Source organism: Gobio gobio (genome assembly GCF_949357685.1).
Source record: "Gobio gobio genome assembly, chromosome: 9".
In the NCBI taxonomy this organism is placed as follows: Eukaryota; Metazoa; Chordata; class Actinopteri; order Cypriniformes; family Gobionidae; genus Gobio; species Gobio gobio.
The window spans coordinates 13,255,920-13,377,815 of NC_137115.1; the positions used below are offsets into that span (position 1 = coordinate 13,255,920).

General features: G+C 39.9%; 1 protein-coding gene across 2 annotated transcripts; it reads right to left on the minus strand.

Moving 5' to 3' along the window:
* Window positions 1–20,270: 20,270 nt before the first annotated feature.
* On the minus strand, window positions 20,271–121,300 carry LOC307131912 (transmembrane protein 255B). Of its 2 annotated transcripts, none has more exons than XM_079825949.1 (9): window positions 120,374–121,300; window positions 73,881–74,023; window positions 56,911–56,973; window positions 41,598–41,687; window positions 38,399–38,479; window positions 36,216–36,301; window positions 35,337–35,496; window positions 25,157–25,294; window positions 20,271–21,610 (listed from the first exon to the last, which is right to left on the minus strand). In XM_079825949.1, exons 1-9 carry the CDS (start codon window positions 121,077–121,079, stop codon window positions 21,470–21,472), a joined length of 1,608 nt encoding a protein of 535 aa, XP_079682075.1. In that variant the 5' UTR covers window positions 121,080–121,300; the 3' UTR covers window positions 20,271–21,469. The 2 variants fall into 2 exon arrangements, with proteins under 2 accessions (XP_079682075.1, XP_079682076.1); XM_079825950.1 differs by lacking the exon at window positions 120,374–121,300 and adding an exon at window positions 75,286–75,403.
* Between the last annotated feature and the right edge of the window lie 596 nt (window positions 121,301–121,896).

Genomic DNA, 121,896 nt, shown 5'->3' on the forward strand with positions numbered 1-121,896 from the left:
GTAAAACTGCTATAAATATTTGCACAAATTTGACTTTTTTTTTTTTTTTTGTCTACCCGATTCCCATTCTTCTTCCAATGTATTACTAATTGTACTGGACATGTTTGCTTCATTTTGTTATTTAAATGTTTTTATACCATTATTTTCACAATACAAGCTCACATAATTCCTCTGTTATTAGTTCTGTGGAATTAATTTGCAATAAATATATTGTTTGTGTGATTCTGTTGTGTGTTTGTTGCATCAGTGGTTCTGCACCACAATTTATATTCAAGATTTTCACAGTTTTGACACTATTAATGTAATAGCTCATTTATGCTGTAATAACTGTTAAATTAAATTAGAATAAGCTTTTATACTGGAGACAGTGAAAAGTAGTATGTGATAATATACAGTAGGGAACATTTCGGTATTTTATTTTTCAATTAAATGCATGTGTAATGCAAAATAAAAAAGCGATCCACAAATTACGTCCAGGGAGAGTTGTCAAATTTATTTATTTTTTTATATTTTTGTTTTGCAAATCTCACTTATTTGTGGATTTATTTAATATATGTGAAACTCCTAAGTCTTAATTAAACATTTATAAATATCATTGCATTGGATAATAAAATATTAAACCAGTAGATGACCAAAATGATAAAGTAGGCTACCTTTCAAAGTGTTGAAGATGATTAATAATAACACACACACACACACACACACACACACACACACACACACACAAGGTTTCTCCGTTTAAACCATAGACCGGTTTAAACACAATTGGGGGTGTACCGGTACACACACATACACAAAACTGACGGTTCGGTACGGATTCGGTATGCAGGGGATAGAAAAATATAAAAGAGCTTTTTTTTTAATTAAACAGTGGTTTACTGAACAAATTATTTCTGTCCTTAAATTAATTAAACTAAAAGTTTCTTCAAGATAAAAAAAATGATCTGCAAATGCTGTAAAGTGCAAACTATATAGGGAGCCCTTACTTCTGCATAGCCTACTATAATATAACAACAGAGCACAAATTAGCCTACCTTAAACTAAGTAGCTATTTATTTTTTAGATATAATAATCAACACTCAAATAACATTGTATCCAAACATGTAAACTTCACATTAGGCAGTTTTTGCATTAACTTCTAAAACATTGCTAAATCTTTTTACTACAATTCGTTGTTTAAAAATATATTCAATGGCTGTCATTTTCATGCCATATTAATTTAAACAGACATTAAATAATCAAGACATCACTAACAGGTTAAGTAGAATATAATGAATATATAGACTAATATAGTGCATATATTTAGCGAAATAATTAATTTCTCTAGTGAACTAACCAGCTGTGGGCTATGAATGACTTCTGAGGTAAATGCTAGGCTACGTGACATTGTTTACATGCTGTTTTATTTGACGTCTTTCCGTTGAAACACTGAGCGATTAACTTACACCACATATATGTTTCAGTAAGTTGTAATGTATCCTCAACATACCTTCATATGTTGATTATTCTTTAAGAGATGATTGCGTTCACTCGCGCTGCCGTGCTATAGCCTACTGTGATCTGTCACGTCACATTAAAGAGCATCAAAACGGCATTTATCGTTTGAATTTCGTGATAAAACGGACAGAATACTTATTTTCATGTGGGAACTCGGATTTAAGTATGTTCCGTGCCTAAAACAAGCCTACTGTTATTGCATTTGTACCGTTCGGTACACACGTACACCGTACTGGAAGCCCTGTACCGAAATGGTTCGGTACATTATGAATACTTGCACCATTACACCCCTACACAAAATGTAATCTGCCCTCCCCTCTATCTGTGATTCACCAAAATGTAGAAAACAAGCAAAAACAGATAGTGATGGGGGTTCCTATGACATTATAGAAAAGACAGAAGAAAACGATTAAACCTTCTTTATATATAAAAATATCACAACTGACTGGCTAATCATAGAAAGAATGGCTTGTAAAATCAGTTGATTTGTGTTTAAAAGAAAGCACATGTGTAACTTGGCACGTTTTAATAAATTGCGAAGACCAAGATCATTATCAAAAAACTTCTTCAGTCTTCAGCTTCTCACAGAAATGCTGAGAAACCTGTAAAATATTAACTGTGGCAATTGTCTTTACAATGCACATGGTGGTTGCGTGTGGATCACTGGACTGAATTGGAGACGCAAACTCCCTTCCAAACTCCAGATTACTTTCGATTTCGGCCTTTTCCCGCGGCATTCAATCTATGGAAACTCTGTGCTGAGTTCCCCTGCTTCTCCTCACATGAACTGTGATTAAGTGTGTATTATCAGAGGCTGGGAAGCACTCCAGTGCAAATGAAAACATACGGCAGAGTTTTGTTTGTACATGCACGTTACAAATGTTTTCATCTGAAACATTTGCTGTTGAGGATAATACAAGGGATATCAGTCGTATTCAAACATCGTCGAGTATAAATAGACAATCTTGTTGATTTTAAAACCATATGGTTCCACTTTATTAGTCACAGAATCACTTCATTAAATCTGGTTTTGAATGAACAAATTTCAATTATCGCATTAAGCTTTTATCAATCACAAAATCAACAGCATGAAAAGTAGCTAGAGTTAAGCACATCAAATGTCTGTGCCTCACTTAAAATGTTGATTTTTGGTCTGTCACTGCGGGAATCTTGACCGTATCCCAAAAATAAATTCACACGCCATTATTTGGCATAATCTGTTATAATAATAATACATATTTTTAGAGCATATTTTTTCTATAATTAAAAAAAAAAATTATAAAATGTATAAGAATGAATTTTCATGTAGGCCTATAATCACTTTATTGCCAATGTGTAAACAGCTTGTAACAAAACGTAAAAAAACGAGACCTTCCCAGACTTCCTATGTTGTCTATGAAAGCCTGTAGCCGGATTTTTATGTGAAGGACTTTATTCCGGGAAAATCAAAAGGATGTGATGTTTATGTACACTCCTGAGAGCCTCTCTTCTATGACACATGAAACGAAGGGTGTTTCCGGAGGCTGCAAGGATGTATCCTTCCCTAAATCACCCACAATCCTTAGCACACAATTAAATTCACAAAAACAAACTGATGGAAAACGAGTCGGTACTGAGCTTTTCTGAGTTTATGATGAAATGTAAGCCAAAAATAATGTTTTTGGACATGAAAGCATAGATGTTATCTTTTGTTTTGCTGTAAATTTATCACTAACACTAAACTGACAATCTGCAGACGGCTGTCATTCACTGTATTGCATTAATAGAAAGCCAATTAATATAAAGATTTGTAATACAAAGTATTTTTCCAAAGTTAAGTTGTAAGTATTTTCGAAAATGAACGTGGGGGCAGGAAAATGTGTGACGTAGTTCTAGTGTTTAATTGCTGAGGAGGACACTAGCCTACAAGCTAGCTCAGAAGGACTGGACCGGGAAGGACGCGTCTCGGTAGGATGCGCCCGAATGCTTACCCTTCAGACCCTGTGAAATGGACATCACATGGTTTTTGTAATTTTATGTTTTTATTATATGAGTACTGCCTGGACCCTGATCAACCAAAATCACAATGTTTGACCCATAACTTAATCTGATTTGCCAAGAACCATCTGGTCACTCGGGCCTTGGAATCTTTAGCCCGGGCCATCCACTGCAGCGGAGCGTGATCTGTGACCAAAGTGAAACTACGACCCGTCAAGTAATACCTCAGTTCCAGGACCGCCGACTTTATGGCCAGGGCTTCTTTCTCCACTGCAGCATACCGGGACTCAGCAGGGGAGAGTTTACGGCTGATGTAAACAATGGGGTGCTCCTCTCCTTCCTGGACTTGAGACAGAACTGCACCCACTCCTATGTCAAATGCGTCTGTCTGTAAGATAAAGGAACAGCAGTCCGGGGCATGCAGCACAGGCGAAGCGGTGAGTGCCGCTTTGAGTTCCTGGAATGCTTGTTCTGACTCTTTTGTCCATTGTACCTACTCTGGCTTCCCTTTCTTCGTCAGGTCTGTGAGAGGACAGGCTATAGAGGAGAAGTTAGGAATGAAGCACCGGTAATAGCCTGCCAACCCGAGAAAAGCACGTACCTGGGTCTTGGTAATAGGCGGTTTATACTGCCTCACTGCTTCAACCTTCTTTTCCTGTGGCTTGATAAGGCCTCTACCAATCCTGTATCCCAGGTACTGCGCTTCTGATAGGCCCAGGTGATATTTCATTGGGTTAGCGGTGAGCCCCGCTTTCCGTAGTTCCCTTAGGACTTTCTCCAGTCGCTCAAATTGGTCCTCCCAACGTTCCGAAAGAATTAACACGTCGATGTAGGCTGTAGTGTAAGCCCGGTGTGGCCGTCGTACGATGTCCATGAGCCTTTGGAACGTTGCTGCAGCCCCATGCAGGCCGAAGGGTAGAACTCGATAATGCCAGTGCCCCCCAGGGGTGCTAAAGGCAGTCTTTTTTCTGGCATCCTTAGACAATGGCACTTGCCAATAACCTTTAGTGAGGTAGAGTGTTGAAATGTAGCGGGCTCTACCAAGGCGTTCGACCAGCTCGTCCGGCATTGGGGTAGCTATCGAATTGGGACACCTCGTTCAGCTTTCGGAAGTCGTTACAGAACCGATGGGTCCCATCTTTCTTGGGCACCATAACTAAAGGGCTGGGCCACGGACTTCAGGATTCCTCAATTACCCCCAAATAAAGCATCCATTCCACTTCCTCCATCATAGCCTGTTGACGTGCTTCTAGTACTTGGTAAGGCTGCTGCCTAATGATGGTTCCAAGTGGGGTGCAAATCTCATGGCATAGGATGTTGGTCCGGCCCGGGGTCTCTGAAAACACATCTGAATAGCTGCTTACCAGGGCCTCCAGTTCTTTCTTCTGGGCAGCTGAAAGCTGGGTTCCCAGATCCACCACAGCCTGTTCCTTTACGACCAGTGCCGCCACTTGGTTGGTTGGCTCAACCCACCTCTTCAGCAAGTTAATATGGTAGATCCGTTCTCTGTCGCTGTCCCGGCTGGCAAACTCGATAATTTACCGGTCCCACTTTCTCAGACACAGTATATGGCCCCTGCCAGGATGCAAGAAATTTACAAGCAGCATTTGGGATTAGCACCAATACTTTGTCACCTGGATGAAACTCACAAGCTTGAGTGGGGCGGTTGTACACTCGCTGCTGGGCGCAATGGGCCTCTGTAAGATGCTCTTTTACCAGGGGCATCACTCTGTCTATCCTCACCTTCATCTCCTGTACATGTTCAATCAGAGTTCGATGTGGGGATTGTTGGCCCTCCTAGGCTTCTTTGGCTACATCTAACAGTCCTTGTGGTTGCCGCCCAAAAAGTAGCTCAAAGGGGGTGAATCCGGTAGAAGCCTGTGGTACCTCCCGGACCCCAAACAACTTCTACAGAAACGCCTCACCTCTGCATTTATTCCTGGCCAGTGGAACCGATCCCTGATCTGCTGGAGCGTATTCTCAGGACCCAGATGCCCTGCCAATGGATGAGCATGAGCCAGGGTCAGAACCATTTCCGTCTTGGTATGGGGCACCACCAGAAGACGCTTTTCCTCACCCCTTCTGATCGCCACACAGTAGAGCAGACCATTTTCCACAATGAAGTGTGGTGTTGGATGAGGTTGGGGTAGGCGTTCTTCGCCATTAACCACTCTGACCTGATCCCAACAGTTCTTAAGGCGCTCATCTTCTCTTTGTTCTCTGCCGAATGAACCTCCTGCTGTTACCTGCTGAAACAGATCAGAATACACATTTAACTGGGAGGCATGTGACTCACCCTCTCGTTCGCTGTCAGTGGCGAGCATCACTGCCTGTCGTGGGGCATCCCTCTTTGCTGCCCCTCTGTTCGGCCGGCACCGTCTGGCAGACTGCATTGTGGTTGACAGCAGGCGGTCAAATCCAGGCCAGTCGCGACCCAGCAGGAGGGGTACAGGTAAATCCTGTACTACCCCCACATCTATCCTCCAGCTTCCAGGGTCTGCGGCAACAGTAACCATACGGCCTGGCACGTATCGGGTGTCCCCATGCACACAGGTGATGGGCATCACGGTTCTACCTCCGTTTTTCGTTGGTACCTCATCAGGACGGGCCAGACTCACCGAACTGCCAGAATCCAATAAAGCCTTCACTGGGCGCCCATCAACCCTCACTCTCCTTTCCGGTGCCCCAGAGGGTATAGTATGGTGCACAATGCAACCTGCCAGCCACGCCCTCACCTCTGGTGGGTTGTGATCGGTGGGCAATGGCTCATCACAGGGCCCTGTCATGACTAGTCTGCTTACTGGCCTAGAGGTGCCCTCTAGCGGTCGTCGGTCACTTGGCACCCTCCGGGGAAATCCTCCGGCTCTCTCTCCAATGTCCCATGCTTGAGCCGCCTCCGCTAATTCCACTGCTTGCACCAACTCACCAAGCGATTTTGGATCTCGCATCCAAAAATCTGCCCTCAATTCTCGATCTGCCCGCATTCTCCACCAGTGTGGTGGGATAAAAGAGGGCCAGACGGAAATGCGTGGTGAAATTACCCCGAAGGGGCCTTTATTGAGTGACAAGGAATGAAATTAGTGCAGACGTTCCCAAGTGCCAGGAACCTGGTGCTTCAGTGCAGGAGTGAATGTGTAGCAATTTGCTGACGAACTGCAACCGAGTCTCCTTAACAATCACTGGAGCCTACAAAAGAAAAGCATCAGAGAAAGTGTTAGACTCGTCTTGGGAGATCTGGTCTCCCCATAAGCTTCTTTCTGCTGTGCTTATATCCTCCTCTACTGATGGCCCTCAGGTGGCTCTCATTCCCCAACTCCGCCTCCTGACAATTGGATCCACTCCATTTCCATGACAACGCTGACGAGTGCTTTGGGAGTTTGCCATAATATATTTAAAGAAGTATAAAATAACTTAATTATTAACTAAATAACTAAAATGATTTTTCCAGATTACTCATATACAACATGAATGTAATGGATCCAAGGCCAACCTGATCAAATTACATAAACTATACCTACTTAATTTGTTTTAAGGTGCAAATGTAGGTGTTGTGCATGCTCATCATCAGATTTAAAAAAAAACGAAGGCGGCAATGGCGCAATGCTTTCTGACTCAGCGAAAAGGAAGATTTGGATGAAAAGATGTGGAAAATTTACAATATAAGATGTTTTATATGGTTTTAAATGGTTTAATCTTCAACTATTCAACTATTTCATCAACTATTTTTGTTATTTAATCTATATGGATTTCTTTGTTTTGGCGTGAATGCACCTTTCTTTAAGGTGAATGAACTTGATATATTTTCGGCCTTCTCAGCTATAAGAACAGTAATATTTGTAACTTTGATCATTTTAAGATATGCTGCCGTGTCGACGGACTATGTGCATCATTTTTGCATTTAGGCAGATTACGCGTGTATGAGTTTTTTAGTAGCTTCGTCATCTTAACGTTTCTTAACTTTGCTATAAGCTTTGCAAATATGCCAAAAAACGTTGCTCAAGCACACTTAATCGAACGTATAAGTTAAACGTAACGTTAAACATTAAAAGTTTATAGAATTTCTCATTAAAACACATCCACTTTGATCATTTTAAGATTTACAGTAGTTTGATTGACTGCATTTTTGCAAGTTTTGGCAGATTCTGCGTGTATGATTTTTTAAATAACTGCTTCGTCATCTCCACCTATTTTACTTTTCTAGAAATACTCCTGTTAAAAAAAAAAACGTGTCCATGGAACCTGCATACTTCATTGTGAGTTGTAATTTTATTTAAAAAAACCCAAAGCAAAACGTGTCATCTTTATTATTTCTTATCATTTCGGAACGAGCTGGCAATTAGGTATCTGTAATATTTTTTGGGAATGTTTTTTTGTAGTAAAACTAAACTTTACTTGTTTAATTTCTGTGTAAAAGTGTTGATAGTTTTCTCTCTTTTTGACTTTCAGATAAGTGAGTTTTGTAAATGTGGCAATGTAAAGTCTATGGCACAGTATCCAGTAGGTTTTGAGAAACATTCTAAGATTAAACATGGACATTTTGAGGAGATATTCAGGCAACCTGTTCACAAGTGAAGTGATATTTACACTGGCATTTTTCTAAATTACAATAATTTCCTCAACAGCAAGCTAAAAAGGAGGTGCTGGACAGAAGATATACACTCACCTAAAGGATTATTAGGAACACCTGTTCAATTTCTCATTAATGCAATTATCTAATCAACCAATCACATGGCAGTTGCTTCAATGCATTTAGGGGTGTGGTCCTGGTCAAGACAATCTCCTGGACTTCAAACTGAATGTCAGAATGGGAAAGAAAGGTAATTTAACCAATTTTGAGCATGGCATGGTTCTTGGTATTTCACAATCTGCTCAGTTACTGGGATTTTCACGCACAACCATTTCTAGGATTTACAAAGAATGGTGTGAAAAGGGAAAAACATACAGTATGCGGCAGTCCTGTGGGCGAAAATGCCTTGTTGATGCTAGAGGTCAGAGGAGAATGGGCCGACTGATTCAAGCTGATAGAAGAGCAACTTTGACTAAAATAACCACTCGTTACAACCAAGGTATGCAGCAAAGCATTTGTGAAGCCACAACACGCACAACCTTGAGGCGGATGGGCTACAACAGCAGAAGACCCCACCGGGTACCACTCATCTCCACTACAAATAGGTAAAAGAGGCTACAATTTGCACAAGCTCACCAAAATTGGACAGTTGAAGACTGGAAAAATGTTGCCTGGTCTGATGAGTCTCGATTTCTGTTGAGACATTCTGATGGTAGAGTCAGAATTTGGTGTAACAGAATGAGAACATGGATCCATCATGCCTTGTTTCCACTGTGCAGGCTGGTGATGGTGGTGTAATGGTGTGGGGGATGTTTTCTTGGCACACTTTAGGCCCCTTAGTGCCAATTGGGCATCGTTTAAATGCCACAGCCTACCTGAGCATTGTTTGTGACCATGTCCATCCCTTTATGACCACCATGTACCCATCCTCTGATTGCTACTTCCAGCAGGATAATGCACCATGTCACAAAGCTCGAATCATTTCAAATTGGTTTCTTGAACATGACAATGAGTTCACTGTACTAAAATGGCCCCCACAGTCACCAGATCTCAACCCAATAGAGCATCTTTGGGATGTGGTGGAACGGGAGCTTCGTGCCCTGGATGTGCATCCCACAAATCTCCATCAACTGCAAGATGCTATCCTATCAATATGGGCCAACATTTCTAAAGAATGCTTTCAGCACATTGTTGAATCAATGCCACGTAGAATTAAAGCAGTTCTGAAGGCGAAAGGGGGTCAAACACAGTATTAGTAGGGTGTTCCTAATAATCCTTTAGGTGAGTTTGCACATGGCAATTACAGACAAGGTGTGGTAAATTGCATTACATTTCTTTAGAACTTATGACAAAGATTGAAATATAATCAGTGTTTTTAATATTGTGTCATAATTTACAGTGTGAAGACATCAAACGAGACTATGTCATGAAGAGTACCTCAATACCCCCTTTCACACAGCAATCCCGGGAAAATTGCCGGAAAATGACCAGAATAACTTTACCGGTAAATACAAAAATATGCTGTTCACACAAGCAATGGAGTTCTAGCTTTTTACCAGTAAGAGAGCATTCACACACAAAATACCGGTCAATTCTTTCATCGGAAGTTATCTTTAAATGCTTTGCTGTTGTAATTCACCTGCATGGGAGAAGTGCTTTAGTTTCACTATCTGTTCAATTTGACAACATATTTTGACAGGAATAACGGATGATCAAACAGAATGCGTATTTGCTCTTAAAAACACGAGACGCACGTAATGGTATCCAACTGCAGAACCGCAGCGCTGATGAAGGCTGGGTCTCGAGCGCGACACGCTGGAAAAGCTGCGAAACGTGGCACAACGGTCAAAGATGATCATTTATCACATATTTACATAGAAAAACTATTAAAAAGCTTTCTGTAAGCAGGGCAGCGTAATCCCTCATCTCCATAAGAATTTATCATTGATTGGGCCAAAGCAGACTTCTTACGTCAGCGCATTCTGACTTCATACGTGAATATACCTGTAATCTTCATTCTGTGTTCACACAGCATGCACATTACTGATTTACATGATCACACATGATCTCTTAGGTTGGAACCAGCATACCTCGAATAAGCAAGGTTTGGGTTAATCACCCAAGGTATGTGATGGTAAATTAACCTTGCTTTCTCGGGGGTATTCCAGTTTTTGGAGCACTTTAATGTTGTTGTTGTTAATTAAACTGAACTATAGTCTTCTGTAGTAAACAGTCTTTGTATATTTCTTATTTCATATTAATTTCGTTGAATACAATTAAACATTATTTCTTTTGAACAAAACAATTTCAGAAATGTCAGGTTTTAGATTGTAGGTCATCTTGTACCCTGTCAAGGACAAAGCAAAACATGATATCAAAAGCATTCTAAATGTTATATGTCTTTGCACCATATTGTAGTGATCAATGTCTCTTGATATTGCTGTTACAAATAGCCCACCATAATCTGTAGTCTGAGCCTGTCAATGCAATCACAGATACATTAGTTAGTTTAAAGCTACACTGTGTGATATTTTCCCCCATCTAGCGGTTAAAAGGTATATGACCAGCCAGTGAATATTAGTTTCTCTTCCTCTTAATTCCGATTTCGTTTTAACTCCTATGGTGGCCGATTTAGTCCAAGATTAATATGGCTTCCAGTTCGACCTCGTCCACATTCGACACGGTGCCATCGAGTGTTAAAACGCGAAAGGCGAAGCTTGAATTTACGGGTATGTCCCTCTTTGGCTAATGTACTTTCAAGATGGAGGGGCAACATGGCGACCTACATTCGAACCCCTTACCCGTATGTATTTTCAATGGCATATTATAAACTTACGAGAATACTTTATTACTTGAAAGAAGTAAATATACATTAATGAGCACATATATTTTTGAAAGAACTAAGTGTTTTTAGCTAAGAATAAACTAAAAAAGTTACACAGTGTAGCTTTAAAGGAAAATCAATTTCAAATACTATTGTTTTTTCAGAAAATTTCAGGCGCAGATATCTGTTTCAGACATGTCAAAGTTCAAAGTTGTAACATTTTTGCATAAAAAAAAAATAAACCTCATATAAAATAAATGTCAAATAAAAAAGCTCATATAATTGATTCGATAGTTGGACGATAATTTTTGGCCCCGTCTGAGTAAAGTAAAATACCTTTTGGGAGCAGTATAAGGCTGGAGTCTCAATATTACGATTCACAATTGTCTGCCAAAACAAGTTAAACCAACACAACTTTTCATGTTTTTTTCCAAAACAGTACAGTTTAATGGTTCACTAAAGTCATATATTATGCCTTTTCATCTTCAAACCACAGCACAGTCACACAAGTCATCAAGATCATGTTTTTACGTCCTCTGACATTTCATTGCCAATTTCACCCCATTTAATGTGCAAACTGGGGAATGCCTTTTTTTTATCGCCGAAAGCGCCAACAGTGAGCATGTGAGCATCAGAACTGGACCACGGAGCAATGGAAGAGGGTGGCCTAGTCTGATGAATCACGTTTTCTTTTACATCAAGGGGATGGATGGGTGCGTGTGCATCACTTACCTAGGGAACACATGGCACCAGGATGCACTATGGGAAGAAGGGAAGCCGGCGGAGGCAGTGTAATGCTTTGGGCAATGTTCTGCTGGGAAACCTTGGGTCCTGCCATCCATGTGGATGTTACTTTGAAACGTACCACCTACCTAAGCATTGTTGCAGACCATGGAACCCTTTTCATGTAAATGGTATTCCCTGGTGGCTGTGGGCTCTTTCAGAAGGATAATGCACCCTCCACAAAGCAAAAATGGTTCAGTAATGGTTTGAGGAGCACAACAACGAGTTTAAGGTGTTGACTAGGCCTCCAAATTCCCCAGATCTCAATCCAAATTGAGCATCTGTGAGATGTGCTGAACAAACAAGTCCGATCCATGGAGGCCCCACCTCGCAACTTGCAGGATCTGCTGCTAACATCTTGGTGCCAGATACCACAGCACACCTTCAGGGGTCTAGCGGAGTCCATGCCTTGATGGCTGTTTTGGCAGCAAAAGGGAACCAACACAATATTAGTTTGATTGGTGTATATTGTAATATATTGTAAACAATTCATTTTATTTGTGAACTGATTTTCAGCTGTTCTTTTTAATAGTCATCTTATTTTTGGAACTCATCATGCTTGGTATGCTAAACACTAGACACACACATGAAGATGTGCCATTCATTTCACCAAGCTGATTGTTCACTAAAATCCTCATCATGTTTTAAGGCCATTTCAAGTTGGATTTTGACGTGACAGTGATATCTAAGTGGGTGGGTTGATTTTTAATTAGTCTCCAACGGCGTCATTTTGTTCATTCAGACCGATTTGCTAAAGCACACAAAAACATTTTTATCGGCGGGATTTATTGCATGAATTAATCATATCCGATCATAGCGCAATCTAACGTGATTTTACCCCATTAATTCTCAATTAGAATAACGAGTGATTTATACACTATTTAATGTCACACTTTGTAATATTTACGTCCTAGGAGGAAGTGTCCCTAAATGAAACTACAATGCACATAAAGTGACGCCCTCTGGAAGAAAGATAGAGACAATACATTCCCTGCCCTTCCTCTCCCGTAATTTCAGGACATGCAATTAGCAGAGTTTCCACTTTTAAACTGCTTGGAGTCCAAATTTCTTCGGATCTGTCGTGGGATGCCCACATTAAGTACATGATTTCGAAGGTACGTCCTAGAATACACTATCTCTTTGTTGCTAAAAATGCGGGTCTCCCTTGTGATGTTTTAATGAAAGTGTATCTAACATTTATACGGCCAGTCCTTGAGTACGCTAGCCCAGTATGGGGTGGACTACCTAAAGGTCTCTCTGATGAGCTGGAGAGGGTCCAAAAACGTTGCTGTCGGATAATAGGTGTTCCAACTTCTACTGTCCCATCACTGAGTGAGAGGCGCGACAAGGCCACTATACGTACTTTTACAAAACTACTCAAAGACAGTTCATCACCATTGCATTGTTTCTTGTCTGTGGCTCCAAGACCCACTTACCTACTACGGCAGCATAGGGACTTTGTTGTGCCCAGGAGTAAATAAAAAAGACATGAACTTTCTTTTATTCCACGTGCTCTTAAACTGTTTTATAAGTAATTTACAGTTTGTTTGTTCTTTGCGTGATGCCTGATGTATTCCAGGTTTTTTGTGTATCTGTTTTTACTCTACCTGGTTGTTTTATTTATTATTATTTATTTATTTAATTCATTTCAATTAGGTAAGGTTGTTTTGAGTATGTGTTCAGTTTGATACATTTCAGGGTTTTGTCCTTCAATATCATGCCTTGTCAAACTTTAAATAAAAACTAAACTAAACTAATACATTGAAACAAATCACCTTCTTATATTTAAAATTTCAGTATACAGCTCCAAAAGATTTGATGAAGTGAAAGGTGCATAAATAAGGCGGTAGCCTCTTCATAATCTGTTACATGGCTTTTCTTTCAGATGTCAAACCATTTAATTTCAGATGCACACTTTTCATTAGGATTATGAATTTATTTTAAGTTGTAATATTAAACGTTTTTTGTCCATTTGGTAAAAGGGGATTGTGGACACAGTAAATCATTTAGTTTTGTACAATGATATATACACTATATTGGCAAAAGTATTAGGACACCCCTCCAAATCACTGAATTCAGGTGTTCCAATCACTTCCTTGGCCAAAGGTGTATAAAATCAAGCACCTAGCCATGCAGACGCTTCTACAAACATTTGTGAAAGAATGGGTCACTCAAACGTGGTACCGCGATAGGTTGCCACCTGTGCAATAAATCCATTCATGAAATTGACTCACTAATAAATAATCCACTGTCAACTGTTAGTGGTATTATAACTAAGTGGAAGCAATTGGGAACAAGAGCAACTCAGCCACGAAGTGGTAGGCCACGTAAAATCACAGAGCGGGGTCAGCGCATGCTGAGGCACACAGTGCGCAGAAGTCGCCAACTTTCTGCAGATTCAACAGCTACAGACCTCCAAACTTTGTCTGGCCTTCAGATTAGCTCAAGAACAGTGGGTAGAGAGCTTCATGGAATGGATTTCCATGGCCGAGCAGCTGCATCCAAGCCTTACATCACCAAGTGCAATGCAAAGCGTCGGATGCAGTGGTGTAAAGCACACCACCAGTGGACTCAAGAGCAGCGGAGACGTGTTCTCTGGAGTGATGAATCACGCTTCTCTGTCTGGCAGCATTTTCAGCATACCAAGACATTTTGGACATTTGGGGATGGCCCCTTCCTGTTCCAACATGAGTGTTGAGGAACTTGACTGGCCTGCACAGAGTCCTGACCTCAACCTGAGAGAACACCTTTGGGATGAATTAGAGCAGAGGCTGTGAGCCAGGCCTTCTCGTCCAACAGCAGTGCCTGACCTCACAAATGCGCTTCTAGAAGAATGGTCAAATTCCCTAGCCTGGATGCCAGCCGAACTTAGCCCCGCCCACAACATTTTTACTCGGGCAGTTCGGTCTGGAATTGATCGGTAGAGAAGTAATTATGCCCGAACAGAAACTGTTCGGACCAATGAAATTGTCAGGGCGGGCTTTAGACGATGATGGACAGATGATAAACAGTAACGTAATCATCCACGTCATCAAAAGCCGCTTGGGTTGAGTTTGTTCTAATCCTAAACGGAGAACTTGTTCGTATATGCATTCACCTTTACTATTTCTCTCAGAAATGATGATCGTGTTACGTTTAAGTACTCTGTGTATCCTTAAATTATTTTTTTACAACACCGGCAAAGATCGTTTACACTAATCTTGTTCTTCTAACGTTAGGCTACTTATTCCAGCGTGCGTGCAGACAGGGTTGCCAAGTTTTTACAACAAAACCCGCCCAATTGCTAACGTTCCTCAAAACTAGCCAAAAACAAGCCCAATAGCTTTCCAGGGGGGGTTCTCCGGGAAAAAAAAGGCATTTGGGGGGTAAAATATGTGTTATTTTGGCAGGGCTGGCAGCTAAAAATCGCATTCCTGGGTTTGTATATCACATAATTGGGGTCGCTTCAACCCGTGGACATGGCAACACCGTGCAGTTGAGTTCTGTTGACATTTGACAACTAACGTTGTGCATCGCTCCGTTGCTCTGATTGGTTGTAGGTCTATCCAATTGAGATCTTTCCTGGTTCGGTTGAAACACGCCTCATAATCACAGCCCAACGGAGCGGTCTCAGACTCATATTCTGACTAGAATTGAGTATGACGACGTCAGGCTACAAATTCTCAAAAACACACTCCTAAACCTTGTGGAAAGCCTTCCCAGAAGAGTTGAAGCAGTTATAGATGCAAAGGGTGGGCCGACTCCATATTAAACCCTCATTAAAGATGTCATTAAAGTTAATGTGCATGTAAGGGCAGTCGTCCCAAAACATTTGGCAATATAGTGTATATTATATTGCAAAAGGTGACATGTTTTTACTGGTGTTTTTATTATTTAATTGTTCGATCAGTTAGAGAAATATTTCATCTTCAAAATATCAATCATATAATTTCAACCAAATGGCCAGTCATTTAATCTGAATTAATAATATTGCTATTATGACATCCTTCAAATAAGAAAATATGATACTGTAGAATTATAGAGTGTTCAGATGGATTTCTATGACTGGAATTCGGACTGTTTTTATTTGTCTGTCATTATTCAATTATATTTATCAAAATGTAATTATTTACATAGACAATTAGATTAATATTTCACATAAATTACAAAAATACAGGTCAGTGTTATTGAGGAAAATGTTTTTATTATATGTCACTGTGGTGTGAGTTTCTTTTTATTAATTACTATATTTAGGGATGTAAAAATAATATTTCATCCAGATTTATGTGTCTGAATCTTTTCACCCATCATCCAGAGTGTTGGGAATGTTTTCTTATTCCCAAGCCAAATGTCCCAACGTCCGGCTATGAGGGTCATGTTTGCCCTGGCATGATCCTCACACTCTCACTCAGTTTCTGTCTCGTTCTTTCCCTCATGTTCTCCTCAGTGATCTTTGCTCTAGACATCTATTTTGTGTCAAGGCCTGTTCTTTCCATTCCCGTGAGCTGCTGCATTATATCTCTGTTGCTCAGGATCCCATTCCAAACAGAGCAGCCAGCGAAAGCTGTAAAAGACTGCCGACAATGGAGATGACGGTGTGCAGCTCAAAGGAACAGTGTTTGGAGAGACGCTTACCCAATCAGAGGAAAAAACTTCTCATATATCCACACATAAACATAGCCCAAATGACAGAGAACACACATGCACTTTCTATTAACATGCAAAGCGAACCTGGTGATTCCAGTATATTTATTGGATTTGGCTGGTGTGTCATCACACATTTTGAACAAGTACTGCCAAGATGTGTTACTGTAGTTCATTAAACTCATGTTTCATGTTTCCATCCAGAGAGTCTCTGTTACTCGTTTCCTGAATCAAGATCAATGAATCTTCTGTCGACAGCGGCAACCACCAAATCAGAAATCTCAGATTAGAGTTAACAAGGTATTGTGGTTTGTATTTGCTGCTGTTGTTTAATGTTACATTCATTTCTATTTTCATTAAGCACTATTATAAATATTTATACTTTCATAAATATTTTGGAGCAGCTAACCCCACCCCACCCTAAACCTAACCATTTCTCAACACATATAAAACACGTAACAGGCAAATAAAAGTGCCGTCACAGTTATAAAACTGACCAAAAAAACGGTATAAAAGTAATACAAACTATACGAACAATATCTTTTTGTGAAGAAAAGAGTGGAACTTAAAGTTAGGGTAGGCAATAGCAAAGTTATCTCTGAAAGCATGAGATCCCACACTCCCTTCAAAACTCTCTCCAAAGCCACGCCTCCTTCAAAACACAGAATGAACACAGCAGATTCTGCAAAGCAGAATTTTTTAGAGACGGTATTAAATTACCTCATGCCTCAAAGCACATAACATTCCAATAATAATGAACGGAAACAACTTACAAAGCTCTTACTTGTACCACCTGACTGCTGCAGATTCATTTCAGCATTTATAGTGTTGATTTAGAAATGCATAAATCTGAGGATGTGAACAGCTCTGGGTAGAACATCACGGGCTGCCATCTTGTAATTACTTTTACATGGTGTGAACACAGCGTAAGCTCTTTGTTTTGGTTCAGGAGGAACTGTAAAAGGTGGCATCCAAAATGGTTTGTTTTTGAAGGTTGTTGGCTGTCTGTCTACAACTCTCCATAGCCTTAAGTCCTGTACACACCGGGACGAATATCGCGCGCGCTTATCGCCAGCGTTTTTCGGGACGTTTTTCGGCGCGCCTTGAGTGTTCACACCCAAGCGATTTCCACTGGCGATGTGCCGAGTGAACGTGCAAATTCAGTAGATGCGCTCCCGGTACACAAGGTGGTGTTGCGGGACTTTACGCTTCTGACACTCGCTTGTCATACAGAAGAAGAAGAGAGACAGTATTTATGTGCTTGCCAAAACCATAGACATATTATGTCTATGACCAAAACCATTCACAGACACTTTTTACTAACTGGCAACAAGCAGCATTAGCAGCTCATCTTCTTCTTTGTCTACTTACTACTTCTTCGTTGTATCAATGCGTGCTCGGCAAGACCGTTTTGTGCTCGAGCGCCACCAAGTCATGTCACTTCAGCAGCTCCAGGCATGTGAACAAAAGTGCCGATCTCATTGGTCAGCCAGTTTTTAACGCGCCGCGTCAAAAAAAAAAAACGAACCCGAGACTTTTTAAAAAAATGACGCTTTTACGCCTGCCGTTTTTCGCGTTGGTGTGCACACTCACATTGGCGCCCTTTGTTTAGTCACGAGGCGTTAAACGTTGACAATAAATGCGCGCGAAAATCGTCCCGGTGTGAACAGGCCTTTAAGGAACGCGCTGATGACGTGTGATGTCTGCGCAAACAGGGTGCGCGGAGGTATGGAAATACATATCAGGTAGAATATTGTATCATTGCGTTCAGACCGAAAACAATGATGGAACAAAAATTGTTTGGTCCTTGAGACTTCTTGAGACAGACGAACAGAAGTGCTAATAAACGACAATATACTGTTTCAATATGGTTGATGCACTGAGTAGCCATATTGGTTTCTGAAGTCAGGGTTATAACGGTTCCCCTGAGTTTCCCAGTTACAACTCCTACTTGAGGGGGCATTCCAGTTAAAAGTACCTACTGGGAACAAGGAATTTCCTACTTCCAAAGACAAATGGAACACACTATTAATCGCTGAAGATGATCCCGCTCCGTGAATGAAGGAACAATATCTCATTCAAAAGATACACCCGAACTTTAGCATGATGCAATTGGTCATGAGACACACAAGAGCCAATGCCATTTCACAGTTAAATCTGACATAACGCTTCTTTTGGCAGGTGTGCACACTGCACAGGATCTAAAGGTGCGTTCACACCATGTTGGAATTACCGTAATTACGAGTTTGAATTTTCTGAATTTTCTTGTAAAACTCTGAATTTTCAAAGCGCTCTGACTTGTACCACCTGACCATCTGCACAACAGCTTGGAGTAGAACGCCACATGTTGAAATTTTGTAATCATGATAATTACGCAGCATGAGCTTTGCGGTGGATGGAGATGGCGATCGCTTTTGGTTCTGTTCCTCACACAAATCAATCGTTTGGATTTGGAACACATTAAATATTTGTACTTTTTGAATAAATTGTGACTGTAGTTGTATCTGCCTGTTATATCCTGTGTTTTATATTATATAATGTACAAATGGGTAGCTTTAGGGGTAGGTGTTGGGTTACAAGCTCACAAATCTCTAAATAGTGCAATGTAAATAAAATTATTGTGGCAGTATAGGCCTACATTGAATATCAGACCCCAAGATGTCATATGTCAAAGTTATACCCCAATATATAATTTCATCATGACGAAAAAATTCACATGACCATCAAGTCTGTGTATTCAAAGGTTTCAAAAGAAAATGCAAAGTAGTAACCTTCAGGTCAAAAATTTATGCTAAAGGAATGGGAATGGGAATGAATGGGAGTGAGAACGTGTTGGTTTCAAACCAATATGACTTTTATGATGTTTTGCAGAAAGTCCAGGCTGTTCTTTTGCATATAATAAAGACAGTGACACAGGCGATGCCCCAAATGGAACCCTAAGCCCTTGCAATCTTCCTCCGAGTCCACACTTTCATGACATATGGCTGCTTTGACTGTTGGGTGGAAGTCTTCTGCAGAGCTCGCTTCAGATGCAGGCTTGGCAAAAGTGTGCATCGAGGGCGCATATCGGCCGATATATTATATATTGTAATTCCACAAGACTGCAAGTGCACATCAAGTGTGCCATTTGGGACAGGGCCACTGTTGAGCTCCAAAAAAAGCATCTAAAAGTATAGTTTATATGACTCTTGGCATCATAGGCTCATTGGAAAAATGTGTTTATACCGATTTTTGTCAAAATTCCAAAAACATACCTATACATACAATTCACTGCAGTTTCCAGCTAAAATTAACATTAGTGGCAGTAAAACACCAACTTTTTTTTTTTATGATTACAGGGGCAGATTATATATCTAATTCAATCATAAAACTGTAGATGGTGTAGGCTGATAGGTCCTTTACATGCAATCTGCCAGCAATCACATTATTTCCTACACGGCATAAGATGATTGCCCACTGCTGATTCTGTAGCCAATGAGATTTTTACAAAAACAAAACAAAAACACTTGTGTCTATGCATTAAAAAAGGTGCTATTCATGGCTAGAGAAAACAGAGAAAGGGACTGTGGCGTTGCTTTTTTTCCTAAAAAGGTAGGGAAACGTCAATATTCATGATGCTCTGGGCTCGATCCAACTGTCCGTGGGCGGTGCTAGAAGACAAATGCAGAATTACAATGAATAGTTTGAACAAAAGCCTTGGAGCTGTCAAAAGACATAATCTGGTGGACTTTAACTAAAATAAATGAACTGAGATATCTGGGTGCAGGTACAACACAAAGTATGCAGAAAATAACAGAATAATGTATGCCTATGCATTTTTGTCTTTCGTCAGAAATAAACCATAAAGCATACGCCATGTCCCCTTTGATTATCTTTTATGGTTATATGCTATTTTACGGCATTTACGTTTATTTTTTTGCAGAATAATAATAATAATAATTAAAGCTGCAAGCAGCATTTGAGCGGGTTTCAAGCAGTTAAGGCCTTTAAGGCACACATGCATAAAAAAAGTTACGTTTTATTTAGCAAACATATAACCATCTCGCTATTTTAGAAAAGATAAAAGGTTTGCAGGCTTTACATGATCATGGCAGGAGTTGTGATTTTATAACTCAAGTCTCAGGCAATGCTTTAAAATACATGACATCAGCTAATGAGGTCCATTTATGGAGTACAATGAACAGAACATTGAACTGCTGATATAGTTCTTATGTGTCCTGTTTTTAGTCTCTGAACTGAAAATGTAAGATATTTTTAATGCAGTTATTTTGAGTCAATTCGGTCTTATTTTATTAGATGTCTATAGCCAGGCATTGAGGTAAAATGTTTACTATTTAACTGTGGAGTTTCAGTGTGGATATAGTTTTGAATCATGTAATGTTCTATTTGTTATAAGCAAAACATTTTTTATTTTTCCAAGTACATAACCTTTGGTATAAAATATGAACTGCTTCTTAAACACGGGGAAAATGTCATGACTTGAACACAAAATATATATAATTAAACTTAAAGTTTTAAGTATAAAATACATATAAAACATTACATAGAAACAACAATTCACCTTTATCAAAAGAAACATTTACACATCATATACAAACAGCGAGATTAGAATTTTGAAGGTCTGTTTCTATCCCTCAAGTTCTCAAGCGGCTGAAATAAATGACCGTGATTTTGAAGTATGGGAGAAAAAAACTGATTGATGAGCTAATTAAAGTTAGTTCAAACTGAGTCACAGTCTACAACTGATTGTAATTAGTCATTAGTGTAATTGTTTTTAAATTAGCCCTGTTATAATGTGATATATCAGAATTGTATTTACTGTATATTCTGCAGCCATAGTCAGAATTCTGCATCTTAATATCACCTTAAAGACGACATGAAATGGAATTAGCAATGAATTTCTCCAGTAAATGTCTATAATGTGGAAAACTGAAATGGAAAAGTAGAAAAATACAATTAGTTAATATTATTTTTTTCATCTGCACAGGCTTGCAGCAGAAAAAAAGTTGTTACAGAGTTAAAGTAGGTAAAAAGACATTTTAATGATAACAACCTGATTTTCTTGAGAATAACATGCACTGATGAATCTTGCACAATAAGACCAGGGACATTTATTGAGAAAGCAAACAGTCCTTTTGATTTCATGTTGTGTTTAAGGGGAGTGCAGTCTAAATGTCTTTGGTTTGGATCCAGATGTTCTAAGCTGAGAAGCCGGAGGTCTTGTAGGGTAGCAGGTTGTAGAGGGGGGCGAATGGAGGAGGGTTGGGCTGTACATGGGATGTATCGGATGATCCTCCTGGAGATACACTAGGTCCTGCTGCTGCATAAAGTGACGCCCTCTGGAAAAAAACATGGAGAAAATCGATTACTTCTAAGTGAAATTAATCTTTGTAGCTTTTAAATTTCTGTATACAGCTCCAAAGTTTCCAATAGGTTTCCATTGTGAACAGTTCTTAAACTAACCATTTTGTCCTTAGTTTGAAGAAGAATTTAATGATCTAAAGAACTTTTTTTCTACTATAAACAACCTTTTGTGTAGTGGAAAGATTTCAACGTTAAAGGGGTCCTAATATGCGTTTTTACGTTTTCAACTTTCTAGTGTGACTAGTGTGTCATGTTGCTGACTATTCGGGCATGAATAAATCTTCAATGTTACAAAGCATAATGTCCCTCAAAATGAAGTTATTCTCTATATCTGTAAGCACTGTTCTGAAAAAAGTCAAAAAAGTATTTAGTCAGCCACCAATTGTGCAAGTTCTCCCACTTAAAAAGATGAGAGAGGCCTGTAATTTTCATCATAAGTACACTTCAACTATGAGAAAAAAAATCCAGAAAATCACATTGTCTGATATTTAAAGAATTTATTTGCAAATTAGGGTGTAAAATAAGTATTTGGTCACCTACAAAAAGCAAGATTTCTGCATCTCACAGACCTGTAACTTTTTCTTTAGGAGGCTCCTCTGTCCTCCACTCATTACCTGTATTAATGGTACCTGTTTGAACTCGTTATCAGTATAAAAGACCCCTGTCCACAACCTCAAACAGTCAGACTCCAAACTCCACTATGGCCAAGACCAAAGAGCTGTCAAAGGACATCAGAAACAAAATTGTAGAACTGCATCAGGCTGGGAAGACTGAATCTGCAATAGGTAAGCAGCTTGGTGTGAAATCAACTGTGGGAGCAATTATTCGAAAATGGAAGACATACAAGACCGCCCAAGGCATACACACAAAAAAGGGGCAAGGCCTGGTTTAGTTATGTTACTAGTGTGTTGAAACTCACAGTTAAGGTAAGGGGCGTAAAATTTTCGAAATGTGCTCGAAACAGTTGATCAATCAAAACAAACTAGTCCAGCTGACCAATCAGGGCACATCGCGCATTTCGGAAAGAGGTGCTTCATATACCCCTTTTCCACCAACGCAGTGCTGGTGCTGGTTCGGAGCCAGAGTCTAGTCAAATCGGTTCTTTGTCTTTCCACGCCCAAAGCACCAGCTCCGAACCAGGAAAAGTGGTTCTTAAGTAGCACCAAAACATTGCTGGTCTAAAAGTAAGAACCGCTTGTGTCAGGGGCTGGGGGCGGGGTTACCCTGACCAACAAGACGAACACAAACTTGAGATCCGCCATTTTTTAAACAGCAGCTAATCGAGCTAATAGCTGCTCGTTTCTAATCTCCGTCTATACAAATTACGGCGAGCTGCATGAATGCATTGGATTCACTGTGTTTTGATGTCGATGTAGGATCGTAAAGCCATGAGCATCAATAGTAACGCAACATTCGCCATTGTTGATGGAAGGCTTGTTCGAGATGTATCGGCGCTGTGCAGACCGATCGCCGTATGACATTAAAGTACGAGAGCATGCAACTCCTTATGCTTTTGAATCGCAGGGTTCAAGCAGTTAAGAAGGGTTCAAGCAGTTAAGGCCTTTAAGGCACACATGCATAAAAAGTTATTAAGTTTTATTTAGCAAGCATGTAACTATCTCGCTATTTTAGAAAAGATAAAAGGTTTGCAGGCTTTACATGATCATGGCAGGAGTTTAAATATTGCTATTACTGCGCCGATGCATCTCGAACAAGCCTGGTGTGTTTGTGTTTCCCGCTGCGGTGCTGCCTAGCTAGCGTTGCTGAGAAAGATAAGATGTATACAGTTATGTAAGACTAGCACTAGCACCCGGTTCATTCTGGTGGAAAAGGGGTAATAGAGAGCAGGGATTCACAAAACATCTTAAGGCTAAAAGTAGCTCCTAACTTGCCGATTTAAAAATAATGGCCGTGTCAGTCCTAATTTTAGGACTCCTACATTTTTGCTCTAAGAGTATTTCACAAAGCATTTTAGCACTAAAACTAGTTCCTTAATCTGTGAAACGTTAGGATTAGTCAAGTGGACTCCAAAATCACTAAGACCAAGGCTAAGGCTGTTGCCAGCAATCTGCCTATGATAAAACGGCAAAAATAAATCTTTAATAAATAAATAAATTATGTCCTATTACCTGTGGCAGTTGTTTTCACGAGTTCACACTTACAAATGATCAAATAGAGTAAAAGAATATACGGGTATTTGGCGTGCTGGCGGAGGGATGCAGAAAACTGTCGAGGTAACTAGGTGAGTCAGCTGTGTATATGCCTCCTCTCACGCTGATTAGATAAAACATTTGAACGTGCTCCTCATGAGCTTTGTTTATAAAACATAATTTTCACTTGAATTCTGCAATCTCTCAAGATGCAGACATGTAAGAGGCTGACAGTATATAGATGAACATATTCGAATAAAGTTTTTAAAAAGTAGGCCAAGTGTCACTAATTAAACTAGTATATGGCAACATGATACCTCGTTCTACAATATCTCTATGATAAAATCACTGACAGACTCCTCAGCCAATCACTGTGGGCATAGTTAGTAAGCGTGTTGACATCATCCATAGCAATGAGGTCAACCCCGCCCTTTCTATTAGCTTAAGATTTCTCTCTATTCCTTAGTAAAAGTTGGTCTCAGCAGCTTTGTGAATAGGTTTTAAGAAAAAAAACTCTTAACTAAGAACTGGCATTTAGGAGAACTCTTAGTGGTAAGATAAAATGTTTAGTGAATACGGCCCCAGAACTAAACAGAGCGGTAGAGACTGGGAAGAGAGGTGCTGCAACAATGTAAAATATGTGCAAAATAATGTGGTTTTTGAACAGTCAAGCATGAAAACCTATTCTTGTAGACCCCAAAAACTAAATCAAGAATTTGTAAAAGGACATAATATGGCCCCTGTAAATGTTTCTTTATAGAGCCATAGATGCCAATAAAGAACCTTTATTTATGAGTGTTGTCTAATGTTCATATGGCTTGTTCATGGCACAAACATGGATCCCACGGATCAATGGCTGTTTATCAATGCTGATTTTCTGTTTTAACTTAGTAAGCCATATTATACAATTTTCATAGCTTATTTGTTGTGTTCATGATGAACATACCTAATATCTGATGCTTAGCAATGTGTGTTTAAGTTGGCCAGAGGAAATTTCGCGGTGATGCTTCCAAGAGCAACTCTAGATCACTCAACAGGGGTGAGGGTGCTGGGAGATCCATGATCTGGGATTGGTTGGACTTCTGGCTGGCGTTCTCGGCAGGGCAGGGGTGTGATCAGGACAAGCCCAAGGATCAGTGTACTTAGGCACAGTTTTATAAGGGAATGCTGTGGGATTTTGGACTGGGATCACTCTGTGAGTATGCACCGCATCACCAGGGGATTTGATAGGGAGTCTCACACTAATTTTACGGTGCACAAAAAGTCTGCAGATTGAACTCTGCAATTGAATCATACCATAAAAGACCATGTGCGGAATCTGTGTGTGTGTGTGTGTGTGTGTTTGTGCGTGCGTGTGTGTGATGAACTGACCGGGTAGAGCTGGTATCCTGTGTGTGTGTTAGGGTCCGTTAGCAGGGGTGCGGTGGGGGATGAACAGTTGGACCCATCAAAGGAGAATAGAGATGAACCTCCCCACTGGGACACACCAAGACCGACCACCCCACTCCTCTGATGAGAAGAAAAAAAGTGTAAGCATCATCTCTGGCTGCCATATGCAATTTTTTAATATAATATTTACCAAAACAGTTTCTCAATTGCCCCAGATTCACAGAATTATGAAAAGGGCCTATTGTTTATTCGTGTATTTCTGTTGAGGAGGGAGATGTGTATATTCACACAGGAGCCAATGGGATCATGCTTTAATTTGATTTATATGCATGAACACAGTATGTTTTGGTCCTGCTCTGCAAAAAAAAAATAAAAATATATATATATATATATATATACACGGTAAAATAAAAATGGTAAAATAAAAAGGCTATTGTTACGTTTATTTTGGGGAAAAAGTTGCATATAGCCCCTTTAATATCTTAAGTAATTTTGCTTTTCAAGAATGTTAAGATAGCCTTAAAGGAAACCAAGACAAATATATATATATATTTGTCTTGGTTTCCTTTAAGGCTATCTTAACATTCTTGAAAAGCAAAATTACTTAAGATATTAAAGGGGCTATATGCAACTTTTTCCCCAAAATAAACGTAACAATAGCCTTTTTATTTTACCATTTATGACTCAAACATCTCCTGATGAGCATACTGACACCTTGTCCGCTCACAGTGGGTGCACCTATAAGCCTGTATCCTATTTTTCCTATTTTCTGGCGGGTCGTCTTTTCCCGCGCTGATATGAAAAGATGAAAAACTGATATCTATATCTTAATTCAAAGGGAAAACTAGTTTATTTGGCTTACCTCATTGGCAGATATCTTTTCTTGTTTTAAGCATAAAGTCACTTAAGTTAGAAACAAAACAACACTTATCTTGTCATTTTGCTTCTCAAGTAATTGTTTGAAGAGTTTAAACAACTTAAAAAGGTAGGCCCATTTAAAAGTAATAAAGTTGGAAGTCGTAGAATTAGAATTATTCAATAGAGCAGACATCAACATACAAATAGCCCATTATATGCAGTCTTTTAAGCTTTCATAAATCCACATTGTGACTTTTATGCAAGTCATATATAACCCGAATGCCTGTCTTGGGGAACATTCATTCAGCAGCCGGCACAGTTTCCCGCAATTGCTGAGACTCATTTCCTGAAAGTAATACCACATTAATCAAAACTATAAACACAAAGCTAAAACCACCAATTCAATATCGTAAACATCAAATGTGTAACACTAAATTAAACACTGTTCAAAAATGTTCAATTCAATTCAAACACAAACCGTTAAATACACTGAACACAATTACACATTGTGAAAATGGTTTAAAGTAATAGTTAATGTTAATGTAGTAATCTACAGTGCCTTGAAAGAGTATTTTACCCCGATATTTTTTCATATATTATGCTTTAAATTACTTTTTTTAATGACAAAGCAATTGTCACAGTTTTTCAGAGTTTATCAACCAACTTAACTAACGAGGGTAACCAAGGAAACAGACAAGTGGCGGGAAACTATAAGACAAAGGAATACAAACACAGGATTCTGTGACAGCAAACAGAACACAACAGAAAGACCAAGCAGATGTGACACCAGATTGAAGGGGCTCAAAAAGATTGTTTGCAGTAAGATGAGAGTGCAATTGAGAAGCAACAATTAACTCTAAAATTTTAGCAAGGAAAGGAAATTTGGAAATGGGATCAAAGTCCATGTTAGCTTTTTTGGTACAGAGGTTACATCAGCAATTTTGGTAACACTTTACAATACGGTTGTATTAGTTAACATTAGTTAATGCATTAGTTAACATGAAATAACCATGAACAACACCTCTGTTCAGCATTATTAATCTTTTTTAACGTTAGTTAATAAAAATACAGCTGTTCATGTTAGTTCACAGTGCATTAACGTTAACAAGATTTTAATAATGCATTAGTAAATGTTGAAATTAACATTGTCAAAGATAAATAAATGCTTTAAAAGTGCAGTCCATTATTAGTTCATGTTAACTAATGAATTGTATTGTAAAGTGTTACCGCAATTTGAAATGCTGCTGGAAGAACACCAGTGCACATGGAGTCATTTATAATACAGGACATAAGGAAGCAAAACATAATCGAAACAGACAGTTGGTATAGGATCAGCCAGAAAAATCTGAAATATTTAAAGGGTAACTAAACCCCTGCTCAGAGCTTAACTCCACCCACTGGCAATTTTCAAAAAATGCTGGAAAAGTGGGCAGAGCCCGGCGGACACAGAGGGGACAAACCGAGGGCGGGGCTGAGCGGAGGGCGTGCACCTGAGACCCGCAGTGACGGATTGATTGACAGCTGTCAGACTCGCGAGTCGCAAAGATGGAGAATGACTGGAGTGACTCCAGCTTTGCAACAGAGCGCTCATTTCTCCTACCTTGACCTGAAGTGGAGGAGGGTGGATTGTCTGTAACAGACACAAACCCGGAGCCTTATCAATGCGAGCCGCTGCTCAAACTGCGTTAACTCCCGATGCCGACGATGCTAGTGAAGCAGCCGCGCAAGAGAACTGACCTAATCTATCTGCGTCCGCGGCAACCACTTGCGTATCAGGGTTTGAAAGCGCGTCTCATGTATGAAAATTATCTGTACACATGACGGGCGGCAATAATATCGCAAGAAAAGCCTGACGTGTACTGACAACTGCATTATTTAACCGTATTTTCTTCAATACAATGTTAAAGCAAGTGTCAAGTGAGTTTCATTCATAATGTTTCCACTTCATGTAACATGACAGTTCATACTGGAGTGAACTTGAAGCCGTTCTCCTCATGTGATTGGGGGAAACATTTCTGAGGGCGTGGTGAGCTCGTGCCAGGGGCGCGGATAGTGAGCCGTTGGAGGTACCATCCTACGTCACGATGTACCACAACGTCCAATAGGAAAATTCAAATGCAGTAGCCACCGTTCAACCTTAAGAGGGCAGCACTTTGGCGGTTTTACACCATATTTTATAGAATTAAAACACTTTATACTCAAATGTCAAAACATTTACTCAAATCAATGAACAGCATTAATAAAGCCCCAGTATTACAGATCATTAACTAAAAAAAGTTGGTTTAGGGTTTAGTTACCCTTTAAAGGAGAAACAGACGGAGTAGTAGTGATAATGCATTTACGAGTATACTCAATCTTAGTGCTGAAGAAATCAAGAAACTTATTACAAAGTGAGTTGAAGCAGGGACAATTGAGAGACTGTTACATTTGAGCAGTTTGTTAATTGAACATTTTCAACAAAGCAACGTTTTGAGCAAAAAGCTGAGAAAACGTGTTTTTATCAAAGACTAATCAAAGAAGTTAGGAACAACCTTCCTAGAGCTGAGCAATCGATGGAAAAGAGCCTTGGTTAGAGTGGTGACCAAGAAGCTGATGGTCACTCTGGTTGGATAGCGTAAGTATTTGAGCGAGTTTGACAAGGGCAAAATTGTGATGCTAGACGACTGGGTCAGAGCATCTCCAAAACTGAAGGGTGCCCATGCTGACCCCTGTCCACCACCAAAAGTGGGCACGTGAGCATCAGAACTGGACCACGGAGCAAGGGAAGAAGGTGGCCTGGTCTGATGAATCATGTTTTCTTTTACATCACGTGGATGGACGGGTGCGTGTGCGTCACTTATCTGGGGAACACATGGCACCAGGATGCATGCCTGCATCCAAGGCAAGCCTGCGGAGACAGTGTGATGCTTTGGGCAGTGTGAAACATTGGGTCCTGCCATCCATGTGGAGGTTACTTTGACGTACCACCTACCTAAGCATTGTTGCAGTCCATGTACACCTTTCACTGGTGTCTGTAGCCTCTTTCAGCAGGATAATGTGCCCTGCCACAAAGCAAAAATGGTTCTGGAATGGTTTGAGGAGTTGAGGTGTTGACGTGGCCTCCAAATTTCCCAGATCTCAAGCCAATCGAGCATCTGTGGGATGTGCTGAACAAACAAGTCCGATACATGGAGGCCCCACCTAGCAACTTACAGGACTTAAAGGATCTGCTTCCATGCTTCGACGGGTCAGGGCTGTTTTGGCAGCAAAAGGGGACCAACACAATTTTAGGTGGTCATAATGTTATGCCTAATCGGTGTATATGGATATGGCCAGACTCAAGTCTTTCTGCTCATTAAAGACGCATGAAAACTCTCTTGGAATATGCGAAAAAAACTAAAAAAAACTAAACGACTCTGTGAGAAACAAAATTCTCTGGTCTGATGAACCTCAGTTCCAAGTGTCATGTCTGAAGAAGGAAACCAGGAATTGCTCATCACCTGCACAATTCCATCTCAACAGTAAAGTCTGGTGGTAGCATCATCACGATAAGACAAGCGCAAGTCAATGCAAGAGTGGCTTATGGACAACTCCTTGAGTGGCCCAGCCAGAGCCTGGGCTTGAACCAAGTTGAACATCTTTGGAGAAACCTGAAAATGTCTGTCCACCGAGAGGTCCCCATTCAACCTGACAGAGCTTAAGAGGATCTGCAGAGAAGAATGGCAGAACATCCTCAAATGCAGATGTGCAAAGCTTATTGAATCATACCCCAAAAAACTTGAGGCTGTAAAAGTGCTTCAATTAAGTACTGAATTGAGAGTATGAATACTTAAACTGACACAGTGTCAGAGATATTTAGCTGAATAAGCAGAAACTGTCCAAACATTTACATTGTCTTCAACACTTTAGAGATTTACCTCCAGGAGGATAATTCATGTTGAAAATAAGCCCAGAAGTTTCTCTTCATTCTGCTCTGCTGACAGATTTAAAAAAGCCCTTCCAGTGGTCCAACAGATATGCAGTGTTTTATGTGATATGTGGTCCAATATTGGTCTTCAAAGTCTTCAAAGCAGCACTCTTTTGACCTTAGTGAAAAATTGGACCAATGTAAGTAACTGTTTTTCATTCTTTTGCAGAAGCATTTCCAGAAGAACATCTGTGCCTTCAGCACTATTCAGATGAGATTAGATTTCTAAACAAAATATTTGAGTTCATCTGTCATTTCGAGTACTGATTCAGACAGGATTGTGTAGTTATTACCAGGGTGAAAGCATCTGTTGTCTGGATGTCAATGTACAGGAAGTTTAATAATATAACTTTGAACCACGTATTGTTATGTTACCCAGGAAGTTGTGCAAATTTTTTTAAATTCATTAAGATGCATAACATTTTTTGCTTTACAGTATTCCAGTGCTTCTCAATTCCCTTTTCAATTTTATCAGATGAAGTACACATCTAATATAATCAAATTACAGATATTTAGCACACAGATTTTAAATATGACAATTTATATTAATTACATAATATTTTAATGCTTATGTTAATGCATTTGAATTACATACACATTAAATAAAAGTATGGTAAATTTATATTTATTTACAGAAGTACCGGTATATGTCATCATACCTCAAACTACTCTAATATGCACTACTGAATTTTGATGGCATCGCAGTGTGTTTCCGAATGTACAAATTATTTTCACTGGCCACAATTTTGACATCCATACCATGGGGAAAAACTACCATATAGATATTTTTAAAGGAACACGCCAACTTTTTCCATCTCCGTGTGTGCCATAACTCTGTCTGATGCACCCACCGCTAGCCTAGCTTAGCACAAATACTGGAGGTAAAAGGCTTCAGCTAGCCTACTGCTCAGTAAGTGACAAAATAACGCCAACATTTTCCTATTTACATGTTGTGATGTGTATAGTTACATCGTGTACTAAGACCGACGGAAAATGAAAAGTTGCGATTTTCTAGACTGATATGGCTAGGAACTATACTCTCATTCCTGCGTAATAATCATGGAACTTTGAGCCGTACCATGGGTGCAGCAGCGCAATGATATTACACACTGCCTGAAAATAGTCCCCAGCATGCTCTCTGTGCAAGCAGGTTGTTACGTTGGTTATGTTGACGGAAGTCAGCCTATTTCCAGGTGCTGCATAATATCATTGCGCCTGCTGCACCCATGGTACGGCACAAAGTTTCATGATTATTACGCAATAAAATTATGTGCAATCCCACGCCGAAATTCAAGCCCTGTAACACCAACAATTTTCATCCGGAGCAAATTAAATGAGTGAGTGAGGGGAGGCGGGTTTGTGTTTCAAATATTTCAGTACCGATATGTTTTGAAAAATCTATATTTTAATGAGAATAAGAAAGAGCTCAACACTGACTGGGAGCTAACGCCTGCCACAATGAACAAGACAGAGCCTGAGACAAGGACAGAGCCTACCATCGCCCCAGAGCCTGAGCCCCAAAGTGAGTCTCGTCAGGTGTGGGAGCCGGCAACATCTTGTTCCACCGGGGGAGTGCTTGTGGAACTTGAGGGCAACGATGGAAGCCCCACCCACCCGCCTGACCTCTGGAAATTTAAGCTGGTTCCACCCATCCCTGAGTCTCCTGTTTCTCTGCTGGTCCCGGCCGGCTTCAAGTCTCATGCGTCTTCTAAGTCTCCTGAGTTTCCTTAGCCTCCCTCTCCCAACTCCTCTACCTAAGTCAGCCAATTCATCAGCCCTTCCTCTGCTGGTTCCTGTTAGTCCCTCGGCTCATCCACAGTTGGCCCCCTACAGTGTGGCCGATTCGCCTCGGGTCTTCCAGTTCCCAGCTTTGTCTTGGTGTGAGGATCCCCTGTCTCAGCCACAGAGCCCCGGACTCCACTTCGGTCCTCCGACCCAATGGCTCTGCCTTGGCTCAATGCTCCCTCAGCTCCACCATGGCTCGTCATTCACCTTGGTCAGATGTCACCTTGGCTCCACTGCGGGATTCCTGGCTTCTGGTTGCACCTCTGCCCTCCATTCGGTTCTGCCTTCCAGTCAGCTCCATCATTGTCTTTGGACACACTGGCTCCACTGCGGCCTTCCAGATCCCCAGCTCCGCCTCAGTCTCATGAGCTATCAACTCCGCCTTGGCCCTCCGGACCTGCAGTGTCACCCTTCTTGTTTCCTCAGCTCCGTCTGGGTCTCCGCCGCAGTCTGCTCTGTCGCATGAGATTACACCCCTGGTTCAATCGCCCAGGCCTCCACAATGGCTGGCTGTGGCCTGGGTCATCATTTGGCGTATTCTGCTTCTGGCTCTAGTTTCCCAGTCTGTGTCAGTTTCATTCTGTTCATCTGGTGTTTGTTAATTATCTCATTAGTTCCCTTGTTTAGTCTGAGACATATATTCCCCGTTTTGTTCAATTCTTTCCTGTCTCGTCAGTATTTTTGTGGTACTGTTCTGTTTCCTGAATTTTCTTTCCCTGTTGGACTTATTGGATTAAAAACTGTTTTTGCTGATCTCCTTCATCTTTGTGCACTTTGTACAGCCACCCGTGGCAATATACACACACACAAAAAAGGTGTGCATTGGAAATTTCATATCTACAAAAGGTGTGTCTTGGGATGAACCACTGCACTAGAGCATCCTTCACATGTCATCTCGATAAAATAAAAATAAAAGTTGCCATGGATGGTTTAAATTTTTGCTTTTTTGTTCTCTTAGCCAAAACACTATGCTTGGCACAAATAAAATAAAGCCCTCCTCTCAGGTAACACCATCAGTCAAACATAGTGATAGCAGCATTATGCTATTTGCTGCATTATGCTATTTGCTGGAGAAACTAGAAACCTTGTTTGCATCAAGGACAAAGACAAATACACAAACATCCTTGAGCAGAATACGTTTTGGTCAGCCAAACATCTGCGTTTAGGCCAAGATTTACTTTCCTACAGGAAAGTTCAATTCATAAATATGATTAATTTCCCATCCTTCAACACTGGAGGATTACTGAAACAAAGTGCAAATCTCTGCAGCTGTTTTCTGCTTTAATCAATAAACAAAAGTACAAACAAAAAAGAATGTCACCACATATTCCCAATAGATCACAAAAACGTTCTATTTCTTTCTACTTGTAGAATGTCACGTTCATTTAAACACATGCCAGATATGCAGGATGTTGGCGTGTGATGTGAAAGCAACATTGTAATATAAGGATTTCAGAAAATGATGAAACAATTAAAAACCTGTAAAAAAAAGATTTGTTGTCTTCTTACAGTCTACAAGTGCCCTTTTTCCATTTCCATTTCCCTCTCTCGTCTAAAGAGCACATCGGCAAACACGTTATTACTTTATATTACCTTGTTTTTTTTTTGGGGGGGGGGGGGGGGGGCAGTGTACGTCTGAATTGAGTTCTTCTTTGCGGCTAAACACACTATTATTAAGGCTCTGTCCCAAATAATCAAGTTCTTCTTTGCGGCTAAACACACTATTATTAAGGCTCTGTCCCAAATAGCACACTTCGTGTGCATTTGCGGTCTTGAACTTGTCTGCTGCATGCATGTGTCCACAAGACCATTTGTTATTTTAGGTATCAGAGGGGAGATCCCCCTTTGCGGGCCGATATGCATAGGAACATAATTTTGAAACATAATTTTGAATGCTGCACAATGATAATTTCAACACCATTGTTTTCGTGATCATTGGAAGCCTAAATCATAACTGAAAGTCAAATTCAATATCACTCAGACATAGCAGATATTTTTATAGGAGAAAAAAAAACTTTCTAAATCATTGCAAATCTTTTTGGATTTTAGAAAGTATAGTCACACTTTAGTTTAAGGTCCAATTCTCACTATTAACTAACTATTAACTATGACTTTTGCCTCAATAAACTCTTAAATACTGCTTATTAATAGTAAGGTAATTGTTAAGTTTAGGTATTGGGTAGGATTAAAGGAGTTAGAATATGTACATGCAGAATAAGGCATTAATATGTGCTTTATAAGTACTAATAATTGGACAGTATACTAGTAATATGCATGCTATAAGCAACTAGTTGATAGTGAGAATTGGATCCTAAACTAAAGTGTTACAAATGTATATATCTTATAATATCAGATTAAAGGTCAGATTAAATTTCAAGGGCCAAAAAGCACATACATCACTACATTATTGACATTTGGGACAGAGCCTTAATAATGGTGTGTTAAGCCGCAAAAAAGAACTCAATTCAGTAGACACACACTGTCTGTAACACGGATAAGCGAAGTATGCTTTGGCCTTCAGGGCCTGTATTCATTAAGAATCTTAATGCAAAGAGTAGCTCCTAGTGACAAAATTATTTTCTCTTAAAATAAAAATAAAAATTCCTAGTAAAGAAAAAAAGTAATTCAGAAAGCATCTTAACCCTTAAAAGAGGTCTTAGGGTCCAAAAATGTAAAAAGAATCTTAAGAGTTTCTTTAGCAGAGGAGAAAATGGACGAAACTCGAAGACGGAGAAGAAATGTGTTGCACACAATGCATGACTGAGATACTAAGATACTACACATTAGATTGTGCAGGGATCATGTTTGTGACCAATCTTATTAAGGACACGCTAACATCTCTGACACAGCGCAGATGCCATAGCGCCAGAAATGGAAGTAATCACTACATTAACATATTTGGCAAATGGAAAAATGCAACTATGCAGCAGTGATGATTTGGGTAAATGGTAAAACAGGAAAAATAACGCCTGTGATTTCAAAGTGAAGGTTTATTTAGACTCTATACTTAAAAGCGCTCTTTTTTCCATCTTGGACAACCAACCAATCCCAGTCTTCAAAAGACTGTGTCATACGTAGCAACGGGTCAGCCCCGCCTCCTCACAAAGATGAACGTTTTTGTATTTCCTCAGAGTTGCTTTCAGATCGGTCCCGAGTCACTCTTAAGCTAAGACTCCTACATAGAAGTTTTTAAGGTAAATTAAGAACTTTCAGAGAGGATTCTTAGAAGCTTTAAGAATACGGGCCCAGGTGTCTTATATCTAAAATAGCTGAAATTGTCATGATGTATGACAGCTTCACAACCAAGCACCTTTCTGTTGGTTAATGCGGTGAATATGTGACCAACTAGAATCCGTAGAGAAATCTCTGTGCAGAAATATCACATGCAAAATTCCGGTGAAAATTGGCAAACAACGGCAACTGTGACAACACACTTAAATTGGGCAGATCATGGATGGCCAAAATTCCTATTTTAAGAATAAGAATATTAAAAAAATTCTGAATGGTGCACAATGCCACAGCAGAAAACTCGTTTTCTTTGTTTCTCTCTCTCCAATTCACTCAGTGACTCACCATGTCTTTAAAACTGCCCAGTACAGCAGTGGTCAGGATTCCAAACACGAAGGCCAGCAGGTTGAGGGTGGACAGGACCCAGAGGAGAACATACAGAGAAAGGACCTCCTGACAGCTCTGCACACCAACAAACTCATAGTAATTGTTCAGATATCCTCCACTGGAAAAGAAAGCAAGCAGGCAAATAATTGTCATGGCATTACATGTTTATGTTTATTTCACATTAACAACAATTGCAACTAGATGTTCTGAAGTGTTTCATGTCATGTGCAAATGGTGCGAAATGAGTTATGTGCTGTTTTTTAATCCAGTTAGGAATTTAAACCCTTCGGGTTAGTTCACCCAAAAATGAAGCTTCTGTCATTACTTACTCACCCTCATGTCGTTCCAAACCCTTAAGACCTTCGTTCATCTTCGGAACACAAATGAAGATATTTCTGATGCAATCCAAGAGCTCTCTGACCCCTCCATAGACAGCAATGAAACACTTTCCAGGTCCAGAAAGGTAGTACAGACATTGTTAAAATCGTCCATTAGACAACAGTGGTTCAACCTTAATTTTATCTTTACTACTTTTCTGGACTTTGAAAGTATTAATTAAATTGCTGTCTATGGAGGGGTCAGAGAGCTCTCGGATTTCATCAGAAATATATTCATTTATGTTCTGAAGATGAACGAAGGTCTTACGGGTTTGGAAACGACATGAAGATGAGTAATTAATGACAGAATTTTCATTTTTGGGTGAACTTACCCTTGAACCCAAAATATGAATAATAGTAATAGTTTGCCTTAGCTTTCTTTTATGCTATGCGATAGACAGATAACAACTCTTATTGCATTACCGATGAGTGTTTCTTCACAAATATGTGAATTACTTACTTGGCACAATCATACAAATCACAACAGTAACACGTTCCACTGCGAACTTTCATATTACAGGACTCTGTTAGTCCTTGACAAGGAACCTACAGAACAAATGAGCATAGAAATAAAATGTTATATTCGAAACTCATTTATCAGTATCTTTTTTATACAAACAAACTGTTGTGCACATTTTCATCCAGTGATCTCTTCTTCATTCTACTTTCACATTAAATACTATTATAATAATTTACCTTATAAACCCAAGCGCAAAATTAATATAATGTAACAAACACTTGATTGCATGAAATTTACAATTAAATAAAAAAAATATTATAGTTTAAAATTAAATGCAATGAGCTGAACTTTAGAGTACTTTTTGACGTATTTAAAAAGGATTGAAATACATCTTTATATGTAATTTCATAATTACTTCTATTGTCTTTAAAATATACTTTAGTTTACCATAAATGCTTTTCAGTATATTTCAATGCCATTTCTACTGAAACTTGTACGAATAATATTTTATTTAAATATATTTGTAATTACACATTTGTAATGATGAAGCTGCAATTTAGTACAATTTAAAAATATAAACAAAATGTTTTATTGTAATATCGAATACAGTTAAAATGATAATCAAGTACTTTACATGTGCTTTAGCATGTTAGTCAACATCAAAATAACCTGTTCCAAACCCGTAAAGGTGATGATACATGGGGCAACTTTTTGAGCAATGCTGCCGTCAACGGGCAAAGTGAGACACAGGATAGAAATGTGTTGCTCATTCTCAATGGAAAGATGCCCAAACAACATCGCTCAAAAAGTTGCTCCGTGTATCATCCCCTTAAGACTTACATTCATGTTCGGAACACAAATTAAATTATTTTGATGAAATCTGAGAGCTTTCTGTCTGCGTATCTGTCTATGGAGGTACAGAAAGCTCTCAGATTTAATCAAAAAGATCTTCATTTGTGTTCTGAAGATGAACGAAAGTCTTATAGGTTTGGAACGAAATGGGGGGGAGTAATTAATGACAGAATTTTTATTTTTGGGTGAACTAACCCTTTAAAACTGTCACAGTTCGTGGGTCTGTGTTTTCATGTCTTTTTGTTTTTCTGTCGCTGGTCTGGTTGACTGTTAGCATTGCTTAGCTAGGCCTACTAACTGCGCTGACAAGCTAATCAGACCAACCGCACCTGCAGCTCGTCATTGTCGCCTTAATCTACTTGCTGTGTTCGTTCTCAGATCATTTTGGTGCTCATGTCTTGTTCTGTTTCATCAGTTTATTCTCAATCTTCTGTTCCTGCCTGTTTGCATCCTGCCTGTTCGGATCCATTCACAGCTGGATCCTGTGTTCCTTACCTTGACAAAATTATAACAAAAGACGACTAACTCTATCCCCAACAGCGTTTGTTAAAAAAAAAAGTCAGCTTCAGAAAATGTCATGGCCCCATGAATATTTTGTTGTATGAATATCTCAACATGCAATATATCTTAAAAGAAAGAACAGAGCCTCTTCCTTACTAAAAACTATTTTATTCTAGCTTCATACATTCCTTTTTATCAATGCTTGCATGGGGTACATTTCATAAAAAAGCAACATTTTGAACAAAAAGCTGAGAAAATCGCATTTTGTCAAAGACTACAGCGGGATTGGATTCAGATAGATGATCAAAACATAGGAGTAGATCGCTTCCATCAACAACCCCAAAGCTTGCACAGTCCTACCTCATCCTGGGTCGAGATTTCATTCAGTATCGTTGTAATGCTGTTTAATGTTTTATGATTGCATTATTTTACATGTGCGTAAGCAGTGCTTCTATTGCTTGTTTCTGCCTTTTCGTATCCTGTGTTTTGTTCTGGAGATTCTGTACCATTCATAAGATGAGTAATAGCGCCCCCTATCGTATAACAGTAAAAAACGTGGGTTGGCAGAAATTTTCATCAATGTTTTTCACAAAATTGTTGTCATAATTTATGGACAATTCTGTTAATTGCAGGGGAAAAGGTAACTTTACTTCATTACTTTAAATACATATAAGTAGCCTTTTATTTAATTAATAATATATTATCTGCAAGATAAAAATTATTTCCAGATTTGAAGTATAGGCCTACTACAAGTGCACATTCAATCAAATTAACCACACTTTTCACAAGGGATATTTTACAGAACTATAAACCTATAGGTTTCGACTCACTGTAGCGTAGTAGTTTTCATAGATGTAACTATTTCCACTGGTGTAGAACTGACATCTTCCTGCCTTCATTGGACGCATATCCTGTTGACAGAGTGCAAGAAATGTCTTCAGTATGTCTCTTTCCTTTGGAACTGTTTTAACTTTTTTTTTTCTTTAATACATTTCTCTTTTCTGAGTGACAAGATACAGTAGAATGCCTTTTGTTTGGAGAGGCTCACAATGGGATTTTCCTATCAGCACACACAGAGTAGGGGAGCGCGGGGCACAACCTAATGCAGGGTTAGTTGTAACACGCATGGTTTAACACTTTCCACACATGCCAGGATGACGAAACTTAGTGTATCTACTAGTTGCCATATCAACATTATTTAGAGAAAAAATTGTGCCAAAATTAAAAAATCTTTGGAAGATATTACAGAACATTTATTTAACCACAGCAAAAGAAAGTTTCTTAAGTTAATTTTTCATCTGTTTTTTGTGTTTATTTAAAATAAGACAAATCTGATATTATTTTAATCTTATATCTGTTATTTAAGAGATGAGATAATGTTGATCTAAACAGCAGAAGACACGAGCCGGGTTTAAATCCCAGTTGTGCAGGTGGGGTGTGTTGTAACACTGCGTTACAATGAGCCCCTATTAGAAATACAGTGAGGAAAATAAGTATTTGAACACCCTGCTATTTTGCAAGTTCTCCCACTTAGAAATCATGGAGGGGTCTGAAATTGTCATCGTAGGTGCATGTCCACTGTGAGAGACATAAAAAAAATAAAACTAACTATTTAACTATTTATTTGTATGATACAGCTGCAAATAAGTATTTGAACACCTGTCTATTAGCTAGAATTCTGACCCTCAAAAGACCTGTTAGTCTGCCTTCAAAATGTCCACCTCCACTCCATTTTATTATCCTAAATTAGATGCACCTGTTTGAGGTCGTTAGCTGCATAAAGACAACTGTCCACCCCATACAATCAGTAAGAATCCAACTACTAACATGGCAAAGACCAAAGAGCTGCCCAAAGACACTAGAGACAAAATTGTACACCTCCACAAGGCTGGAAAGGGCTATGGGGAAATTGCCAAGCAGCTTGGTGAAAAAAGGTCCACTGTTGGAGCAATCATTAGAAAATGGAAGAAGCTAAACATGACTGTCAATCTCCCTCGGACTGGGGCTCCATGCAAGATCTCACCTCGTGGGGTCTCAATGATCCTAAGAAAGGTGAGAAATCAGCCCAGAACTACACGGGAGGAGCTGGTCAATGACCTGAAAAGAGCTGGGACCACCGTTTCCAAGGTTACTGTTGGTAATACACTAAGATGTCATGGTTTGAAATCATGCAATGGCACGGAAGGTTCCCCTGCTTAAACCAGCACATGTCCAGGCCCGTCTTAAAGGGTTAGTTCACCCAAAAATGAAAATTCTGTCATTAATTACTTACCCTCATGTCGTTCGACACCCGTAAGACCTCTGTTCGTCTTCGGAACACAAATGAAGATATTTTAGTTGAAATCCGATCGCTCAGAAAGGCCTCCATTGGCACAATGCACGGTACACTCTCAAGACCCATAAAAGGTACTAAAGACGTCGTTACAAAGTACATCTCACTACAGTGGTTCTACAATATCTTTATAAAGCAACGAGAATAGTTTTTGTGTGCAAAAAAAACCCTAAATAACGACTTATATAGTAATGACCGATTTCAAAATAATGCATCATGAAGCATCATGATTCGGACCGCGTGTCAAACCGCCAAACTGCTGAAATCAGTTGACTTTGGCGATTCAAACCGCTGAATCGACTCACTGATTCATAACGCTTCGAAGCTTCATGATGCCTTGTTTTGAAATCGCTCATCATGATATAAGTCGTTATTTAGGGTTTTTTTGCGCACAAAAACTATTCTCGTCACTTTATAAAGTTATTGTAGAACCACTGTAATGAGATGGACTTTGTAACGACGTCTTTAGTACCTTTTATGGGTCTTGAGAGTGTAAAGTGCATTGTGCCAATGGAGGCCTTTCTGAGCGATCGGATTTCAACTAAAATATCTTCATTTGTGTTCCGAAGATGAACGGAGGTCTTTCGGGTGTTGAACGACATGAGGGTAAGTAATTAATGACATAATTTTCATTTTTGGGTGAACTAACCCTTTAAGTTTGCCAATGACCATTTGGATGATCCAGAGGAGTCATGGGAGAAAGTCATGTGGTCAGATGAGACCAAAATAGAACTTTTTGGTCATAATTCCACTAGACGTTTTTGGAGGAAGAAGAATGATGAGTACCATCCCAAGAACACCATCCCTACTGTGAAGCATGGGGGTGGTAGCATCATGTTTTGGGGGTGTTTTTCTGCACATGGGACAGGGCGACTGCACTGTATTAAGGAGAGGATGACCGGGGCCATGTATTGCGAGATTTTAGGGAACAACCTCCTTCCCTCAGTTAGAGCATTGAAGATGGGTTGAGGCTGGGTCTTCCAACATGACAATGACCCGAAGCACACAGCCAGGATAACCAAGGAGTGGCTCTGTAAGAAGCATATCAAGGTTCTGGCGTGGCCTAGCCAGTCTCCAGACCTAAACCCAATAGAGAATCTTTGGAGGGAGCTCAAACTCCGTGAACACTTCCATTCTTTCGGGGTAAATCAAAAAGTATACACTGCATTAATGAAACAAAACCACATAATTGTACTAGACATGTGTGAAATTAATGTGGGAAAAAATAAATACTCTGAACCCCAAGTGGATTTACACAAACTGAGACGTTAGGTTGTGCCCCGCTCTCCCCTATTTTCCTCAATCCCATAGTTCTTCTCTTTATGATCTGTTCTCTAAATTGTTACACAAGTACTAAAGAGCGCCAGCATCCACAGAGTTCAGTGACTCCCTCATCCCTCCAAATGCAGCCCTTGGATGTATTTTGACACTGGAATCTGTGACGGTTTGCATAAACTGTTTAAACTATAGTCTTACAAGTTAGTCATCTGTTTTTTTCCCTTCAAGACTGGTTGTAACTTTTAAAAGTCAGTTACAGAAAAATGTTAAATGTATTTTATGATTGTGCTGACACAAGAATGCAGGTCTCCAATATAGTTGGTTGCTATAGTATTGCTAAATGATGAATGGCGGCTAGACAGTTTTATTTTGTGTGTGTGTGTTTTTTGTGCAAAATTGTTAATGGTTAATGTACTCACAATGTTGAGTAAGATGAAAACGCCATCAACCACAAGACATAAGAAGCTGGAAATGATACCAAAACTCAGGAACACAATGGCTGCAATTAGCTGGATAGAAAAAGAAAAATGGATTACAGATACAAATATACATTTGGATTGACATTATTATAGACAATTATAGAATTACATGACTAATACAGGGTAGAATGAAATAAAGAATATTTCATACATTAAAAGATTTATACATTGCTGTTGTCTTTAAGACACTTTAGTCCTGAAACACTTTACATCCACAATGTGCATGTATTAATATTACTATTAATATACTGTCCTTAATAACATTTTTGCTTCAATTAAATGCCAAATGTATTAAAATTGAGCGCTATAAAGCACTACTGCTCCGTAAGAGTGCATATTTTTGCATGGCAATGACTGAAATTTTAAATGCGCAATGATCAGTCATCTAAAACAATCGCGACAGGCCTAATTTTATATAAAACACAGCTTTATTTGACATGAACTTTACTGTTGTAAATATCTTTCCAATTAATACACATTCATATATGTGCATATACACACTGTATTTGTCTTGTCCAAAGCCTATAACTTTTTATGTGACTCCTGGGGGCTTGATAAAAACTCATCTGGCTTAGAAACTAGCCATAAATTACATATAACTGACTACAATGACAACCAAATGTCACAGTGTATTTCTTTTAACATGCAATATGATATCCACAGGGACATATCTCTTCTCAGCTGATCAGAGACAGACTGCCAAGAGAAGCTGAACCCACCAACAGAGAGACAGATGCACATCAAGAGAAAAGGAGAGGCAGGAAGAGAGGAAGTGAACAGAGACAGTAAATGGACATACTGTATATGAAGGTCAATAGAGGATCAGAGAGCAGATTAACAGGAAGGAAAATAAAAGGACAAGGTTTACGTTTAGGACCTATACCAGATGTGAATCACAGTTCAAAGATGGGAACGAGCAAGATATATTCAAATTAAACAAGACACACACAAATACACATTTCTGGTCAAATAATAATCTTTCGGTATGACTGCTTTGTTTTTAATCGACACTGCTCTGCCCCATTTGGACAGGACTATTTGTTTGTTTGACCAATGGCAGATGGGGGAATGTTTAGGAAATCTGTTTAAAAATAGTTATTTTGGTAATTCCTTTTGGCGATGTTAGTGGTACTTTTGCATGATTAAAAATGGCAGAGACTACATGCATCTCACATTCAACTGAAAAAAGAGAAGCCTCATTTGAAGTCACCATGAATTAAAAATGGACAATTCTTTATAATATAATTTATGAAATATCACAGGCTCTTCCAAGCTTTATAATGGCAGTGACTGTTGCCTCATTTTTGAAGTCCATTAAAGTGCCTCTATCCATCATATAACTGCGAAGCAATGCGTTTGTGTAAGAAAAATATCCATATTTAAAACTTTATCAACTAAATTATGTAGCTTCCGGCGAATCACCTTCCGTATTCAACTTAGAGTTTAGATTATTAGAGGGTCGGGCCGATATTTCCCGGCACTATCCTCGGGCCGGGCCCTTGAACAAGCATTTGTGTTTTTTAATCATTACTTTATTAGCCTAATTGGGTGGGCAGAAAGACATTTCAAGCTTTCCATACACATATTTCTCATGCCTGTGAGGCAAGTGGCCTGCTGTGTTTCAATTGGCTGACGAAACCTTGATTAAAATTAAGATACGACTTATACAAAACGAAATTCACTTTAAAGAAAGGTTTTCTTTGTTTTCTACAAAACAAAACTTAATATTAAACAAAATATAATAACCACCTAAATCATTTCTGACCCACTCGCATCTTTGCACTTTTCATAATCAGATGAAATTTAAAAATAACTATAATTTTTAAGCATAAATATGAAACAAAATACATTGTTGTACAACAAGTAGAGTAGGCTACAGTACAGATAAATGTCAAGTCTGAGCGGGATTTGAGCAAACGTCATTTTACCGTGAGGGTTTGTGAGTGGAGCGCGCCTTCTTAGAGCGGATTATTGAGCTGAGCCTCACACCGGTCCGCTTCGCTCATTAAAGGCTCATTCTCGTCAGAACACCCACGTATTAAAAAAGGGTTGGGTTTAAATCGGGCTCGGGCTCATAATTACAGTTCATGTTGTTGGGTCGGGCCGGGCCGGGCTCGGACACAACGTGCATGGGCTCGGGTAGGGTCAGGCTTGATTTTTTGAGCCCAATCTAAGCTCTAATTCAACTTACAGAAAAAGCGTAACACCTCTCGCAGTTCAAAATGCTAACGCTACGTCTGACCAGCGTAACTGGTGTGCAATGTCGCGCTTTGAACCATCGGTGCTCGGGCCCTAATTATGGATTTTAATCATTTAAGATTGAAAGTCTTGGACAGCAATACAATCTATGAATGACAGCCATTTGAAAAGTAGCAACAAATAAGTTTCCCTTTTGAATTGGTTTGTTAATAAAAATCCATTTATGGAACACAAAACTACCCGAAGTTGACGATACCTCCACATTTTTATTTGAGAACAAGGCATTTTTCAAGATTTTCCAGTTTCTCAAACAATTTGTTTTGAATTAGTAATTGTGTTCCCTGGGAATCAAACCCTATCAATTTTAATTAAATGCTCTTTAAGGTTACCATCACTATGCTCTGGCAATCTAGCCATAAGAATATAGATGGACAGCAGCTTCTTTTGTACCATTGATGAGTTGGGCTGAGAATTCGGACATTTACTTTCTGCCATAATATCAACTACAGTAGGTTCAAGATGTTGGTTGGCCACCAAACAACCAAACTGCCTCAAAGACCTCAACGTTTTGTTCTATGACTGCCTGAAATACTGAAGAATACATGTAACGTTCTCCAAAACATTAAGCTTGTTTTATTTAAAAGCCTGGGTTCAAATTTCTTTAGGCTAGAGGGATATTTTTCATTTAGAGCTACTAATGCATAATTTGTTGCTACAGAACAAAAGTTTGGCATATGACAAACAAAGTTTTATTGGTGATTATCTAATATATCACATTTTATTAGCAACAATGAAATAATTTATTGTAGTGAGTTGTATTCATTTAAAGTGAAATAATTGTTTATTGGTGCCAGGAAACTTATAAAGCCAAATTCTGAACTCTTCAATAAGCACATGTAAACAAAACTCAGAAACACAATAAAATGTTGTAAGCTGCAGCACATTAGACCTCACACCATCTATGTTTTCTTAAAATTATTTCTCTACAATTATCTTATTATTTCTCTACTATTATCTCTTTGAACATCATGCGTAAAAATAATATTCCCTTTTCCCTGTTCCTAGGGAGTGTGGTTGAAATCCAGTGTAATGTAGCCTTTCAAATCTACCTTTTCAAATCTGTGTAAGTCTAGTTATTTGGGGTAGAGATGAATACACACAGATTCTGATGAGATTCTGATAATATTGTATTCTATATTACTATATGGTTCTATATTCTTTAGAAAGATACTCAGAAATGAAAAATGTTTTCAGGGAAGACAGACAGTTTTGCCAGCTTAAATCTGACCAGACACGAAAACCCCAACCCTTAAGCATACTCTTTTCACACAAGACGTTACGTTAGTGAATCATTAATTTGCATAAAGTACCCTTAAACGCAAGCAAGAGCACCCTCAGTTGATACTGTAATAATATATTAGCGCGAACAGATTTGGCAAACGCTCCAATGCATATTTGTGTGTGCACTCTGGAGATAAAGAACGTCAAATGTATCTATTTACAACATGTTTTTGCCGCGGTGAGCAATGTAGCCAATCACAGACATAGTTGTTGATCTCTTGAATGCAATGGTCAATCAGAGGTGTTTAAATTAGTTAGAATCCACTCACTGCTCAAAACGCCAGAGTTTTTATTCAGTGTTGAATTATGCAGGATCGCGAAACCTCTCATCAACAAACAAAGTGTAGAAACTATTTAAGTAAGAGATTTTCTGTGCATTGTTAACAGCTTCATTTATTTGAATGAAACTGTGAGATTGCGATGAACGGACAAAGCGACATCGTTTTAGTGATTGTAGCGGTCTTGGCTCGCGTTTGAGGCTATATAGTCTATAAAACCCATTGATTAAAACTATTGTTTTTTTATGCTGCTAGACGATTGTCGGCCAGTTGCATGCTGCTAAGTTTCGGAAGTGACATCTCAAAAGAAATGCTGGATTCACTCTGCACGAGACAGAAACATCCTCCTGAGACACAGAATAGACGTTTTGTCTCTGTAGAGGACATTATATTTTAGTGAATTTCTCTGACAACATACATGTCACAGCTGTAAGTCTGGATATTCTTATGAAATATGAGATATTCTTATGAAAATATTCCCATTTATTACTCCCATTATTACACTTTTTTTTTCTTTACATGTTGCCCCAAAAACACATTAATATGCAAATTAGATACAGTGTACAGAGGCATTGCATAAAATGGAAATGGCCATGTTTACACGCATAAAGCAAAATGCATATTGCATATATCAAATTATTCTGTTAAATCTTTCATAATATCATCTTTATACAAAGTTTAGATAAAAAATGCTTGAAACTTAACAATTTATCGGTGAATGAAAAAAATCCCATTGTTTTTGCCTATTCATGTCTTTTAATTTTTTTCTCGAAAATGTCTTAATTCCATTTGTTTCTTATGATCTAAACCAGGAAAACCAGGGGTCTCCACACTCGGTCCTGGAGGGCCACTGTCCTGCAGAGTTTAGCTCCAACCCCAAATAAACACACCTGAACCAGCTAATCAGTGTTTTACTAGGGCCTTGTAAGACACTGATTAGCAGGTTCAGGTGTGTTTATTTGGGGTTGGAGCTAAACTCTGCAGGACAGTGGCCCTCCAGGACCGAGTGTGGAGACCCCTGATCTAAACAATGTAATGACTTAAAAAAAATAACGAAATTCACAAAACCTTATTTTCTGGTTCTCATGAAGATAAACAATATTGCAAACATTTTGTGAAATTTCCTCACTACTAAATATTCCACGGTCAACTGTTAGTAGTATTATAGCAAAGTGGAAGCAATTGTGAACAACAGCAACTCAGCCAAGAGGTGGTAGGCCGTGTAAAATTACAGAGGGAGGGGGTGCATGCAGCGCATGATGAGGCAGAGTCAATAGCTTTCTGCAGAGTCAATAGCTACAGACCTCCAAACTTTGTGTGTCCTTTAGATTAGCTCAAGAACAGTGCGTAGAGAGCTTCATGGAATGGGTTTCCATGTCCGAGCAACTGCATCCAAGCCTTACATCACCAAGTGCAATGCAAAGCATCGGATGCAGTGGTGTAAAGCATGCCGCCACTGGACTCAAGTGCAGCGGAGACGTGTTTTCTGGAGTGACCAATCACGCTTCTCTATCTGGCCAGGACAACGTTACTTGCCTGACTGCATTCTGCCAAGTGTAAAGTTTGGTGGAGGGGGGATTATGGTGTGGGGTTGTTCTTCAGGGGTTGAGCTTGGCCCCTCAGTTCCAGTGAAGGGAACTCTTAATGCTTCAGCATACCAAGACATTTTGGACATTTTCATGCTCCCAACTTTGTGGGAACAGTTTGGGGATGGCCCCTTCCTGTTCCAACATGACTGCGCACCAGTGCACAAAGCAAGGTCCATAAAGACATGGATGAGTGAGTTTGGTGTGAAGGAACTTGACAGGCCTGCACAGAGCCCTTACCTCAACCCGATAGAACATCTTTGGGATGAATTAGAGCACAGACTGTGAGCCAGGCCCTCTTGTCCAACATCAGTGCCTGACCTCACAAAAGCGCTTCTAGAAGAATGGTCAAAAATTCCCATAAACACACTAAACCTTGCGGAAAGCAAGAGTTGAAGCTGTTATAGCTGCAAAGGGTGGGGCAACTCCATATTAAACCCTATGGATTAGGAATGGGACGTCATTAAAGTTCATGTGCACGTAAAGGCAGACGCCCCAAAACTTTTGGCCATATAGTGTATATACTAGTAATACATTAAAGCAATGTAAATGCAGACTAGAAGATTAACAGAAAAATATTCGTAGCAAATTATATTTTTGAAATTCTGATAAAAAATCTTAAAATGGCTAGATTGTACACTGCTGTGGTGGAGCCGTTGCTTAGCCTACATCTGCACTTTACTAGAGCACACTCAGTGGTTTCAGAAGCACCCTCAGTGATTTGAGTGTGGAACTGGGCCTGCTAGTGGAACACCTTAAATGCCTTGATGATGCTTTTCTAGTATAGGTCAGCATTTTTCAACAAGTCTTTTACATTAGCAAGGTAAATTATAGCTACGGTAACCAACTCATTCAATGGTTTAGTACTCACTTAGTACGTCAATAAAAGTCTTAATTTTAAATTTCTATAATATCTGTAAATAATTACTGTAGAGGCTTTTCACACTGCACTTAACTCTGGGTTATCGTTGTTCTAAACACCACTTTTAACCCCCAGGTAAAGGAGCGTTTCACACTTGTAATTTAGATGCGGGGTTAGCACCGCTTTTTACCCAGAGTTATGAAACCCTGCTCTAGAGGGTCACGGAAACACTACGCATTGTACATATATAGTAAATTCAGCATTTGAGGTGAAAAATGTCAAAAGCTGACAGAAAATGTGAAATTTTTAGTGAAGAAGAGACTTCTCTCTTACTTTTATAGTCCGAAATGTTCATTAAATAAACTCGATAGTACAGTCTGCAATACAAATAATAGAGCTTTTATGTAAACAGGTCACATGCTACGTTTATCCAATCAATGACACTGACACCGCAAATATGCAAAAGAGAACATTGACCCAGGGGTTTAGGAATTTACAATGTGAAACGTCAGTTTATGAATACCCAGGATTAATTGTTAACCCCCGTTAAGGCATGACTAGTGTGAAATGTGAGGCAAAATAATCCAGGATTCCGTTTACCCGGGGTTTAGAATGACACGTGATAAATAATGGTTAATTATTCAAGTGTGAAAAGCCCTTAGGTAAACAGATGATCACATCATATAGAAACAATGTGATCATCCTCATTGTTTACCTACAGTATCACGACAGATACAGTCTAACATACAGTCTAATCCTGATTTTGTAGCACCACAAAATGAAAACACAAATGCCAGCTGGCCCAGATCAATATGGTATCACAAAATGAATTGCCTGTGGATGAGAATCTTTCAACATAGCAAAAAATGAAATGAAATTTCAAAAGAGAAATAATTGATGGAGAATGCTATTCTGAGATCTAAAAATATTATTGGCATCAATCAACAGTCATGTCTTCAATAGGATTCAGACAGTTCCTTCTCATATTAAAGGGTTAGTTCACCTAAAAATGAAAATTCTGTCATTAATTACTCACCCTCATGTTGTTCCAAACCCATAAGACTTTCATTCATCTTCGGAAAACAGATGAAGATCAATGGATTGACTGAGAGCTCTCAGATTTCATCAAAATGATCTTCATTTGTGTTCTAAAGATGAACGAAAGTCTTAGGGATTTAGTCCATACAATGGAAATCAATGGTCTCCAAGACTGTTTGGTAACCAACATTCTTTAAAATATATTATTTTTGTGTTCCACAGAAGCAAGAAAGTCATACAGGTTTGGAACGACATGAGGGTGAGAGAATGATGACAAAATACTAATTTCTGGATGAACTATTCCTCTGATGTTCCTTCGTAAACTGCAGTGCCTCAACAGCCTGTCCAAAAAACACAGATTCTGTCTGTCCACAGACACAATATACTAGATTCTCATCTTTAGTCAAGCTCTTGTGGAATCGTCTATAGCCTTTTAAACGACCAAATACACTCTCCCTGGGATAACAAATGTTTTCTGGTCTATGAACTCTTTCTCACCAATATATTGGAATTACAGGCTATGAAATTACCATCTGCTGTAAAACATTTTTCCCATCTGTCTGGACACATTCTGCTGTACAGAATGTTCTTTTTCTCTCCACCTCACCCAGCATCTATGTTTTTCCTAATTTCACAGACATGTAACAATTCGTATCTGGTTTCAGCCTTTTATGTTTGTAGCATCTTTACCAGACATGTTCAGCATGCTACTGAAACTAGACCATGACGAACAGAGACAGTTTTAACTGTCCTTTGGCTCTCTTAATACATTTCCGGTCAATACTCATGTCTCCTCCACCCAGAATGCCTAGAAGTGCCCTATCACCACCAACACCTTAGCAACCGCACAGCAATGCCCTGGCACTGTGGCATTTTACACTGACAAGCACCAATTACATTTATATATCTAGTTACTCTATAGTTCATGTCAAGTCTTTCCTGTGACTGCAGTAAATCTGTGAATGATGTAGAATGTAGTTTATGCTGGAGCTGAGTATATAGATGGACTGACATCAGGCCCATAAACACTGGGCAGGAAATCGCCTCATGCTGTGTGTACACTCCCTTTAGTATAGTGACCCAGCAAATATGAGAGAAAGTGGTTCTGCCATGTAAAAAAGTACAAGAGGCACAGACAGAAATAAAGCGTGCCGAATTCGCCTGGAACACCAATCTGGAGCAAATTCTGTGGCTTGGACATGTACTGTATCTTTTCCAGTACACCCTTTTTTTATGTAGGACATTTAAAAGTTATGTTAAAAGTTGCAATAGCAGAATATATAACCCAACAAACAGCTACAAAGTTCAAATTACAATGTTCTGGGCTGTACAATGAGCATTAAAATATGGGTGGTCTGCTTTGAACAATTTTCCTGAACACCATACATGTATTAAAGAAAGTAGTTCCCTTTCAGTCGGTCACGTTCAACGTACGTCGGTTGTACCAACGAATTGGGATCACTTCAGAGAGCCCCTATCAGCTTCGAGATTTAGAGAACGGGCCAATGGGCCATTGGCGAGCGAGATTTGCATCTCGCGCTCCGCCCCGCGCCGCGGGTATAAACAGGAAGTGAGAGCAATGCACTGACGTCATTCACTTCGGAGCTGAACGGCGTTGCTGAAGAACAGACTGCTGCTTCAGCGAATTTCGAGTGTTTCAGAGAGAGAGAAGAGGACGCTTCTGCTGGCGATAAGGCACACAACAGCGCGACCGCTCACCACTGCTGCATTAAAACAACTGCTGTTCTCACAGCAACACTGTTGGTCTCGTGAGGGCGTGGTTATCAGTGAGTGCAAACACAGGCTGTACTATTCCCTGTGTGTTGCCGGCGTTGTCCCTGGGTGCTTCAGCACATTTATAAGAGCGTTTTCCTCACAAAAGAGCAACACGTGTGTTTCTGGATGCAGCCGTTCCCTCTCGCCCGCTGACGGTCACAATCGCTGTCTCACTTGCCTGGGCATAGAGCACGCTGAGGCAGCGTTTGTGGATAGCTCATGTTCTCACTGCGGGAACATGACATCTCGGCGCTTAGGTCGAGACTCGTCTACCTCCGGGAAGGTGGAGTCCCCCTCCCCATACCTCGATCTAGAGCTATCTCCCAAGATAGACCTACTTCGACGAATGGCCTGGGTGACCCGAGGATCACGTTCAGGGCAAACCCGCCGAGCGTACCTCCGCAGGCCCCTGATCCCTCACAAGCGGCGCAGCCGGTGGTGCTTCCGGAAGAAGCCGCTGGTCCCGCCCACAGGCGGCCAGCGGTGACTTTCGGGGCACCCGCAGATGAGCAGATGTCGATCGCTGCATCGGAGGGGGAGTTCCAGTCCTCGGAGGATGAAGACTCGGCTGTACTGCCTCCCTCTGGGAGAGTGGCAACGGTCGAGTCGGACCCCGAGTTGACGGCTATGCTTTCTCCCTCTATACCCTCTTGGGACTTAACTCTGGTGCTGAACGCACAGCAGAGGGCGCCCTTCGAGCCTTTGCAATCAGCTGAGCTGAAAATCTTGTCTCTAAAGACAATACTCCTTATTGCATTGGCCTCGGTTAAGAGGGTAGGGGCCCTGCAGGCATTTTCGGTCGATGAATCATGCCTGGAATTCGGGCCAGGTAACTCTCAGGTAACCCTGAGACCCCGGCCCGGATATGTGCACAAGGTTCCCACTACTCCCTTTCGGGACCAAGTGGTGAGCCTGCAAGCGCTGCCCTCGGAGGAGGCAGACCCAGCCCTGGCTTTTCTCTGTCCAGTTCGCGCCCTGCGCATCTATGTTGACAGAACGCAAAGCTTTAGGACCTCAGAGCAGCTCTTCGTCTGTTACGGAGGCCAGCAGAAGGGAAAGGCTGTCTCCAAGCAGAGGATGGCCCTCTGGATAGTGGATGCCATCGTCTTGGTGTATGAATCCCAAGACGTGCCCTGCCCGCTCAGGGTTAGAGCTCACTCCACCAGGGGTGTAGCTTCTTCCTGGGCGCTGGCTCGTGGCGCCTCGCTGACAGACATTTGTAGAGCTGCGGGCTGGGTGACACCAAACACGTTCGCTATGTTTTAAAGCCTACGTGTAGAACCGGTTGCTTCTCGTGTGCTCGCTTCCCATAGTCAGCATCACTGAAGTGCCCGTTCTAAGTGTCGGCTTGCTGCGCCACTCCCTTCCCCATGGAACGGATACATGCGCTTATTTCTCCAGTCGAGTTCCCCCGGAATTGGCGAACCCTGTTGAGTCCTCCGCAACCCGCGTCAGTTGGATGTGGCGGAGCGTCCGACGCCAGGTCTGACACTCGTATGCATTATGTTGTGACCCCTGCGGCGTTCCCATAGGTGTATTCTCCACGGTTCAGCTCCCTACGGCGAGCTCGTGTCTTTCCCCTGGCAGAGTTCCTCTGCCGTCTCAGTACGGTGTTGCTCCCCCGCCTGCAACAGGCCGGGGCCACCCCTGGGACTTCCGTATGTTGCACTGCCCAAGGCCAGTCCATACGTGTATTCTCCACATGGTAACTCCCTCCGGGCATGATGTGGCGTCCGCAGCGTCCCTCCGGGCACGCTTTCCCAGCGTTATCCAATAAGTCTGCTGAGTGATTCTTGCGGAACAGCAGTGTGACTCTCCCTGCATGAATTTCCCCACCCGCTTCAGATCGGGGTCTGAGGGGCTCTCGCTGGGCGCTGGAAGTGGTAGTAACTGTGGCGTTTTCCAAAGGGATCCCAATTCGTCGGTACAACCGACGTACATCGAACGTGACCGACTGAAAGGGAACGTCTCGGTTACGTATGGTAATCCTCGTTCCCTGAAGGAGAGAACGGAGACGTACGTCCCGTCGCCACAGTTCCTTACCATCACTGCATGGCCGAGTCACTAGTTCGGCTCCTCAGTGAAAAACGTCAGTGCATTGCTCTCGCTTCCTGTTTGTACCCGCGGCGCGGGGCGGAGCGCGAGATGCAAATCTCGCACGCCAATGGCCCATTGGCCCGTTCTCTAAATCTCGAAGCTGATAGGGAAGTGATCCCAATTCGTCGGTACAACCGACGTACGTCTGCGTTCCCTCCTTCAGGGAACGAGGGTTACCATATGTAACCGAGGCGTTTTCTGTTAATACATGCAAAAGGTATTTTGGGCAAGTATAAAATGGATTGTTACGTAGAAAAACACCAAATATACATCTGTGAATCATTAAAGGAACCCATTATCTTCTGGTTATGTTTTATCAACAGCCCCTCTGAAATGCTGCTAATTACCAAAGACAATAATTGTGTACATAATTTTTTTTAAACAAGCAAAAACGTTTCAGTTACAAATGTAACCTCGGTTCTCTGTGATAACAGGAACGTTCCCTTATCGATATGGTTCACTCCAATGCAATCCAACAGCGCGGTGCTACAAGCGTAGAACAAAAGCCCGTCCTATGAGCTCGGGCCTAGGGCACTCGAGGTTATGGGCCCTGAAAGACAGCAAGGCCAATATTGCCACAAGGCCAGAGTCCTCTGTCATGCGTCCTAGTGGTTATAGCTACAAAGAGGTCGAATGAGACGTGATGACCTGTGCTCTGAATTAGAGAGCACCATAGGCACATAGCCATGTCTTGGTTTGAGGATGACTTTGCAGTCACTTGGCCCAAACTCAAGGCAAGATGCACTCACCGAGAGCACCTGCAAGTCATCGACTCGCCTGACTGACACTGACAGTGAATTTTGCATAAAAGGTCTCCTTTCAATACATTTTAAAATGTACTAAATTGCATCATCATCATCATCATCATCATCATCATCACAAGTGTACTAAATTGCAAAATCACCATAAGCACAAATGTGTAATTACAAATATATTTAAATGCATGCATGACATTACAGTATATTTTGGTTTACCATAAATGTTTGTCAGCATATTCAGCAGTACACTTTAACCATATTTAGAAGACAATAGAAGTAATGAAATTACGTAAAAAGATGTACTTAAAGGGTTAGTTCACCCAAAAATGACAATTCTGTCATTAATTACTCACCCTCATGTCGTTGGACACCCGTAAGACCTCCGTTCATCTTTGGAACACAAATGAAGATATTTTAGTTGAAAGCTGATGGCTGAGAAAGGCTTCAGATTGGCCTCTATTGGCATTCAGTACATTTACACTCCCAAGACCCATAAAAGGCACTTAAAACGTCGTTACAAAGTCCATCTCACCACAGTGACTCTACAATCATTTTACGATGCGACGACAATAGTTTTTGTGCGAAAAAAAAATATCTAAATAACACCTTTATCCAACTTGTTATTGTCTTCCGTGTGTGCCTCTACGACGCATGCGCAAGAATATGACGCAGATCCGGCGTTCGGACACATGACCCAGAAGCGATTTGTTTACAAGCAGAGGAAGACGCGCGTATCTAAGCTGTTGAATTCTACATTGATCGTGCTTTAGGTCTCGGCGTAGTTCTCAAAATGGGGTTTAAGTGCATTTCATGGATTCCCGAACCCCGGCGCTACATCATATTCTCGCGCATGCGTCGTGGAGGCACACACGGAAGACAAGAACAAGTTGGATAAAGGTGTTATTTTGATTTTTTTTTTAGCACAAAAACTATTGTCGTCGCATCGTAAAATTATTGTAGAGCCACTGTGGTGAGATGGACTTTGTAACGACGTTTTAAGTGCCTTTTATGGGTCTTGGGAGTGTAAATGTACTGAATGCCAATGGAGGCCTATCTGAAGCCTTTCTCAGCCATCAGCTTTCAACTAAAATATCTTAATTTGTGTTCCAAAGATGAATGGAGGTCTTACGGGTGTCCAACGACATGAGGGTGAGAAATTAATGACAGAATTTTCATTTTTGGGTGAACTAACCCTTTAAGTACTACTTAAGTGGGTTAAAAAAGTTCAACTGACTGCGTTTAATATCAATTTAAACTATAAACTATAAACTTTAACTATAATACATTTTCATTTAATTGCAATTAACATATAATTATATGTCCCAAAACATTACATTACATTAATTTATTTATATTCTTTTAAAGTACATTATTTTCATAATAAGTATTGTTTTTAAAAGTATGCTAAAGAGTACTTCTTTGTCACAAGGATGTGTACTCTATAACTCACATTTTCAGTGAATTTATAATGAAAATAATTGAATCTGGTACAGCATGTCAAAGATACTGTTGATAGAGTTTAACGTTTGACCTCTGAACACTGTAACAATGTAGTCAAAGGGATTTACCTGTAATATACTACCATCCATTAACCTGTCAAGGTAGATCAGTGTAGTAGAATTCAATATCAATGACAACAAATATACTTCAGTGTAATGTGTAAGGACCACTGAATGATTGAAAAATTCAAAATGCCAGTTATTCCACTTATACCCTTCCACATTTACTACATGTACAATTCTCATTGTATAGATATTTTCAGGGTTTTGCCTTTTTTCATGTTGTAAAACTACTTACATACTACTTATAGTTACATCACTAAATTCACCCAGCTTACAACAGCGTCTTGGGAAGCTGGAGTATCACCAAGGAGATTACACACAGACACTTGAGATGGCTAGGACACGTGTTAAGGATGGAGCAGGACAGCATCACAAAAGTTGCCCTAAGATGGACACCACCTGGTAAAAGAAAACCAGGGAGACCCAAAACCACCTGGCGCAGAACTGTGACACAAGAGCTGGAACGGATGAACCTGTCATGGGGAGAGGCCCAACATGCTGCCAGGGACCGAATACAATGGAGAGTGCTCATTGAAGCCTTATGTCCCATAGGGGATGAAGAGAAATGATGATGATGATTACAACAGCGTCTTGGGCTGTTTATATACACAGAGGAAAAGGGTGTCAAAATTGTACCTTTAGGGGTACAACACCTTGTCGCTGGGGCAGTACCCTTAAAAGGACCTTTGTACCTTTTTTAATCCTAAAAGGTGCATATTAGTACCTTAGAGTACAAATATGTATCATAAGGTACTACTCTGAACCTTTTTGTGGTAAATAAAAAGGTACAAATATGTCCTTTTAAGGGTACTGCCCCAGCGACAAGCTGTTGTACCCCTTAAAGGTACAATTTTGACACCCCCTTTCTCTGTGTATGTAGTCATTGGAGTTAACCTGAGATCACCTACATTACTGGAAGCAATCAACAATCCCCATACGTTTGTGTGGGGGTTAGGTTTAGAAGTAGAGTTATGTGATGGAAAATATCTTTAGCTCAATGTAAAGACAATTTAAAAAAAAAAAGTTCCCACCACAAACCAGGTTATACTTGAGGGCCACATTTTTTAAAATGCCGTCACAAATATAAAGCAACATTGTCAAAAACCAAACAGTCAAATCATGTTTTCCATTAAATCTACTAACAGGTTTGTGTGAGGGTTGGGTTTAGGGGTTTGGTCTATGGAAAATAGCATCACTCCATATAAAAACCATTTAGCCGATGAGATTTCCTCACTAATATAGTCAAAACAGTGTGTGTCTGTGTGTCTTCTTAGCCACATGCATGACCAAAGCCTCCATCTTTGATATTTATGTCTGACTTTCTCATTATTTTGCATACTAGAGTATATGGGTTTTGAAGTTTCATTTATTTTAAACATTTGAAGACATCGGAAAGAATGTGGTCAAGTGATGTGGAACTTAAATGTGGTCATTCAGTCACAGAAAATGAATCAACATTTTGAAACATTCAACTAATCCGAATCAAGCATTCAGCAGCACTGCGGTTTAAAAACTGATGTCTTGTGTTTTTAAGTGTTTGTGCTTCACATATTTGCACATTGGAAGCGTGAGATTAGAATGTTTCCATAACCACAGTGAAGAAAAAGGAAAATAAAAAAGGGTATATATTTTGTGAAGCATAGCTAGAAAGGACCATTGCAGGATGACGAGGTATCATGCTGAGCAGGATCATAAAACTGGGAGACAAAACCCAAGCTGATGATGGAAGACTGAAAACGTTACATGGGATATCTACCAGCTGTTTGCGGTTTTCCTCCAGGCATAGTCCAAGAACTCCCAAGAAGGATCCAAACGCCAACTGCAATTAGTAGACAGACATGAATGTAAGAAGAGAAACAAATTATGCTAAATTCTCTGGAGAACATAAGCATGACCATACGTGCACTGGGAATCATTATCATGGTTTCAATTCATTTCCAGCTAAATGATTTATGACATTCATTCTATGGGTTTTATCAAGCTTAAATGGCAAGAAAATAGGAGGGGAAGTCTGAAATACACAAACATTTCAAAGTTCATGAAATTGCATCCTGTTGCGGAACATATAACCTTTCCTTTTCCTCAACATCTTGCTAATAACTAACTGGAAGATCCAATAACTTTGGATGCAAAACTTCATGGCCATCAGCTTATGAGAGCTGACATTCTTTAGTTATACTCATAACCCAGGTCTCCAGTAGGGTATCTGCTGGAGTTTCACAGACCATCCAAGTTCCCAGATGGAAAAGATATGTTTTGGTAACACAGTATGCGGTTTACTTCTCACTGTCAGACTGATTTTATTATCTTCTTTTTCCTGCTGTGAACCCATTGATAATATTTGACATTGTATCAACAAGAAGCCCCTTGTTTATAATGACTGAACAGCTTTGAGCTCACAGATGAAGTCACTAATGCAATTTATTAATGGGGAAATGCAAATTTGAGTATTATTAAGAATGACACTTCAAGGATTAGTTCATAAAAATGGGGATTCTGTCGTTCCAAACCCGTATGACACAAAAGGAGAAGTTCTGAATAATTGATAGTTAGATAAAAATGACACAAATGTATAATACAAGTATAATAAGTATTTGTAAATCAATTGATGGACAATCTCTGTGGGACATGTCCAACAGATATTGTTAGTGAATTGAGAGGTATATGGCCTAAAATACAGTACAAATGGACAAATTATGTCCCACATTGATCCTGTATTAAATGTGACAGTTGGTAACCCTAGCTATAGTCCTATGTGTTATAATATGACTACTGTTTGACAGAGGTTTGAACATTGACTGTCCTGTATGCTAGGAACCTGTTTTGAACCTGATTCTAGCAGAAATAAGGAGCCAGTGAAGCGAAGCAGAGATGCGACGTGGAGTGGGAGTACTTGGGAAAGTTGAACAGCCGCTTTGTAGCATTCTGGAGAATCTGCAAAGCAAAGGTTTGATTGCATATTCTGGGAGACCGTCCAAGCTGTAGTAAGAACAAGCCTCTGCAAATGTTCTGTTTAGCATGGGGTGCAAATGAATTGTCATTGTCAAGGTTCTTGGCTTTCCCTTATGCAAAGAAAATATATTTCCCTATATACACTGCATCCAGAAAGTATTCACAGCGCTTCACTTTTTCCACATTTTGTTATGTTACAGCCTTACTCCAAAATGGAATAAACTCATTATTTTCCTCAAAATTCTACAAACAATACCCATAATGTAACAAACAATAATGACAATGTAAAAGAAGTTTGTTTGAAATCTTTGCAAATGTATTAAAAAAATCATGTCATGTGCCTTTTACTGAGGAGTGGCTTCCGTCTGGCGCGCTCTACCATACAGGGCTGATTGGTGGAGTGCTGCAGAGATAGTTGTTCTTCTGGAAGGTTCTTCACAGAGAAATGCTGGAGCTCTGTCAGAGTGACCATCGGGTTCTTGGTCACCTCCCTGACTAAGACTCTTCTCCCCCGATCGCTCAGTTTTGCCAGGCGGCCAGCTCTAGGAAGAGTCCTGGTGGTTCCAATCTTCTTCCATTTGCGGATGATGGAGGCCACTGTGCCCACTGGGACCTTCAATGCTGCAGAAAGGTTTCTGTACCCTTCCCCAGATCTGTGCCTCGACACAATCCTGTCTAAGAAGTCCACAGACAATTCCTTGGATTCATGGCTTGGTTTGTGCTCTGACATGCACTGTTAACTGTGGGACCTTATATAGACGTGTGTGTGCCTTTCCAAATCATGTCCAATCAACTGAATTTATTACAGGTGGACTCCAATTAAGTTGTAGAAACATCTCAAGGATCAGTGGAAACAGGATGCACCTGAGCTCAATTTTGAGTGTCATGGCAAAGGCTATGAATACTTACGTACATGTTAATTTTTTTTATAATTTTTTTTATAAATTTGAAAAGATTTCATACAAACTTCTTTCATGTTGTCATTATGGGGTATTGTTTGTAGAATTGAGGAAAAACTAATGAATTTAATCCATTTTGGAATAAGGCTGTAACATAAAATTAGGGGTGCACGATATTCACAAAAATGTGATATTGCTATATCGATAATGAATATTGCGATATCGATATTAATTTTGATATTTTTAAACCTATGTAAAATTACAAAAGTTACAGAAAACACATCAAAATAGATTAATAACAAATAAAACAAGTTCTTACAACACAAGGTTTATGTTAACCTTGTGTGTATTTGACAGTATTAGCGCAATAAGACTACTTAGTCCAGTAATCACGTGTTTGACAGGCTGTTAGTGCGCGCGCTCAGCGCATGTTTAAACAGTGCATGAGCACGCAAATTAAATGTTTAACCGGTAACGTAATGCTTTAAAACGCATTCAAATAATGAACTTTGGTGATTGTGAATAACTATAGTGTAACGTGAGTATAACTCTCTGACACCAGCATTGCAAGCGTGGCTAAACACCCCCTAACTTGTGCATAGTGATCGGATATCTGCTCATATCAGAGCGTAGACTGACAGGCACACTCAAACAGAGCCGAAATAAACTGAGGAATATTTAAAATGGATAGAAATAAAAATAATTAATTAAATGCAAAACCACCCATCGTGAAGTGGCTTGTGGTGGTTCTTAACTATTTTGTCTTCTCCCTGAGCAACACTCATTTTCTTACTTTTGTGTTCTTTCTTTTGCTCCACTCGCTCCCTTCGCACTCTCTTTAGGTCCTTTTTTTTCTTTCACTTCGTTTTGTTGTGCGCTGGTGTGTGGGTCGATCCAGCCCGACAAGGGTGTGTGTGTGTAGAGCGAGGGAGAAGTGAGAGAGTGACGGTTAGCTTTGGAGCGAGTAAAAAATTATCCGATAAAGAATGTATATACAGTGAAACGCGTCTCATTTTGTCATAAACAAAATATCGCATAATTATCGCGAGACTTACGATATAATATCGGGCAACGTGATATCGCGATAACGATATTGAATCAATATATTGTGCTCCCCTAAACAAAATGTGCAAGAAGTAAAGCGCTGTGAATACTTTCCGGATGAACTGTATGAATGATTAATATATTCAATGATTTAACAGTGTATGAAAATGACGACCACCACAATAGTGCAGATCAGGTTGAAGACCCCCATGGTGGAGCAGACGACCACCACAGCGCAGACGGTCTTGGAGACCCCCACGGCGGAGCAGACGACCACCACAGCAGTGCAGACGGTCTTGGAGACCCCCACGGCAGAGCAGACGACCACCACATGGACTCGACATGGGAAGCGGAGCTCTCTCTGGACTCGGTGCACGGGACAGAACCCTATCAGGACTCTGCGCATGGGGCGGAGCCATCTCTGGACTCGGTGCACAGGATTGAGACCTCTCCGTACTCGATGCACAGGACGGAGCCCTCTCTGGACTCGGTGCACTGGCTAGCCACGGCAGGGCAATGCACCGCGGCAGCTCTGGAAACTCCTCCAGGACGACTGTGGGCTGCTCAGGAATAACCTCTGAAGTTCTGAAGGAAGCCCTGTGCTCCTCCCAAGCACGCAAGACCATCACCACATAAAACTCCAGCAAAGCCCTCCAGGCCATGTCAGGACTCGGGACCTCCAGACTCGGGACCACCTGAACTGGGACCACCGGACTCGAAACAAGAAATTTCACAGGGGTCTGGACAGAGACCAGGACAGGACTAGACTCTGGAATGGCGGCCATGACGGGACTGCTACATTCGTCCTCTGCGACTCCCACATTGAATGCAGAGCCGCTTCCCTGAAGGGCATAATCAAGGAACTCACTCAGGGACCCTCAAGGACCATCACGGATGAGTTTGGTTTGTAACTGTTTGTTGAGTCCATGGCCAAAAAAAAATCAATCAACATAAAGTCCGGGAGATTGGTGATGTTTGCGATGTTCAGAAAGTCTCTGATGTGGTCCTCGAGTTCCTTGGAGTAGATGGACGAGACATACTGCTGGATCCATGCTTGGTGAAGTCTTCTGCAGCATACTGCTCTGAGACAGAAGGTAGAGGATCCAAACGCAGCTTTATTGAAAGGGTAATCCACAATCGTAGTCAAGACAAACAGGCAAGAGGTCACAACAGGTAATCAGTCCAACCAGGCAAACAAGACAGGAGAGACATGCAAACGGGTAATCCCCAGAACAGGCAAGTAATCCAAGACCAAGAGACAAGAAACCAGGGAAACCGCTCAGAAATGCAGTGTTACACTAGACAAGACTTCGCAGAGAATGACAGAGTGAACATGGTATATATAGGCAGAGGTAATGAGGTATTGAGAGACAGGTGTAAACAGTGAGTGCTAATGAGTTCGGGCAAAGGATTATGGGTAATGTAGTCTATGATGGAATGACAGTCCGGGTTGGAGTGCCCTCTGGTGGTGATCATGGGCACTCACACTGGTGAATTGTGACAAATATGTTGCAAATGCTCTATGCTTAGTAGCAGACAATCCCCAAATAGCACAGGATACCAGGATACTCCGTTACCAGGGTTACCATCAGATAACACTTGGTTTACGACTCAAAGGAATGTGCAGAGAGCTGAGACTCTCACAGTCTTTCTGAAAAGGACCAATAAGCCATCTTAAACTCATATAGCCTATATATAACCACTTGTGATATATATAAACTTATATACATCTCATGATTTGTTTTTATAGGGTTTGGTCTAAGTGTTAATTCAATCTCTGTTGGATTTATGTTTCAGAATTGCATACTATGGTTAACAAAATTAATGTGTGTGGCATGTTAGGTGTCTACGAAGTTGAAATTTAAAGATCTGAATGAATGTGTATATGATATGTCGTTCCTTGTCCCACATATTAGTATTAAAGTAATCTTTAATAGTTCCTTCATCAACAACTAATCTGCAAACAATCTCCTTGAGACAAAGGGTCGTAAAACTTTCCCTCCAAGAGCCTGAATGCCATTGGCTCACTGACCTTCAAGGCGGGATTTCTCCCAAAAACTTAAAAGAGAGAGACAGATCCACCCACACTCTCTCTACCTCTGGACCAAAACGACGCGTCATCTTGGCTGTCTTATCAGCCGGCCAGCAGGCCAGGCGGATAAGGCCTGCACACACAGAACCATGTGTGTGTGTGGAACAGGAAACCTGATGCAACCACATGGCCACCGGCCAGTAGGCCCAAACTCTGCACACCATGTGCAACTTCCTCAACCTTGACGGAGTCGAAGCAACTATGCAAGTTCAGCGTCGTTCCTTCGCTCAACATGGAAGGAAACGATCGCAAACGCAAAACCATCGTACGGAACCATCGAAACTTTCTCCTGCGATTTCACCTCGGACGGTCTTCTACAGCTCAGGCTAAATGCAAGTAAAGAACGAAACACAAATCGCTTTGTGGTTAGTAAAACGGTAAACTCCTTTGCTCAGACAAAGGAGCTTATCAGGGATGGTTCTTCCCAGGTTTTAGACTCTTTGCATAACTTCTCCCATCTGTACTGACCCGGTTCTTCTTCTAACTTTACCTCTTGTCACGTATGTTTTGTGTATGTATGTTTTATGTTAGTTTTAGTCTTGTCTGCACTTTAGTTAATACATTTTGTGCACAATATATGTTTGGTCCTGACTCCCTGCCTGCAAACAAATTGTCCCTTAAATGATCGATCTTGTTATGTGCTCTAGGCGCTTATGTAAATACAAAGGAAGAATTATTTTTCTGTGGCTATGAAAAATATATTTTTCTTAGAATTAATTAATAAGCAATACTGAATGTTCATAGGATGAACTGATTGATTCAGTTCCAGCAGTGGTCAAAGTCCATCCCAAGGGAGAAGAGAACCATGATCCAGGATGAAGTCCGAAACCTTGAGGAAGAAGTGAGAAGAGCAAAATCCATAGAGCTCGCATCTCAAGGTGCCTGGACGAGGTGGAACCTCCCCAAGAGAACAATCGCATGGAGTGAACTATGGCGGCTGGAGCCCTTCCGTATATCCTTTCTAGTACGAGCAGTGTATGACACCTTACCAACCCCAGTCAATTTGCACAGGTGGGGGAGGAGGGAGGACCCACTGTGCAGGTTGTGTGGAGGCAAAGGAACAATGGTGCACATTCTGTCAGGGTGTAAGATCGCATTGACACAGGGGAGATACAGGTGGCGCAATGACAAGGTGTTGGCAGTGCTCGCAGACACCCTGGAGCAAGAAAGGAGGAAGAAACATCCAGCCAAAGTAAGACCACTGCTGAGCACCATCGCCTTTGTGAAAGAGGGCCAAAGACCTGTCGTCCACAGCCTACCCTGGCAGAATCTCCTGCATTCAGCCCAGGGATGGGAAATGGAGGTTGACCTCGGGAGGAAACTCCAGTTCCCCAAGACCGTGCTGTCCACAACTCTAAGGCCCGATATCATAATGTGGTCTCCAGAGGGAAGGAAGATCATCCTGGTGGAGTTGATAGTGCCGTGGGAGGAGGGTTATGAGGAACCTGCAGAGAGGAAAAGAGCCAAATACAAGCAACTTGTCCAAGACAGCCGGGACAAGGGGTGGACAACATGGCTGATGACGGTGGAAGTCGGATGTCGAGGATTCCCAGCTCAATCTTCGTGGAATCTATTGACAAAGGTTGGACTGAGAGGCCACTTGAGGAAAGCGGCCGTTCGTAGGCTGGGAGAAGCATCAGAGAGAGTCTCCTGTTGGCTCTGGCACAAGAGGGAGGACAAAAGCTGGAAGCCTGGAGGAGAGGGGCAGTGACCTGGTCAGTCACTGCTGACCCGCCAACTAGAGGATATTGTGGTTAGGGGTCGAAACACCCAGTGAAGATTGGGGACCACCTGACGACCTCTCTTCCAGGCCAAGGCTTCATCCATTAGAAATGGGTGTATGTTAGCATTGCAGATGTATTATACAACAATGGCAGTTGCTTCAGTGCATTTAGGGGTGTGGTCCTGGTCAAGACAATCTCCTGAACTCCAAACTGAATGTCAGAATGGGAAAGAAAAGTGATTTAAGCAATTTTGAGCGTGGCATGGTTGTTGGTGCCAGACGGGCCGGTCTGAGTATTTCACAATGTGCTCAGTTACTGGGATTTTCACGCACAACCATTTCTAGGGTTTACAAAGAATGGTGTGAAAAGGGAAAAACATCCAGTATGCGGCAGTCCTGTGGGCGAAAAAGCCTTGTTGATGCTAGAGGTCAGAGGAGAATGGGCCGACTGATTCAAGCTGATAGAAGAGCAACTTTGACTGAAATAACCACTCGTTACAACTGAGGTATGCAGCAAAGCATTTGTGAAGCCACAACACCCACAACCTTGAGGCGGATGGGCTACAACAGCAGAAGACCCCACCGGGTACCACTCATCTCCACTACAAATAGGAAAAAGAGGCTACAATTTGCACGAGCTCACCAAAATTGGACAGTTGAAGACTAGAAAAATGTTGCCTGGTCTGATGAGTCTCGATTTCTGTTGAGACATTCTGATGGTAGAGTCAGAATTTGGCGTAAACAGAATGAGAACATGGATCCATCATGCCTTGTTACCACTGTGCAGGCTGGTGGTGGTGGTGTAATGGTGTGGGGGATGTTTTCTTGGCACACTTTAGGCCCCTTAGTGCCAATTGGGCATCGTTTAAATGCCACGGCCTACCTGAGCATTGTTTCTGACCATGTCCATCCCTTTATGACCACCATGTACCCATCCTCTGATGGCTACTTCCAGCAGGATAATGCACCATGTCACAAAGCTCGAATCATTTCAAATTGGTTTCTTGAACATGACAATGAGTTCACTGTACTAAAATGGCCCCCACAGTCACCAGATCTCAACCCAATAGAGCATCTTTGGGATGTGGTGGAACGTGAGCTTCGTGCCCTGGATGTGCATCCCACAAATCTTCATCAACTGCAAGATGCTATCCAATCAATATGGGCCAACATTTCTAAAGAATTCTTTCAGCACCTTGTTGAATCAATGCCACGTAGAATTAAGGCAGTTCTGAAGGCGAAAGGGGTCAAACACAGTATTAGTATGGTGTTCCTAATAATCCTTTAGGTGAGTGTATATATTTATTATATTTAATAATTATTTACATTATTTATGTTTAATGTTTTAATATATAGCTAGTTAACAAAAGCACAAGCACATCTGCATGTATTAAAGTATTTAGCACAGAGACTATCACTGTGCTGAAGAGAGCACAAACATTACTTTTTAAATAAAGTAATTAAAGTCTTAATAGTGTTTGGCCAATCGCCAACCTAACCACAAGCTCTATTCTTCAGCACAGTGGTAAAAAAAACGTATACATACCACAAAACCTTTAAAAATACAAAATAATTAACCTTAAACACTAACAGATCTCTTCTTATATTAATATTGAGCAAAACACATGAAATAACACTTAAAGGGGTCATAGAATGACATTTTTGTACAAGTTAATATGATTCTTTAGTGTCTAAATGAAAAGTTTGTAATATACTTTAATTAAAAATTCTCATTAGTATTGTAAGAAAACACTCATTTTACCTGGTCAAAACCAGCTCAGTTTTCAGCAAGTCATTTCAGTGTATGTGACTTTAAATGATAATGAGCTTTGCTCACCCCGCCCCCTCTGCTCTGTGGGGCGTTCGGCAACACAACACACGTGGAGTGTTGCCTTGACAACATTTGAGGGTATATTTTCGAGAAATAATGGCAACGGGAGTCTCTGAAGACACATCTGAGCAACATTATCATTTTGAACCGGAGTCGGACCAGGAACAGATGACGAACCCATCGAAGTTCGAACAGGACGTTTCTGAATGGTTGGTTAACGTCATGTCACTTTGATCTATCTTTGTACTGGCAAAGTAGCGTAGTTGCTATGTGTTTACTGATGTGTTAGTTCATTGACAGATTGATGTTATGTTATAAGATTTTTTTTTACATTACTTCTTAATCAGTAACAGACACCATTATAAACCATGTACAAAAGTAAGCTTAGTGTAGTGTTACCACGTTAACTTTATCACCCGAGTTCACAGTTTGTAATAACAAACATAATGCGTTGTTCATTAAATACGTGGGATTATGAATTATATTGAGAACGTCATACACAGAAAGCATGCCATAATGTAACTTACCCTGTAAACTTTAGTCTCATTCGTCGTGAAGCGTGCAAGCGATTTGCAAAGATTAATATAAAGGTTAATAAAACGTTACACTCACATCTTCCTGAGGTGCAGCAGGAACACGATCCTTTTTTCAAGAGCAGCTTATTAGCAAAACCTGCTTTATACTGACGCTCGTTTATAAAGCAGTCTGCTGAGAAATGATTCGCGCAAACATTGACGTTGATCGGGGGGAATATTCCCTTCTAAAACAAAACTCAGCAGCCACTGGGTCTTCAGCGGTTCGGATTTAGGAACATCAAAATTACTGCTGTGTTCGTTATTACACCCAACAACACAACACCACAATCGCTTAGACGCCATTCTGCTCCAGAGTATCAACAATGGCGGACGGATGACAGCTCGCTCAGGTCGGGTCTGTGTTGAAACGCTGCTGTCAATCAACAATCTTAGGAGGGGCGTACACCGTGTAACGTCACACGATCAGACGGCTCGATTTGAGACAGGGGAAAATATATAAGGAGATTAAAAAAAAACACTGGATGTATTTTTATCATTATAGGATGGTTGTGTACAGGCACTGCCAACACACATTTCCGTATAATCAACTTGTAAAAGTGCATGTACCATTATATGACCCCTTTAATTTTTAACATTTAACTCTCATTTAACAGTCATGCTGGGAACTAGAAGTCTGCTGTAACCACTGATTGTAACTCATTCTGTGAATGTGTGTATATACACTATATTGCCAAAAGTTTTGGGACGCCTGTCTTTACATACACATGAACTTAAATGAAATTCCATTCTTAATCCGTAGGGTTTAATATTGAGTTGGCCCACCCTTTGCAGCTATAACAGATTCAACTCTTCTGGGAAGGCTTTCCACAAGGTTTAGTGTGTTTATGGGAATTTTTGACCATTCTTCTAGAAGCGCATTTGTGAGGTCAGGCAATGATGTTGGACAATAAGACCTGGCTTGCAGTCTCTGCTCTAATTCATCCCAAAGATGTTCTTTCTGTTTGAGGTCAGGACTCTGTGCAGGCCAGTCAAGTTCCTCTACACCTAACTCGCTCATCCATGTCTTTATGGAGCTTGCTTTGTGTTCTGGTGCGCAGTCATGTTGGAAAAGGAAGGGGCCATCCCCAAACTGTTCCCACAAAGTTGGGAGCAGCATGAAATTGTCCAAAATGTCTTGTTATGCTGAAGCATTAAGAGTTCCTTTCAATGGAACTAAGGGGCCAAACCCAACCCCTGAAAAAACCCCACACCATAATTCCTCCACCAAACTTTAGACTTGGCACAATGCAGTCAGACAAGCACCGTTCTCCTGGCAACTGTCAAACCCAGACTCGTCCATCGGATTTCCAGACAGAGAAGCATGTTTCCACTGCTCTTGAGTCCAGTGGTGGTGTGCTTTACACCACTGCTTCTGACGCTTTGCATTGCACTTGGTGATGTAAGGCTTGGATGCAGCTGCTCGGCCATGAAAACTCATTCCATGAAGCTCTCTATGCACGGTTCTTGAGCTAATCTGAAGGCCACACAAAGTTTGGAGGTCTGTAGCTATTGACTCAGTTGACTTCTGTGCACCTCAGCATACACCGACCACGCTCTGTGATTTTACGTGGCCTACCACTTTGTGGCTAGGTTTCTGTTGTTCCCAATTGCTTCCACTTTGTTATAATACCACAAACAGTTAGTTGATAGTGGAAAATTTAGTGAGGAAATTTCACAAATGGACTTATTGCACAGGTGGCAACCTATCACGGTACCATGCTTGAATTCACTGAGCTCCTGAGAGTGACCCATGCTTTTACAAATGTTTGCAGAAGAAGTCTGCATGCCTAGGTGCTTTGTTTTATACACCTGTGGCCATGGAAGTGATTGGAACACCAGAATTAAAACTTTATTCATATTACATGTAATGCTAGTTTTGTCTTCATTTCTAAATATTTTATATGTATCAATATATAGCCATACATGATCAATGCATATATTGCAGAATATTGAAAAATGTAAGCACTAGTTTCCCATATGGAAATGTATTATGTAATATATCACATTATATTTAGCAGTTTATTCACATACATTTTTGTTCCATAAGTGTTCTTTGTGGGTGAACTGGGCAAATTGAAATTATAAGGTTTTAGCTGCATTAACATGGACCCTCATAATCCAATCGTAACTGGACTAGTAGCACAATCGGAACAAAAAAGTCACATGTAACCACGTCAATTGGAATGAATAGGCCAGATCTGATTAAAATTTAGTTTGGATTTTAAGCGGTGGTTTATTCCTTTTGTAAAATCGAAAGGGCATGTAAACACTTGATCGGATTAAAAACCGAAACTGGAAAGTACTGTGCATGTGCAATGACATAGGCGGAACATATGACGCGCAGAACAAACTGTTCTTCCTGTTGAATAAAGTGTCATAATTAATTGTCCTGGAATTGATTTTACTGTTTTATAAATATAAGCACGGCATAGCGATTCATGAGCTCATCACCACCTAATTAGGACACAAAATAGAAAAATATTAAAGGTGCTGTATGTACGTTTTTCACTTTACTAAAACATAAAAATACCAAAATATGCTTGCAGATATGCAGGAAACATGCTGAATTCACCTTCTTGTTTCTCTGAAAACCAATGCTACAGCAAGTTATTCTACTTTGAAATGTGCGTTCCGTATCTGAATTTCTGTTTTTGTTTTGGTCTGTGCGAAACCGCATGCTGACAGTTTACCCAATAATATTTCGACACCACAGGTTGCCAGTTGGCGGAAAACACAGCGTATTGCTGCCATGGAACTTATGGAAGCCAGCGAACAAACTGGGCCAGAGATCGCAGATTCTACCCGACCTAAAAAGTCTCGGCATCCATCTCAAAATCTCTATGAACGAGAGCATATTAAAACGTGGATAAATCAACTCATCAACTTACAGTTTTCATTGTCAATTCCGCTGACTCCTGATGCGTGTCCTCAAGCTGGCAACCTGCGTGAGCGTGAAGTCTGAGGAAGAGGGGGCGGGGGAAACAATGATCTCCAATATTTTGAATTTGGACTTTTTTGACCACTAGCTGTCAATCCTACATACCACACCTTTAAAGGGTAACTAAACCCCAGCTCAGAGCTTAATTCCAACCACTGGCAATATTTGAAAAATATTGCTGGAAAAGTGGGCAGAGCCCAGCGTAGACAGAGGGGATGAACCGAGGGCGGGACTGAGCGGAGGGCGTGCACCTGAGACTCGCAGTGATGGATTGATTGACAGCTGTCTGACTCGCGAGTCGCAAAGATGGAGAATGACTTGAGTGACGCCAGTAGCTTTGCAACAGAGCGGTCATTCTCCCCCACCTTCACCTGAAGTGGAGGAGGGTGAATTGTCTGTAGACACAGACCCAGACCCAGAAGCCACGTTTACATGCGCACTTTTTTGTCATTCCGATTAAAATCATTCTGATTGAAAGATTCGGTGGACTGTTTACATGAGACGTTATCTAAACCGATCTGGTGTTTACATGTGCTGACTTTCAGTAGGAATCATTTTGTGACATGCGCACACAGTTTGTCTGCCGCCTCAGATTCGTTACGTATTGTGGATCAATAGTTCTGTGTTGGTAATTTTTATATTTATTTATTTTTCTGTGGGCGGACATGCAGTAGTTTAACCTAATTTATGTCCTATACAATGGCTATTTCAACAGCTGTGAATGATGAATGCGGAATCAAAAATTAATTCAATTCATTTATTTTGAAAAACACAAAATTAACAATAAAATGCACTCAAATTATTAATAAAAACATAGGATATACGGTGAAACATGAATGAAGCATTAAAGACGTGCTCAGCATCATTACTAGTAGTACTAAACATATATATTTCAGATGATTAAGGAAAGATACCATAATCACAAAGGTATAAATATTAACAAAAGTAATTAAAGTAGACTGTGGGTAATGTTACTTAACCAATTTGAAGCAGTTGTTGATTCAATTTTTTTTTATAGCTAACTTAACTAACGAGAAACAGAGAGCAGCTTGAATGTTCCCCGTTGAAATGGCAGCTCTCAACGGCCACCAGGACTTGTAGAGTTTTATAAAAGCTATTTATTATTTGTCGTAAAGTGTAAGAATCACCTCAGAAAAAAATGTATTCTGTCAGGCGCAGTTGAAGCCTCGGACAAACGCTGTCAAGATGAGATGCTGTAGCCAGGCTATGTCTGTGTCATTATTCCAACATCATGTTCATAACATGTTACGAAATAAAAAGTTTAATACCTCAGAAAAATGAACTTTCCTTTCTTGTCAACATTAGACTGGTGTGAGCGCGGCGCGCGCTCTTCAGTTGAGGAGGTGCGCGCTGTATATCATGTCACAGAAAGACGTGCACTCAAAGTAATCGGATCAGATCGTTTACATGGTGGAATTTGTCGTTTGATCGGTTCATGAAAAGGTTTATCCCACCCCTCTCAAACCGATTACAATTTCATTCGGTTTGGCCATTTTTATTCCGATTGAGGTGTTTATATGGAGTATTTTTATTCGGATTGGACTTTTAAACCGATTACAGTGCTCCATGTAAACGCACCTAGAGCCTTATCAATGCGAGCCGCTGGCTCAAACTGCGTTAACTCCCGATGCCGACGATGCTAGTGAAGCAGCAGCGCAAGAGAACTGACCTAATCTATGAACAGTCAAATCCTTATACTGAATGCCACTAAAAATAGATCAGATACAAACGATGTATTTTCATTCAAATTAACTGAATTAATTAGCAGCGCAGGACCAATAAGTTCAAACCTAATAGCCTATTATAAACAGATTTCCTCAAAAGTTAGACTATATACGCCAGCACATTACAATACTGTTGTTCGTTACCGCGGCAACCACTTGCGTGTCAAGGTTTGAAAGTCTGTCTCTTGTATGAAACTTATCTGTACACATGACAGGCGGCAATAATATCGCTAGAAAATCCTGACGTGTACTGACAACTGCATTATTTAACCGCATTTTCTTCATTACAATGTTAAAGCACGTGTCAAGTAAGTTTCATTCATAATGTTTCTACTTCATGTAACATGACAGTTCATACTGGAGTGAAGCCGTTCTCATCATGTGATTGGGGAAAACATTTCTGAGGGCGTGGTGAGCTCGTGCCAGGGGCGTGTGTAGTGAGCCGTTGGAAGAACCATCCTACATCACAATGACCCACAACGTCCAATAGGAAAATTCAACTGCAGTATCCACTGTTCAACCTTAAGAGGGCAGCACTTAGACAGTTTTACACCATATTTTATAGAATTAAAACACTTTATACCCAAATGTCAAAACATTTATTCGAATCAATGAACAGCATTAATAAAGCCCCAGTCTAGCAGATCATTAACTAAAAAAAGTTGGTTTAGGGTTTAGTTACCCTTTAAGTCTGCTTTATAAAACAAAGAAAAGGACGATGGTAAGTACGCAAAAACAGCGGGAAACTCTATATTTTTACAGTGTGCGCATGTAAAAGATTAAATCAGATCAGAAGCTTGTGACATATAAACGCGCATATCAACCCGATTACTTTATTTAGCGTTCATGTAAACACTATGTTTGGATCCATTAATCGTAATGAATTTATTCAGATTGAAGCAAAAAGTGTCCATGTAAACGTAGCTTATGAGCACGTTTACATGCACACCAGTAAGCTGATAACTCACAAATATCAGCTTATTGAAATAACCAGTTTTCCCAGATTACATGCAAACCAGTAAACTGACAACGCAAGTAAACCGCGTTTACATAACTTTATTAATAAATCAGATTATTTCCTTGTAGTGAGGTCAAAAATAATACACTTCCGTATCTGACTCTGAGTATTCCATATGTTATGTCAGTAGGGATGTTAAATAAAGCTTACAACGTGTCAGTGGGAAACTTACGGCTCATATATTACTCTCTCATGCAGTTACAGACGCAGCGTTTTGACTGAACCACTTTAACTGCACGAGAGATGAGAACACATTTTTACAATTTTCTGGGTCTTAAAAGAGTCTGCGTCTGTGATATATTTCCTTCTTTCTTTCATGCAAAACACTCGCTCTGTCTAGATGTGTTTAAATCTACTCTAAGTATGCGTTTCTGTCACCTATCACACATGCGCACTTCAATAAGCTGACAAAAAGCAGGTTAATGCGTTTACATGTCGCGCGAAATTGGGATAAGAGGCACAAAACTGCCTGTTCCGACCAGTTTATGCTTAAGCCGTTTATGACCATACTCCGATAAAAGAAAACAGGTTACAGCGTTTACATGACCATGTTCGTTGTCGGCTTATTAAGCATAATCGGCTTAAGAACATCCATGTAAACGCACTCAATGTTGGTTCTTGTTGGAATGTTTTGGTAAATTCAGCTTTAGAAGATGATGGGCCTGAAAATCATCTGCATAAGAATGATAGTAGAAAGTGATGATGATGTTGCTAAGTATGAGATAATAAAACAGGTCCGAGTACTGAACCCTGTGGAACTCCAGAGGACAGATTGATGTGGACATGAAGTGAATCCTTTCCATGATATTTGGTGGATTCAAGTCAAAACAACAATGGACCCCATTGACTTTCATTGTATGAATTAAAAAAAAAAAAAAATTTTCAATGTTCGTTGTTTGGCAGGTTTTCCCCATGCAGATTTCGCTATGGGTTCAAGTTAGTCACCCGAGTTGGGCACGTTGACCAACAGAAAGCTGATTGGTTTGAAAGTGACTTCTGTGTGAGCTGTGAATCATACACGGCTACACTATTGACAAAAGACAATGGACCTTTTTTACCCAATTTTTTTCACAGAATGTGATTGAGTATGTGACAAAGTGATAATTGTCATAACCATAAAACGAGAAATTTTTCCTGTTTGTTAACAGACTCAATTAAATCCGTGTGTGGGCCTATAATCACGTCAAAGCCGAAGACAATTACACAAATCTACATTACAAGCATATTTGCTATTTCCCAAAAAAACAATTAAATGCTATTTATTTGATTTATAGCATTGACTGAAAAACTTAAAATTCCTTGGCAATGACCATAATTATATAATCTTTGAGCATATAGGCTAAATCCTAAATCTATGTGCATTTAAGGATTTTGAAAGGGCTGGTGAGATCCAAAATGACTTTATCCAAAACTTCAATTATAAATTGTGTTTCAGATAAAACTGTGATACTCCTACTATGTCTGAGTGTGCAGTTTTCTCAAGAAAATTTGTCTTGGAAGGTTTGTTTGGTCTGTCTATTTTGGCAACTTCTATTAGTTAAATAGAGTCGGAGCAGTGCATTTGGCTTGGGTTGTTGGGGGAATGACTGCTCCAACCAAAATTAGTGTTCTTCTTTACAGACGACCCGTTTCAAACGTCTGCTTTCTTATCAGATTATGGTTTAAGTGAATGAGACATTTAAGTACATTTTCATATGGCTGGAATTTGGAATGGAATCCTCAATGAGACCAGAATAAACTCTAGCTCCCCAGGGAATGTACAAAAATGTCAAGGATGCCAATAGGTCTCAGTTAGTCAGAATAGAAAAAGAAAACAAACTCAAACAAATTTTTTTATAACCATTTCAATATATTTTCTTTTTATTGCATTTACACCTAATATGATTCAAAATGTGAATATGATACTTACGATAATACCGGACATGTATCCTGTGATGCTGACACTCTCAGTGCGTGTGCTGGTGTAGATACCCATCACAACAATGAGCAAAGACAGACTTAACATGCCTGAAACCAGCATCTGAGCCTTTCTCCTCCTCATTCTCATTGCATCTAGCAGAGAGACAGTGAGATAGAAAGTTCAATGAAAGAGAATTAGGAGTCAACTAATTTTATGAATGATTACAAATAAACAACATAAACACACAGTTTAAATTTGCTTAAATGCATAGTACAAGTTTCCTATCTTTACTGACAAACTCAGTTGACATAAATCATTCTCTGCCCCACAGGGGAAAATTTGGATATTTCTTGTTATAGACTTCATACTACAGACTACAGTTGGCTTCATATATTTATGTACTGCCAGTTAGCCAACTAACTTTGGTAGCTAAATTATCTCTAAGCGCCTCCACTATGTTTCAAAAATATTAAACGATTCATATGATTTCAGTGAGAATTGTGACGTACATGACAAGGTGAATTGCAAGCTTTTAAATCTCAACCTTTAAATATTTGGTGATTCTATAACCATCCTTAATGTCAATGTAGTTTAGTATGTCAAAATATGTCAATATGGTTTATAGAATGTCCAAATATTCCAAAGTTTATAGCAAATGTTTTCTATAATAGAAGCACTACAAAACATTTCTCACTTCATCCAATTTATTAAATACACCCTCAGATGCCTAGTAATCATATCCACAATGATGAATGCAGACAAATGAAAACATTTTCAGAAAGACAAAGACCTTTGAGACAATTATTAATGACAGGGACATTTGATTGTCTACTGATTTTTTATTTGTTCCACTTTACCTGAGGTCTCACTTACTTTACCTGAGCTGAAGCCAATCAAATGTCAAGATTATCAAATGTGATATTGCAGAAATAATCTATTAAAAAGTACAAAAAACGATAAAATACTTTCCAGAAAAAAGCCAATAAACATATTTTATTTGCATATACAAATTAATTGTGCATTCTATTTCTTTCTTTTTACTATATTTTTGAAATTTCATTCAAACCCCTCACTTTTGTATTATCGCCATAAAACAGAACAATACAATGAGACATATTCATTCAAAGTAAAAAATACAAAGTAATATAAAACAGTGCCAGCGGACAAGAACAAAATGATAACAAACAAAAGAAAAATGAGTCTATTTTAATTGTCTTTTTACATGTGTAATTACACAAAACAGAACAATAAAGCTTGAAATCATTTTTAAAGCAAGAAAAGTTAGGTTTGGAGTCAGACCATTTCATTTTATGAATGTGAAACTTCCCATTATTAACAATTGTATAAATTATGCCTTATCTTTCTCAATCCCATGTTCACTGAAGTGTATTATTATCAAATCCCTCACACTTACCTGCAGCAGCGTGTGGAGGAGCGGCGTCGCGCAGGGTCGTTTCCTGTGAGTTTGTCATCTCTCCTCGTTAATGTTTATAATCCACAAGATCTCACTCACCGGTATAAATCCGGACTGTGCGCGCCAACTCGACTGCTCGAGCTTTTATACACGTGCCCGCGCCCTCCGAGGGATTCAAGGTCGTAAAATTAGAGCCTGAACAAAGTGGACAAGTTCAACTGAAACTCGTCTGACCTGGTAACGTTAGTGATACGACGTCACATTATTATTAGAATTCGGGGCAAAACCTTCTATTTGACTTTGTTTTTTATTTTTTTAAACGTAGCCTATACAGAAATTGTAATAGCCTAGATGACAATATATCTATGCAGGATATCGATTACTTGGGGGCTAGTTGTCACAACTTTTACTCCAGTGAATATTTATCAAGGAAGATGTTTTGTATTTTTATAGTCACAACCCTCAACGTTTTGACTAGCCTATAAAAACCTATAGTAGGCTACAGCACAGGAAAAACACTATTTTAAAAAGTTTGTTTAACATAAGCTATTTTCGTGGCAACAAAAGTGGGGCATGTTGTCACAATATTTTAGATAAGTTGTCACAGTGGAATCTGAAATTATTAATCAGGCTTTTCCGGCATATTTAACAGTAAAATAATTATAAAGCTAACACGATTCATGAGGCAGCAAAAAAGGCAAAAGTATCATATACCATTGTGTTGGCCAATGGAAAGGATTTTTACCACACTGTGCTTCAGTTTTCTGTCTCTCAAATAAACGTATCTCAATGTCATGTGCTGTAAAAATGTAAAGATCATAGAGCAATATGTCACGCTATGCAAATGGTTAGCTGATCACATGTGATAGGCTACATTTCAATAGCTTTAATCTCTGAATAATTTCCAGCTTTTAACCTATTACTTATTGTATCAACTTACATTTCAGTCCACAGAACATGGAAGATATAATTTATGGAAAAAGGCCAATGTGTTACTGTTAACGCGTTAGTTAAACTTAATTAGTGACTAACAGGCACATGGGAACTATGAAAATTAGCTATGACAAACAGGCAAACAGGAACAGTGAAAATCAAACCAAAACACCATGAAACTAAACCAAAACAGATTTACACCTTACATAATTTAGTCCCCCCTCCCGGAAGGCATGTCCTCGTGCCATAACAGTCCAACTGAGGAGGGAGGATGGGGGCTCTGGAGGAGGATGTGGAGCAGGTGAATGGCGGGAAACAGGAGAAGGTCATGGGAGAAACAAGGGTGGTGATGACAGTGGGAGGAGCCAGGGAGGAAGGAGAGCAGGAGTAGCCAGACTGGACCCAGAGGACAGCCAGAGGGACAGAGCAGCCATGTTGGAGACTTGGCTGACGAAACCAGGGGGACGAAACCGATGGAGGTGGAGACCCATGTGGAGATGAAGAGCCAGTGAGACCACACAACAACGATGGTTCAGGAGGCCGAGGTGGAGCTGCAGTGACAAACGTTCAAGGTGGAGCCAGGGTGCCAGAGGAGTGAGCCAAAGCTGGTGAGACTGAGGACCAAGGCGGAGCCTGACAGAGCCGAAGGGGTGGAGGGATGAAGCACAGCTGAAGGCCCGGAAGTCTGCAGCGCAGACAGAGCTACTTCTGACCAAGGTGCGAACGGAGGGACAAGGGAACCTGGTAGAGCCGTGAGGACGATGCTCCCAGGTGGAGCCAAGGGAGTGAGGAGATAGGAGCTTTAGTATGTTGAAATTTAGTGTAAGGGGTTTGATAAGTATTCCAAAGATACCCGGATGGTCTGCTATTTCCACAGATCTGTGCACACTCAAATGGCTAATATTGCCCACAACCCATTGCGCATTGGACGAGAATTCGATTAGAACTACAAACATGAATAAAAAGTGTTTTAAAAAAAACTACAAACATGACGGACAGGCCCGTCGCGACAAGGCAGGCAAACCAAGCAATTGCTTGGGGCCCCGAGCTGGCCTGGGGCCCCAAGACAACGACAGGTTAAGAATAAAATGAAACAACAAACTGTGTGAGCGCCCCTTTGATAGTCAATGCAGTAAAGTGCAATGACACTGTTATCGGGAACCCCCTCAAGGGGGCCCCTCTCAGTAGTCGCTGACAGCAGCCAGCCAACCACGCGACCTCAGCAGCCGGCAAAATAGGCTACAAAACCTCCCCGGCAGTCATCATGAAGCGGAATTATGCTCCAGGAAGCCAGAAAAGAAAAAAGAGAAAGTAAGAGGAGGATAAGAAAAAACAAAACAAGATAGTGGTAAGTGATAAATTACACTGGATAAAATAGCTCTACTTGTCTTGTACAAAAATGGTGTAAGTTTGCAGCAGGAAGGCTAGCAAAAATATGTTTATGTTAGCTATCGTTACCTGCCTGATGGCAAATGCTGCTTGTAACGAACAGTTAGTGCAACTTTTTTTCCGAACGGACGGAATATGGTTACATACTGTAATGTTTTTTAACGGGATAAGGAAGACGCAGATCTGTTACAGAATCTGTTACAATCACTGTTTATCATATTTAATGACATGACATTGCTATAGCTTTGTAATAGGTTTTGATGAAAGTGGCATAGCATGCTATACTAACTATTATTTATGCTATGCATAAATAACCTGGAATAGTTAATATAGCATGCTATATTAACTATTATTATAAACATTATTTAACCAGAAAGAGGCAGAGGAACATGATTTTTTTCTTAGCTTATCTTAATGTGCTAGTGTCAGGATATATACGGTAGTGACAGTTTGCAAATATGACATTATTTTTATAAGTTACCAATGGATCTTGAACGGTTACTTTATTCTGTGTGGCAATTTTTACACTGTTACATTTTGAAGTACAGTATCAGGACAACCCACATGTTTTACTGGTACTGTTTATTAACTATTTAACAAGGTATAACAGTCATCTGTTGCAACTTTATAATAACCATGCAGATAATGTTTATAGACAGTTTACAAACCAACTTTAAGTATTCCATGTCCATTTTGCTTGGGGCCCCCAAATTTCTTCAAACCGCCCTGATGACGGATGTATGACAGTTAAATTGAGAAGTTCAGATAAAAGGGTTTGATAACCTGACAAAAAGATATTTATTCAATGTCATCTACATAATTTAATCTGCAACAGCATTGCTAACTTTTGTAAAGATATGTTTAGTCATTAACTTTTAAATGTATAATTATGCAAAAAATGCAAACACGTGAGAAGAGTTTGCATGAAAGTCTCACGGCTTGCAGATCAACGCTCTACTACATTTCTCTCAGAAACGGTAGGAAATTTGAACTGTGACAAGTTGATTGACTGGGCAGTTTAAACGGTGACAGGATGCGTGTAACTTAAGCGACAGAGCTGTCCGTTAAAGACACAGTCTTGATAGAGTAGCATGTCCCAAAGCTTGCCTATTCTTCTGCCACACACTCAAAATTATGTAGTATAAGTAAGCAAATTTGAGCGCAGAATTGTTTAATTAACAATGACAGGGAACACAGGCAAACAGGAACAGGGAAAACCTATGAAACTAGAACACCATGAAATTAAACCAAAACAGAACTACACTTTCTGTTTAAGACAGCCTTTGTATAATTTTTTTCTTCTTCTTTTTCAAACAAGTGCTATAAAACTAACAACATGTGAGGTGTTGTATTGTTTTCTGGCCTTTCTGAATTAGTTAAGGTGTTAAGTGTGTAGCAAATGCTGTTCTAGCTGGGATTCATTTAGAAGTCACATTCCTGCCAGTCTTTAAATTATTCCTGTAGTTCAACACACTCTCCTGTAGACAGGTGGATCTAGTTAGCAGAGAAAAATGACTGTATTGTGAAAAAAACTTATTCTTTACATAATAAGACTTTTAAATCCAGTCTGCTGCTTATGTCCTTTGCCAAATAACATTCATTTTTGTCCTTATTTGACATATTTTATTAATCTCTTCTGCGTACTGCAGGGTGTTTAAACTGACACAATGATACATGATATATTTAATAGGAGTGATGCTAGGTGGGTGATGTTTTTCCTCTGCCTGCAGCTAGAATCTCTGGAACTCACAGTGATGGCCAGGATTGGTCAGTGTGGGTTCACTGACACAAGACAAAAACAGAGTTTCAGATTTCAAAGAGGTCAGTGACCTCTACATGAATCATAACTCAGGAGAACGAGCGAGGATGGTAGTAAACTAAAAAAAAATATTATTTGTTTGTTTTTTACTGAAACTAGTTCCCCCTTTACTTGGGACTTAATGTAAAATATATATTTTTTAAATTAAGATTATTATTTGATGTGTTTTTAAGCAAAATGAGAAAAGGGGGAGACTTGAAAGTGTTTAATGTTCAGTTATGTTGGAATTCTTTGAACCGTTTAAATTACACTGGGTAAACACTGAGAACAGTGGAGCATTTGCTTAAGCTGTGGATTGGTGTTACTCAGCATGTCATTACTGCTCAAGGAGCATCTACTGCTTAGCATTTATCAAGCTAATATGAGCTATTGTTAGCTAATATTTTATTAGCTAGTTGCTACAGTGCTAAAATTCTGTTGTATGACACAAAAATATATGAAATTGAATTTATTAATCCTGTCAGGGAACCTTATCACTTTGATACTACTTAATTGGGTCACTTAAAATGACTTTATTCTGTGATGTAGAAATTAAGTGAACAAATTGTTTGTTTAATATTTGATTCATGCGAGACCGATGTAAATTATTAAATCATGTACATCCAACACCCTTTTTAGTGACAGATTTAAATAATTTGTGTGATAAAAACCAATAAATAGGAAGAAAAATCAACATTTCACCCCTATATATAGAAAAACGAAATATATATATAGTGCCACCATCTATCACTAAAATGTTACAAAATATTCTATGAGCTGAAATAAAATATTTAGTGCAAAATAGGTATTATTTCATTGATTTAAAGGGGATGTCTAATGCTATTTCATGCATTCTGACTTATTTACAATGTTAAAGAGTTGGATTCACTGTTAAAGAGCTGGAAAACGAGTTGGACGTATGACGGAGTATTTCTGTGCCAAATGCACTCCTTCAGGGTTCGTATAAGGCCTTTGTATAAGGCCCAAACATGGGTTATTACTATTGTTATTATTAAGCAGTGACCTCCGCATTGAATTCTGAATGATTGAATTCTGACGCCTCTGTATCTGTATCTGTATGTATGTTATAAGCCCTGTTAGCACAGTTATTAGTTATTATTATAATTATTAGTTATTATACTCACCTCATGTAACAAAGGAGATAGCGGGGCACAATCTGACTTCAAACAAAGAAGATCGCAGAGCGCACTCCGACGTCACCAGCCAAAATCTCCGGTGTCACTGTATACACGACAACACTTCAACCAGAGTTTCTAAAAATCTTCACCCTGGCAGGAGTTTTCAAAAAAGTTTGGTTTCAGTGACCGGATATTGCCTGTGGATGAAGAGCCAAACTGCAAAGAAAAAGCTGCTGTATTGAAAATACCCATGTTCGTGTGGACAGGGCCTACGTTTCGGAACGTTTTTTTTTCAGAGTTTGGCCCTGTATGACGTAATAGAGGGCGGAATTCCTTGTATGGGCACTTCTCCCGGAAGAGCGTACACATCAACCTGAGCGAGAGCAAGAGCGCGCCCATCAATGTGCTTCATTGGGGTAACGGCAGCACTGCACAGGACCTGATCGAGAAAGATTTGTCATTTTGTTTTTAGACCACAAAATCAACAATGTCACTCCAGAGAAGTGTGTTTTTGGTTGTGAGAGAAATATAACCATGTTCAGCTTCCCAGAGAAACTGAGCATTAAGGGGAACAGTGAATGCAGTTTGGTTTTCTGGGGCAGCAAAGGAGTGCAAGTGCGTTTGTTTAGCCTGGATGCCAGCCGAACTTAGCCCCGCCCACAAACATTTGAAGTCGTGAAGTTCGGTCTGGACTAGATCCGTTGTGGAGCAACTATGCTCGAACCAGAGCTGTTCGGACCAATCAAATTGTCATCCATAATCATCCACGTCACCAAAGAGCGCTTGGGTTGAATTTGTTTACTAAACAGAGAACTTGTTCGTATATGCATTCGCCTTTCCTATTTCTCTCAAAAATGATGATCGTGTTGGTAAGTACTCAGTGTATCCTTAAATTATTATTACAACACCGGCAAAGATCATTTACACTCATCTTCTTCTACTACTTCATCCAGCCTGCAGTTGAGTTCTGTTGACTATGCGTTACTCAACATATACGTCACATCGTTGCTCTGATTGGTTGTAGGTCTATTCAATTGAGTGCAGATGCATTTTCTTTCCTGGTTCGGTTGAAACACGCCCCATAATCACAGCCCAATGGAGCAGTATCAGACTCATATTCTGACTAGAATCTGAGTATGACAACATCAGGCTATCATTTGTTTGTTCCCGGTATTTTGCTGACGAATGTTTTATAAACAAGGCCCAGTTTGATGCTGGATTTGCAGATCGTTTGAAACTGAAAGATGGAGCGGTCCCAGCAATAAAAGATACCGAACAGCAGGGCTTGACATTAACACCCACTGAGGCCCACTAGCCACTTTGGCGGGTTGAATATAAACCTACAGCCAAATTAAATGCCAAGGCCGTCGTATCACAAAATTACAATTCAATTACAATTCTTTATCAATTAACTTGCATTTAGTGAAGGCGAGAAAGGTGGAATCACGCTGAAGGACACACAACAGAAGCTCTCTCTCTGTCGCACACGCGATCAGTTCTCCTTGTGCCTGAATAGTCAAATACACGCGCACACAGATGTCAAAATGTCCATTGTGTGGAGTATCTCGCATGAACACAGTCGGTTATGGCTTAAGTGTACGTAAACAGGTGGGTTATGACTATATATGTGTCAGAATATTACGTCCATGCATTCAGCAGCCCAATTAAATATCTGTCTGTCATTAAGGCTGCACTATGTAAATTTTCCGTCCACTAGAGGTCACCTATTCAAAACAAAGGCGTAGTTTGATGACGCCACGTTTGAGCGCAGAATCTTGGGACATGGGGTCTTGGGTCTTCACCTTACAGCCGGTGGAAAAGAATCGAGATAGGACTCGGGCAGAAGTCATGTTCATGGATGCAATTATTAACGTTACAGTAGTATGAAGCAGAGCAGGACCGAGTGTTGTGGGAGATGAGCAAGGCCGCTGGAGCGAACGTTGATAAGATGAACGCAACACACACCTCACAAGCAGCGGGACTTTTATTATGCCACAGTCACCGGCGCAACTTCCGCTTTTCCGGTCATGAGTATGAGGTAACGCAGCTCTGTTTATCATATTAGATACATCTGAGTGTGTTGAAAATTATGTTATGACGTTACTCTGTGCGTTCTCTCGGCGGCTGCTATGACACTTGTTGCACACTGCAGTGAGAGTAACGCGTTTCTGCAAAAATAAAACCGGAAACTGAGGGTAATGTAGATATGACGCAATCGACAGGCGACTCCCTCACACGTCCCGGTTCCCTGGTTAAAATAGCAATTTTCTCACGATTTACAAATAGTTGGAAACATTTGGGATATTGTAGTACTCAACTGAACAAAATATATAACACTGGCCTAGTGGTTTTTGGATATTTTACTGAAAATAATTGACATAGTGCACCTTTAATGTTAATCAAACAACTACAGATGTTAAATAAATGTATGTAAATAAAACTACTGTATCTGAAAAAAGATATTTTTTAAATGTACTATTGTTTTTGTAATTTGCTTCTTTGTTCTTTTATATAGCCTAACAAAAATAATCATATAACATTTATCATATTAGCCTATGCTCATTTTGCCCACCCCTTGCCCACTTGCACTGCTGGCCCACCTGCTGATATACAATGTAGTCTTTATTTGGCTGGTCACTCTTTTTTTTTAAAGTTTGAAATTGTTTGAAATATTCTGGATCAAGTAAAATTACTCAAAATCAAGTAATTTAAGCATGCGAAAGTCAATTTTAATCCTATAAAATGTGAGATGGTGGTCCAGTGGGTTAAACCATGGAACTGATATGCAGAAGGTTGCTGCTTCGATCCCAGCAGTCACCACTAGTGTGTCCTTGAGTAAGGCATTTTACTCCACGTTGCTCCAGGGGGATTGTCCCTGTAATAAGGGCACTGTAAGTTGCTTTGGATAAAAGCATCTGTCAAATGTAAATGTAAATTTCCAAACAGCAGTGAAAATGCTGAGTGGCTAGTAACTTTGGAAAACCACTAGCCACAGTGGCTGGTGAGTTAATGTCAAACCCTGCTGAACAGTATAAAATAGTTAGAACCGCATGCAGAAAGTAAAACTGCATCAAAAGTCTGTTTTGTTGGCATTTGGCATGTAAGTGCATATAATGTAAACAACGCGAACGTATAGTGAAATAAAAGTTATCCAGGGATAATGTGATGATGTATTGTGCGAGTGTGTGTGCTCATGACTCTTTAGCTCCGGCTGCGGCACGCCTCCATCAGGAGCTTGACTGTTTTTGGAAAGAAGCGGTACAGTATATTGGAGTTATACATAGTACAGCATATATATCTGTCTTTTATAAAACTGATAAAACTAAAGACTCTTCAGAGATATGATAGATGCAATTTATACCTAATCCTCTATGCTCAAGATTACCATGAGATTGGCAGAAATTGTGCCTGTTATGTCCCCTTTAAACATGCAATTTTGGATACAGTGGACCTATGAGGGTTAAACTTGGCATCTAAAAAACAAATATTGGAAATTTGGAGTCAAGACAATAGCATTCTGGCACAAAATTCTGCATTTGTCTTAGACATACACATATGCTTCAGATTTGTCAGATTTTTTTCTTTAAAAGCACCCACCCTAATACCATACACAGACATAAACCCGTACACTCATCTCCTGAACACTTATCTTGCAGGAGAGATGGATCCTCCCAAGGTCAAGGGGAAAATGCTTAGTACAAACAAGCATCAAAGTGCTCTACAAACATGATCTGTCTTGTTCATTTTCTCGCTATTGCTCTCTCTCTCTCATTGTTGGTGTGAGATCCTCCTCAGTCCTGTGAACATCTTCCCTCATAATCCTCTTCATAACATCTTTCATGAGGGGAGGCACTTCAGTGAACAGAAAGTAATATATTAAACCCCTCCTGCTTTAAATCCAGCTGTTAACAGCTTTGTAGGTGGGACAAATATATCAGTGATTCCGCACAATTATATCTATCTATACGGTATTTATACACTCACCGGCCACTTTATTACAGTTTTTTTATTCGCTTTGGTACTATTTTCACAAGTAAGGTGTACATTTTCAAAACTTTTAGTACAAAAATACAAACTGATCACATGTGGAACACAGCTAGTCATTCTTTCAAAACATGATGTAATGCTTTCATTCACTTGCACATATTTTCATTCCACATACTCATTGTTTCAAACACAAGATTATTGAACAAGAACATTTGGTTTAATCGCACCAAAACACAACAGTATGATCTTTCAGTTTAGTACTTTTAATAATCAGTTCATTCAACAGAAAACAATGCAAGATACATGTTTCAAATCACCCTCGTTGCTGAATTATCTACAGAAACACAGGCTGCAGATGCCTCATTAGAAAATACACTTGCATTACCTAACTTATGTAATTGAATCCATAATGTTTGTTATATAATCTATTCAGTGTGTTCAAAAGGTCAAAAGCAAAAGGGGTGTGCGGCTATAAAATAGAGTTTGCTGTCAATACAGTAAATGTTCTCACTGTACCATATGACTGAATCTAGTGTAGTTGACCTTTATAAGGGTGAGTTACAGTAATGTGGCAGTCTCTACCAAGGTAATCTGTTTACAGTATCACATGGCATAGATACTGTAATATAAAATGTTGTATTTGATGCCATCTGTCTCCCTTATTCTGATGCATCACTGATCAGTCTGACCATCATTGACTATTTCCTCTCCCTTATACTCTATTCTGCTCTATGTTCACAAATTGCAAATCTTCCTTTCCCACCTATCCACTTACTTTGAACATAGTGGTTATAACCGCATATAATGTAAAATGAATTCATTACATATGATTAACCATATTGGAAATTGCAAACAAAGTAGAAACTATGTCTATAGAATCCATATCTATATGCTGGGTGGGTTAAAAGCAACCCAAGTTGGCAAACCCAGCAATTGGGTTGTTTTAAACCAGCGGTTGGGTTAAATGTTTGCTTAAAACAACCCAGTCACTGGATTAAAACAACCCAATTGCTGGGTGTGGTGAGGAGGGCGTGGTTCAGAACCCGGGAAGGAAGGATATTGCCGCCGCCATCATGCAGACCTCATTCACCATCATTCATCAAAGCCTGATACAGCCGGGGGCATTGGATACGAGCCGCGTGGTTAAGGTGAGGTGTGTGCACGGGGATGTGTTGGAATATCCTTTAAGGTCTGTGACCATACAATTTAGGGGACAAAAACATAGTGTTGAGGTGGCAGTTAGTCCGTACCTCAGACATCCACTGATTTGGGGAACAAATTATCAGTTATTAGGGTGTTTATCAGCGGATGTCTCTTGGGGGAAAAGGAAGCAGGGACGGGGGTGAGTAATAAAAGGAAGGAGGGACATGGGAGTAATAGAGGAATTGTTTCGGTGCCTAAAACGGACGGCTCGGTTCGCTTCTGTGTTGACTATCACAAGGTGAATGCTTGTCGAAATTTGACGCATATCCATTGCCCCTGGTTGACGAGTTGCTTAACTGGCTGGGTACGGCTCATTTTTATTCGACATTGGACTTAACGTAAGGATATTGGTAGATCCCCTTATCACCAATATCTAAAGAACAAACAGCCTTCACAACGCCGTTTGGATTACATCAATTTGTGACACTTCCTTTCGGGTTGTTTGGGGCACCGACCACTTTTCAGCGACTCATGGACCGGTGCTGAACATTAGCCAGAAGTCTGAGTCGGGCGCTGGGGGTTTGTGGCGAGGGGGCGTGGTTCAGCGAGGTCGGCAACGGGAGAGAAGAGACAGGTGATGAGCGGTACGTAAGTGGATCAAGTGACATACACCTGTGTCTCGTTGCAGTAATTGCCGTTGGGAGACCGGATAAAAGCCAGATGTAAACGGGAAGCCGTGAGAGAGAGAAACTGAGGACTCGTGTGGACGTGGGAGAGGAAGTTCTGGAGAGCTGGCCAGTATTATTATACAGTGACTGAAATTGAGTTTGAGAGCGCTGGTAGCGCAACTTTTTGTTTACTTGAGAATTAGCAATAAACCTCTCAGCAAGCCGAGCTTGTCTCCTTCCTTCACTATACTTTGAACATTGTTACACTAGGTTTGTCCATTTTCAATCCAACTTGGGGTTTTTTAACCCAGCATTTTTTAGAGTGTGTGGTCATAAAGGGATGGACATGGTCAGCAACAATATTCAGGTACGCTGTGGCATTTAAACAATGATAAATTGATACTAGGGTACTAATGCATTTCAAGAAAATATCCCTCACACCATTACACCACAAGCAGCCTGAACTGTTGATACAAGGGAGGATGAATCCATGCTTTCGTGTTGTTTACGCACATCAGACCAGGCAATGCTTTTCCAATCTTCTAATGTCCAATTTTGTTGAGCCTGTGCAAACTGTAGTCTCAGTTTCCTGTTCTTAGCTGAGAGGCACTTGGTGTGGTCTTCTGATGCAGTGTTAAATATCTCAAAATAGCTAGTCATGAGTGTTTGACACATATTTGGTATGTTCTACAGACATTTGCAGTACAGTTCGCTGATACATGGTGTATTTGTTAAAGGGTTAGATCATCCAAAAGTTCACCGATTTCAAAACACTGCTTCATGAAGCTTCGGAGCGGAAACAGATCAGCGAGTCGATTCGCCAAAGTCACGTGATTTCAGCAGTTTGACACGCGATCCAAATCATGATTCGACTCGCTGATTCGTTTCCGCTCCGAAGCTTCAGGAAGCAGTGTTTTGAAATCGGTTATCGCTATATAAGTCGGTATTTAGTTTTTTTGGCGCACAAAAAATATTCTTGTTGCTTTATAATATTAATATTATACCACTGTACTCACATGAACTGATTTAAATATGTTTTTAGTACATTAATGGATCTTGAGAGTGTAAATTACATTGATGCCTATGCAGGCCTCATTGAGCCTTCAGATTTCAACAAAAATATCTTCATTTGTGTTCCTTCCGAAGATGAACGGAGGTCTTTCGGGTGTGGAACGGCATGAGAGTGAGTAATAAATGACATTATTTTCATTTTTGGGTGAACTAACCCTTTAAGGCCTATTACATATTAGAAATTCCAAAAAACGATCTGGATTCACAATACCATCAGTGGTGGACTCACTGATGGGGTGCAGTGGGGTAAACAAGTCTGACTCCAGAGTTCAGGCTGGGGAACAACAGTCTAATAAAGACCTCTGGCTCCTTGTCTCCTGCAGGACACCACAAGAGCCTGGATGATCAAATTTTACTGCTCTAAAGGTGTTAAATATGAGCTCTTTTCTGTGGTTTGGAGGCCCAGAAAAGACTTTTTCATATCATGCATCTCTCTTGCTTTTCATGGTATCAATGTTTGTGGTTTCAATAAATGTGGTTGCATAAAATGCAGCTTATGGCAGCAATCAACAGGGACACATTACATGTTTTTTATTCTGAATTTGGCAAAAACAGGTTTCAAAGAGATTTCAAAAAGATGTTACCACTGGATCTTTCTAAAACCTAGTTTTCCAGTGCAGAGGAGAGCTATAAAATAGTAGAAATGTGTACTTTGTTTACAATGAGAAAAAAATGTTGCATTGCACAAAGTAATTAATGAACAGTGCAATCCGTTGAGTTTGGTAACCACGGACACCATTCAAGTAACTGAATGTTATGCAACATTCTGTCTGGCCAATATGTTTTTTTTGTATCTGTTCGGTTCTTTGGGTCACGAGGAAAATATATTGTTAAAATGTATGGTTATAAAAAAGTCTGCTTAAAATATTGAGAACAGTAGGATTTATTTAAGCAAATTTATATTTACGTCATGATGATTATTTTGTTGCGTGAGGTCATTTGGGTATCAGCATGCGCAGTTGCGTTGGAAGCTTCATAAAAAACACAGCGTTATTATTATTCACAATCCATCGTCAGGAGCACACAGCCCGTTGGTATGTAGCGAATTTAGAACCTTTGAAAAGTTTATCATAAGCTACGGTCTGCTGTACTTTAATTTAGGAATGTTTAAAGTTTCATACTTGTGTATTTGTCGTCATCGGCTGCGTTTAGTCCGTGCTGAGAGACTTAATTTGTAGTTAGGTTAGCGCGTGTACTGTTCAGTTCTCTCGGTTTGCGATATGTTTGAACACTGGATAATTAACAAATTACCAAGTAAACTAATGTAGCAGACGGTTGTGTGGTAGGCGATGGAGTTGCATTCATTTAGTAAAACATTGAACTATAGTGTTATAATGATTAATGCACCTTACCTGCCGACTCGTGTGATAGTTATACTCTGCGCATGAGCGCTGCTATGCATGATGGGAAATGTAGTTTCTGTGGTGTTCTAACGCAGCTGTGTAAGACTGTATTGGAGATTATATGATAGTGTATTCTTATTTATAGCAGAAATAGATCTAGTTATTTTATTGTAACTACTTCATGTTTGTTTATTTTGCATTATATATTCAATGGATATATTTGTAACACTGTTTATTTCTTATTTCAGGTTTATGACCTGTGGTCAATTGTATAAATAAAACAAAAATACAAGACTAATGACAAACACGAGTCGTGCCACGTGTGCTTCCTGTCACTAGCCCATTCGGATGGCTGAGAATTTAAAAAGATCCGAACAGTCATAAACCATTTAGGCCTGCCATTCAAACATTGTGGCCCTGTTCTGAAGCCTGAAGACCAGAAAATAAATCAGTGACTGGTAACCTTATCTAGTTAAGTTAAAAGCCCATCTATACTGCCTATTCACTTGCTAGTCTGCAAACCTAAGAAGAAAGAAAAAAGCGAATTAACAAGATGGCAGAAAAGGAGAAAATAGAGAGGTTACGGCAAAAGCGTTCAGCAGCCCAGACTGCGTTCACTAAAAGAGCCAACCATCTCACCTCCAGGGCCAATGCGCTAGAAGAAAGGGATCTAAAGGCTGAGTGGAGAGAGTTCAAAGGAGATCATACCAGAGTGGAAGATGCAGGATTTGAGTATGCTATGGCCTTACGAGAATTAGAAGACGAAGAGGCCACAAAAAAGGCAGATCAGGTTGACGAGAAAACACTGGAATGCCATCGCAAGTTTGATGCAGTTAAACACCTCATCCAAAACAGCTTCTGGACCAGATTTGCTGAGGAGCAGATCTCCACCCTTGTAAAGGAGGCTAACTCATCCCTGGATCACGCCGAAGCAACCGACCATCTGCAGCTGTCTAGGAAGGAGTGTGAACTGATGAATAGAAACTTAGAACGAGAGGTATGTGAAGTCAACAGTCTAGTAATTGAGTGGACAGAAATTATTCCTCATGCCGCACTAAAGGAATCTAGAGACCGTAGCAGGATGATGAGAAAGCGACAAGAGAGACTGTGGGATAAGTGGGCATGGCAACGCAGCACTTGGTCTGAAGACGAAGAGGAGCAGAAAGAACTGGTGAAACTGGAAGTTACCGGGAAGAAAGATGAAGACGAGGAAAGCCAGACCGGTGAGCAAGCCGGCGCGTCTATTGGTTCTTCTCCTAACCGTAAACTGTCCTGTCCCATAGACAGTCACTTCCCTATAAGCGAAGTTCAGCATGACCCACCCATCGCTCCCACCTATCTCAGTTATGGTGGACTTCCAAATGCTACAAGCACGCAATTGCAAGTCCAAGGTGCTCCCAACATGTACCCAGGGCCTTTCCATTTCAAGCCCCAAATCATGTTGGAACGTGCACGCCTGCCTACATTCTTTGGTAACATGAGAGATTACTACCGTTGGAAAGCTGAATGGGAGGACCTTCAGCAGCTGGGGAACCCTCATGGTTTGGAAAATATAAAAAAGTTCCATCTCATAGGAAGTTTAGATGACAAAGTCAAAAAGGACCTCGTCTTGTCCAGCTGTGGATCTGCTACTGATGTGTTCAGGCTCCTGGACAACAAATATGGAAATAAGCCGAAAATAGTGCTACTTATTTCAAAAGAAGTACATGACCTACCACCTGTAAAGGGAAACAGCCCTAGAAAGACGATCGAACTAATTCAAGCTGTGGAAAGAGCTCTTCGTGACCTCCAAGTCCTGGGGGAAGAAGATGCTGTGAAAAATCGGTTAGTAGCACAGTCGATTGAGAGTAAGTTACCAGACTCTCTGAAAGAAAAGTGGCTAACTCATAAGAACGACCCTGCAAGCGGCTTTTCACCCAGAAATCACTTCGATTGTCTAATGGAGTACCTGAAAAAACAGGAGGACATTCTTGAGGAGTTAGATCAACTGCAGCCTAGTTCGAAAGACTATACTGAGAGGTCACAGGAAAAGAGTAGAGAAAAGAAGGCATTTACCAAGGCTACATCAATCCAAAAGGGCTCTCAACCTAGTTCATGTATAACTTGTGGGGACGAAAAGCATGCAGGTAGATTGTTTGCGTGCAAAGCCTTCAAGAAGCTCAACCTGTCAAGCAAGAAAGCTCAGTTAAAGAAGTCAGGAGTATGCCTCAAATGTTTGCGCATCCATAATGAGGACGGCTGCTGCACTGAAAGGTTTCTATGCTCCAAAGAAGACTGTCATAAAGGAGGGTCCTCAGACCACAACTACTTACTCTGCCCGTTGCCACAGACGAAAAAGAACGATAAAAAGAATGAAGAGCAATGCAAAGTGAGAGTAGAGAAAAAGAGACTTGGTTTGACAGAGAGACAGGAGGAGGTTCTTGCCAAGCTCTCTCCAGAGCTAAAAGCAGAGGTCAAAGAAGCTTTCTCAAATAAGATTTCAACAACAGTGTGCACTAGTTCAGACAGTGAGCCAATAGAGTACCCCGTAGTAATGATGCTACTCTCCGTGACGACTAACTCGGGCCAGCTAATCGGTACACTGATCGATCTTGCTTCAGATACCAATTATATCTCAAATGAAGCCGCTGAGCGTCTTAAGCTGAAAGGCGAAAACATCAAGCTGATTGTGCAAGGAGTTGGAGGAATGGAGAAGATAGTTGCTACCAAAAGGTATACTCTGAGACTAAGAGTAAAAACACAGAAGGGTACAGTGGCGGAGCACAAGCTCCTATGTTACGGCCTGGAGAACATAGCAAAAGTGAACCAAGCAGTCACGCCACAGCAACTACTGAAATTCTTTCCTAACATCGCCGCACATGACTTGGTCCGTCCAGAGAAGATCGACCTACTAATAAGTCATAGGGAAGGTCGCCTGGTCCCACAGCCAATCAAAGTGGAAGGAGACCTCGTCCTCTGGGACGGCCCTCTGGGAATAACGGTCGGAGGAGCTCATCCTGACCTCTTCGAGAAAGTAGACTTAGCGGTGCACAGGTCCGAAACTCATTTTGCACGTTCTATGAGATCAGCTTCGAAGGCTTATAAAGAAGTCCTTGTTGACCCAACCGAACTTGCCAAAGCTAAAGTGGTTAATGGAGAAACAATCCTCAGGAGTACTTTGGTCACCAACAAAGACATTTTCGATTGGTTCAAGTGGGACAGCGTCGGCGCTGCCTGCGACCCTCAATGTGGTGGCTGCAAATGCGGTAGATGTCCCCCTGGTGGTAAAGAAATCACACTAGGAGAGGAAAGAGAAATAGAAAAAATCAAAGAATGCCTCACCTATGTGCAAGCAGACAAGCACAGCAAGTCTCCTCACTGGGACGCAACTTATCCATGGAAAGGAGATCCTGCGACACTGCCAGACAACCGACGTGCAGTGGAGGCGACTTTCCTCAACACTGAGAAACGCCTCGAGAGGGAGCCGGAATGGAAGGCTGCGTACAGGGAGCAAATCCACGAGATGATCTCAAGGGGAGCTGCAACCAAACTCACTCAAGAAGAACTTGAGAGCTGGAAGGGACCGAAGTGGTACATCAGCCATTTAGTCGCACCAAATCCACACTCATCCTCTACCCCTGTAAGAATTGTATGGAACAGCAGCCAAGAGTTCCGCGGAGTGAGTTTGAATGACCTTTTGTACAAGGGCCCAGACGTCCTCAATCAGATCAGAGGAGTCCTTCTAAGATTCAGGACTGGATTGTACGCCGCCTTAGGCGACGTGAAGAAAATGTATAACTCTGTTTGGCTTAAAGACACAGAAGTTCATCTCCATCGATTCCTCTGGAGAGACAACCCAGAGGATGAGATTCAAACCTTCGCTGTCGTCAGGGTTAACATTGGGGACAAACCTGCTGGCTGCATTGCCCAGGTTGCTATGAGGGAGACTGCTAATCTTCCACAGTTTGCAGCCATGGTTGAAGAACGCCGTGTTCTGGTAGAAGACAGCTATGTCGATGACATATTAACATCCCACAATGACATCAAAACACTGGAAAAGATCACCAACGGAGTTGAAAAGATCTTGGAGGCTGGAAGCTTCTCCTTAAAACCGTGGATTTTGACAGGCCAAAGTGGGAGGTTAGAAACTGCAGCTAACTCCAGTAACAGTGAGACAACTTTGTCAGCGCCTAAGACTCTTGTGTTGCCAAATCAGATGCGAGACGAAGAAAGTAAAGCGCTGGGTGTCGGCTACGAACCAGAGACCGACAAACTTCGGGTGTTGACGTCCATCAATTTCTCAAAGAAGCGAGGCAAGATGAGGACGGGAATTGATTTGAAGGAAAATGAAGTAAGAAGTGGAACTCCAAACCCCTTAACTCGTCGAGTACTTCTAAGTCAGGTCGCTGGGTTCTACGACCCTATCGGGTTTGGCACTCCAGCAAAGCAGAAAGGAGTAATGCTCGTAAGGGAATCCTACCAAGAAGCAAGTATTGGTAATCCAACTAAAGATACTTGGGATGACCCACTGTCGCCAAGAATTCGGGAGGCTGCTATTAGACTCTTTGAAGAGTACGTGAGACTTGGCAAGATAAAGTTCGAAAGAAGTCTCACACCTTTTGGAGCCATGGGCCGCCCTATGGGTGTCACGTTTTCGGATGGGAGTGAGGCTTCCTATGGCGCCGTGCTTTATCTCCGCTGGGAAACGCAAAGAGGAGTTGTTGTGAGGTTTGTTGAATCGAAAGCCAAACTTACTCCTCTCAACCAGAAAGGGGACGTGATCAAGGCAGAGTTATGTGGCGCTGTCTTCGCAACCCGGTTGAAAAGGTACTTTGAGAAGCACTGCCGCCTTGAGGTCAAACGCTGGGTCCACTTTGTGGATAGCTTAACTATCTTAGGGGCAATCCAGAAGGATAGTTATGGCTACCAAACATTCTTCTCCAACCGAATTGGTGAAATACAGATGGCTGGGCCAGTGGATGACTGGAGGTGGGTTGACGGCAATCTCAACATTTCTGACATCGTCACTAGGGGAGCAACTCCTGAAGAGCTCGATGAAGAGTCAGAATGGCAACAAGGCCCCGAATTTCTAAAAAGACCTGAGGCTGAATGGCCTGTGAAGATGGCCAGCGAAATTGTGACCAAAGTTGCTGATAAGGTAAAAAGGTTACAAAGAAAAGCATTCTCAGCTGTAACAACCAGAGCTCAATCTCAAAAGGTTGCAAAACCCTGCAGCACTGATAATGCCGCTAACGTGGGAGTTCATATACTACAACCACTCCCAAAAGACCAAGGTCCAACTCAAGCAGTAGAAAGGCAGAGAAGGAAACTTTGGGGCGTGTTTCTTGTGCGCCTGGTGGAGCCCAAACGGTTCAGTAGTTTATCAAAACTATGTGGAACTGTCGCTTGGGTTCGACGAGCTGCAGAATCTTGGTTAAGAGTAAAGAACCGAGCCTTGAATTCAGCAAAGTGGGAGGCAAATAGTTCTAAGCTATCTGTAGAAGAGAGAACAGTTGCTTTTCAAGACTTAGCCCTTGCTGCCCAGGACGGCTTGAACTTTAAGACTACAGCCTTGAACCGCCTAGTTGTAACTAAAGATGAAAACACAGGACTCTTGCTGTGTGGCGGTAGAGTACAATCTTGGAGTGAAGATGGTAGAGCAATACCGTTGATTCCTTTCCAGTCATGGTTGGGGACTTTGCTGGCTAGAGAAGCTCACAAGGCCAATCATGAGGGTGTTGCTGCTACACTGCTACGTACGAGAAGAAAAGCTTGGGTCATAGAAGGCCGAAGGATAGTCAAGAAGATTATGAACGAGTGCGTTACTTGCAAGAAGCAAAGAGCAAAGCTATGCCAACAAGTAATGAGCGACCTTCCTCATGAGCGTACGAGCAGAGCAAACCCTTTTGAGTATACCACATTGGACCTTTTCGGTCCCTATGAGGTCAGAGATGCAGTAAAGAAACGGACCAAGAAAAAGGTTTGGGGAGTTGTATATTGTTGTATGGCTTCCAGAGCCATCCACGCGGACCTTGTTGACGACTTGTCTGCCGAGAGCTTTCTTCAAGCCTACTCCAGATTCACTGCCCTGAGGGGGCACCCTCGGAAGTTATGGTCTGACAGAGGCACAAATTTCATGGGTGCCAAGTCTGCTCTGAGAGATCTACATAAGCACTTAGCATGCTTACAGAAGGTGGCTGTCGAGGACATAGCAGCAAAAAATGGAACTGAATGGCAGTGGGATTTCCATCCTGCGGACTCGCCCCACAGAAATGGAGCGGCCGAGGCAGCTGTCAAACTTGTCAAAAGAGCTCTCAATAGTCTCGGTGGAACAACCGGTAGCTACACCTGGGGGGAGTTCCAAACTCTTCTTTACCAAGCAGCCAACCTAACTAACGAGCGACCCATCGACGCCAAGGCGCAAGAGCAAGAAGATACAGTAGAGTACTTGACTCCTAATTCCCTCATCCTGGGACGCACCGGACAAAGAGGAGATATGCAAAGTGTTGACTTGGAAACTCACTCTTGGCGTAGGCTGAGGGCTGTTCAAGCGGGAGTTGACAAATTCTGGTCAAAGTGGAGTGAACTAGCGGGACCGAACTTGTTTATCCGGCATAAATGGCACAGAGTGGAAAGAAGTGTCCGGGTTGGAGATCTGGTTTGGATCGCAGACCAGAATGCCCTGAGAGGACAGTTCCGGCTCGGTCGAATCGTTGTCACCTATCCGGACAAGTCTGGAGTGGTCCGAGATGCTGACGTGGCGACCTGTATAGGCCTTCCTGCCTCCCTTGTTGCCAGGACCCAGGCAAAAGATTCTACTTTACTTTCTACTATCGTTCTTCGCAGGGATGTGCGGAGATTGGTCGTATTGATTCCTGTTGAAGACCAGCACAAAGAATAAAGTCCTTACCATTGGGTACCCAAGAGACGTTTATTTTTTTTAGTTAGTGGGTAACCCTGGGAGGCGGCTGAGTGGTTCAAGGGCAAACCTACACTCAGTAGGAGGAAAGGTGGTGGTGCCTACCTCCTTAGAGAGTCTTTTGAGCAAATGTAAACATTGAAAAGGATTTTCTTAATTCTGTGTATGCTGCAAAACTTGACTTTAAGTTGTTGTGTCTACTGAAAGACTCAAGATACTTTGTAGTGGCCTCCTTGAATTTGCATCAGTCGGCCAAGTGGGAGGTGTTCGGTTCTTTGGGTCACGAGGAAAATATATTGTTAAAATGTATGGTTATAAAAAAGTCTGCTTAAAATATTGAGAACAGTAGGATTTATTTAAGCAAATTTATATTTACGTCATGATGATTATTTTGTTGCGTGAGGTCATTTGGGTATCAGCATGCGCAGTTGCGTTGGAAGCTTCATAAAAAACACAGCGTTATTATTATTCACAATCCATCGTCAGGAGCACACAGCCCGTTGGTATGTAGCGAATTTAGAACCTTTGAAAAGTTTATCATAAGCTACGGTCTGCTGTACTTTAATTTAGGAATGTTTAAAGTTTCATACTTGTGTATTTGTCGTCATCGGCTGCGTTTAGTCCGTGCTGAGAGACTTAATTTGTAGTTAGGTTAGCGCGTGTACTGTTCAGTTCTCTCGGTTTGCGATATGTTTGAACACTGGATAATTAACAAATTACCAAGTAAACTAATGTAGCAGACGGTTGTGTGGTAGGCGATGGAGTTGCATTCATTTAGTAAAACATTGAACTATAGTGTTATAATGATTAATGCACCTTACCTGCCGACTCGTGTGATAGTTATACTCTGCGCATGAGCGCTGCTATGCATGATGGGAAATGTAGTTTCTGTGGTGTTCTAACGCAGCTGTGTAAGACTGTATTGGAGATTATATGATAGTGTATTCTTATTTATAGCAGAAATAGATCTAGTTATTTTATTGTAACTACTTCATGTTTGTTTATTTTGCATTATATATTCAATGGATATATTTGTAACACTGTTTATTTCTTATTTCAGGTTTATGACCTGTGGTCAATTGTATAAATAAAACAAAAATACAAGACTAATGACAAACACGAGTCGTGCCACGTGTGCTTCCTGTCACTAGCCCATTCGGATGGCTGAGAATTTAAAAAGATCCGAACAGTATCTGTGTTATACAACATGGTGGTGACACAACATAATTTATCACCAGGCCTCGTTACAAAATAACATATTTAAGGGATTAGTTCACCCAAAAGTGAAAATGCATTATTTATTCACCCTCATGTCATTGCACAACTCCTTTTTACCTGCGTCAAAAAGTGATGTTAGTTTTTCAGTCGCCTTGGTACATTTCTTAAATCATCTTTAACATTTGCAAACCAGTAAGTTAATTTCTTGAAATAATTTGCAAAAAACAGCACCACACAATGGACTACCTGCAAAAACCTGTAACTTACTCAAAATCCTTAGTTCATCAATGAGCAAATCAGTGCCAAAAAAAAACAAAAAATAATAGTCCTTGTGTCCTTGTTCCTTAACAAGATTGTCAAAATATTTAGCCACATTGTCAAAATAACAGTGTACTCCGTCAGTATTTTCAGATGTAAACTATGGCTACGATTTTGATGACAATGATTGAAAATGAACAAGACTGCACTTTTTCTGTATGGCATACAGTATATCAATTTCAACAGTACAGCTTGACACATTACTGCATGTATATTGATATTGATTGCAAGAGACTGGACAGGATTCACAGTTACACTTTTACTGTTGTCAACGTATTACAGTACAAAGTAATTGCGATATATAAAAGAAAAAGACAAGATGCAGTAGCCTATACATACACTGTAAGTGTGATATAGTAGGTATATTTATAACGTGTATTATTTATATTGTAAAATGCAAGTGTAATATGCTACTATAATATAGCATTACAGTACGTAGGCTATACAGTATTAGACACAGATTAGTGCACATTTTTTAAATACACCTGTTATGTGTACGAAATACTTGAATGATAGAGGAAACGTTTGTTCTCCTAAAATTTTGACCCATTGTAAGGTCATAATTGAGAACATGGTCCACAATAGTGGCTCTTATTTCATCAGAAACATGTCTACAATCTTGCCCTCTTCTACCTCTTCCTCTGTTTTGCCTCCGTACCCTTCCACCACATCCTTACTCCGTCAGAATGTGTAACTCTATTGTGCTCTGTCTGTATATGCTTTCCAATTGAAGCTTGAGTTATTTTAGAGAACAGGTTGATCTAATGCTTTCCCCTCCATTAGTAAAATTCAAGCTTTACAATTCATTAGCAATTGATAATGTAGGAAACAGCACATAATCAAATGCAGGAATGCACCAAATCATTTGCAACTTGTTCAAAAGAATGAGAAATTGCTTTTATGATGTGCACAAGTGAAGATGTGGAGGTTGAACAAGTAGGCCTAGTTTTGATCTGAGAAATGTACGTGTAGATGTGAGTTTTTGTCATATTGGATGTGGAGGCTGTCAGCCCCTAACATTCTGCTTAATATCTCCTTTCATGTTTCACATAACTAGTCATCCCAGAGCAACTTGAGGGTAAATGATGACAGAGTTTTCATTTGGGTGAACCATCCCTTTAACATGTGATAACTTATCATGAATTTGACGCACACATCACACACACTCGGTATTTGGCGCGAGGGAGGATCTAGTAGCGTGTTGTATGGCTTTGATGTTGCTACGGCAACGGACATAGCGCTCTGCCCTGGAGAACGCCGCCACGTTTCAAAACAAAGTTGATAACGTGCAGATAAATATGTTTGAGTGCGTTTAATTCGTTTTAAAAACGTAACCATTCACACATTAACTGATTTTAATAAATAATTTCCGAGAGGTGATTAGTATCATAATGCGAAAGACGCAGCCTGGAGGTCCGCGTGAAGGAGTGTCGAGCGTCGTCGAAGATGCAGTGGTGCTGCAGCTCCGCGCGCTCTGGAGAAGATATGAGCATCACTGCATGCAGATTGACAGCTGTCCCAGTGCAGTGCTCAAACAGGACATTCTTCACCAAATCGACAAACAAGAACATCTCAAAAAGGTATTTGACAGAGTGAAACGGATAATAATCTGGGCTAGAAACTGATAGGCCTATTCAAGTATCAAACTGTTGATGTGTGAACTATTCTATTAGCTTGCTTTAGGGAGATAACGTTACTAGTCAATTCAACAACATTACCGAAAGGCAGTCTCATTAAAATAAAAATGCTGTCATCATTTAGGCTACTTTACTGCTCAACACAAAAGATAGGCTATTTTGAGTAATGTTTAAGCTGCTTTTGTCCATATGTTATAGGCTATTATTATTAAAGACCATAACAACATTTGTACGTTAAAACAGACACCAAAGTCTGTAACTTCAAATACGGGATTTAAAAAAACTTTACAGATTCATAGTACTTTACTATAAATGTACATGTTTGATATTTTTCACATTTGTTGACTTTTACAGAAAGCATTATAAGCTACAATGGAGGAATTTAGGACATTCAGTACAGTATGTAAATATAGAAATTGGCTTTAAAGCATTAGGCCTACAATATATTTTTCCCTCCCATTCATTTATTTATTTTTTAGCATTAAAATGTTTCTTCAGGGGCTTTTCTGTGTAAAATATTTATATAATTTTGCTGTTTTTGCGGTGAAATGTGACCTGGACACAGATTTAATGATACTCACCTGTTAGGTGATCAGTGACTTCCTTTAATGTTTCGTTAAAATGTCTACTGTACTCATCTCCTTCTCACTCACTGTTTCTGTCTGTTCCTCTCCCATCCTTGTAGATAACGCTGTCATTTCCAGATTGCGGGCCCTCAGACGCCATTCTGCCCAGCCTTCAGCCTATATTAATGGCTATTCGAGAGGAGCGTTACACACATGCACAAGAATTCCACATCTGGAGTCTGTCTCTCAAGCAAACCGATATAGTTGAGCTGGTGAGCACTGATCCCACTTTGTTATAGATTCTAGTTTTGTGATTGGCAGTTATGGAAATCATTTAGTCTCACGATGCTTGTTCCAGAACAAGGAGTCTTTCTGCGCAGACAAGCCTGCTGCAGTTCAAACCAATCCTTCCTGTCCAAACAAAAAAATGTTTGTTCAGTCACATCACTCACAGTGTGATATGTGTCCTATATTTCAGCAGTAAATGGTAATGAGCCATAACTGTTAACATTTTATCTTAACACCAGATCAGCTCTGGAAAGAATTTTGAATTACACAACAATTTCAGGTTCCAGAACACAGAATGTTTTCTGTCATCTCGGCATTTTGTTGCAAAACATTTTGGCTTTGCATGTTAAATGCACCTGCTTTCGCTCTCTCTCCTTTACATCAATCACACTCTTTTTTGTCAGTGCATTTCCACATAATTTCACATCATTATTGAAGTGAAAAATGAAACAGAATTAAATATAAGTCTTATGGATCACTGTTGTGATACTTTTGTGGTGCCCTTTTCAAGCTTGACAGCTGCAGTCAAAAAAAAATCAAAATGTCTCCTTTTGTGTTCCACACACTCAAGTTTGGAATGACATGAGGGTTAAGAGTAATGACCAAATTATCATGTTTGGTTGACAACTGACATTGTAAACTGTTGTTTTGCCACATCTGTTCTTTTTTGGATTTAGAAAACTTCTTATTATCACTGTGGTGGTGCTTTTCTAGTTTGAGAGGCCATTGGCAGCCAACTACTGGCCTGTGTTTTCAACAAGAACCGCAATACCTCTGAGGCTATGGCGGGCTGTCAAACTCATGAAAGCATAATTAAAATCAGGGGATTCACTCAGCTACTGCCAAAACTTTTGATTATTTTTCCAGAAACATAAGACTTGTAACTTCTGTAGGAACTTGATAGAAACCTGAGAGATGACAACATTTCATAAACAATTTTTTTTATTCAAAACTGATATATACAGTATAGTCCTATCAACAAACACTAAGTTTGAAGCCAACATGCGTCGTCATACAGTTTTTCATACTTGTTTTGGGCCTGAAGCATAAAGATCAGGGCTGGACAACCTGGTCGGAGTTTAGTTCCGACTTGGTACTTTAGTTTAGATTGTCCATGTGTGCTTGTTATGGCTACTGAAATACGTTTTTATTATCATGTGGTCCACACCCATTTTCATTCCCTTCCAGGGCCAACATGTTCACACTACAGCTCATATAAATCGGAAAAATCTGTCCAATTAAAGGGTGAGATTTACTTCCATAACAGCTTTGATGCTCAGCTGTGAAAATCACTGCCATATTTTTCCAGACCTGCAGACAATGAATATAAGGAAAACAATATGGTGGATAGGTATGCAATTGAAGTTCTGCACTTGAATGCTGTTAGGACAACCCTAACGTATAAATTTGGCACATACACAGATTTATATGTGCCGGTCAGACGGTTATAACAATAAGTGCTTGCGAGTTCTATAAGAGGTCCTCGTTTTTTAAGATGTTGATGAGATTCTGTGAGATTTTTTCTGCTGTAGATCATCACTAATCTATGAAATGATGTTCAAGGGGAGCTTTATATATAGGATAAAATTGATATCTGTATGGAATTACTCTTTTTCTCACAGTTTGAAAGAGATTACACACAGCCGCTTTGTCAAGAACTGCAGCTTTGATCTCTGTAATACTAAGCTATTTATTTGAATAAGCCGGTTTGAGTGACATCTCCCTAACTGCTTAGCAGTGCCCGTGAGTGCACAAACCAGCCTTTAAAGGGTTAGTTCACCCAAAAATGAAAATTCTGTCATCATTTACTCACCCTCATGTCGTTCCAAATCCCTAAGACCTTCGTTCATCTTCGGAACACAAATTAAGATCTTCTTGATGAAATCAAATCATCATTGGAACTTGGAAGGTCCAGAAAGGTAGTAAAGAGATCAGTAAAATAGTCCATGTGACTCCAGTGGTTCAACCTTAATTTTATGAAGCGATGAGAATACTTTTTGTGCGCAAAAAACAAACAAAAATAATGACTTTATCTGTAGACACATGGACTATTTTAACAATGTTTTTACTACCTTTCTCGACCTTGAAAGTTGCAATGACATTGCCCCTGTGGGTGGTTCAGAGAGCTCTCCTATTTCTTAAAAAATATCTTATTTTGTGTTCTGAAGATGAACGAAGATCTTATGGGTTTGGAATGACATGAAGGGTGAGTAATTAATGACAGAATTTTCATTTTTGGTTGAACAAACTCTTTAATCTCTTGGACTGTGGTGGAAATTGTGCTGTTATGTGGTCTTTCTGTTGTATAATAATCAAGTAGCACTGATTAAATTAACCAAATTTGTATATTTTCGGAAGAAAAAGTGAGTGGTGTCTGCCCGTGCAAAACTCACCCTCACAACAATGCAAAGTGTTATGGGTGGTTGTCAGGGCATTGTTGTAATGTAAATCCAGTCGACTGTGTGCAACATAATAGTATTAGTAAAATCCATGATTGTAAATTTCCCAGTTAAAAAACGATGCATTTCACCAACCCATCTGTTTGTTCTGACAGTGTCTTCTTTTGGAGAAAAGGGGGAGGACAGTTTATCCCTTCAGATCGCTGGAGCTGCTTGATTGCAAACTGACTGAATGGTCTCTGGAAAGATTGGGCAAGGCTGCAGGCATCAGCTACCTCACCACACTCTGCCTGGACTACACACGGTGAGAGGACATCTGATTGTGTATTGTGTGAATGTCCTCAGATGCACTTTGTAATTCCAGTTAGTCAATCGTAGTGTACATCAGAGTTGGGCAACTTCAATCCTGGAGGGCTCTATGCCTAACCAAACACACCTGAAAATCTAACTTATAGGTGCTTGTCAAACAGAAGGCTGTGCCATAATGTGTTTTTGCTGTTAAAAACGCGAGAAGCAGGTCAGTGGAACGAAAAATGCACTAGGTCTAGAGACGTGTTTTTTAACAGTTTAACTTATTGTTACTTGCATTTTTAGAATGTCATGTTAGCAACGGTTAAAGAAGTCAGTCTAGCGTGTTATTACATAGAAAAGGAATGGAAAAGTAGCGCAGTGGAATGGAAAAACACGTTCTGTGTGACCGACCATTAACGCTGCTTATCTCGGCTGCCACGTCATCAAGCGCCGTCAAATGGCATGTTCATTTGAAAGATCCTTGCAGCCTTCATTTTGCGTCCTTCATTTGGCTTATTTTGAAGGATGCATCAAGTGTATCCTTCGCATCCTCCAATCATCTACAATCCTTTACATACATTCCAATTCACACAAAAAAAGAATTATCAGAAAATTAATCATTACTGAGGTCGTCCAGTTTCACTACGTAATGCAAGACAAAAAAACAACATTTTGGAGATGAAACCTTGTTTTTTGTTGTAAATCAATCACATAATGCTAAACTCTGCATAATGTAAACAACTGGGAGACCACAGTTGGTTGTAATTACCTGTACTGCATTTATAAAAAAAGTGTAAGGCCGCTGAAATCTCGCTCCAATGATCGGTAACGAGCCGCAGTTTGAAGGCCATTGCGCGTTCGTGTCTCCAGCTGGGTAGAATGGATTTAAAGCTAATATATCTTTAATCTGACTCCATTTATCATATTGTCGAATTTAGGATAGAATGCCAATTGGTTGTTTGATCATTTATATCTAATAGTTAATCATACATTTAATCATATCGTTTTAACCTTTTGCTGCAATTATATCGTTCCGTTCTGGAGATAGTTAATAATTACAGAGTAATTCAGAAAGGATCAAAATGTAACAATTTTACTAACAGTCAGGTAAATGTATAATGCCAATTACATAATCAATTAAAAGATAATTCGTACATTACATCAAATACTCTGTAGCAAAGAATAAGATATCGATACCTGACTGAATATTACGCAACGCAGAGTGTCAAGACACTCCACGTTACGGGCCAACTCCATTATAGTATGCGCCCCGAACTCATTGCTGTATTGCTTTAAGGAACTCAGACCAGACCTAAACCTCTTTCAAATGGAAATACATGATAACAGCGGCTCCAAGATACCAAATGGCTCCAAAAGCCACACCCACCGTCATGAGTAAAATATCTCTAAGCTCTAAAAACTCTTATTAACTTTTTGTATACTTATGTGGTTATGAGATTTTTGTACCATTCGCACTGAGACATTTTAAACGATATCAAACACATATAGTATTGTACAGTGAGAACCTACATTCAAATCACACAGATGTGATTTGGAGTCGGATGTCGGAGTGGAGTCGGATGTGGGAAACTGAGGAGAAGGGGAATACATGTAAATTAATGCCATTCTCAGTTGATTCACTCAGTGGAACTTCGTCTGCGAAAAGTGTCTTCCCAGTGAGTAATTGTCTTTCACCAGACAACAGTGCTTTAAGTGGGCCGGTACGCGCCGGTACTCAGTACCGCCACTTCCAAATATAGCTCTTGAGCGTACCGCCACCTCTCCGTGCGCCCAGAACGTGCTTTTAGCGTACCGGTACGCTCATTTGCGAGCAGAGACTACATTACCCATACACCCTTGAGTTTTACAAGTGAAAAGCGCATGCGTCGCTTTTGCCGCTGTCAGTGTCAACAACTCAAAGTGGTCCGGAGAGGGTGTGTGAAGAAATTCTAATAGAATAAATCGTAATTTAGTGTATATTGCAAATACTATAAACACATATATATGCATATATAAATATCATATATAAAACCATGTTATATAGGTGCAGTGCCACAAATTACTGATGGCAAATCATGCAGGACAATGAGGGAAAACTCATCCACTGTTATGGTCTTCCACCCTGTTAGGCGAGTCATTTTTAAATAATAATTTGACAGCAACGTTAAATGTTTTGCATACTTATGTTTTATTTTGGGAGGTGAGGATCATTAACAGCATATACAATATTTGTTTTGAACACATTTTTTTATTATTTACCATCCTGTTGGCAAAAATGGGTACAACAAGTACCTGTTCTTAATAATCAAGACATTCTATTCATCAATAATAGTTTTGTTATTGTTTCAAGAATTAAAAAAAATACCATGGCATAAGGGACATATACTATCCAAGAAAAACTTGTTATTGTTTAACATTTACATTATTAACATTTTGTGATAACTATGTATATGTCCCTAACAGGGTGGAACACCTTCACGGCCCGTGTCTGAACAATAAATCTACCCAGAATTATTATTTTTTTAGTCTCTGAGCTTGACCAATATGTATTCCGACTAGTTAAACATGTCACCATTTTGGTAGAATGCTAAAAACTGAAAATCATGTACTTTTTTTTCCAACATTTATGAAGCCAAAATGTTACCGCATACCAGGAATGACCCAGCTATAGTCTCTAACTGTGTTGCTATTTGATTAGAAAAAAGAAAGACAAAAGTGAACATTGGCCTGCATGGTAGCCTAATGAGGTGCCGTCAATGGTCTTGCTTTGTAAATAAACCCTTATTGTAACAAATTATATTGTTAAACAATTAAAAGAACAATATGTTAGTTCTAAGTCTGAGAACAAGTTAGAAAGAGCTTTAAAATACGGACCTTCTTGAATTATTGACTAAACAACCCCCCCCCATAACCACGCCCCCAACAAAGCCCCGCCCCCTCTGGTGAGTACCGGCACTTTATTTTTTCCACTTAAAGCACTGCCAGACAACCTGGCGTTATGTAAGTTTTCACAGCCTTTCAAAAGTAATTTAATTTAAAGCTTTGTCTGCAAGGGTACTGTTTAAATACAAGTACCTGACAAATATTTTTAAACTGAAATCTCTCCGGTGCGACGGCGACCCGTTTAGATCTGCTCTGACGGATAGATATGTATAGCCCTGGTGGTTCCAAGAAGATTTGTCTGCAAGGGTACTGTTTAAACGCACAGTTACCTGACAAATATAAATAGTAAAATCGCAAACCTGACTCTCTACTTTTCTTCCACTCCAGAAAGGGCTGATTCAGGTTATATTATATTTTTTTATTTTATGAAATATTTAAATTCCATTTCTGTGTAAAGCACTTTGAATTGCCACTGTGTATGAAATGTAGCTTAGCTTGTCTATAATATAAAGTATTTTTCAAATGATAATTCTAATAGTAGTATTTTCTGGAAATTTCATATGAATTTGTACAATGTGAACTGTAAAAAAAGTATAATTATTAGAAAAAGTAAGCATGAAGGTCCACCCCTAAGCCCACACCTAAACATACCTGTCGCTGGGACATAAGTAGATCATATGAAAACTTACGAATGAGATTGTACAAATTATTAGCTACTAATTCGCCAAAACCTAAAAGTTACAAATTGCCATGAGATTGTCTTGTGTGTACAGTATATTAGGTGTTTCTCTAAGGATGAGAAACTGCAGTCCTGAAGGGCTGTTTAGCTCTATCCCTTTTAAACACAACTCTAAAATGACAGGCAGGTGTGTTTGATTAGGAATTTAACTATGCTCTGCAGGACAGTGGCCCTCCAGGACTGAAGTTGCCCATCCCTGTGTAACACGGTCTACATTGCAAGCATGGGCCAAGATATCTGCAGAAAATGATATAATTTCCAATACCAACAGTGCTTTTAATACACAAATGGGTGGTGATTGTTACAATGTTAATGTTTTGCAGTATCTTTTTTAATTTATTTTATTAATTACCATAATCCTGGGAATCACACCCATTACTTTTTTAGGGGCCTTTCACACAGAATATGTGTTTGCATTCAACTGCTCTACTTTTTCATTGGTTTTCTAGGTAAACGTGCTAGACGGACGTGTTTGACCATTACGCTCATGTCTTACGACTTTTGCAGTGTCTCGCACGTTAGACATTGAACATTTGAAGTATAAGAATTTCTAAAAAACGTGGTTCAAGACCTTGCGTCGCCCCCCCCCCCCCATTCCACCACCAAATATCCACCCTGTGTCCCACGTTTCTAAACACGAAAACATGCTGTGTGAATGGCACCTTACAATGCTATTCCACAGTTTGAGCTATAGTATTTCGGAAAATGCTTTAGCCTTTTGTTTCAATAGTTTTAGCATGTATTTTTTCCTATTTAAATATTTTTTTAGTCATCTTCCATGTGTTTTTAAAGGTTTAATAATGACCTCTCCTCTCTGTCTGTCTGTTTCTCTCTCAGCATGGGACAAGAAGGGTTGAAAGGTTTGCTGAGTGGAGGTTTGGGGACCAGTCAAATATGTTCCTTGAGTTTATGTTATTGTGGTTTGGGTTCATGGAGCGGAACTCTGCTAGCTTCACTTCTCACCAACAGTTCTGTGAGGTACTGACTGTTATGACCACTGATGCTTATGTTTCCCATTAACCTGTGACTCTCTGCTGTGACTCCTGGGATCCATCAGCTTCTGCTAAAGTATTTCTTCACATATTCATTCATGAGCTTCAGCTGATGACTGCTTACAGCTGATGACATCTTACTGGGCCGCAGGGGTTTCGGAGTTACAGGGGCCCTCGCTGTGGGCCCAAAGAAAGGCTATTTTGACAATCCAATAGATCATCCACACACTTTCTCTCACTCTGACAGAGATCCATGCTTTAAAGCAATATATTGTATGAAGAGCTATTTGCGTTGCATTACTTAACTGGAGTGCCGGATTGCACAGCTTGTTCAAACATATCTAGCATCTCCATTAGGTGTTCAATACCAAGGCAGGAAGGGCACTGATTATGTCCACTCATGTTATCCATCACACTAAGGTATGTGGACCCTCTAACTGTATCCACATTGAGCTTCAATACTCACTTAAGAGCAATCCCAGTGAGAACAAAATGAAAGGGATATCATATGGGATGTGTGTGTTCACAAAGTTGATATTTGCAGCCTGCCAGAAATTTGGAAGTCATCTCAAACCGCATGGCCATCCTGTGGGCATCTTTTGGAGAACAGGGCGCTTGTAAATCAGCACGTTCTGAAGAAGAAATGTTCATAAAACAGTGCTTTCCAGGGGGAAACGCTTGTAAAATAGCAGGTTCCGGAGGGGGGGGAAATGCAGTATGCTAGTTAAACTGAAGCTCTTTTCAGTATTACCACTAATCAATTTCATCAACCAAGAATGAAGAACAGATAGAGTTGTTTGGGGGCTTTTATAGCTCAAGAAACATCTTTCTTTTTAAAACATGAACGCAGGTATTTCCACTAGTGACAGTCTGTAATGAAAGGAAATAGATGTTTTATAGTGTCTCTCATAAATATAACTTTGTCTTAAGAAAATTAAAATACAAACTAGTTGTTACTATGGGTCTTTCATCATCATTTACTGATAAACAGGAGCCTGGCTTGTTGTCTGTGACTCTTAAGACTTAAGACATCTATCTTTAAAAATTTGCGCATAACATAATCTATAGTTTAATGTAAAATTAGGTAAATGCATTGACTGTGTGAAATAGATTTTCTTTTATTTAATTAATCAGCCAGTCTTATAAGTTGGGTTACTTTGTCAGCCCTAAATGCATTCATTGTTTGATCCTCGTCTTTAGGGAGCTGTACATCAATGGCAATGAGCTACAATGTGTGGGTGCCATTGAGCTGCTGAGAACTGTGGCTGACAACAGCCAAAAAATGGAGATCCAAAACAGAACCACATCCATCACAGGTGTGTATGTGAGTTTATCAACGTTCACCTAATTAATTCTATCAATAGTACAGACGACAGACGCCAACCAACAGAAACAGACATTTAGTCAGGGATGGAATGTCTGAAAAGTGACAGGCTATATTCTGGTGATTGTCCGCATTGGTCGGCATCTGTTGGTGTAGTGTGTGAATTGGCCTTAAAAGGTCAAGATAAGACTTCTCCCTTAAGGTTTTTCTGTTTTTCCAAACCTCAGAGTTCTATACAGTTCTGTGTGAGTGGGATACATACATGCAGTGTGTAATGTTATGCAATGGAATGTGTCAAGAAACTAAATGGGAGAATAATCACCCCATCTGTCTTTTTTCTTGACTTCCCAGTAGACATTAAAGGGTTTTAAAGGGTGTGAAGTAACCTAATTTTGTGCAAAGTGATGTCATTTACATGTTTCCTCCTTTCAGACGAGACAGAGTTGATCTCCCAAATGAGCAATATGTCTTCCAGGAAAAAGAAAGCAAAGAACAAAGGTACTACAAATGTTCTGCCTCTAAGAAGACCATATAAGGAGCCTCATAAAGCCTGACACAAACATTTATATAGCCTTAAAATAAAAAAAAATAAAAAACTTATTCACACTTATCACTAAAAGTCACAAAATTAATAAAAAAACTCTTTTGGTTTCCCTCGTGTTACAACATCACAAAACCTCCATTGAAACCATCTGAACAAATATTCTCGCTTAGGACTTCTATTACAGCACCTTGACAACGCAACACCTCCACAGACAATGTGGAGGAGTAACAGGAAATATCAGTGTCACACAGAACTGTATTGGACACACATGCTTGTACATATGAACTCTTTTAATCAAAGCAACTTAATTTTGTGGCGTTCTGTATAAAAGAAGGAACAGAGTAATAGTACATGAAGATTTATGGCTCTTTCTGAGGGAATGGGGCCATTTCTTTCCCATTTGTGTCTCATGACACTAATCGATATAATTAAAAAAGAGAATAGGAGTAGAGGATCTAATTCTAGCTATTCACTTCAAAGATAATCCAAAGAAAAAAACACCAGCTTTGCATACATGCATAGACAATGACCGACAGTCAACAGAAGAATCTACAAAGGATTGTATAAATATATTGTATGAGAGAGTATGGATACATAGGATGTTAAACACGTGTGGAACGCATTCAGTAACCAAAGGAACAAATGAGATCATACATCAGCTGTGTGCCTCTATAGCTTTAAATAGGGCACTATTTAAGGGTACAGCCATTTGTAGTGGTGTCCCAAACCATAGTGGACGTTATTGAGTGCACTCATTCAATCCCAAAATGCACCGCAATAACGAGTGTACAACTGATGTACACTCAATGGCTAGAGAATACCCATAATGCACCGTGAGAGTCATGCCAAATGAATTCCTGCGTCTCGCCAGAAGATGGTGCCAGCAGCTGAATCATCCATTAATTATTAATAAATTGTTTTAATTAAGGTTTAAACATGATTATTAAACATAAAGCACCAACTATGCAAAAGCGGCAGACCTTCCAGCACACTCAGTATGCAAATTCATTCGCTCGTTTTCAGGCTCTCCTTCAAGAGAACTATATTAGTGAAGTAATGTTGGGAATAGTGAATGAGGGTATAGCAGGGGCGATTTCGAACAAAACTATAGAAATCATGACAACTAAGGAAACAGGATCTAAACACACAGAGAATACGGGAACAAAGGAATGAAACAAACTTTACAACAAAAGTCTCTGAACAGAAATCAAACCAGACTAGCTGTGGCATTCATTACTGTTACATTTGAATTCGTTAACTGTGTTGTGGTAGTTAGAATATTATTAATTCTATCTGTAACGTAATTGCTCTGAGACACGAAGCCTGAGGATCCAAACGCTGCTTTATTAAAGGATTATCTACAATCATAGTGAAAAACAGGAGAGACAGGCAAAAGGGTAATCCAAAACACCAAGAGACAAGAAACCAGGGAAAATGCTCAGAAATGCTTGTCTGGCTATCACCAGACCAAGCTCAATTTAAAGGGTTAGTTCACACAAAAATGAATATTAGCCCATGATTTACTCACCCTCAAGTCATCCTAGGTGTATATGACATTCTTCTTTCTGACGAATTAAATCGGAGTTATATTAAAAGAGTCCTGGCTAATCCAAGCTTTATCATAGCAGTAATAGTTGCTATGTTTTTGAAGTCCATAAAAAATGCATCTGTCCGTCAAATAACGTGCTCCACGCGGCTCTGGGGTGTTAATAAAGGCCTTCTGAAGCGAACCGATGCGTTTGTGTAAGAAAAATGCAGAAAAATATACCGTATTCAATTTATGGAAAAAATGTTGAAAGTGCCTCTGCCGATCAAAGGCTTACGTTACCAGGTACGCTCGTCTGACGTCATGCACGCATCTTGAATTGCAAGAAGGCACTTTCAACACTTTACCACGGAAGGCGATCGGCTGGAACTTTACTTGATAAAGTTTTAAATATGGATATTTTTCTTACACAAAGGCATCGATTCGCTTCAGAAGGACCCAGAGCCGTGTGGAGCACGTTATTCGACGGACAGGTGCATTTTTTATGGACTTCGAAAACAGATTAACAGTCCCTGCCATTATAATGCTTGGATTAGCCAGAATTTTTTTTTAATATGAATCCGATTGTATTTGTCTGAAAGAAGAATGTGGTGGAGTAAATCATGGGCTAATTTTCATTTTTGGGTGAACTATCCCTTTAAGATTGAACATTTGTCTGGGGAGTCTGCTTTGTATTTTCTGCTGCACAAGAGGCGTGATAAATGAGCATAATTCAAATGACTCTGTATGCACTGTATACAATTGGAAAGTCCTTCAACCAATCAGACCACAAGAGGCGTAATCAACGGGCTACAACCCATCGCTTCTCTATCCGTCATCGTGTTAAACCCGCCAATAGTGCGCCAGGTGGATAAGCCAGTCTGTGATTGGTTCCCGTAAAAGTGTAACAGAAGCAGTAGAAATGAATGTACAGGTTTCGAGAATGAGTTGCAGGGCGAGATCAGGCTGGGTTTACCCAGTTTACAGAAATGCAGTAATACAGCAAACTAGACTTCGCAATGAATACAGTCCGGGGTGTATTTTACATTTCAAAATTTGGTGCAGTCCCCTTTGGTGGGTCCTTCCAATTTCTATGGTGATAACTGCCATTTACATGGATTACATTGGATTTTATGAAACATCAGCCATAACCCTTTTAAATTAAACTACTTTAAAAATGAACAAAAAACCCATTAACAAAAGTGTGGGTCTAGTAGCTCCATTTCTACGTTTGTTTCACACACATAACCACACACATGCACGGACACTTATAAATGCCATATAATAAATGTTTTCACACACATAAATTGTTCATGTTGTCATAGGGAGGCCATAACTGAACTTGTGGTTCGTGGTGGCGAGTGAAGCTGGTCTCACACTCTGGTTGTCACATTCTCAGTGTGGCCAATAGGATTTCGCCCTTTCCTCAAAAAACCTTCCCACTACTCTGTAGGCCAACGAGAGAATTACAGGACAGACGTCTCTCTGCCACTGTTTGTGTTTAAATTTACAGGCCTCTCAGTCAGAATTATGTTATTAGTTTCGCAGTTTAATTATATTTTCTTGTTTATGCACTGTGTTATCAAAAAAATGAATTCCATCTCTCCATGAATGGGAAGAGGTAGTGAGTCATGTCTTTTTAATGGATGCCAGATTAGTCTCAGCTGTGGATGACGTGTTTGTGTGGTTAGGAAAGAAGACGAAGAAGAAAAGAGGAAAAGCAAAGAGCGGTCCTGGTGCTGCAGGGGGCCCGTGGCTAGAGAAGCTGCACATGTTTGATAACTCCATCGATTACTCAGGAAAGGAGGGACCAAATCAACTAACTCGATTCTTGGAGCTCCTTTGCATGTGAGTGTACATGACTGTGTATAGTATATTGTTCAAAATGTCATCTGTCTTTTCTTGGCCACTGGAATTTTCAACACAGATTATGTATTTTTGACCATAAAGTATATATGTTTTAAATGCTTTTACAGGCTTAACGCTACTGAAAGCAATGCTAACTTGCACCAGATAAAGCTACTGCACTGCAAAAAGTGATTTTCTTACTCCGTATTGATATTCCAATAGTCCAATACAGTACAATAAAATACAATACATATCCAATACAGTGTTGTTTTCCAATACAAATAACATTCTTTTCTAAGAAAATTTATCAAAATTATTAGAAAATAAAATTGAAAATATCTGCCAATGTGGGCAGAAAAATAAACTAATTTCAAAAGAAAAAGCAAGTTGTTTTTTTCTCACCCCATTGGCAGACATTTTTTTTCACAATTTAAGCATAAAAGCACTTATCTTGATACATTTAAAAAAACAGGACTGTGACATCTTGCTTCTCAACTAAATGTATCTTTCAGTAAGACTTTAGAACACAATATTAACAGTGCTTAGTTGAATTAGGTAGTTAACTAATCAGTTGCTAATGTTTTTTTCACACCTCCCAGAGATCTAATAAGAACTACTACAGGTTTATAATTAATGTGAACAATGCATAATGTATAATTAACCCACTAGTTTGGCCAATATTCATGTATTACCAAATCCTTCAGAAGGAATGACTAATTGTTTGGAACAGCATTCTAAAGTGAAAACCATGATAACTACCTAATAATGACTGTCAATGCAAGAGGTTTTTGTAAGGTTTTGGATCGTAATTCCTTCTGACGGATTTGGTAACACTTGAGTCATTACTACACAGTGAAATCCCCAGTGTTAAATCAACACTGCTCAGAGCACACATGGTCCCACTCTACAGAGTGTTAAAGTAACACTGAAGCGGTGTTAAAGTTAATTAGATAAATGATTGATAGATGAAGTGATGATTGACCATTAGTGGTGACACCTGATGATAATGAGCAGAATCACTGAAGGAAAGAGAAACACAAGAACTAATTGACTTCAGCCACAGCCTTAGATGAAATCAACGATAAAAGAAGACAATACATCTCTCAAGATCTCAATAGAGGAGGATTAAACAACTCCACAAACAGCATTACCAGCTTCACTTATTACTAACCAGATTGATTTTATTTCTGTCAGACGTCTGCAGAAGCTCTTATTGAGAATTAACAGAGGTTTAGATGCTGATGTTTTATAGAAAATCACCATTATGATGATCAGAGTTTCTTTTAGCTGAGCAGTTTGACTCTTGGATTTTTATGTGAGTCTGTTGTCTTTGTAACAGAGCTTACTGAAACATATAATTTGTTGCAAAGAAAGCCAGAAAAAAAAAACAATGAAGTGAAAACAATTAATTTGATAAACATCTAAATACTGAATATCTGATCTGTGGCAAGAAAGGTGAACATCATCTATTAATAACAAATTACCACTTTTGGTCAGTGATGAGATTAGTGAATCATTCTACCTTATGATGATAAAAACTATATCACTTTATCATCTTTGTTTTTGGCTTCCTTTGTAAAAAAAAAAAAATTGTTTCAGTAAACACTGTTACAACAACCACCAACTCACATAAAAAAACAAGAGTCAAACTGCCCAACTAAAAGAAACACACATTTTTAATAAACATTTTTAATAAAACATCTAGCCTGATGTCGTCATACTCAGAATATGAAACTGATCCATTGGGCTGGGCAAAAATGCCTCTGCACTCAATTGGATAGACCTACAACCAATCAGAGTGACGCATAGTTGTCAACAGAACTCAACCTCTCACATGCTGGAAGAAGTAGAAGAAGATGAGTGTAAACGATCTTTGCTGGTGTTCTGTTGTAAAAATTATTTAAAGGTGAACTTTGTAGGATTTTTGCAGTAAAATATCCAGAAACCACTAGGCCAGTGTTATATATTTTGTTCAGTTGAGTACTTAGAATATCCCAAATGTTTCCAACTATTTGTAAATCGTGAGAAACTGCTATTTTAACCGAGGAACCGGGACGTGTGAGCTATGCGTGTGAGGGAGTCGCCTGTCGATTGTGTCATATCTGCGTCACCCTCGGTTTCCGGTTTTATTCAGTGAAACACTTTACTCTCACTGCATTTTGAACAAGTGTCATAGCAGCCGCCGAGCGAACGTCATAACTTCCTTTTCAACACACTTAGATATATCTAATATGATAAACAGAGTTGCATTACCTCACTCATGACTGGAAAAGAGGAAGTGGCGCCGGCAACCGTGTCATAATAAAAGTCCTGCCGGCGACTATGCCATAATAACAGTCCCGCTCTTCAATCGCTCCTGCGGCCTTGCTCAGCTCCACAACACTCGGTCCTGCTCTGCTTCAGACTACAGTAATGTTAATAATCGCATCCATGAACATGATTTCTGCCCGAGTCCTATCCTGACTGTTTTCCACCGGCTGTGAGGTGAAAACCACATGTCCCGAGATTCTGCGCTCAAACGTGGCGTCATCAAACTACGCCTTTGTTTTGAACAGGCGACCTCTAGTGGACGGAAAAGTTACATAGTGTAGCTTTAAGGATAAACAGAGGACTTACCAACACGATCATCATTTTTGAGAGAAATAGTAAAGGTGAATGCATATATACGAACCAGTGTTAATTTTGACAGCAAATTTTGATTTAGTTTTAGTCATAGTCTTTTGACTAAAATGCCATTTAGTTTTAGTCATATTTTAGTCACCTGAATTGTTTTTAGTTTTAGTCTAGTTTTAGTCGACTAAATATCATAAGATTTTAGTCGACTAAATCTACTGTAGATTTAGTCTCCTAAAATCTAATGAGTTTAGTTAAATTGTAATAGTACAATTCAAGCTCCATTTAATTTTGACATCATTTTGTTTTTGACATTAAAAAATACACGTAAGAGAGCTCAATTCACTTTTTTGTTTGTTTTTTTAAAAACTATATAGTTTTTATAACTTTATTTCTTTTAGTTAGTAGGCCATATCAGGTAAAGCTAAAGCTTCAAATAAGTTTGTTTATTTATTTATTTTTAATTTCAGTTAACATTTATTTGATTTCAAGTAATGATTTTTTTTTAAAATGGTTTTAGTTAACTATTATAACCCTGATACTTTATTGAATATGTGTCAAATACTGGTCTTTCCTCCTGACTAAGAATTAAATGGGAATTAAATGAAATACAGTTTATTGTGTAACCAAATACGAATATACTGTATAATGAGTGACTTTTAAATTATAAACAAGCTCGAAATACACCGGGACTCTTATTTTGAAATGTCTGCTGCGCCTCTGTTGCAGTTGCAGCTGCTCATTCAAGTTCAGGAGATAAAATATGCATTGTTACAACCGTCTAAACATATTACTATATAATCATCATAAAGTAAACATTGTCATTATTCATCAGCATTAGTTCATATACAATTGCGTGGCATTTGTGCATTATTCATTGATTGTGAACCGCTCTGGAGCGCTGTATTGGGGATGCGTGAGCCTGGAAAAGCACAACAGCGCCGTGTTTTCCCACGGTTAGATCAGCACGTTCGAATCAAATGTGCTGTGACACAGGACATCAGTTCTGACTGGATCTCTTCCCTAATCGTCCCTCCCTAACATTTTCGTCTCGTTTTTATTTGTTGACGAAAATTACAGTAAGTTTTCGTCATAGTTTTAGTCATCGAACACTAGTTTTTATTTAGTTATCGTCTCGTTTTCGTCAGTGAAAAAAGGTCGTTGACTAAAATTATGACAAATTATTCGTCAACGAAATTAACACTGATACGAACAAGTTCTCCGTTTAGTAAACGAATTCAACCCAAGCGCTTTGGTGACGTTAATGATTGTTACTTGATCATCTGTCCATCAACCTATAAAGCCCGCCATGACAATTTGATTGGTCCGAAGAGCTCTGGTTCAAGCATAGTTGCTCCACAACGAATCAAGTCCAGACTGAACTTCCTGACCGCAAATGTTGTGGGCGGGGCTAAGTTCGGCTGGCATCCAGGCCATAAAACATCAGCATCTAAACCTCTGTTAATTCTCAATAAGAGCTTCTGTAGACGTCTGACAGAAATAAAATCAATCTGTTGAGTAATAAGTGAAGCTGGTAATGTTGTTTGTGGAGTTGTTTAATCCTCCTCTGCTGAGATCTTGAGAGATTTAATGTCTTCTTTTAAATTCAGTTGATTTAATCTGAGTTTTTCATCCTCCGTTTTAAAAAACAATCGCGTCCACATAAGCACGGATTAAAAAAATCTCTGTCCACATGAAAACGCAAAACCACGCTATGATTGGCTGCCTGATTTCCACATGGGTCCCATCCATGGCACCGATGCACTGAGGGATGCCATGGGCTCAGTGAAACCCTTCTACAAGTTTACTTTGGACTCAGTGACAGGTAACTGTACACAGGGGCAGGGCCCAAGTGGACTGAAGCTTCACACACTTGCCTTACTATGTTGTATTATTGCATTCTGGTGCCTCTGTTCTGCAATACAATGAGATAACTGCGCATGTATCTGTATACATGTGATAAGCGCTGTTAGCAGAGTTATTAAAAGCTACTTCCGCCATTGCATAGACTCCGGCACGATAACGGCTCACAATCTAACGTCAAACAAAGGAGAGAACGGCGCACACTTCAACTTAACAAGCCGAAATCTCCAGTTTCACCATCTACACGACAACGCTTTCTAAAAATCTTCACCCTGGCCGGAGTTTTCAAAAAAGTCCAGTTTCAGTAACCGGATACTGCGTTTGCGTGTGGACGAACAGCCAAACCGTGTAAAAAAAGCTGCGGTTTTCAAAATACCCGTGTTCATGTGGACAGGGCCTAAGGCTGTGGCTGAAGTATTGTATTTATTTAAATAGGGACAGTGCATATTAATGAACATCAGTACAAGTACACAATGTAAATATGTTAGAGTTAGCACCACAGCTAATTTTCATCTATTGTCCCTAGGCAGATAAAAAACAAAAACAAGGATAAACGTGCATACACACCCTCAACAGTTTGAGGGACACAATACACACTAACAGAAATACACTGACAACAATAATAACAAAAGAATATACGAACAAGTAATTAAGTAATCGTCACACATAAGAAGTTCATGAAGCAGTTTAAAAATGCGTGCAACTTTGGTTTTCTAAAAGCCATATTTTTAAATGAGTTTTAAAAGTAGTGTATGAGGAACAATCCCTTATTGTATGGGGTAGGCTATTCCAATATTTACTTCCCTTTACTGACAAGACAGTTTGTCCAAATGTAGTGCGCCTAAAAGGTATTACACAGTCTCCTTTTTTAGAGGCCCTTGTTCTACCATCACTCTCAGTTCTCTTAAAAAAATCATTCAGTGAGGGAGGGGCAAGATGATGTATAGTCTTATAAACAAAGCAGGCGTACTTAAAATTTATAAAATTTTCAAAACTCAATAATTTATGTTTTTCCAGTATGGCACAGTGATGAACTGATTGCGGTTTTTTATCAAAAATTTTAATTGCTCTCTTGAAGAGTATTTCAATAGGCTTAAGTGTTGTTATATTAGTTAGTGACCAATTTGTAAAACAGTACTCAAAATGTGAGAATATCATTGTGTGTAAGTACATTCTGGCAGCACTTAAGTTGAGGAAGGGCCTTATTTGTTTGAAATTCTGTAAATTGAATTTAACTTTATTTGCCACCCTTTTTATGTGGCTTTTGAATGTTAAATTACTGTCCATTGTCACCCCCAAATATTTAAATTCCTTTACAATTTTTAACTCCTCTCCTCTAAGAAACACGTTAGACTGTATCACCTTTGTGTTTTGTTTTGAGAATACCATGCAAACGGTCTTGTTGGTGTTCAAATGAAGACAAGACCTAGTAAGCCAATCATCAATACGGAACATTGCAGATGTAAGAATAGATGAAACCTCCTGATAATTTTTGCCATACGTGTAAATTACAGCATCATCTGCATACATCTGGATGTTAACATTTTGACATACATCAGGCAAGTCATTAATATAGAGTGAGAATAAAATTGGACCAAGTATGGAGCCTTGAGGGACCCCTACCGGACAATCAAGAAGGGGGGATTTGGTGTTACTAACACAGACACACTGCTTTCTACTGGATAGGTATGATTTCATCCAGCAGAGAGCTTGCTCAGAAAAATTAAAATATGTTAATTTTGACAAAAGCACTTGATGGTTTACAGTGTCGAACGCCCTCTTTAGATCCAAAAACACAGCACCGACATAAGAGCTTTTATCCAAACAGCATTTGATTTTTTCTAAAAAAAGGCAGTTTGCCGTTTCTGTGGAATGATGGGCTCGAAACCCAAATTGCATCGGGTGTAATGGATTACAGCCTGTGTTTAGATGTTCAATCATTAGCTTAGCAACCCATTTTTCAACTACCTTAGACACAACAGGTAGGAGGCTAATTGGCCGGTAGTTTGCCATTTCTGTTCTTTCTCCTGATTTAAAAATGGGACTGACCATGGCCACCTTCCAAGCTGATGGCATGATTGAATATCTAACGGACAGGTTAACCAAATGCGTGATCGGGTGTAAGAGAGAGTCCTTGTGCCTTTTTATGAAATTTGTGTCAAGGCCATAGAAGTCCTTAGCCTTTGAGTTTTTCAGAGTCCCTATGATATTTGCCACTTCTGTTTCTGTTATTTGGTCTATCATGAAACCCGGTTGTGTATGATTTACACTACAGGGGGGGTAATTAGGTTGTTTGTAAAGTTGGGTAATTTCATTGACCGAGTTTATAAAAAAGCTATTTAATTCTGTAGCTATAATGTTAGGGTCAGTTACCAGTTCAGTTTTAATTTTCAGTTCTAACTCTTTATTATTGTAATTCTGTTTTTTACCAATCAATTTATTTATGTTTTGCCAAATTTTTTTCCCATTCCCTTTGGCATCCTCAATAATTTTGATAAAAAAGTTAGCTTTAGCTTGCCTTATTGTCTTTATTACTTTGTTTCTCATTGAAGTAAATTTTTGTCTGTCTGTTGTAAGACCTGATTTTAAAGATCGTTTCAGTAACTGATCTCTATCCTTCATGAGGTGTCTACATTCTTCATTTAACCAGGGCAAAGAGTCCTTCCTAAATTTAGGTTGGCTCCGCCTTTTAACAAAGGGTCTCATAGTTTCCTTGATTTTCGAAGTGAATTGGTTACTGTCACTCTCTATATCACCTGTAGAGAGGACTTTTTCCCAGTCCACCTCTCCTAAAGCTATACCAAGGTTCTGCTGTAGACCAGTTGGTACTGTTTCATAATTATAACTAGATTTTACTGAAGAATGAAAACGTTGTCTTGCTAATTTTCTGGAAAATAAGATTATGTTATGATCCGACAAGCCAGTCATAAGATTGAGCGTCTTTATGACTCTTTCAGGTCTGTTTGTAAACACTAAATCTATTTTGGTTTCTGATCGATGAGTTATTCTAGTAGGTTGTTCTATTAACTGTGTGAGATTATAATAATCTGTAATGTGCTTAAAGTTTCTTCTTCCACACTTATCATTCCAGTTGATGTTAAAATCACCCATCATGATAACCTCTTTGTTAAAGTTACAGTTTTTAAGAAGAGCTTTTAACTGATCATAGAAATCTAATTTTGCTGAAGGTTTTCTATACATACAAATCAGGGTAAATGACATTTCGACAGACAATGATATATTAACACCAACACATTCAATATCAATCCCCATAGGAAATTCGATTTGTTTACATTTAAGAGTGCTTTTCACATATAATAAAACTCCCCCTCCCCTCCCTTTGTCTCTGTCTTTCCTAAATATATTGTATCCAGGCATAATAGATAAAGCCTCAGGAGATGAACAAGTTAACCAAGTCTCAGTCAGACCAAGGAAATCAATATTAGAATTAACAAGTAAATGTTCCAATTGTTCGCGTTTGGATGCCATACTCCGGATGTTTAAATGACCGCCAAACAACCCTTTTAATTTGCATCCAGGATCCCATACAGTTTTAGCTTGGTTCAGCGTTTGAAATAATTTTGTAGCTCGATGTTTTCTCATTACGGGATTCCTTGATCTTGATATAGTATGTGCAGTGTGACAAACTGATGGAAATTTTGGAGACTCACCACCGCTGGGGATTTTGACCATATGCTGCTCCGTGTTAAACTGCTCTGCACTGTTGCTGGGGCTTATCAAGTCAGGACCAGTTCGTTGCTGCAAACCGGTTCTGTTACCAAAAGCCATCGGTCGAATGGCCTGCCCGAGCGGCCATGGCAGCACACGGGGTGAGTTAATCGTAGCAGTAGCCCATGCCAACGATTGAACAGCAGGCACAGACAGCGCCGGCAGCGCCAAAAGCGGGTGTAGTAGAAATCCAGCCATACCCTCGGTGGTGAGAAGGTTGTTATGGTGTGTTGCCGACTGCACAGCATGGAATGGCAATTCCACGATATCTGTTTGAGCGCTGGTAGCAGGCCGCGGTCCGGGATTGAGTTCCACATCGCCAGCGAGTAGCAACATGATGGTAAGTTGAGTAAGCCCACTACGCTGGTTAGATGGCCTTTCAGATGATCTGATGTGAGCCTTCGTATATCCATTGATAAGAAATTTGGAGTATAACAGATGTTGACTTCTCCGGACGGATTTGAGAACTATATATCCTTTGTGGAATCGATGTTGTACAGACAGCAGAAGCAAAGTCACAACATATAGTATTGTAAACCACTGATGCGATGTTAATTTAAACTTAGATGGTTTTGTTGGTTCAAACAAACAGCACAAACAACACGCAGAATCTGCCAGACTGCATGCGTGTGCGCTCGTCTCCGCCATCTCCGCCACTCCGTGTATTGTCAGTTAGTTCTAGTGTTTCTCTTTCCTTCAGTGATTCTGCTCATCATCATCAGGTGTCACCACTAATAGTCAATCATCACTTAATTAATCAATTATTTATCTAATTAACTGTAACACTGCTTCAGTGTTATTTGAACACTTTAGAGTGGGACCATATGTGCTCTGAGCAGTGTTGATTTAACACTGGGATTCTGCTGTGTAGTGAGATACCACGAACGTCACTTGAGAATACGGTTCCAAATAAATAGTAATTCCATTTGAGTCATTACTATCCAAAACCTTATAAAAACCTCAAAAGCGTACAATGACTTTAGCCATACTAGAGAGTTATCAAGGTTTTCACTTTATAATGCTGTTAGTAATTCCTTCTGAAGGATTTGGTAATACTTGAGTCATTACTAGTGGGTAACCATTATATTAATATTAGAAGTAATTATACATTATGCATTATTCACATGAATTATGAACCTGTATAGTTCTTATTACTGGTATGAAAAAAAGTAGTCACTGATTAGTTAATAGTGAACACTGTTACTCACTAATTCGTTAATAAGAGTTTCTTTTTAGTTAATATAGTTACTAGAATGTTAATATTGCGTTACTCGTTTGTCCCTGTGTAGTTATTCATTAACCCTTGTGCATCCTTATGGACATTTTTGGCTTTTTCAGTTTAGTTTTTTTGATAACTGCCTGTGTTAATGCTAACTGCATAACATTTGCCACAGGTGTGTATTTTTTTTTGGAATGTTTATATTTCAGCCCCATTTCCTTTAAAAAAAAATCTATTTTGCACTAG

Bases quoted from the DNA above. Each gene is read 5' to 3' on its own strand.
- LOC307131912 (XM_079825949.1), bottom strand. From the start codon at position 121,079: ATGGCGGAGACGAGCGCACACGCATGCAGTCTGGCAGATTCTGCGTGT. The intron at 41,688-56,910 runs GTAGATATCCCA...TTTTCTATCCAG, and splicing joins AGGAAAACCGCAAACAGCTG to CTAATTGCAGCCATTGTGTT. The intron at 38,480-41,597 runs GTGAGTACATTA...CTCTGTCAACAG, and splicing joins TTTTCATCTTACTCAACATT to GATATGCGTCCAATGAAGGC.